Below are 144,179 nucleotides of genomic sequence, written 5' to 3'. Positions count from 1 at the left end.
CTGATCTATATACTGAATAAGTCAATGATGTATGACCATAAGATTAACTTGAGTTGTATATTGAATACACCCAATACTTGTTTCTACGTAGGAAACTGATAAGTTATACAAATGGATATAGATGTTCATTTTGAGAGGCCTTGCAGTTAAGTAGTAGTTTATATGCTTAGAAAAAACAATACGTGACTTTCCCCTCGTATTAGATAATTATGTGATTATATAAGCAGCAAAATCGGACGACGAGGACATACACTAGCCGTAATTCCATATCCATTTTCTTTCTTTATACATTCTTATGACAGCTCATTCATTTTGTCGACAGCTTTCCCGGACATGAAATGAAGCACGGCACCTGAACGACATCCTTATTTAGATATCTGTCTTGCTATTAGCTAAACGGAATTTCAATTGATGACATAATAGTTTTTGATTCGCAATGTTTCATTCATAAAAGATTATTCTTTTAATAAAGTGGTTATATTCAATTACAATAATGTGATAAGATACGTGTTTACATTAAAAATTCACGACTTATGCCAACGAAATTTGCAATTATCACGAGAAAACAGTATCTAAGCGGTTAACATTTACAATTAACGATGTGGACTGCTGGCTTGTGACGGTACTTGTTCCTTGACTCACAGTAATTTGAATTAAATATTCAAATGCATTGTAATTGTAAATGATATATATTATTTCACAATGGTTGAATTCATTTTTGTAAATACAAACACAATTCAGTTATAACTTTGCAGAATAAAAATGTGCATTTTACACACATAGCTAATAATAATAAATTTTGATCAAATACGGCCTCTTGATCTTTGAGTGCTTTGTTTAAAGCTGCACTGTCACAAATTGATCTTTTATCAACTATTTATTTTATTTTTAGCTTTCGAAAGAGCCAATTTTTGCGTAAATGCCTAAAAACCAAGGACACAAGACTGTATATTATCATATCACAATGTTTAATTTTTACGTTCGAAAATTGATGATTTCCGGTTGAAAGCAGTTTTCAAACAATTGAGATCTATTCTGTTGTGAGTTATCTTATATGAATAATTGAAAGGCATCGATACCAAAATCAGCTTATTCTGACATAAAAAGAGCACAAAATTCAAAACTGTCAATATGTTAGATTGCTTGCAGCTTTAAGTCATTATGATGTTTTTTGTTTGTATTTAATCAGTTACAATATGTTATTGTTTCATTTTATATGGTGGCATTGTGCTTTGTGCTAGAGGTATTGAAGCATGGTGTTGCATCATTTAACGATGTACATGATGTTTGTGCGAAATTTGTTCATCATAATAAATGAGTCTTAATTGCAGTGATGTTCTAGTACTTCAAATAAAATATGCTTAGTAGACATAAACCATTAATAACATGGTATTTCACAATTCACTGTCACTCTGTCGTGCTTGTTCGATTGACCCTTGTGCTTTTAATTAATATTTAAGTCAACTTTTAGACTAATAGTTTCCATTTATTGAAATAAATTAATGTTGTTTACATAACGAAGGCATATTCTAGATTTCCATATTGCGATTTACTGAGATACATGGCGGCAAGTGGGAGATACAGCGAATTTGCGATATCCTGATTAAACGTTTCAAGAGAACATCCCACAATCGGGAAAAAATGTTATGATTAGACCGTATCTTCATCAGTGTTGTCAACTTCAAACGCAATGTGGCAGAAGAAAAAAAGGAACGATTGTCAATTGTTACGTTCTTCGTGAATACTGAACGTGTTTAATCTTGAAAACAGAGAACCGTGTTAGAATTTATTTAAATTGGACCAAATGTCGGGGGCGTTGGCAGCGTTCCGATAATGATTGATATTAATATATATTTTCACTTAAACCGATACTGCTATTATCATGTTTAAGTGGCAGTTTGCAAAATTGGAGCATTTCCTTTTCAGAACACATTTTTCTAAACCGCCAGTGGAAGTTTCATTGACACGACATTCTAAATGACCACACACCCGCCTCGATTATTTGCAAGTCTGAAAACATACAATGAATCATTTGCAACTTAACGTATACAACTTTAATCAACGAGAACAAAACAATCATGGACATGCCTTTGTCATTAATGATCAAGTTTTAGGTATTTTCTTTGATGAATTTTATTATTTCAGTGTACGTTTTGTTATGCCTTAGCGTCGTGCTTATAAACAGGGTGTGCTGTTACAAATGGCTACTGGGTTTGTCCCTGTTGTTTTCATTGTACCAATGAGACCTGCAAGATATTTGAGGAAGGGTGTGTAGTTATTGCCAGGAACAGGTCAATGAAACTTACACCCGTGAGTAAACATTTATTCATAAATGATTACCGTTCATCAACTGTTGTCTTCTTTTCCTATCTGTTTGGCATATGGTCCTTGCCTCGGCCATTAAACAATTGCACATATTGATTTCTGTGGGATTTCCATTAGTTTCTATTGTATAACTGCATTTGTTTAGGAGATAAAGCGATGTCTTTAATTCAGTTGAGGAATTGTTCAAACACAAAGTTTTAACCAGCTTTATGTGTACACTTTCGAAGTCCTCATTACAGCCCTGAAAATGGAGTCAAACATCCAGTGTAGAGATAGAGGGCACGGAACACATAAAGTGGATGACATTGAGGATGTATAGATTCAAGCAAGGTGTTTGAGCCTGCCACAAAACACTTAATGGATATGTCAACCTTATATGTTTCCCCTTTCAGTTAATGATTACATCCTTTCGGCTTTACTTTCTTTCGTAAAGCATTGTTATAAAGGTGATGTGTGTGTATCAACATGGAGGTTTATTAAATGAAACCGATCGACGAATTCGATTTTTTTTTGTGGGAAGCGAGAAATCGCAGCTTTTAATTCTTAAGTGTAACTTTTGTTTTCAAAATACATTTGCAGCAAGTCCATATCAGTTGTTGGTTGTATCTCGAAGACTATTTAATGCCCTTTACGGATATTTAGGTTGTGTCTGGACACTTAACATGATGCGCCGCAGATATTGCAGTAGGCGTTGGCAAACTTATTTTCTGGCAATTACTAGGAAGAAAAACGAAGCCAACATGGGAAATCAAAATGGAAGAAACAAACCCGTCATAGTTTAGCACTCCCACTCAAATATGGAATAAATTGTATGACATATTTTTATAGCTGTCTATTAAGTTGTCTGTTTGTTAAATAATAAAAAATGGAAACAAAAGAGACATTCCCGTAAGATAACATTTACTTCAGAAAATGTTAAAAGGCACAATGGCCAAGGCCAAACAAGAAACACAACCCTACACCACAACAGACTTCAAATGTCTTAAATTGAATACGAAATACTTTCCGCCACATGTACGATATATAATCAGTTAGGTTCAACATTGAATAATTCTCAACAATTTCACTGAAGTGATAAATATTTGATTCATCTCGCTGGTACATAAGCAGACAAAGACGATCAAATTACTGACTTGCTGCATTGGTAGTATCAGGAGTGATGTATATATTCTTGTTGATAGAATTATGGTTTGCTTTTGAATGTTAAAAAGGTATTCAATACAGTCAACAAAGTTTCCATTTTTCACTATTAAAATCTCTTTTCACTATTTAAAATATTTGAACAATTGAAAGCTCCCTTACTTTTCGTTATTCGTGACTTTGGTTCTGGCCAAGAAACACGTGCATTGTTTCCATATGAACAAATTATAACGTTGTTTAGACTAGGCAACGGCAGTAAAAGAAAATATTCAGTGAAATGCCCTACATTGAAGTGGATGAACGATGAGCGGTTAAGTTACAACTTAGACGTGACGTTATGCAACCAAAACTCAAAGCCATTAGTTTTGAGCAAGTGCAACAAGACGTTTCATCTATCAGTCTAGTTTATTATTTGATCTGTTTTAAATGATATTGGTTTATGTGGGTTATATTTTGACAAATTATAAACTATTTGATAAATGTCGGTTACTGAGAAAAGTGAGCCATGTTTGTGAAAAAAAAAATCGTTTTCCCCGACCGAGTCATACCAAAATATCTGAAATAGCTTATATAGATATCTGCCTTGTCTTGCACTTTGCATTTGATTGTAGTAAATGTTGGGTGAGCATCAACCCGTTTAAACCCTCAGTGAACTTGTCCTATATAGACTGTTCCAGAGCGGTATTACCAACATTTTTTGATAAAGCTATTCTGATTCATGTGTGGTATGTCTGCGTTGTTGTAAGTTTCGTGTCTCTCGTTAGATACATATATATCCAAAACATTTCGTTCACCATCTATAACTGATACTGCCGATACCATGTTTAGTTCATGGCAACTTAATTTTGGAAAAGATAAAATATTTGCTTAAAATTCGCTGTGCACATACATTATAACGACGGGTTTTCCATAGACGTGAGTATATGATTCCGTTTACTGATTTATCAAAATCTTCTCCTGATAAACCTTTGAGTAAGATATATCGGTGAAGGAAATCTAGCTGACGTCTTGTCGCGCTCATCCAAGAAAACTAATCTGATTTTTCGGTGACAATTTCTCTTGGACAAGCAGGACATTCTGGGATTGTTTATCATTAATCCACATATTGAGCACGGAAATATGTCACCATGTGTTTTTAAGACCTTAAAAAACCGTTTTGTTTCCATTTCATGCGTGCGTGCGTACAGAGGAAATACTGAAATATGAGACAATTTGAAATGAAACGATGATGGCGCAAAACGAAACAATATAGGTGACAACTTAAGGTCCATGATTGTTAATGACAACTGAACTTTAAAGACAAACAATAAGAACGACTGGATATGGGGTAATATATGTTTTATGTTTGCCAATATGAAAACTAAAACAACATTTTGGACAACATTGTAGTTAGCAATATAAACATTGATATTGGATAAAAGACTCAACATGTGTTCAAAACTTTGAATTCTCTTTTATGGTGGCTCGAAATGAGATGACTAACAGATAACCTGTAAGCAAAAAAGTCATCATGAACCATCGTTTTTTACTGAGTCGTTTATCAGTCGATAAGTCACAATAACGTTTGTATGTAATAATTGTATGTATTTATAACCTTATAATGTATTTAAGAGATTGAAATTAAAATATTGTTTTATTTATTACTATATACAAATATGTATTACTTTAATTTCGTAGTTCTAATGAATATTCGATGCAGTGCTCACTTAATGTGGATCGGGACATATTTTTATTTTTTCTTTATTTCATTGCGAACATTTTTTTTTAATATTCTTTAAAGTTTAAATGTTTATCAGTTACAACTATAACGTATATTGGTTACAGGCAGTGGCCAAGGGTATTTAAGGTAGAATGCGACCATGAGCTTTTTTCAGTTGATATTAAAAATTGGTACACTCATAATGTAGCATATGCCTAGTTAGGGACTCCTCAATGTAACTAACACATCTGATGCTTCTATTATTTTAAGTATACCACTTATGTCTCTATCTGGATGTCCAAATCATCGCGTTCTATTAAACAATATGTTTTCTGTCAATTCTTCGTTGATTGTCATGATTTGTTTAATCAGCATAACATTCTTAAAGAAAACACATGCACATATGGTTTTCTTGTCGATGACGTAACGTAGATGTATTCGTGAATAACGAAAGACTTCGCGGAAAAATCGATTTTTGAAAAAAAGTCATGATCGCGTTCTACCTTCGGAATCAAAGCATTATAATATTTAATCTACAATGACTGCTTTACTGTTAAAATATTCATACATGTTAGTTTGTCAAGATATGTAAGTTTAAATGCAAATTTCATCCCCATCGCTGGGCTTTGACGACAGATTGTAAACGTATGCATCATGGAAACATACGTGTGTTAAAAGCTGACAAAATGTAAGGAATAACCAGCCATTCGTTACGTTTTAAATAAAAATACAAAATGCTAGTTCTCCTCTTTATGGAAAAAAGGTTTTTAATCTTCATTGCTAGTCTTTATGGACATGCAAAATGTACTGAGTAAATGATGAGATGTCATATTTAATAACTGATCCGTTAATTGTCATTAATTTATCAGAGAAGGTGGTAGAACATCCTTTTAAATATAAGGCATCGTAACTAAAAACAGTTTTGGTCTAGTTCTTGGAATTGCAAATCCCATTTGGAATATCTCAGTGCAGATACACAGGAAGATAAAGCATTATTAAAAAGATCACAGTGTGAACTTGATTGAGCGACCCTCCTATATGACCGCTCTATTACCCGAAGTATCCTAATAATATCTTGATAAACCTTTGAGTAGGATAGATCGGTGCAGGATTTCTGACGGTTTCTTTCGTGCTCATTCAAGAAAACCAATCTTAAATTTCATTTACAACGGAACTTCTCTGAACACACGCGACCATCTTTTATCGTGTATGATAGTTCCATATATTTTGGAAGGAAATTATGTCACTATTTCCTTAGTCCTTAATCCGCTTTGTTGCGTGTGTACAGAGCAAATAATGAAATATGAGGCATTATAAAATGTAACGATGATGGAGTAGAACGAAACATTATAGCTGACAACTCGAGGACGTAATCATTGACTATTTTAAAGACAAACAATAATCGTTAGCATCACGATTCATAGCATTATAACGCTCACCAACTGTGACTTATTGGCGTTGTTGGTCTCTCACTTAGTGTTTGTAATGCTTTAACCGTGTGCCTCTAATCAAGATATTCCTTAAAACAACAAACTAAGCTTGTCCCTGTAGATCCATTGTAATATTTGTAACTAGACCAAAGATGACAGGGCAGACTGTGTCCAACTGAAAAATGGGACATTACCACCAGGAATAGGCATGTTAAAGAGGACAACTACTAAATTTATTAGCAAGGGCCTTTAACTTACTACTAGTATATGGGTTCCCAACTTCAGCCTTCTCATAGGCAACCCTTATACAAGTTCAATAAACAAATATCACTGATTGAAATAGAAGTTCGATATTTGGTGAATTTTGAATCAGTGACATTGAATACAATACTACAATAGACAAGCCCAGTAGCCAGTATCAATTTAACGAAGACCATGTTTAAATGCATGAGACAGAGGCCTGACAGACAGCAAAGGCATTGATTCAAGTATTATCAAAGCATACATACAATTTGGAAGAAAATTTTAAATTAAATTAAATAGTGTAGACAAGATGATTTGCTTAATCAAGCAGTTTGAATTAAACTTGTAACTCACTGATTATTTTCATTAAGAATAAAACCTTGTTAGTTTTGTCGAGAAATGACACTGAACAACCAGGAAATTATATCAAAATCGACAAATGCTGTTGATTAGAGAGCCTTGGTATAAAGGTTGTGTACAAAACAAGGCATATTCTTGCAAAAGATTTTCCAGACAGATAAGCTGGGCTACGTGCCTTTTGATAAAAAGCATTAAAATGAATAGAAAGATGGCTACATTTTATGTCTTTGCAAATATTCCTAAGTGCAATATATTCCGCGAAGGTTGTAGTGTTGGTCTTGATACACTTCCTTATATCTTATTTGACTCTTTATATCCCCGCCTCCAGAAACCAACATTACACAAAAAAGGCAGCATCATCAATGTATGGTTTAGTAAACATGTTGAATACTTACCCACTTAATTTGGATGTACGTGTCATCCATTATGAAAACAAATTACTTTTTTTTAAATGATATAAATAAAATAGTTAAAAACCATTGGCATGACTCCTTCCAACAACAAGAAACCATACATTTCCTCTCTCAACCAACAATTAAAACAAGCTTAATCGACCAGGAAAATGGTCGTCGTGCATCGTACAGTAGATAATATTTTGGAAATAGTAACCTTACGTATAGATAGTGCTTTTTCAAAATGTATGTTTGAAGAACCTTGCGGATGAGGCTGAACGACATAAAATGCCCTGACAGCACCTGTTAACCACCATCAATAACAACCACCTTTCCAGACAACACCGAATAAAGCTACTCTCATTGCACGTCCCCTACATCAACACCTGTTACATACCCATCACTGTCTCGTCTTCTGAGACAACACCAACCTACCTATACAACATCCAAATCGTTTAGGTCCATCCATTGAACATACGGCCTGACTTCGACTCCGTGAGCATCGCTCGTTCTAAGCTCTCATTCAGCAACAGATAAACCGCTCGTTGCTTAACTCAAACAAAAGCTACGACATCGCATTGTCCTTAATAAGTTCAACAACTCTCCAAAAACAACCATTGTGGCAACAAGCCAATTAATTTAGAGCTCCGTCTGCATATCTCCGTCCACCTATTTCATTAAAGATTTCGTCCACATCTTATTGTTTCCCCATGAATGAATCAGAACACTGCTACAGTGGTACACAACCACGACCGTTCAATGATAGTACAATGAAAAATGGGAATTTTACCGTGCACAGAGCAAGGAAAACTACAGAGACAAGCCAAGTTTAAATAATTAATTGTTATTACGCATAAACGTATATAGTTTGCCCACAACAGAGTATTGACACTTAATAATCATATAAAAAGCATAACCTCAAACAGTATACATAATGTGACATTGTGTACGGGAATAAATTGAGCATTCATTTATATCATATATGTTATAGACGAAAAATTTAAATGTTTACTTAGCGTATTTCCATGATGAGTGTGTATAGTTGCTCTGTAAGACCCACCATTCCTTATCGCTTATGGTTTATATTGGCATTGAATGTTTACGATGTTGTTTAATCTGATTACACTAAAACTTCATTCTAAGAATAGACATTCTTGGTATATTTTTAGTTCAAGGCTACATTTTTGATGGCTAGGTGACATTAATACTCTATTAGTTATATGTAACATGCAATCGTATTCTTATTTACAAATGAAATTAGGATGCCTGTGTTTCATACATTTACATATGGTATGTTATGCAACTGATTCGGCACTATTTTTTATGTAGAAAAAAATGTTAGAAATAAATAAAATCCTGCTAATTCTGATATAGCGACATTAAAACTTAAGCAATAAATCATGAAACAAATGTGACTGACATGAATATTTACCTCTTGGGTGAGACCAAGGGAACATGTGTATTAAGTACTATAATTTTTTATTGTATTCTAGTATTTAAGTACTTAAAGTGTTTTTTCTTCTTCATATTGTCTGGGTTTGTTCCGTAAATTACACCTTAGACTATAAACCAACGTCACCATTTAATTAGATTACGGAAATATATCCCTATTTATCTATCCGTTATTCATACCATGTTTGGACGTAAATATAGATCATAGTTTAGAAGGACAACGAGTCGCTCACTAAATAGTGATTTGTGTAATCAGTACTTGGCGTCTTTAAATAAGACGAAAGCATTGTTCGTGTAAGAACACTCTTGGTCTCTTTTCGACCTATATTGAATTGTCTAAACTACTAATTGGATATCTGTTTTGTCCGTAAAAAAATCCTTACATTAGTGTCGCAGTGTCCTTTTGCTGGGTAGAAAAGGCACCAATTAAACTAACAAAATTTGACTTTGATATTTAACATTTAGAAAATGTGAAGTTATTATATAAAAAACTACAAACTGAATGACTATCATATTATATCACAATAACCTCCTAAACAAAAATCTTGTTCCCATTATTCAATGGGAACATTAGGCCAAATATTGAATAATGACCTTGTTTGGAGACACACGGTTTAATACCTAAAGCACACTCAACGTGAGACAAACGTTACAAGAGAACATACACTGTTATCCTTATACACATTGAACTATCGTAATTCCCAAGAATCAACTTAAATGGGGTGTTTCAAAGACAAGGGGTGAGTTTGGTGTAAATGAATAAGAAAAATTTAGACATCAAATTATCCTGATCCATGTCAGCAAAAGAACAATGGCTGGCATCCGACCAAAGTAACTGTGACTTACACTTATGTTCACCTTGTGCAACTTTGTCGTAGTCTTTCGAAACAGACTGCTCTTTTTATTCAATACTTGTCTTAATTGAATCTTAGAACGGTGTAGCTAATCAGATAACGTGTTATTAATAACTGATCTATATACTGAATAAGTCAATGATGTATGACCATAAGATTAACTTCAGTTGGATATTGAATACACTCAATACTTGTTTCTACGTAGGAAACTGATAAGTTATACAAATGGATATAGATGTTCATTTTGAGAGGCCTTGCAGTTAAGTAGTAGTTTATATGCTTAGAAAAAAAAACAATACGTGACTTTCCCCTCGTGTTAGATAATTATGTGATTATACAAGCAGCAAAATCGGACGACGAGGACAGACACTAGCCGTAATTCCATATCCATTTTCTTTCTTTTTACATTCTTATGACAGCTCATTCATTTTGTCGACAGCTTTCCCGGACATGAAATGAAGCACGGCACCTGAACGACATCCTTATTTAAATATCTGTCTTGCTATTAGCTAAACGGTATTTCAATTGATGACATAATAGTTTTTGATTCGCAATGTTTCATTCATAAACGATTATTCTTTTAATAAAGTGGTTATATTCAATTACAATAATGTGATAAGATACGTGTTTACATTAAAAATTCACGACTTATGCCAACGAAATTTGCAATTATCACGAGAAAACAGTATCTAAGCGGTTAACATTTACAATTAACGATGTGGACTGCTGGCTTGTGACGGTACTTGTTCCTTGACTCACAGTAATTTTAATTAAATATTCAAATGCATTGTAATTGTAAATGATATATATTATTTAACAATGGTTGAATTCATTTTTGTAAATACAAACACAATTCAGTTATAACTTTGCAGAATAAAAATGTGCATTTTACACACATAGCTTATAATAATAAATTTTGATCAAATACGGCCTCTTGATCTTTGAGTGCTTTGTTTAAAGCTGCACTGTCACAAATTGATCTTTTATCAACTATTTATTTTATTTTTAGCTTTCGAAAGAGCCAATTTTTGCGTAAATGCCTAAAAACCAAGGACACAAGACTGTATATTATCATATCACAATGTTTAATATTTACGTTCGAAAATTGATGATTTCCGGTTGAAAGCAGTTTTCAAACAATTGAGATCTATTCTGTTGTGAGTTATCTTATATGAATAATTGAAAGGCATCGATACCAAAATCAGCTTATTCTGACACAAAAAAGAGCACAAAATTCAAAACTGTCAATATGTGAGTTGCTTGCAGCTTTAAGTCATTATGATGGTATTTGTTTGTATTTAATCAGTTACAATATGTTATTGTTTCATTTTATATGGTGGCATTGTGCTTTGTGCTAGAGGTGTTGAAGCATGGTGTTGCGTCATTTAACGATGTACATGATGTGTGTGCGAAATTTGTTCATCATAATAAATGAGTCTTAATTGCAGTGATGTTCTAGTACTTCAAATAAAATATGTTTAGTAAACGTTAACCATTAATAACATGATATTTCACAATTCACTGTCACTCTGTCGTGTTTGTTCGATTGACCCTTGTGCTTTTAATTAATATTTTAGTCAACTTTGAGACTAATAGTTTCCATTTATTGAAATAAATTAATGTTGTTTACATAACGAAGGCATATTCTAGATTTCCATATTGCGATTTACTGAGATATATGGCGGCAAGTGGGAGAAACAGCAAATTTGCGATATCCTGATTAAACGTTTCAAGAGAACATGCCACAATCGGGAAAAAAAATGTTTGATTAGACCGTATCTTCATCAGTGTTGTCAACTTCAAACGCAATTTGGCAGAAGAAAAAAGCAACGATTGTCAATTGTTACGTTCTTCGTGAATAGTGAACGTTTTTAATCTTGAAAACAGAGAACCGTATTAGAATTTATTTAAATGCAAGCAAAAGTCGGGGGCGTTGGCAGCGTTCCGATTATGATTGATATCAATATATATTTTCACTAAAACCGATACTGCTATTATCATGTTTAAAAGGCAGTTTGCAAATTTGGAGCATTTCTTTTTCAGAACACATTTTTCTAAACCACCAGTGGAAGTTTCATTGACACGACATCCTAAATGACCACACACCAGCCTCGATTATTTGCAAGTCTGAAAACATACAATGAATCATTTGCAACTTAACGTATACAACTTTAATCAACGAGAAAAAAACAATCATGGACATGCCTTTGTCATTAATGATCAAGTTTTAGATATTTTCTTTGATGAATTTTAATATTTCAGTGTACGTTTTGTTATGCCTTAGCGGCGTGCTTATAGACGGGATGTTCTGTTACAATTGGCTATTGGGCTTGTCCCTGTTGTTTTCATTGTACCATTGAGACCTGCAAGATATTTGGGGAAGGGTGTGTAGTTATTGCCAGGAACAGGTCAATGAAACTTACACCCATGAGTAAACATTTATTCATTACTGATTACCGTTCATCAACTGTTGTCTTCTTTTCCTATCTGTTTGGCATATGGTCCTTGCCTCGGCCATTAAACAATTGCACATATTGATTTCTGTGGGATTTCCATTAGTTTCTATTGTATAACTGCATTTGTTTAGGAGATAAAGCGATGTCTTTAATTCAGTTGAGGAATTGTTCAAACACAAAGTTTTAACCAGCTTTATGTGTACACTTTCGAAGTCCTCATTACAGCCCTGAAAATGGAGTCAAACATCCAGTGTAGAGATAGAGGGCACGGAACACATAAAGTGGATGACATTGAGGATGTATAGATTCAAGCAAGGTGTTTGAGCCTGCCACAAAACACTTAATGGATATGTCAACCTTATATGTTTCCCCTTTCAGTTAATGATTACATCCTTTCGGCTTTACTTTCTTTCGTAAAGCATTGTTATAAAGGTGATGTGTGTGTATCAACATGGAGGTTTATTAAATGAAACCGATCGACGAATTCGATTTTTTTTGTGGGAAGCGAGAAATCGCAGCTTTTAATTCTTAAGTGTAACTTTTGTTTTCAAAATACATTTGCAGCAAGTCCATATCAGTTGTTGGTTGTATCTCGAAGACTATGTAATGCCCTTTACGGATATTTAGGTTGTGTCTGGACACTTAACATGATGCGCCGCAGATATTGCAGTAGGCGTTGGCAAACTTATTTTCTGGCAATTACTGGGAAGAAAAACGAAGCCAACATGGGAAATCAAAATGGAAGAAACAAACCCGTCATAGTTTAGCACTCCCACTCAAATATGGAATAAATTGTATGACATATTTTTATAGCTGTCTATTAAGTTGTCTGTTTGTTAAATAATAAAAAATGGAAACAAAAGAGACATTCCCGTAAGATAACATTTACTTCAGAAAATGTTAAAAGGCACAATGGCCAAGGCCAAACAAGAAACACAACCCTACACCACAACAGACTTCAAATGTCTTAAATTGAATACGAAATACTTTCCGCCACATGTACGATATATAATCAGTTAGGTTCAACATTGAATAATTCTCAACAATTTCACTGAAGTGATAAATATTTGATTCATCTCGCTGGTACATAAGCAGACAAAGACGATCAAATTACTGACTTGCTGCATTGGTAGTATCAGGAGTGATGTATATATTCTTGTTGATAGAATTATGGTTTGCTTTTGAATGTTAAAAAGGTATTCAATACAGTCAACAAAGTTTCCATTTTTCACTATTAAAATCTCTTTTCACTATTTAAAATATTTGAACAATTGAAAGCTCCCTTACTTTTCGTTATTCGTGACTTTGGTTCTGGCCAAGAAACACGTGCATTGTTTCCATATGAACAAATTATAACGTTGTTTAGACTAGGCAACGGCAGTAAAAGAAAATATTCAGTGAAATGCCCTACATTGAAGTGGATGAACGATGAGCGGTTAAGTTACAACTGAGACGTGACGTTATGCAACCAAAACTCAAAGCCATTAGTTTTGAGCAAGTGCAACAAGACGTTTCATCTATCAGTCTAGTTTATTATTTGATCTGTTTTAAATGATATTGGTTTATGTGGGTTATATTTTGACAAATTATAAACTATTTGATAATTGTCGGTTACTGAGAAAAGTGAGCCATGTTTGTGAAAAAAAAAATCGTTTTCCCCGACCGAGTCATACCAAAATATCTGAAATAGCTTATATAGATATCTGCCTTGTCTTGCACTTTGCATTTGATTGTAGTAAATGTTGGGTGAGCATCAACCCGTTTAAACCCTCAGTGAACTTGTCCTATATAGACTGTTCCAGAGCGGTATTACCAACATTTTTTGATAAAGCTATTCTGATTCATGTGTGGTATGTCTGCGTTGTTGTAAGTTTCGTGTCTCTCGTTAGATACATATATATCCAAAACATTTCGTTCACCATCTATAACTGATACTGCCGATACCATGTTTAGTTCATGGCAACTTAATTTTGGAAAAGATAAAATATTTGCTTAAAATTCGCTGTGCACATACATTATAACGACGGGTTTTCCATAGACGTGAGTATATGATTCCGTTTACTGATTTATCAAAATCTTCTCCTGATAAACCTTTGAGTAAGATATATCGGTGAAGGAAATCTAGCTGACGTCTTGTCGCGCTCATCCAAGAAAACTAATCTGATTTTTCGGTGACAATTTCTCTTGGACAAGCAGGACATTCTGGGATTGTTTATCATTAATCCACATATTGAGCACGGAAATATGTCACCATGTGTTTTTAAGACCTTAAAAAACCGTTTTGTTTCCATTTCATGCGTGCGTGCGTACAGAGGAAATACTGAAATATGAGACAATTTGAAATGAAACGATGATGGCGCAAAACGAAACAATATACTCATTAGGTGACAACTTAAGGTCCATGATTGTTAATGACAACTGAACTTTAAAGACAAACAATAAGAACGACTGGATATGGGGTAATATATGTTTTATGTTTGCCAATATGAAAACTAAAACAACATTTTGGACAACATTGTAGTTAGCAATATAAACATTGATATTGGATAAAAGACTCAACATGTGTTCAAAACTTTGAATTCTCTTTTATGGTGGCTCGAAATGAGATGACTAACAGATAACCTGTAAGCAAAAAAGTCATCATGAACCATCGTTTTTTACTGAGTCGTTTATCAGTCGATAAGTCACAATAACGTTTGTATGTAATAATGTATGTATTTATAACCTTATAATGTATTTAAGAGATTGAAATTAAAATATTGTTTTATTTATTACTATATACAAATATGTATTACTTTAATTTCGTAGTTCTAATGAATATTCGATGCAGTGCTCACTTAATGTGGATCGGGACATATTTTTATTTTTTCTTTATTTCATTGCGAACATTTTTTTTAATATTCTTTAAAGTTTAAATGTTTATCAGTTACAACTATAACGTATATTGGTTACAGGCAGTGGCCAAGGGTATTTAAGGTAGAATGCGACCATGAGCTTTTTTCAGTTGATATTAAAAATTGGTACACTCATAATGTAGCATATGCCTAGTTAGGGACTCCTCAATGTAACTAACACATCTGATGCTTCTATTATTTTAAGTATACCACTTATGTCTCTATCTGGATGTCCAAATCATCGCGTTCTATTAAACAATATGTTTTCTGTCAATTCTTCGTTGATTGTCATGATTTGTTTAATCAGCATAACATTCTTAAAGAAAACACATGCACATATGGTTTTCTTGTCGATGACGTAACGTAGATGTATTCGTGAATAACGAAAGACTTCGCGGAAAAATCGATTTTTGAAAAAAAGTCATGATCGCGTTCTACCTTCGGAATCAAAGCATTATAATATTTAATCTACAATGACTGCTTTACTGTTAAAATATTCATACATGTTAGTTTGTCAAGATATGTAAGTTTAAATGCAAATTTCATCCCCATCGCTGGGCTTTGACGACAGATTGTAAACGTATGCATCATGGAAACATAAAAGCTGACAAAATGTAAGGAATAACCAGCCATTCGTTACGTTTTAAATAAAAATACAAAATGCTAGTTCTCCTCTTTATGGAAAAAAGGTTTTTAATCTTCATTGCTAGTCTTTATGGACATGCAAAATGTACTGAGTAAATGATGAGATGTCATATTTAATAACTGATCCGTTAATTGTCATTAATTTATCAGAGAAGGTGGTAGAACATCCTTTTAAATATAAGGCATCGTAACTAAAAACAGTTTTAGTCTAGTTCTTGGAATTGCAAATCCCATTTGGAATATCTCAGTGCAGATACACAGGAAGATAAAGCATTATTAAAAAGATCACAGTGTGAACTTGATTGAGCGACCCTCCTATATGACCGCTCTATTACCCGAAGTATCCTAATAATATCTTGATAAACCTTTGAGTAGGATAGATCGGTGCAGGATTTCTGACGGTTTCTTTCGTGCTCATTCAAGAAAACCAATCTTAAATTTCATTTACAACGGAACTTCTCTGAACACACGCGACCATCTTTTATCGTGTATGATAGTTCCATATATTTTGGAAGGAAATTATGTCACTATTTCGTTAGTCCTTAATCCGCTTTGTTGCGTGTGTACAGAGCAAATAATGAAATATGAGGCATTATAAAATGTAACGATGATGGAGTAGAACGAAACATTATAGCTGACAACTCGAGGACGTAATCATTGACTATTTTAAAGACAAACAATAATCGTTAGCATCACGATTCATAGCATTATAACGCTCACCAACTGTGACTTATTGGCGTTGTTGGTCTCTCACTTAGTGTTTGTAATGCTTTAACCGTGTGCCTCTAATCAAGATATTCCTTAAAACAACAAACTAAGCTTGTCCCTGTAGATCCAATTGTAATATTTGTAACTAGACCAAAGATGACAGGGCAGACTGTGTCCAACTGAAAAATGGGACATTACCACCAGGAATAGGCATGTTAAAGAGGACAACTACTAAATTTATTAGCAAGGGCCTTTAACTTACTACTAGTATATGGGTTCCCAACTTCAGCCTTCTCATAGGCAACCCTTATACAAGTTCAATAAACAAATATCACTGATTGAATTAGAAGTTCGATATTTGGTGAATTTTGAATCAGTGACATTGAATACAATACTACAATAGACAAGCCCAGTAGCCAGTATCAATTTAACGAAGACCATGTTTAAATGCATGAGACAGAGGCCTGACAGACAGCAAAGGCATTGATTCAAGTATTAGGCCTGACAGACAGCAAAGGCATTGATTCAAGTATTATCAAAGCATACATACAATTTGGAAGAAAATTTTAAATTAAATTAAATAGTGTAGACAAGATGATTTGCTTAATCAAGCAGTTTGAATTAAACTTGTAACTCACTGATTATTTTCATTAAGAATAAAACCTTGTTAGTTTTGTCGAGAAATGACACTGAACAACCAGGAAATTATATCAAAATCGACAAATGCTGTTGATTAGAGAGCCTTGGTATAAAGGTTGTGTACAAAACAAGGCATATTCTTGCAAAAGATTTTCCAGACAGATAAGCTGGGCTACGTGCCTTTTGATAAAAAGCATTAAAATGAATAGAAAGATGGCTACATTTTATGTCTTTGCAAATATTCCTAAGTGCAATATATTCCGCGAAGGTTGTAGTGTTGGTCTTGATACACTTCCTTATATCTTATTTGACTCTTTATATCCCCGCCTCCAGAAACCAACATTACACAAAAAAGGCAGCATCATCAATGTATGGTTTAGTAAACATGTTGAATACTTACCCACTTACTTTGGATGTACGTGTCATCCATTATGAAAACAAATTACTTTTTTTTAAATGATATAAATAAAATAGTTAAAAACCATTGGCATGACTCCTTCCAACAACAAGAAACCATACATTTCCTCTCTCAACCAACAATTAAAACAAGCTTAATCGACCAGGAAAATGGTCGTCGTGCATCGTACAGTAGATAATATTTTGGAAATAGTAACCTTACGTATAGATAGTGCTTTTTCAAAATGTATGTTTGAAGAACCTTGCGGATGAGGCTGAACGACATAAAATGCCCTGACAGCACCTGTTAACCACCATCAATAACAACCACCTTTCCAGACAACACCGAATAAAGCTACTCTCATTGCACGTCCCCTACATCAACACCTGTTACATACCCATCACTGTCTCGTCTTCTGAGACAACACCAACCTACCTATACAACATCCAAATCGTTTAGGTCCATCCATTGAACATACGGCCTGACTTCGACTCCGTGAGCATCGCTCGTTCTAAGCTCTCATTCAGCAACAGATAAACCGCTCGTTGCTTAACTCAAACAAAAGCTACGACATCGCATTGTCCTTAATAAGTTCAACAACTCTCCAAAAACAACCATTGTGGCAACAAGCCAATTAATTTAGAGCTCCGTCTGCATATCTCCGTCCACCTATTTCATTAAAGATTTCGTCCACATCTTATTGTTTCCCCATGAATGAATCAGAACACTGCTACAGTGGTACACAACCACGACCGTTCAATGATAGTACAATGAAAAATGGGAATTTTACCGTGCACAGAGCAAGGAAAACTACAGAGACAAGCCAAGTTTAAATAATTAATTGTTATTACGCATAAACGTATATAGTTTGCCCACAACAGAGTATTGACACTTAATAATCATATAAAAAGCATAACCTCAAACAGTATACATAATGTGACATTGTGTACGGGAATAAATTGAGCATTCATTTATATCATATATGTTATAGACGAAAAATTTAAATGTTTACTTAGCGTATTTCCATGATGAGTGTGTATAGTTGCTCTGTAAGACCCACCATTCCTTATCGCTTATGGTTTATATTGGCATTGAATGTTTACGATGTTGTTTAATCTGATTACACTAAAACTTCATTCTAAGAATAGACATTCTTGGTATATTTTTAGTTCAAGGCTACATTTTTGATGGCTAGGTGACATTAATACTCTATTAGTTATATGTAACATGCAATCGTATTCTTATTTACAAATGAAATTAGGATGCCTGTGTTTCATACATTTACATATGGTATGTTATGCAACTGATTCGGCACTATTTTTTATGTAGAAAAAAATGTTAGAAATAAATAAAATCCTGCTAATTCTGATATAGCGACATTAAAACTTAAGCAATAAATCATGAAACAAATGTGACTGACATGAATATTTACCTCTTGGGTGAGACCAAGGGAACATGTGTATTAAGTACTATAATTTTTTATTGTATTCTAGTATTTAAGTACTTAAAGTGTTTTTTCTTCTTCATATTGTCTGGGTTTGTTCCGTAAATTACACCTTAGACTATAAACCAACGTCACCATTTAATTAGATTACGGAAATATATCCCTATTTATCTATCCGTTATTCATACCATGTTTGGACGTAAATATAGATCATAGTTTAGAAGGACAACGAGTCGCTCACTAAATAGTGATTTGTGTAATCAGTACTTGGCGTCTTTAAATAAGACGAAAGCATTGTTCGTGTAAGAACACTCTTGGTCTCTTTTCGACCTATATTGAATTGTCTAAACTACTAATTGGATATCTGTTTTGTCCGTAAAAAAATCCTTACATTAGTGTCGCAGTGTCCTTTTGCTGGGTAGAAAAGGCACCAATTAAACTAACAAAATTTGACTTTGATATTTAACATTTAGAAAATGTGAAGTTATTATATAAAAAACTACAAACTGAATGACTATCATATTATATCACAATAACCTCCTAAACAAAAATCTTGTTCCCATTATTCAATGGGAACATTAGGCCAAATATTGAATAATGACCTTGTTTGGAGACACACGGTTTAATACCTAAAGCACACTCAACGTGAGACAAACGTTACAAGAGAACATACACTGTTATCCTTATACACATTGAACTATCGTAATTCCCAAGAATCAACTTAAATGGGGTGTTTCAAAGACAAGGGGTGAGTTTGGTGTAAATGAATAAGAAAAATTTAGACATCAAATTATCCTGATCCATGTCAGCAAAAGAACAATGGCTGGCATCCGACCAAAGTAACTGTGACTTACACTTATGTTCACCTTGTGCAACTTTGTCGTAGTCTTTCGAAACAGACTGCTCTTTTTATTCAATACTTGTCTTAATTGAATCTTAGAACGGTGTAGCTAATCAGATAACGTGTTATTAATAACTGATCTATATACTGAATAAGTCAATGATGTATGACCATAAGATTAACTTCAGTTGGATATTGAATACACTCAATACTTGTTTCTACGTAGGAAACTGATAAGTTATACAAATGGATATAGATGTTCATTTTGAGAGGCCTTGCAGTTAAGTAGTAGTTTATATGCTTAGAAAAAAAAACAATACGTGACTTTCCCCTCGTGTTAGATAATTATGTGATTATACAAGCAGCAAAATCGGACGACGAGGACAGACACTAGCCGTAATTCCATATCCATTTTCTTTCTTTTTACATTCTTATGACAGCTCATTCATTTTGTCGACAGCTTTCCCGGACATGAAATGAAGCACGGCACCTGAACGACATCCTTATTTAAATATCTGTCTTGCTATTAGCTAAACGGTATTTCAATTGATGACATAATAGTTTTTGATTCGCAATGTTTCATTCATAAACGATTATTCTTTTAATAAAGTGGTTATATTCAATTACAATAATGTGATAAGATACGTGTTTACATTAAAAATTCACGACTTATGCCAACGAAATTTGCAATTATCACGAGAAAACAGTATCTAAGCGGTTAACATTTTAAATTAACGATGTGGACTGCTGGCTTGTGACGGTACTTGTTCCTTGACTCACAGTAATTTTAATTAAATATTCAAATGCATTGTAATTGTAAATGATATATATTATTTAACAATGGTTGAATTCATTTTTGTAAATACAAACACAATTCAGTTATAACTTTGCAGAATAAAAATGTGCATTTTACACACATAGCTTATAATAATAAATTTTGATCAAATACGGCCTCTTGATCTTTGAGTGCTTTGTTTAAAGCTGCACTGTCACAAATTGATCTTTTATCAACTATTTATTTTATTTTTAGCTTTCGAAAGAGCCAATTTTTGCGTAAATGCCTAAAAACCAAGGACACAAGACTGTATATTATCATATCACAATGTTTAATATTTACGTTCGAAAATTGATGATTTCCGGTTGAAAGCAGTTTTCAAACAATTGAGATCTATTCTGTTGTGAGTTATCTTATATGAATAATTGAAAGGCATCGATACCAAAATCAGCTTATTCTGACACAAAAAAGAGCACAAAATTCAAAACTGTCAATATGTGAGTTGCTTGCAGCTTTAAGTCATTATGATGGTATTTGTTTGTATCAGTTACAATATGTTATTGTTTCATTTTATATGGTGGCATTGTGCTTTGTGCTAGAGGTGTTGAAGCATGGTGTTGCGTCATTTAACGATGTACATGATGTGTGTGCGAAATTTGTTCATCATAATAAATGAGTCTTAATTGCAGTGATGTTCTAGTACTTCAAATAAAATATGTTTAGTAAACGTTAACCATTAATAACATGATATTTCACAATTCACTGTCACTCTGTCGTGTTTGTTCGATTGACCCTTGTGCTTTTAATTAATATTTTAGTCAACTTTGAGACTAATAGTTTCCATTTATTGAAATAAATTAATGTTGTTTACATAACGAAGGCATATTCTAGATTTCCATATTGCGATTTACTGAGATATATGGCGGCAAGTGGGAGAAACAGCAAATTTGCGATATCCTGATTAAACGTTTCAAGAGAACATGCCACAATCGGGAAAAAAAATGTTTGATTAGACCGTATCTTCATCAGTGTTGTCAACTTCAAACGCAATTTGGCAGAAGAAAAAAGCAACGATTGTCAATTGTTACGTTCTTCGTGAATAGTGAACGTTTTTAATCTTGAAAACAGAGAACCGTATTAGAATTTATTTAAATGCAAGCAAAAGTCGGGGGCGTTGGCAGCGTTCCGATTATGATTGATATCAATATATATTTTCACTAAAACCGATACTGCTATTATCATGTTTAAAAGGCAGTTTGCAAATTTGGAGCATTTCTTTTTCAGAACACATTTTTCTAAACCACCAGTGGAAGTTTCATTGACACGACATCCTAAATGACCACACACCAGCCTCGATTATTTGCAAGTCTGAAAACATACAATGAATCATTTGCAACTTAACGTATACAACTTTAATCAACGAGAAAAAAACAATCATGGACATGCCTTTGTCATTAATGATCAAGTTTTAGATATTTTCTTTGATGAATTTTAATATTTCAGTGTACGTTTTGTTATGCCTTAGCGGCGTGCTTATAGACGGGATGTTCTGTTACAATTGGCTATTGGGCTTGTCCCTGTTGTTTTCATTGTACCATTGAGACCTGCAAGATATTTGGGGAAGGGTGTGTAGTTATTGCCAGGAACAGGTCAATGAAACTTACACCCATGAGTAAACATTTATTCATTACTGATTACCGTTCATCAACTGTTGTCTTCTTTTCCTATCTGTTTGGCATATGGTCCTTGCCTCGGCCATTAAACAATTGCACATATTGATTTCTGTGGGATTTCCATTAGTTTCTATTGTATAACTGCATTTGTTTAGGAGATAAAGCGATGTCTTTAATTCAGTTGAGGAATTGTTCAAACACAAAGTTTTAACCAGCTTTATGTGTACACTTTCGAAGTCCTCATTACAGCCCTGAAAATGGAGTCAAACATCCAGTGTAGAGATAGAGGGCACGGAACACATAAAGTGGATGATATTGAGGATGTATAGATTCAAGCAAGGTGTTTGAGCCTGCCACAAAACACTTAATGGATATGTCAACCTTATATGTTTCCCCTTTCAGTTAATGATTACATCCTTTCGGCTTTACTTTCTTTCGTAAAGCATTGTTATAAAGGTGATGTGTGTGTATCAACATGGAGGTTTATTAAATGAAACCGATCGACGAATTCGATTTTTTTTGTGGGAAGCGAGAAATCGCAGCTTTTAATTCTTAAGTGTAACTTTTGTTTTCAAAATACATTTGCAGCAAGTCCATATCAGTTGTTGGTTGTATCTCGAAGACTATTTAATGCCCTTTACGGATATTTAGGTTGTGTCTGGACACTTAACATGATGCGCCGCAGATATTGCAGTAGGCGTTGGCAAACTTATTTTCTGGCAATTACTGGGAAGAAAAACGAAGCCAACATGGGAAATCAAAATGGAAGAAACAAACCCGTCATAGTTTAGCACTCCCACTCAAATATGGAATAAATTGTATGACATATTTTTATAGCTGTCTATTAAGTTGTCTGTTTGTTAAATAATAAAAAATGGAAACAAAAGAGACATTCCCGTAAGATAACATTTACTTCAGAAAATGTTAAAAGGCACAATGGCCAAGGCCAAACAAGAAACACAACCCTACACCACAACAGACTTCAAATGTCTTAAATTGAATACGAAATACTTTCCGCCACATGTACGATATATAATCAGTTAGGTTCAACATTGAATAATTCTCAACAATTTCACTGAAGTGATAAATATTTGATTCATCTCGCTGGTACATAAGCAGACAAAGACGATCAAATTACTGACTTGCTGCATTGGTAGTATCAGGAGTGATGTATATATTCTTGTTGATAGAATTATGGTTTGCTTTTGAATGTTAAAAAGGTATTCAATACAGTCAACAAAGTTTCCATTTTTCACTATTAAAATCTCTTTTCACTATTTAAAATATTTGAACAATTGAAAGCTCCCTTACTTTTCGTTATTCGTGACTTTGGTTCTGGCCAAGAAACACGTGCATTGTTTCCATATGAACAAATTATAACGTTGTTTAGACTAGGCAACGGCAGTAAAAGAAAATATTCAGTGAAATGCCCTACATTGAAGTGGATGAACGATGAGCGGTTAAGTTACAACTGAGACGTGACGTTATGCAACCAAAAATGATATTGGTTTATGTGGGTTATATTTTGACAAATTATAAACTATTTGATAAATGTCGGTTACTGAGAAAAGTGAGCCATGTTTGTGAAAAAAAAAAATCGTTTTCCCCGACCGAGTCATACCAAAATATCTGAAATAGCTTATATAGATATCTGCCTTGTCTTGCACTTTGCATTTGATTGTAGTAAATGTTGGGTGAGCATCAACCCGTTTAAACCCTCAGTGAACTTGTCCTATATAGACTGTTCCAGAGCGGTATTACCAACATTTTTTGATAAAGCTATTCTGATTCATGTGTGGTATGTCTGCGTTGTTGTAAGTTTCGTGTCTCTCGTTAGATACATATATATCCAAAACATTTCGTTCACCATCTATAACTGATACTGCCGATGCCATGTTTAGTTCATGGCAACTTAATTTTGGAAAAGATAAAATATTTGCTTAAAATTCGCTGTGCACATACATTATAACGACGGGTTTTCCATAGACGTGAGTATATGATTCCGTTTACTGATTTATCAAAATCTTCTCCTGATAAACCTTTGAGTAAGATATATCGGTGAAGGAAATCTAGCTGACGTCTTGTCGCGCTCATCCAAGAAAACTAATCTGATTTTTCGGTGACAATTTCTCTTGGACAAGCAGGACATTCTGGGATTGTTTATCATTAATCCACATATTGAGCACGGAAATATGTCACCATGTGTTTTTAAGACCTTAAAAAACCGTTTTGTTTCCATTTCATGCGTGCGTGCGTACAGAGGAAATACTGAAATATGAGACAATTTGAAATGAAACGATGATGGCGCAAAACGAAACAATATAGGTGACAACTTAAGGTCCATGATTGTTAATGACAACTGAACTTTAAAGACAAACAATAAGAACGACTGGATATGGGGTAATATATGTTTTATGTTTGCCAATATGAAAACTAAAACAACATTTTGGACAACATTGTAGTTAGCAATATAAACATTGATATTGGATAAAAGACTCAACATGTGTTCAAAACTTTGAATTCTCTTTTATGGTGGCTCGAAATGAGATGACTAACAGATAACCTGTAAGCAAAAAAGTCATCATGAACCATCGTTTTTTACTGAGTCGTTTATCAGTCGATAAGTCACAATAACGTTTGTATGTAATAATGTATGTATTTATAACCTTATAATGTATTTAAGAGATTGAAATTAAAATATTGTTTTATTTATTACTATATACAAATATGTATTACTTTAATTTCGTAGTTCTAATGAATATTCGATGCAGTGCTCACTTAATGTGGATCGGGACATATTTTTATTTTTTCTTTATTTCATTGCGAACATTTTTTTAATATTCTTTAAAGTTTAAATGTTTATCAGTTACAACTATAACGTATATTGGTTACAGGCAGTGGCCAAGGGTATTTAAGGTAGAATGCGACCATGAGCTTTTTTCAGTTGATATTAAAAATTGGTACACTCATAATGTAGCATATGCCTAGTTAGGGACTCCTCAATGTAACTAACACATCTGATGCTTCTATTATTTTAAGTATACCACTTATGTCTCTATCTGGATGTCCAAATCATCGCGTTCTATTAAACAATATGTTTTCTGTCAATTCTTCGTTGATTGTCATGATTTGTTTAATCAGCATAACATTCTTAAAGAAAACACATGCACATATGGTTTTCTTGTCGATGACGTAACGTAGATGTATTCGTGAATAACGAAAGACTTCGCGGAAAAATCGATTTTTGAAAAAAAGTCATGATCGCGTTCTACCTTCGGAATCAAAGCATTATAATATTTAATCTACAATGACTGCTTTACTGTTAAAATATTCATACATGTTAGTTTGTCAAGATATGTAAGTTTAAATGCAAATTTCATCCCCATCGCTGGGCTTTGACGACAGATTGTAAACGTATGCATCATGGAAACATACGTGTGTTAAAAGCTGACAAAATGTAAGGAATAACCAGCCATTCGTTACGTTTTAAATAAAAATACAAAATGCTAGTTCTCCTCTTTATGGAAAAAAGGTTTTTAATCTTCATTGCTAGTCTTTATGGACATGCAAAATGTACTGAGTAAATGATGAGATGTCATATTTAATAACTGATCCGTTAATTGTCATTAATTTATCAGAGAAGGTGGTAGAACATCCTTTTAAATATAAGGCATCGTAACTAAAAACAGTTTTGGTCTAGTTCTTGGAATTGCAAATCCCATTTGGAATATCTCAGTGCAGATACACAGGAAGATAAAGCATTATTAAAAAGATCACAGTGTGAACTTGATTGAGCGACCCTCCTATATGACCGCTCTATTACCCGAAGTATCCTAATAATATCTTGATAAACCTTTGAGTAGGATAGATCGGTGCAGGATTTCTGACGGTTTCTTTCGTGCTCATTCAAGAAAACCAGTCTTAAATTTCATTTACACCGCAACTTCTCTGGACACACGCGACCATCTTTTATCGTGTATGATAGTTTCATATATTTTGGAAGGAAATTATGTCACTATTTCGTTAGTCCTTAATCCGCTTTGTTGCGTGTGTACAGAGCAAATACTGAAATATGAGGCATTATAAAATGTAACGATGATGGAGTAGAACAAAACATTATAGCTGACAACTCGAGGACGTAATCATTGATTATTTAAAAGACAAACAATAATCGTTAGCATCACGATTCATAGCATTTTAACGCTCGCTAACTGTGACTTATTGGCGTTGTTGGTCTCTCACTTAGTGTTTGTAATGCTTTAACCGTGTGCCTCTAATCAAGATATTCCTTAAAACAATAGCTTGTCCCTGTAGATCCAATTGTAATATTTGTAACTAGACCAAAGATGACAGGGCAGACTGTGTCCAACTGAAAAATGGGACATTACCACCAGGAATAGGCATGTCAAAGAGGACAACTACTAAATTTATTAGCATGGGCCTTTAACTTACTACTAGTATATGGGTTCCCAACTTTAGCCTTCTCATAGGCAACCCTTATACAAGTTCAATAAACAAATATAACTAATTGAATTAGAAGTTCGATATTTGGTGATTTTTTGAATCAGCGACATTGAATACAATACTACAATAGACAAGCCCAGTAGCCAGTATCAATTTAACGAAGACCATGTTTAAATGCATGAGACAAAAGCCTGACAGACAGCGAAGGCATTGATTCAAGTATTATCAAAGCATACATACAATTTGGAAGAAAATTTTAAATTAAATTAAATTCATTAGATATTGAAAGCAGTCAATTAGTGTAGACAAGATGATTTGTTTAATCAAGCAGTTTGCATTAAACTTGTAGCTCACTGATTATTTTCATTAAGAATAAAACCTTGTTAGTTTTGTCGAGAAATGCCAGTGAACAACCAGGAAATTATATCAAAATCGACAAATGCTGTTGATTAGAGAGCCTTGGTAAAAAGGTTGTGTACAAAACAAGGCATATTCTTGCAAATGATTTTCCAGACAGATAAGCTGGGCTACGTGCCTTTTGATAAAAAGCATTAAATGAAAAGAAAGATGGCTACATTTTATGTCTTTGCAAATATTCCTAAGTGCAATATATTCCTCGAAGGTTGTAGTGTTGGTCTTGATACACTTCCTTATATCTTATTTGACTCTTTATATCCCCGCCTCCAGAAACCAACATCACACAAAAAAGGCAGCATCATCAATGTATGGTTTAGTAAACATGTCGAATACTTACCCACTTACTTTGGATGTTCGTGTCATCCATTATGAAAACAAATTACTTTTTTTAAATGATATAAAAAAATAGTTAAAAACCATTGGCATGACTCCTTCCAACAACAAGAAACCATACATTTCCTCTCTCAACCAACAATTAAAACAAGCTTAATCGACCAGGAAAATTGTCGTCGTGCATCGTACAGTAGATAATATTTTGGAAATAGTAACCTTACGTATAGATAGTGCTTTTTCAAAATGTATGTTTGAAGAACCTTGCGGATGAGGCTGAACGACATAAAATGCCCTGACAGCACCTGTTAACCACCATCAATAACAACCACCTTTCCAGGCAACACCGAATAAAGCTACTCTCATTGCACGTCCCCTACATCAACACCTGTTACATACCCATCACTGTCTCGTCTTCTGAGACAACAGCAACCTACCTATACAACATCCAAATCGTTTAGGTCCATCCATTGAACATACGGCCTGACTGCGACTCCGTGAGCATCGCTCGTTCTAAGCTCTCATTCAGCAACAGATAAACCGCTCGTTGCTTAACTCAAACAAAAGCTACGACATCGCATTGTCCTTAATAAGTTCAACAGCTCTCCAAAAACAACCATTGTGGCAACAAGCCAATCAATTTAGAGCTCCGTCTGCATATCTCCGTCCACCTATTTCATTAAAGATTTCGTCCACATCTTATTGTTTCCCCATGAATGAATCAGAACACTGCTACAGTGGTACACAACCACGACCGTTCAATGATAGTACAATGAAAAATGGCAATTTTACCGTGCACAGAGCAAGGAAAACTACAGAGACAAGCCAAGTTTAAATAATTAATTGGTATTACGCATAAACGTATACAGTTTGCCCACAACAGAGTATTGACACTTAATAATCATATAAAAAGCATAACCTCAAACAGTATACATAATGTGACATTGTGTACGGGAATAAATTGAGCATTCATTTATATCATATATGTTATAGACGAAAAATTTAAATGTTGACTTAGCGTATTTCCATGATGAGTGTGTAGAGTTGCTCTGTAAGACCCATCATTCCTTATCGGTTAATATGATATATGGTTTATATTGGCATTGAATGTTTACGGTGTTGTTTAATCTGATTACCCTGAAACTTAATTCCAAGAATAGACATTCTTGGTATATTTATAGTGTGAGGCTACATTTTTGATGGCTTGGTGACATTAATACTCGAAAACTTAATTAGTTATACGTAACATTCAATCGTATTCTTATTTACAAAGGAAATGAGTATGCCTGTGTTTCATACATTTACATATGGTATGTTATGCAACTGATTCGACACTATTTTTGATGTAAAAAAAAATGTTAGAAAACTATAAAAAATCCTGCACATTCTGATATAGAGACATTGAAAATTAAGCAATAGATCATAAATCAAATGTGACTGACATGAATATTTACCTCTGGGGTAATACCATGGGAACACATGTATTAAGTACTATATATCTTTTTTATTGTATTCTAGTATTTAAGTACTTCAATTGTGTTTAATTCTTCTTCGTGTTGTCTGGGTTTGTTCCGTAAATTACTACTTAGACTATAAACCAACGTCAGCATTTAATTAGAATACGGAAATATATCCCTATTTATCTAGCCGTTATTCATACCATGTTTGGACGTAAATTTAGATTATAGTTTAGAAGGACAACAAGTCGATCACTAAAAAGTGATTTGTGTTCAGTACTTGGCGTCTTTATACATGACGAAAGCACTGTTTGTTTCAGAACACTGTTGCTCTAAATAGTGATTTGTGTTCATTACTTGGCGTCTTTAAATAAAACGAAAGCATCTTCGTTTCAGAACACTGATGATCTTTTCAACTCATATTGATTTGTTAAAACTTCTAATTGGATATCTTTTTTGTCCGTAAAAAATGTCGCAGTATCCTTTTGCTGGGAAGAAAAGGCAGCAAATGAACTAACAAAATTTGACTATTGAACAAAATTACTCCCAGTCTCTGTATACTTTAAATATGGATATGTTTAACATTTAGAAATGTGAAGTTCTTATATATAAAAACCTACAAACTGAATGACTATCCTATTATATCGCAATGCAGTCCTAATGAAAAGAATCTTATTCCCATCATTCAATGGAAAAATTAGGCCAAATATTGAATAATGACCTTGTTTGGAGGCATACGGTTTAATACCTAAAGTACACTCAACGAGATGTTACAAGAGAACATACACTGTTATCCTTATAGACATTAAACCATCGTTATTCCCAAGAATCAACTTAAATGGGGTGTTTCAAAGACAAGGGGTGAGTTTGGTGTAAATGAATAAGAACAATTTAGACGTCAAATTATCCTGATCCATGTCAGAAAAAGAACAATGGCTGGCATCCGACCAAAGTAACTGTGACTTACACTTATGTTCACCTTGTGCAGCTTTGTCGTAGTCATTCGAAACAGACTGCTCTTTTTTATTCAATACTTGTCTTAATAGAATCTTAGAACGGTGTAGCTAATCGGATAACGTGTTATTAATAACTGATCTATATTCTGAATAAGTCAATGATGTACGACCATAAGATTAACTTAAGTTGGATATTGAATACACCCAATACTTGTTCCTACGTAGGAAACTGATTAGTCATACAAATGGATATTGATGTTCATTTTGAGAGGACTTGTGAAAGTACAGTTAAGTAGTAGTTTATATGCTTAGACAAAACATTACGTGACTTTCCCCTCGTGTTTAATAATTATGTGATTATATAAGCAGCAAAATCGGACGACGAGGACAGACACTAGCCGTAATTCCATATCCATTTTCTTTCTTTTTACATTGTTATGGCAGCTCATACATTCTGCCGACACCTTTCTCGGACATCAAATAAAGCATGGCACCTGAACGACAACTTTTATTAGATATCTGACTTGCTATTAGCTAAAAGGAATTTAAAATAATGACAATATAGTTTTTGTTTCGCTATGTTTCATTCATAAAAGATTATTCTTTTAAGGGCTTATATTGATTTACAATAATGTGATAAGATAGGTGTTTACGTTAAAAATTCACGACTTATGCCAAAGACATTTGCAGAAAGTAACTGTTTCTAAGCGGTTATCCCAACATTTACAATAAGCGATGTGTTGTGTTGTCTTGTGACGGTACTTGTCTCTTGTGTAACAGTATCTTGGACTTAAAGATTCAAATGCATTTAAATTGTAAATGATCTACCATGGTTGAATTCATCATTTAAAAATAACAACACAATTCAGTTATAACTTTGCAGTATAAAAATGTGCATTTTACCCACATAGCTTATAAAGATAAATTTTGATCAAATACGGCCTCTCGATCTTTATTTGAGTGCTTTGTTTAAAGCTGCACTGTCACAAATTGATCTTTTATCAACTATTTATTTTATTTTTAGCTTTGGAAAGAGCCAATTTTGCGTAAATGCCTAAGGCCAAGGACACAAAACTGTAGAATATCATATCACAATGTTTCTTATTTACGTTCGAAAAAATGATGTGTTACGATTAAAAGCAGTTTTCAAACAATTAAGATCTATTCTATTGTGAGTTAACTTATATGAATAATTGAAATGCATCAATACCAAAATCAACTTATTCTAAAACAAAAAAGAGCGAAAAATTCAAAACTATCAATCTGTGAAATTGCTTGCAGCCTTAAGTCATTATGATGGTATTTGTTTGTATTTAATCAGTTACAATATGTTATTGTTTCATTTTATATGGTGGCATTGTGCTTTGTGCTAGAGGTGTTGAAGCATAGTGTTGCATCATTTAACGATGTATATGATGTGTGTGCGAAATTTGTTCATCATAATAAATGAGTCTCGATTGCATCGATGTTCTAGGACTTCAAATACAATATGTTTAGTAGACATAAACCATAAATAACATGGTACATTGTATTTCACAATTCACTGTTGTCGTGTTTGTTCGATTGAGCCTTGTGATTTTAATTTAGATTTTAGTCAACGTTTAGACTAATAGTTTCCATTAAATTTCATTGAAATAAATTAATGTTGTTTACATAACGAAGGCATAGTCAAGATTCCATATAGCGATTTACTGAGATACACGGCGGCAAGTGTATGTGGCAAATCTTGGAAGAAACAACGATTTTGCATTATCATGATCAAACATTTCACAAGCCACAATCGGTAAAATATGTTATGATTAAACCGTATCTTCATCAGTGTTGTCAACTTCAAACACAATCTGGCAGAAGAAAAAAGCAACGATTGTCAATTGTTACGTTCTTCGTGATTACTGAACGTGTTTAATCTTGAAAACAGAGAACAGTATTAGAAATGATTTAAATGCGTGCAAAAGTCGGGGGCGTTGGCAGCGTTCCGATTATGATTGATATCAATATATATTTTCACTTAAACCGATACTGCTATTATCATGTTTAAAAGGCAGTTTGCAAATTTGGAGCATTTCTCTTTCAGAACACATTTGTCTAAACCACCAGTGGAAGTTTCATTGACACGACATCCTAAATAACCACACACCATCCTCGATTATTTTCAAGTCCGAAAACATACAATGAATAATTTTAATAATTAGCACCTTAACGTATACAAATTTAATCAACGAAAAAAAAAAACAATCATGGGCATGCCTGTGTCATTAATTATCGTAATTTATTTATTTTAATTTATGAATTTTAATATTTCAGTGTACGTTTTGTTATGACTTAGCGTCGTGCTTATAAACAGGGTGTTCTGTTAAAATTGGCTACTGGGCTTGTCCCTGTTATTTTCATTGTACCATTGAGACCTGCAATATATTTGGGGAAGGGTGTGTAGTTATTGCCAGGAACAGGTCAATGAAACTTACACCCGTAGGTAAACATTTATTCATACATGATTACCGTTAGGCAACTGTTTGCGTTGTCTTCTTTTCCTATCTGTTTGGCATATGGTCCTTGCCTCGGCCATTAAACAATTGCACATATTGATTTCTGTGGGATTTCCATTAGTTTCTATTGTATAACTGCATTTGTTTAGGAGATAAAGCGATGTTTTTAATTCAGTTTTATGTGTACACTTTCGAAGTCCTCATTACAGCCCTGAAAATGGAGTCAAACATCCAGTGGAGAGATAGAGGGCACGGAACACATAAAGTAGATGACATTGAGGATGTATAGATTCAAGCAAGGTGTTTGAGCCGGCCACAAAATACTTAATGGATATGTCAACCTTATATGTTTTCCCCTAACAGTTAATGATTTCATCCTTTCGGCTTTACTTTCTTTCGTAAAGCATTATTATAAAGGTCATGTGTGTGTATCAACATAGAGGTTTATTAAATGAAACCGATCGACGAATTCGATTTTTTTGTGGAAAGCGAGAAATCGCAGCTTTTAATTCTTAAGTGTAACTTTTGTTTTCAAAATACATTTGCAGCAAGTTCACAGCAGTTGTTGGTTGTATCTCGAAGACTATTTAATGCCCTTTACGGAGATTTAGGTTGTGTCTGGACACTTAACATGATGCGCCGCAGATATTGCAGTAGGCGTTTGCAAACTTATTGTCTGGCAATTGCTATGAATAAAAACGAATGTGAAATTAAAATGGAAGAAACAAACCCGTCATATTTTAGCACTCCCACTCAAATATGGAATAAATTGTATGACATATTTTTATGGCAGTCTATTAAGTTGTCTGTTTGTTAAATAATAAAACAATGGAAACAACAGAGACATTCCCGTAGGATAACATTCACTTCAGAAAATGTTAAAAGGCACAATGGCCAAGGCCAAACAAGAAACACAACCCTACACCACAACAGACTTCAAATGTCTGGAATCGAATACGAACTACTTTCCGCCACATGTACAATCAGTTAGGTTCAACATTGAATAATCCGAGGTCAACAATTTCACTGAAGTGATAAATATTTGATTCATCTCGCTGGTACATAAGCAGACAAAGACGATCAAATTACTGACTTGCTGCATTGGCAGTATTATGAGTAATGTATATATTCTTGTTGATAGAATTGTGGTTTTCTTTTGATTGTTAAAAAGGTATTCAATACAGTCAACAAAGTTTCCATTTTTCACTATTAAAATCTATATATTTGAGCAATTGAAAGCTCCCTTACTTTTCGTTATTCGTGACGTTGGTTCTGGCCAAGAAACACGTGCGTTGTATCCATATGGACACATTCTAACTTTGTTTAGTCTAGGCAACGGCAGTAAAAGAATGTATTCAGTGAAATGCCCTACATTGAAGTGGATGAACGATGAGCGGTTAAGTTACAACTGAGACGTGACGTTATGCAACCAAAACTCAAAGCCATTAGTTTTGAGCAAGTGCAACAAGACGTTTCATCCATCCGTCTAGTTTATCATTTGATCTGTTTTGAATGATATTGGTTTATGTGGGTTATACTTTGACAAATTATGAACTAAATGTATTTGATAAATGTCGGTTTCTGAGAAAATGGAAAGTGTGTCAAGTTTGTATAAAGAAATATTCATTCCGTATTCCCCGAGTCATACCAAAAGATCTGAAATAGTTTATACAAATGTCTGCTTGTCTTGCACTTGACATTTGATTTTTGTTGTTCGGTATATGTTGAGTGCGCATCAACCAATTTAAACCCTCAGTGAACTCGTCCTATATAGACTGTTCCAGAGCGGTATTACCAACATTTTTGTTAAAGCTATTCTGATGCATGTGTGGTATATCTGCTTTGTTGTAGGTTTCGTGTCTCTCGTTAGATACATATATATCCAAACATTTCGTTCACCATCTATAACTGATACTGCCGATACCATGTTTAGTTCATGGCAACCTAGTTTTGGAAAATATAAAATATTTGCTTAAAATTCGCTGTGCACATACATTATAACGACGGGTTTTTCATAGACGTGAGTATATGATTCCGTTTACCGATTTATCAGAATCTTCTCATGATAACCCTTTGAGTAAGATAGATCGGTGAAGGAAATCTGGCTGAAGTCTTGTCGCGCTCATTCAAGAAAACTTATCTGATTTTCGGTGACAATGCAACTTCTCTTGGACAAGCAGGACATTCTGGGATCGTTTATCATTAGTCAATGTATTGAGCACAGAAATATGTCACCATGTGGTGTCCTTGAAAACCGTTTTGGTTCAGGTTCGATGCGTGCGTACGGAGGTAATACTGAAATATGAGACAATTTGAAATAAAACGATGATGGAGAAGAACGAAGCAATATCGGTGACAACTTAAGAGTAATGTTTGTTAATGGCATATGAACTTTAAAGACAAACATTAAGAACGTTTGGATTCGGATTAATATGTTTGTCAAAATGTAAAATAAAACAACATTTTGAGCAAACTAGAATGATCCGTGTCCGAAGAGTACAGGCAATTCGCTACATAAACATTGATATTGGATAAAAGACTCAACATGTGATCAAAACTGTGAACTCTCTTATAAAGTGGTTCGAAATTAGATAATTAACAGATAAACCAGTAAGCAAAAACGTCATCATGAACCATCGTTTTTACGGAGTCGTTTATCAGTCGATTAAGGATCAATAATGATTATTTATTATCTTATAGTGTATAAAAGAGATTGAAATTAAAATATTATTTTACGTATTCCTATTACTAAATATGTATCACTTTAATTTCGTAGTTCTGATAAATATTCGATGCAGTGCTTTAACGTGTAAATGTTTATCAGTTAAAACTATAACTTATATTGGGTACAGGCAATGGCCAAGGGTATTTAGGGTAGATCGCGACCATGAGGATTCACTCATAATGTAGCATATGCCTAGTTAGGGACTCTTGTGGTAATGTCAGTGTAACTAACATATCTGATGATTCAAGTCTTGAAAGTATCCCACTTATGTCATTATTGGGATGTGCGGCAAAATCCTCGCGTTCTATTAAAAAAATGTTTTCTGTCGATTATGCGGTGATTGTCATGATTTTTTAATTTAATAGCATAATATTCTTAAAGAAAAGTCCTGAACATAAGGTTTTCTTATTGATGACTTACGTAACGAAGATGTATTCGTGAATAACGAAAGAATTCGCAAAAAAAAATTTGGAAGAAAAGTCATGATCGCGTTCTACCTTCGGAATCAAAACAATATTATATTTAATCTACAATGACTGCTTTACTGTTAGAACATTCATGCATGTTCGTATGTCAATGTATGTAATTTTAAATGCAAATTTCATCCCCATCAACCATTTATTGATGCTTCAATACTGACACCGCTTGGCTTGGACCACAGATTGTAAAGGTATGCATCTTGCATGCATTGCATGTTTATTGAAAGGTGACAAAATGTAAGGAATAATCAGCCATTCGTTGCGTTCTAAATAAAAATACAAAATGCTTGTTTACCTCTTTATGGGAAAAGGTTTTTAAATCATTGCTAGTCTTTACAGACATACAAAATGTACTGAGTAAATGATGAGATGTCATATTTAATAATTGATCCATTGATTTTCATTAACTTATGAGACAAGGTGGTAGAACAGCCTTTTCTATAAGGCATCGTAACAAAAAAAAACAACACAGTTTTGGCTAGTTTTTGGAATTGCAAATCTCCTTTGGAATATCTCAAATAGATCGCAGTTCGTATACACAGGAAGATAAAGAATTATTAAAAAGATCACAGTGTGAACTCGACTGAGCAACCCTTCTATATGACCGCTCTTACCCGAAGTATCCTAATAATATCTTGATCAACCATTGAGTAGGATAGATCGTTGCATGATATCTGTGCGGCATCTTTTCGTGCTCATTCAAGAAAATCAATCTTAAATTGCATTTACAACGCGACTTCTCTGGACAAACGAGACCATCTTTTATCCTGTATCATATTTCCATATATTTAGCAAGGAAATTATGTCACTATGTCGTTAGTCCTTAATCCGCTTAGGTTCGTGTGTGCAGAGCAAATATTGAAATATGAGGCAATATAAAATGTAACGATGATGGAGTAGAACAAAACATTACAGCTGACAACTCGAGGCCTGTAATCATTAATCAATTTTAAAGACAAACAGTAATCCTTAGCGTCACGATTCATAGCATTTTTACGCTCACCAACTGTGACTTATTGGCGTTGTTGGTCTCTCACTTAGTATTTGTAATGCTTTAACCGTGTGCCTCTTATCAAGATATTCGTTAAAACAATAAACTAGGTGTGTCCCTGTAGTTTTAATTGTAATATTTGTAACTAGACCAAAGTTGACAGGGCAGACTGTGTCCAACTGAAAAATGGAACATTACCACTAGGAAAAGGCCAACTACTAAGTTTATTAGCATGGGCCTTTAACTTACTACTAGTATATGGGTTCCCAACTTGAGCCTTTTCATAGGCAACACTTATACAAGTTAAAATGAAAATATATAACTGATTGATTAGAACTCCGATGTTTGGTCAATTTTAGGATCAGTGACATTGAATACAATACAACGAAGACCATATTTAAATGCATGAGGCTGAGGCCTGACAGACAGCTAAGGCACGGACTCGAGTATAATCAAAGCATACATACAAATTGGAAAAAAATGGACAAATAAATTAAATTCATTAAAAATTGAAAGCAGTCAATCAGTGTAGCAAGATGATTTGCTTAATCAAGCAGTTTGCATTAAACTTGAAGTTCACTGATTATTTTCATTAAGAATAAAACCTTGTTAGTTTTGTCGAGAAATGCCACTGAACAACCAGGAAATTATGTCAAAATAGACAAATGTTATGTCAAAATAGACAAATGCTGTTGGTTAGAGAGCTTTGGTAAAAAAAGTTGTGTACAAAACAAGGCATGTTCTTGCAAAAGGTTATCCAGATGGATAAGCTGTGTTACGAGTCTTTTGATAAAAAGCATTATAATGAATAGAAAGATGACTACATTTTATGTCTTTGCGAATATTCCTAAATGCGATATTTTCCTCGAAGGTCGCAGTGTTGGTCTTCATACACTTCCTTATATCTTATTTCACTCTTTATATCCCCGCTTCCAGAAACAAACATTACACAAACAAGGCAGGATCGTCAATGCATGGTTCAGTAGACATGCTTAATACTTACCCACTTATTTTGGATGTACGTGTCATCCATTATGAAACCAAATCACATTTTTTTTTTTTTTGGTATAAATGAAATAGTGTTTAACATACGGAAAATAAAAATAAATTATCTGAGAGTCTTCACTGCAGTAAACGGTTTTTTGCTGCAAGATTGTTGGGCAACAGTTTGTATTGTTTTGTTGTTGTGGGTTTTTAGAGAACAAAGATGAACAATTTGAACCAACTTTGAAATTTAAAATCAAAACTTATAGAAGATATAGTCATAAAGTCACGGCATATGAATTACCATCGACTATTTTATAACTTCAATTACATATCTTGAACAACCTTCTAAACATACAAAAATCTGGATATTTTGTTTGTATATTGTAATTGTTGGCAAACTGGCAAACCTTATGTTATTCGATACAATGAATTTATCATACTATATGTTTACACTGACTTGACAGGAAAAGGGAAAAAAATCAATATTTGAGAAAAATTAAAGAAGATGGTTATAAACGACTAGTGAAAACCATGAAATAGCAGTGTGTTGGGATGGGGCTTATTTAGATAGCTATAGCGTACATCATAGTTTTTACACGTGCTTTACACGTGCACTTGGTATGCTAACGACTCTTGCATTACACACTTTCATCTTGTACGAGACTACTCATCTCTGTATGTCGTACAATTGATCTATACTGAAGGTAAACATTCCCGATTGGCTCGACTTTTCCGAGGCTCGATGTATTTTCGCCGGTCCCTGGGAGTTCGAACCAACGGGGCTCGACTGTAGTTGGGATTTGGAAGGTTTAGAGATAGGGCGTCTGTTTTTAGTCATAACGGGTACATTTAATATAGCTTAAGAACATTTAGTACAACAAGCAAGAAAAGCTTTTCAGTTACTAAACAGAGGAATTACTAACATTTAATTACCGATTGGCCTCCAACCCAATCTATTTGATCACACGAGAACACCGAGATCTATGAAAAAACATTTAGAATGTTAAAGGAAATCAACGAAGTCAAGAAAAAGTACACCCGAAAATATGTTGTATGGAGAACTTTGCAGAAACCCTCTTAAACTTATAATTCAGAAAGAATGATTGCAAATTGGAGTAAATTGGTAGTTTGTGATGACTCGTATGCCTCAATTGTAAAGTAATCTTATTTCATTTGGCTTAAATACTAGTATGGCAAACGCATTTTGGATTCCATTGGTAGTTCATATTCGTTCAAACATCAGTTCAATGTTAATGTATAGAATACAAGTTTATTTCATTACCACTTTAAGAGCATAATTTGCAATTAAAACAGTTCGTCTAAAAAATGAAGATATTGCGGAATTTTAAACAAGAATGTTTGGTTAAATATTATTTCACTATTATTCCCTTTAGTCCTGCATTAGATGATTCAATAAGATGTGGCTTTAATTCCCAATTGAGACAATGAGAGTACGGTCAATGACGGTATTGAATGCCTCTTAATTTGTCAGTTTGTTCGAAATATTTAATGAATCAAATTCAGCTCTAATCTATACACAAATAACACAAATTATTCCTACCTTTCGAAAGTATTCCTAACACGTGCCGGCTTCTTCTTATCCATAAATAGATCATTGTACTGGTGTAGTTTTTTCTATCGACTATGCAAAATCTTCTGTATCACAAAATACCCCATTGACTAATTCCTGCACGTGCGAGTTTTACTACCATTCAATGTACTACTTAACCACTTCGTTCATCCGATAACCCGAGGACAGATATAAGCCTAACTGTTTATCAAAACAATGACATTTAATCATTGAAAACACCTTTGCATTGTATGTACATATACATATATTAAATTATACGGTGTTTTATGCTATATTTTTTTCTTACTTATATAGAAACCATTCTATATCAAATGCAATCGTTTTATTCATCAATTCAATATTGCTAGTAAATCACTGTACCCCTACTTTAAAGTCGCCTTATAACATTATTGTGTCCAGTTGATTGCCATATTGCCTGTATTAATGTGTCTGCATATATTTATAATGCCTGTATTGACAATAGGTTACCGTGACATAATAAATTGTGAGTGTGTGTGTGGAAGTTATATATTTATATATCAATTGATACAAGATCATTGCTTGAGACCACTAGAAATCATAGTACAATGTACAATTATTGAACTTGACGGCATTTAAGAGGCATAATGCAACCAGCGAGATATTCCTTTTTTGTAAATATAAACAAGTTCACATGCCAAAATAAAGTGTCGTGCAGTGGCTTTAACTAGCAATATTACAAATTTACTCTTATTTCAATTTAAGTCACTAAAGAGGTTAAACCATTTGAGTGCAAATGAAATATTTTTTCAATGTATTTAAAAAATGTGTACATACATATCATGGTGACCTTTGTTTGCATTCACTTTCCCATTACTAAAATACGGAACGGTCGGAACGGAACAAGATGTGAAGGAGCTTGCATTTATTCGCAGAATACTGTTAAAACCAGAACAAGAAAGTCGGTCTTAGAATTGCTTCATTTCAGACCTATAGGACCCATCTATTGGCAAAATGAAGGTTTTTAACCCGCTTACACAACGTTTTTGTCCTAGAAGCGATTTATCGTAGCAATGGTTTACTGTTCAGGAGACATGAAATGCAAAATTAAATCACGAAACAGATTTTGATTTAACATTTAGAAAGCAAGACTAAAACACGGGCTATAGATTTGCATCATTTGTTTTGTGCTAAAAATATTCTGCCACATACAGCAGTAACGTTTAAAAAGCGTGGGGAAAATAGTATGTTGCCTCAGGTTTAATGCCGCCCCACCCCCAAAAAATGAAAGAAAAATAGGGAAGTTAGGTGGATTTGTTTTTATTCGGCAAATTGTTTTTGGAGATTTTTTTTGTGACCCAAAACTATAAATTATATGCTTAAGAACTTCTTTACAATATAAGCATCAGTGGTATTGTTAAATGCCAAAAACAATTCATTTTTATCTTTCAAAAGATTTTTTTTTCGAACAAATGATAAAAATAAGGCAATAAATAGGTTAAGGGTTGGGGCAACAATACAGGGTCGGACGGAAAACTTAAAATAAACATATTTGTTCACACCTAAGGCAACTATTAAATACATCGCAGATCAGAAATATTCAGCTGAAACTTGGTATACGTATTGCAAGAGACAATATGCGTATATAAAGCAAGACCATAACTCTGGAATTAATAATGAAGTGATTCCCTTGTCAGAATTAGAGAAGCAGTCGAGCGTTAGCTTTTGCTCCACTGCGCTCTTGTTTCGCCCATGTGAGCGTGGTTGAATTTTGTCACCGAGAACTCCAATATGTTTTGTAAAGTCTATGCGACAAGACGCCGGACCGATTTCCGAACCGATCAATCAAGTTCACCTCATTTATCAAGAAAATATATCTGAGAAAACGTCAAAGGAACTGTTATGTAATCTTTATATAGGGCAATTATTTCTGGGCAAAGTGCACAGCAATTTATTTTTACTTGTTGCCATTAAGATTCGCAAATTAACTTGCAATCTGCCCAATTTACCAATTACAGAAATTACGTTTTCCTATATAAAGCACGTTTGATAAATAACACTCCGAACTTGACTACCAATTATTTTATTGGGTTTAAGCTCTATTGAATAAAACATATGTCATATTTAACACAGAATACACTAATTGTTCCTTAGATATTTATGGCAAACTTCTTGAACAAAAAGAGAGCATATATTTCTGGATCTTGTTTCCTGCGTAAATGTTTGCGCGGATTTTTTCGTTAATTGGCTGTGTTACTGGTTTTGCCGATCATAACAGTGTCCGTATCATAAACAATAGATCTTAAATTGCAAACAAAATCATTACCAAAATCTTCGCAACAATTGCCTTATTGCCAATGAAAATGTTTTGCTCGGCCTATAATTTTCTTGCAAACTTCTAGAGAGGTTCAAAGGTTATTCGACATCAACTGACATTGCCTTTGTTTTCTTCGGTACATTATGATAAGTTAGGAGAGTTTATTTAAAAGATGAATAAAGGTAAGAAAAGCCATACGAGACAATAACTCACCTATACTCCACAATATTGAATGGCACCATTTTTGTTATTATGTCAAAGGCAATCAAGTACAGATCAATAAAAGTACAGATCTCATGTTTAAAGTAGTTCATCGGATCCAATAACTGTATAATAAACTGCTGTTGATTTATTTAGCATATTTGATGTCTTTGCTGCTCACGACAAGGAGGTAATTGCTGGCATAAAAAATTGCTAGAAAAGGAACTACGCAATTCACTTAATTGCAACAAAAGACAAATAGAGGTGGCTAGACTGGGACAGTTGCAACAAGACTGTTTCCTTATTTCTGTCACATGCGTTATATCTGTCACGTACTGCTACATTTCTCAGTTGTTACATCTGGTGTTCCTACACACGTGTATTCAGCTTCCTGTTTGGGTGAAATGGGCGTATTGCCACTCGACATATAAAATAGTATTGTATCATGTATTTGGTGGTTCAAATAAGATTTAAGATTCAAATTAACTATAACCTTCATTACAATTGGCTGGTCGATGGGCAAAATATTTTTTATTTAATTCAAAATGTTTGCAAATGCTGTGAATGCTGTGTGTTAAATTATCTTTAATGTAACGACAAACTGCATCTACCAATCAATATACATGTATAATAGTGGTCCTTTGATGAGTTAATATCTTTCTCCGGTCAGTTAAATATTGCTAAAGGTGACGTTAAACTGATGGAATAACCTGTCTTGGAAATAAAAGCAGTGCTCTAAAACACAAAAAATCTATTTAAAAGTCCGGCTCGTTTGTCAACACGATTTTCGCGGTGCTTGCGGAGGCAAACGTGAACATGTGCTCATTATTTGAAAAGTTCAGATTTATTGAGAAAGGGGATGAAACGCTCTTGGTTACTTTCCCAGTAGGATGCCCCATGTTGGCAAATAGGGGCCGTATCGTCCGCTTTTTCGTGTCCGTGTCGTAACTTTCTCAAGCATGGGATGAATCTTAAATAACTACATGTAAGCGCAAATGTTCACCACATCTGTCGCGCAAAAGATCCATGTTTCTATCTCAAACGCCAAGGTGGTTATTTAAGATTCATCCAATGACAAACATAGTCGTTATTTGATGAAAGTATGCAAGCACATTGCAAGCTTCAACTTTATCTCTTCCATTGGGCGACTTTGAAATAGTTTTATCCCATGGAAATCATGTGTCTCGTTAAACAACAAGGTTTTTTCCTCAAAGGTCAAGGTCACATGCACTTGAGGGATATTCGGTAAAATAATGCAATAAGCTTGCATGTGGTCTTATAAAATTGAAAAAAAAAAACATTTCTGACCGATATTGCAACGCTTTTTTGTTGCATGGTTTGTTTGAAAAAAACATCGATTTAAACCATTTTTTTTTTTAAAGCTTCATGAATATTTTCTCAATCTCGCAATAATACAGTTAATACCAAAATGTTGGTCGTTCTTTTAAATTGATGACTTGTTTAATCTAAGATCATCCTGGACAACAGAATCCATTTATTTGCAAACATGGAGCGTTCGCAAAAAAAGCTATTTCGTTTCCGAGCAATTGTGGCAATAGTTTTGTGTTTAGGACACATGTAATGCAGCAATAAATTACAAAACAGATGTCGTTTGAATTTGTGAAAGAAAGTAAAAAAACGGACCATTGTTTAATCTGGAGAAGACCGAATTAAATTTCTTTAGTAACAGCTAGAATGCTTGAGAAGAGTTACGTGTTACTAAATATGTTGTACATAGTTGAGTATATTGTAATTTAAGGGACATGTTCGCCAATGTTATGTTGAAAACGATTTTATTTAATATGTTGACATTGAGTCATTACTTAATTTATGAGTAAACACCATACAGCATCTGACAGATACTCGTTTGACAAGAATTGGGTAGTTCCAAGCCTGACATGATTCATTTTTAATGGCGTTACTAACTCTTTTCGGTTAAAAAGAGTATTTTTTGTCCAACAGCTATATGTTTTACTTAATTTTCATGAAATCTGGTCAGAAATGTATATTTCAAATCTACATGAAGGTCAAGTTTGATTTCTTTATCATTCGGGTTAACAAATAGGTAACTAGGTGAAACATTATAGACAACCATAATATTTATTTTAGAAATGTAGGTTCTATTTTCAAAACCTTATTGAAACACTAGCAGGACACAATTTCTAATCAATCTTCATGGATTTTACGTTTGAAATCTAGGTCAGTCTAGGTCTAGGTTAGTTTATATAATAGTATGTGTCATGTCGGATCAAAAAGAAGTTGAATAGGTCAAACAGTTTAATACACTTTCAACATTCTACAGAGTACACATTTTGACCAACCTTCTTCGATCCGTAATACAATATAATTCCAGTGCCAAATATGTCAAGTCAACTTAACAGGTTCTACCAATTCCCTTTGCATTTGGTCAGAATGTTTGTTCTACTTATATCAGGGATTATTTATTATACATGTAGTTTGTACTTTCAAGCTCGACTGTGAAGAGAGCCACCACGCCATGTAGAGCAAAGAAACCACAATCGGTTGGCCATGTGTTTTGCTTACATGTACTCAGTGATTCATTTCCAAATCTCTTTGAATGCAATGTATGGGACGAATAAATATTTCAACTATTGGCCTTGAGCAAGTACGAGTCCAAATTTTAGCTTCATGCACAGACTAATGGAAAACAATGCATCTTGCTGATGCATGTGCTAAATTAATTGGGGCCTAGGAATGAGTCTTGGGATGCAGAGCAAAATGATTAGAATGCTCTATTCCTTGTGCTGAGCAGGGCGGCTCTAGGCGTTGACTTCAGAGGGGGCGTAACTTAGGGGCGTAAGCAAACATACTTGGTTTAGTGTTGGCAGGGGGTGGGGATTCTCTCCCAAGGAAATTTTAACAGTTTCTAATCTGAAATGTTGCATTTTTGGTGTAATTTAGTACTGTTTTCTTCCATACTAAGATGCAAAGTAAACTTGGACGATTTTTTTATATATATATATATTTATTTTTTTTATTTTTTTTTGGGGGGGGGGGGTGGCAACCCCCTCCTTGCATCTGCTAGTGCTGAGCAATTTGAATAGCATCATGCCAATGTCAGTTCCTCATGCAAATCTGCAACTAATTCTACCTGAAAAACCCATCACGGATTGTTCAATGGCTCTTGATAACATAGAATTGCACGAGTTTTCCATCCAAAAGACATTTAAAACACATTTGCATTCATCAACATATAGACTGAGAGCTTTGGGGAGCAAAATAAATGTTCCTTTACCAGGCATGGTAGTTTTTTTCAATCCATGATTGCTAAGTTATGACAATGTTTTTCAAAAGATAACTTTTAGCCTGTATGAAGCAACTGTTGAAATGTATGAGGTTAAGTATGTCATGTACAAGGTAAATTCTCATAACTGAATATGCCTGTGGGAGACTTTGTATATTTACAATAAAGTGTCGAAGTGTCAGGTTGTAGAGTTAGTCGATGGTTAGCGCACTTGCTCGCGACCCGGGTTCGATTCCCAGCCTGGGTGTGAGTTTGGTTTGTTGTCACAAAGCCGGACAAGGGAGTTTCCTGCGGGTTTTCTGGTTTCCCCCACAACACAAGACCACACTCTGACGTAACATCTTGTCAACGAGAATGAGAGAGATTTATATAATGTTGTAATAACTTGTTTCACAAGCGTTAAATAAATAAGTGTCCACAATACCGAGAAGGACTCACTGTGATAATTGAACAGTTCATAATATGCTTATCGAGTAATTGACAGACAATATTTGCCCGTTATGCTTTAATGTTAGGCCACTCCATGCTTGGGCAGGTAGAGTATTATCCTGTTATTTTTTAGCTCTTGCTTTTCACAGTACGGTCCTTGGCATGGTTGTTAGTGAGCATCAACTTAAACCTTGAGCTAAACTAAAGAACAGCTACAGATGTCGAAGTGAAACTTGGCACACATGTTGCCACGGATAATACACACATATACTGAAAAGCTCAGAGGTTTGGCGTTGAAAATTGTTGAGTTATGCCCCCTTTTTTGGGCAAAAAAACAAAAGATAACTTTAGTTATCGCTCTGCACTAGTGTCTTAGCATTCTATCATTCCACCTTATTTAGGAGTAGTTATATACTACAATAGCCAACGATTTAATTTTTAGACTGGATACACAAATTGCTTTATCTTTCTAGTCAATATTCATTCATATACCTCGGTAAACTGACAGAACCAATTCTAAAAATATTTGTTCATTTTGCCTCTATTGAAGTATTCACTTTTTCAAAAGCATGTAGTCATGTATCTACGTTTTCAATATCTTATGGTTGTTATTATATTGTCCATTTGGATGGTCATTTTTTAAATCTATTTTGGTGAATCAGGAGTCAGCTGTTATTGTTGAATTGGTCGATTAAAACAGAAGCTCGGTCATGAGACAAAATATTATCTCCACCATTAAGCTGGTTCAAGAGTGATCAATATGCATTGACCAAAATAATATGGTAATATCTCCACCATTAAGCTGGTTCAAGAGTGATCAGTATGCATTCACCAAAATATTATGGTTATGCAAACCATGTCAAACTATACCATTTATTATGATAAAAAGCATACTAATAACCTTTCAACATCTGGTACTTTGTCATTGTTTTTCACTTTTAGGTTGACGAAACTTGGGTTACTACAACATTTATCAATGACCATATATTGACAGTCATGTAATGTTTGTTGTCTGGTAGCATTGTCTCTTGCCTGGTGATGTTTATTCTCATTCCTTGTGCCCTTTAACTGGACCTTAGTTAAATTGTTGTTCCCATCATTTGGTTTACATAAAAATTGTCAAGTGAGACAAACATATACATGCATCTCTTTATAAAGTAGTCACTTTCAGAATGTTCATTTTTGTTTAATATTGCCTTTTACGTTTGTTTTGTTAGACACAGTATTTTCCAATCGGCATAGTAGCTTTATTCCATTAGTATTTATGTCTCAGACGACACATAAAACAAAAACATAAGATATCTTTTTTCTTCACTTTATTACACACGTCCTAAAGTAACATGACGTCACCTTAATACAAGAACTCAATATCTGCTCCCATTCTTATTTATAAGCAATTATTAAGTTATTGTACTAGAGTAACGATGAACAGAAAATTGGACAACATTGCACAGCAAGATGTTCATAATGGTGATAAATAGTTGTTGAAACATGGCAAGATGATAGATGATGATAAAAGCTCAGTTAGTCATGTCTGGATGCGAAACAGGGATAGTAGTGGAACGAAGCATTTGTGTTTTCTGAATCTCAATTACTTCCCTTTTTTTAAAGTCTATGGATGGTGCTTATTGTTAATGTTGTCAAAACATATTTTGCAAGTGTTGTAAAATAATCAAGCTCTAAACAATGATTATTTTAACTAGATTCCGAAAAATTACAGAAATGCTTGATTTTAAGAATTTTGAAATGACAAGGTATGCAATTAATCTGCATCATTTGTTCATATATGGTAACAAAGGTTCTTACAGGTGATAATTGCCAATCCTGAAAAATAGCTGGAGGTCTGTGTGAGAATGATGGTTCATGCCCAAAACAGGGTTAAGTGACATAGACCCATTTTGTAACCATTTCCAAAGTAATTTCAAGATACTCCTTTTGTTTTTGATGCATATGTCCGAGCAAAAACAATCGTTACAACTGTACAATAGCCTGAAATTAAAAGATCTCAATCCTGATTTCAAGATAATCCTGAAACTTTAGAACCCATATGGTCAGCGGACAAAGATATCAAAATTCAGCCACATGGTTCTGTGATCTTCTGGTAAATTTTTTTTCTGTTCTATCAAATATTACAACTCTCAAATTTTAGTCCATAGAAAATTTACATAATCAGTCACAATAAAGGAGACAATTTCCTACTTTGCTGTCAATGAAACATGACGTCAATAAAACCCACGACTTGTTTGAATTTTTCAGCACAATATTTACACATGTAGCAAATGATATATCATATATATAATCAAAATATGAAACATGATTGTTCTAACCCACGACTTGTTTGGAATATGCAGCACAATATGAACATGTGTAGCAAATGATAAAGCATGTTTATAAACAAACTAAGGAACATTATTGTTCTGTTTGAGTCTACTGAAAAACAATCAATTGAAATACCAATTTTACACTGAACACTTAGATGAATACATCTTGAACAGAAAAAATATCAAAGGGACTTTTTCATGTTTTATAGCGTCAGACAATAAAAACTAATTTTGTTTAAAATGTGAAAACAATGCTTATTTCAATGAATTGTAGATAATTACTTCAAACCGTGAGCCAAAATACTATTTTGCCAGGTAATGTCATTAAAAATTCAACTATTTTAGTCCTGGATTCACAAAATTGTGTTCAAATAAGCCAGCTGCTGTTTGTTCTTGAAAATACATAAAATAACTTGATTTCAACAAACTTTAAAATCGTTGCCAATATAAAAACGTGTACAAGTCCCTTTAAGATTTTGTGATTTTCTAGCACAAATAAATTTAATGGTGAAATAAACAGAACACAGATGCTCATAAGGTTGATGGCCTTGTACGACCACACTAAAATGATTACGTTATAGATAGCGTTAATAACCATGAACTGTTTATTCGGAAAACTTTCCAGTGATATCCATTTGTTCATGTGTCTATCACGCTGCTATTAGTTTTACTAAGTACTCAATCAACATGTAGATTTAAATAGCGACACAAATGAATTGGAAATAAATTTCTCATTTATTGCTGTATTTAGTCTTGCAAATGGTGCTTTCAACCTGTACTTCAGTATGTTAATGTCTGTAGTCAGTAACTTATATTTAAAATGTAGACACAATTTCAGTTTGTTGATATTTCTGATTTTTTCGCCGAGTATTTTCGTATTTTAGAATGATGGTTACCAACTTTAGCAACATAATTGGATATTTCCGATCAGTGTATTGATGTTCTGAGTCCTAACACTGGGCATTACCCCACACTACGACAATCACAATGACGACCCCTAATCCGTGGCCCCCTCCTCCTCATATTGGCCCTCCTCCTCTGTGTATTCGGCCTGCTTCTTTTCTCCATTCTCATACCCTCCTCCATAGCCCTCATCACCCCCCTCCATCTCCACCTTCACCCCGACTTCATCTGAAAATACAGAGAACAAGAAAATTGTATTGTAGTTATATAATAATTTTGCAGTGTAATTTCTAAATATAGGTATTTTGGTTTTATGGAACATGTGTGCCAAGTTTTGTATCATTTTAGCCCAGCGCCACTGAAGACAACATAAATGTTATTTATCAGAAAGTTTGTGAAACAGCACTTGTACGTGTACATGTTGCATACTTTTTTGTGCACTACCTCGTCCAGGTATGTGTACGTTGTGAAAGTTTTGAATAATTAGCATGTGAAATAGCATGAGGATAGTAATTTATACCAGAATCAGCGAGCCTACAGGTAAAATTTCAAAGTAAAATTTCCCTAACCTTTTAAAAACTAAGTGCAATTTTAACATGAACCACACATCATGTTTCAAAACCGACTAATGAATTCTACCTCTAAAAACAAACAAGCTAACTAAAATTGCCATTACCCGAGGGCTGGTCCTTCTGGTCTCCTTCGGATTTCGGTTTCCTCTCCCCGCTCCTTGACCTTTTGCGTTTACGTTCGCGGTCACGTGACCTGCTCCTCTTCTTGCGGTCACGTGATCGGCTTCGTCGTGATCGCTTCTTCCTGTCGCGGTCCTTTTCCTTGTCTTTATCCTTTTCTTTTTCTTTTTCTTCTTCCACTGGCTCTCCTAGAATGAGTTTTTAGGTGGTAAAAAAACTACCATCTATGGTCATGGCATCATCACTGAATATAAACCTACACTCACTATAGTTAAAATGGCCGCCATACAAAGTTTACAGCTGGAAACATTGTTGAAACTATGTTGTGAAACAGATGCTTTAATTTGCTTTATGAAAAGTTTTTAACACTGTATACCTAGATTACATATGATGAAAATTATACTGTATATTAGGCCAGAGAGGCCAGAATTCGGTTTCTTTGGTTTGAGCATCAGTCTCAAATTTGACTGGAAAAGTGAAGATGAGTCAACAAAGCTTGGACTGATCCCAACATAACAAATTTATTTTCAAATCAATTTTGACGGAGACTTTAGATTTATTTTTTTTGAAACTTTTAAATCCAACATCCATGACTTATGGGAATCACTGCTGAAAAATATATAAGCTAATATGTCCATATTTGAACTAAAAGCTTCCCCTGCATAACAGGTTAAACACACAATTAAGGTATTCCAATTTAATGTAAAACAGATTATTCAAAGTTCAATCTTCATACATTCATTATAGGATTATTTCATTCTAGTATCAACAAAGCATTATAAGTCTTAGTGTTTTTCATATTGATATTCTGTTGAGGCTTAAAACAAAGTTCACCAATTTACCATCTTTTTCACGTTTCTTATCCCTACTCCTACTTCTCCTACGACGTTCCCGATCACGGTCACGTGACTTCGGTGACCTTGACCTCCTCTTCCTCTCTGGCCTATCACGTTCTCGAGACTCCGGTTCTGGTTCCCGCTCCCCTCTCTCGGGCCGTTCCCTGTCACGATCTCGGTCACGATACTCGCCCCTAGTGTAGTCATCACGGCCAGAGTACCGTGTGTTTTCCTCAGGGCCTCCCTTCCTTGTGCCTCCAAGCCCGCCACCTATACAACACATTGAACATAATTAACAGAAATTATTGAAGTATAGATAGAAACATCGATCGCAAGTGACTTTCAGTTTTTATATGACCAAATATTATTCTTCAGCATTTTATTCTTTGTCTGTTATATAATTTTACATTATTCACCAGACCTAGATTTAAGAAATAACATTCTAAATATCAATAGTTAAACAAAAACAAATGTATTTCATTTATCTGGGCACAGGTGTTGCCTGTAAATGTCACCATGACATTGACCTACTGACCAAAAAAAAAGGATCATCTACTGACCATGACATATGTGCATACCAAGTTTGAAGACTCTACAACAAATCATTCAAAAGTTACCAATCAAAATCTGTATGTGAGGTGGACAATGAATACATAGAAGACAACAACACCGGACAATGTTATCCCTATGCATCTGCTATGCTCCACAGGCGACACAAAAATCATAATTTTCCTACATCCATTCAACTTTACCTTACAAGGTTGAAGATATTTTTTTCATTCTGCTTAATAGGTTAATATTTAATACATGTTTGTGTCCTATAATTGACAACATGAAATGGGTATATGTATTGCATACATGACCAATAACGAAGCCTACCAAGTCTACGAGGTCTCCATCCTTTCACTGTACGACCTCGCTCCACGTCAACAAGCACACGGCGTCCATCAATCTTCTTACCGTCTGCATGCTTGTACGCAGCTAAAGGGGAAAAACACAGGAAGAGGCAAGTGAATAGGGGCTCACAATCATCAGTGTTCACAAACATTTACTATCAGATGATCTTTAAAATATGAGAATACTATTATCAAAAGAAAAGCATAGCAAGTGTTCAGAAACATTCGCTGATCATCACATTTTTCAGTCCATTATTACCATGGAGAAAGAAAAATGTGGTAAGAAAAATTTCAAAAGACAAGATTTGAGAAATTAACAAAAAATATCTTGCAAAATTTTGCATTAAAATTCAAGACAGTGTGTCAAAGTATTGTACATTTTTTTCACAAAAAAATCTGCAGCTGTAACCTAATAAAATATCCTGAAAACTAAAATGTGTTAAAACAAGGTAATTAATATGAGATAAAATCTTCTTCTGAATCACCATACTTACCCTGAAAGAGAATTGCTATTAATATTATAAACGTCCAATTCAACTGTGAAAGCCTATTCAATCCAAAAAGAAAAAAAAAAAGCTTTATAACGGTAAGCCCAATTTCGACATTTTACCATATCGTACCAATCACTTTTCCTCCCCATCTCTTAAACCTAACGATGACAATTTTTTGAGTGATAATTCTTTTCAATTAACAAAACTCCTTAAACGCTTCCCCAATGGAAGAGATTAAAATACTTTCTGAGGGCCTTTTTCTAAGTCCTGATTGAGGGCCTTTAGTTCATATGAAAACAACAATATTTAACACCAAGATAACAAAACTTACGCCTTAACCTACCCGACGTAAAGAGTTCCCTAACGAAATGGCGGCAAATATTCCGCATCTTGAAGTATATATATTTCGTCAGCAGCATGGGTCCTTGCTATGATCCAGGAAGATCAAAACCCAGCTTACCTGATTGTTTTTATTTACTTTTTTAATTACTTATTTTAAAATAAACACATCTTTAATTCCCCCCATTTATTCTTAACGAGTTTCATACCCCTTACACGGTATGACATTTTTTTTATACAATTCTTTTTTAACAAACAAACAAGTTTACTTATTAAACTCCCCTTTAACAAATATTTTCTTTACTTATTATACACCCCGGCTTACCAAATTATACAAACCCTAGACTTGAACATTTTGGGACTATTGCGTTACTGAATGTTGGACCGTCAATTTGAGCAGTCTGAAGCAAAAATAATAATAGACAGATTAGTTCAGTTCCAAATTTCTTTAAGTATTCATAATGCATTCTAAAACAAAATACTGAATATTATAATGCTCTACAAAACTTACCAGACCAAATTTTAAACTTACCAAAGCTTGCATTTGATCTCTAATAACTCTTATCAAAGACTTACCGATCCAAAGTATTTTTTTGCTTATTTTATTTATTTGATTTGCCTTAAGTTATTTCACCCAGTTCTTACCAGTTTATTGTAGAATATTGGAACATTTTAATCAACTTACCAATCCTTATTTTTGCTTCAAAAACCTTCTCTCAGTAACTTACAAACTATAAATGCAATGAAGTCCCAGGGTTACAACATTTTAAGTATAATCATTATTAACAATTCATCATAAATAATAAACACAAATCACCAAATTGGCCAAAGAAAAAGTATGTTTGATTCTCATCTGCATCAGAACTGTATCATGATGATGAATCTCAAAGGTTTTTACTCTACAATTGTTTGCTTTCAAGGGTTCTAAAATTCGGAAAATGGCGCCAAAATTTAAACGTTCCGCACAGTTAATAATTAAAACATATCACTAATAAAACGCTCACTTGCTCAATTTTTTTCCTAAGAAAATATGGATCAAGATCTAAAAATAATTTTCCTCTGGCCTTAGAAGTTTAAAGATGACAGAGTGTGCACCTAATTTCATAGATCGCAGAAAGTGATACTCAATAGAATCGTAGAGTAACTAATCCACTTTTTATGACCTGTAATACTTAATGCACACAATTATCATCTGAGTATAATTGCTTTATTATATGCAGTGTGTAATCACGTATCATAATAATGTACAATCAATTTTCAACAAAAGTGCGGAAAAGTGAGAGACATTTACACATATACATTTCGTGCGGTAATTACCAGAAGGTACCAAGCAACATTGAAATATAGAAGATGTAGCAACTTCTGGCACTAATCCCATGATTTGCAATACCAAATGGTCAACATTCAAGGGTTTCCCAACCCTTTTGTATGGCTTGGCAGTGACACAAAAAGCCAATATTGTTTTCTCAATTTTGACTATGGTTCTTTGTCCTATATAGCCAAGAAAGATTTAAACCCCTGGCATATGACAAGATTTTTTAGCTTTAAAAAAATTATATATACTTTGAAACCTGTACATGTATTTCTCTTTTCAATGCATATAATAAAACATTATACTATGACATAAGATACATTGATGTTTTATACCCTGTGGTAGAAAATTAGCACAAACCCTCGCTGGTACTTGGTTAAATTCTGTATTTTATATCGCAGGTCTTAGTACAAAAAAAATCCGAACATACGCACAAACGTGAAAACTTGGTCTTGTTTTTTCTAGCCTAATTTCGATGACTTTGTATCTGAGAATGTACTTGTATAACTTGCTTTCAATGAGGAACAATGGCATTGTGAACGTATGACAGAAATAATGTGTAACTTGGAATAATTTCAACTCAGAGTCCTGTTTTATAACTTATGCTAACACAGCCCTCATACTTTTATACAAAAAAAAGCAAACTCTCTGGCCCAGATTTGTGCAAAACAATAAAATATTAAACAAAAACATAATTCATTATGAGGAACACGAGACATAATCCTGGCACAAATACTAGTTTACTGCACCCAACATGTCAGCTAACAACTTGAAGTAAATCATAGGCTTCATGTCCAATTTTTCCTTTCTTTTTAATTTTTTTTTTAGACTGAATGACCTCACAAAAACCTCTAACTTGTTATGTTGAGAAATAATATTGTTTGTGTTACAACAAATTTTCATGATCAACAGTGAAATTAAAGTTGTTTCAGGTTATAAACTGTCAACGGCTGACTGCTTAGCTTCACAATAAAATATTTCTCACATGGGATATGGCCGTAAAATGCAGCATAATTATATTGTCATGATAAACAAAGTTCCAAGGACGGGCCAGATAGTCCTCTGAGAACTATGCTTAGGTCTGTTATGTTCAGATGTTGGTTCTTCCAAATTCGAGAAAAATTGGGTTCAATAATTAAGATACACATGTAAGATTTGTTTGTTTGCACCAAAAGAAGAATAACAATCATCACAAACGAATGCAATCCCATCAAGGGAGTATCATATGTGACAAATAAGAATAATATGAGTTAAATTAAAAGATACATTAAGTTATAGTTGGCGCTTATTTTCAGTTTTCTAAACAATTAAGTCAGCAGGTCGAGTTGACCCCATTGGAGGAAGCATGAGTGTAATCACTAAGTATCATTTATCATATTTGCCAAAGTAACTTAGCTCTTACAGTGGATATGCCAGATCTCTAATCTTTTCTGCTTTAATTATAACCATCTCATTACCTTCTTCCCTTGACGTAGCGTCTAACCCCGGACGCAGCCATTTAATGTCCAAGGAGCTATGACGTCATAATTCTGAAGCTATGACATCATAATTCTCGATTATATCTTTTTTATGGCAAAACCTATTTCTACACATTGTGGCACACTTATCAGATTGTCTATACATTGCAATCATAAAGACGGTGCCCTAGAAAATGCAGCATTTGTCATAAGGCAAAGTCCTCTTGTCTATAAGTTTAGGAGGATAATAAACTGGCTATAAAACCATACCATAAATTATACTTCCATGGAACATTACCTATAATTGCCATCAACTTCTACTCCCAACGCCCTCCACCCCTCTTACCAACATTGCCAACACATAAAACCTCCAGATATTTATATTTCCCAAGAACACTTGTTAGGACTAGGAAACACATTTTACTCTGTCATACATGGAACTTATTCTTCCATTAGGAGATCTTGATGGTTTTACACAAGTCTGTCAAAAGGGAGTATTAATAACTAGCAAATTTCTTGGAAGCAATGAAACATTGGATGAAGTGCGGAAGCCTCTGAGTGGAATTAAATGTTTCCGGGGGAAACCCAGCGGAATCAAAACTTCAAAACTTCTCACATCAATGAACTCTAAGGAGTCTTAGGACTTATATAAAAGGGGCAGATTTCAATTGTTTTGACAATGTTTGAGGTCGAGCTGGCTTGTGTGATTGGAAATCATTCTCCGAATCTGCAGGTATGTATTCGATGTTAACCTGCTCTCTTAAGCAAATTTCCAGAGTCAGTAGTTATAGTCTTGTGTTCCGGGCTAATTGTTTACCCACATGTTTGGGACTTAATTAATACTAAAGCTCACTCAGCATATAGCGGAAATAAGAATGTTTGAAGTGGAATTTGCTTCTTGTTCTGCTTCGAGTGAACACACAGTAAGTACTTTATTGAAATTATTATATAACTACAAGCTTTCAAGTGACCAATAACAAAAAAGTAAGGATAAAAGTAAGAGGGTTTTTTTAGAAAAAGTAGGGTAAAATAGGGATATTATGAGAGAAAAGTAGGGATAGTAGGGCTCTTTTAACTTACTTTTTTGGATGCAAATTAGACATAAATGATTACTTAAAACCTATTCATCAATTGTCATGTACATGCAGTTATCTGTAGTTAAGAAGGACCCACTTGAAAGCCTGTTTAAAATAAAAACTAGCATTCTTAATATTTTTTCATAAAATCCATTTCCAACGTATTTTAACTATGTATCTTACATTTTCAGCTTAACATTTAAAAAATGGAGTTCTTATTTTACCCAATTGTTATAAAAAGGGAACTAATTATTTCATATCTTTCGACAATTCCTATAATCATTTTCCATAACCTATTAAAAATTCATTTTATTGGCAGAGTGGATCAAGTTCAGATGTTATGATTTCAAGACATATAATTTGTTATCTAGCTCAAATAAAATCGCAATAATTCCTGGAAGTTTTCATTTTAATTAGTGGGAACATTACTGAACAGACAAAGTTAATGGCTTGAATACTTTTCAAACTCTTTACTTTTAAATGAAAAGACATCGTCATTAAAACATCAATGTACCTTATGCACAAGTTGTTGCATTTCAACAAATTTATAATGTGAAATATATGTCTAATTATAAGACGTATTCATCACACTATAACAAAGTAACAAATGTTAGTGATTAGTAGTTATATATTCAAAAGATGTACATTTCTAAAATGCAGCATATTTCTTAACATATACTGTCAAAAAATTGGAGACCCCTTCAAAGACCAATGCATTTCCATACGATCTGATTTAGAAGCGATAAAAAAAATATTCTATACCAATGGGTTTTTTTTCAATGTTATTCAAATTATAAGGAACATACACAGTGATGTTTGAAGGTTGTACCAGTAATAATGTTCTTAACATCATAACAAATACTAACTTAACATATCTCAGGTCAAGGTCATCAGCTGATTCTAGTACATTATAAATCATTTTACCCCACATTACTTGCCCCTTCTGCAGTTTTGTGAGCAAAAATAATCATATTGTTCACATAATGTAATAGCATTACCTTTTATCTTTCTATATTTCAATACTTACTATGTAATTTCTGAGACTTAAAATTTCATAAGTTCAGAGTAAATTCAAGCAAAGATTTTTGTTTCAGGTACTGTAAAATAAGGACAAAATGTTGAACCTTGATTATGTGCAACAAATATAAAATTTTGCAAACTGTTGATATTTTATTCTCAAACTTCATTGATTTTTTACTACATAATTGCAGGGGTAATGCTTTAATGTAACAAACTTTTCGGTGCAAATATTAGTAAGGTATAACCTTCTTGCCTCAACCCTGGTTAAAATGCAATCATAAAACTTACGATTCAACTTTGTCATTAAACATTTTAAGAAATTATATACGTTAAATTACCTTTTAAACCTGCAAGCCCTTTTTTACGCCCTTGGGGTCTTTCCGTGGGTGTTTTTTCTGACTCAGTGACATGATAAATGAATATGTTCAAATCTTAAACTCCAAGAAAAAGGGATAAATTCCAATGAAAAGCATTTCTACGACGGCAATTTAAGGCACCTGATGACATCATGCCTATAAGAAAAAACCATCCCCTATTGTAAACAATGATAGTTGCGATGCAATTGCCGAATGTTGTGTATTGATATATTAAAGCCATGTTTTCAGTGGACCTTTTCATTGATTAACAGACAGCATTATATATATAAAGGTATGTTCACAGCTAAGATGCAGCTAATACTGAGCATTATTTCATATTGTTGACTCCACTTACTAGGTGGATTTTCGAAAAAATTGGCTGAATGGGGAAAAATGGTGAGTTCTGGAAAAGACACGCACCCTGCGCATTTAATAGTGCATTTACGGTATTTCTCATAGAAGCACTATTGTTTAAACAGATTTTTACTATAAGCCAGTAAATCTTTCGATTGTAAACCCAGCTATAACCCATAGCACAAACATTTATTTTATTTCATGATGGCATCTTTATGTAAAGGAAAACAAACTGTTCATTCCTGGAAATTTTCAAATAAATTTTGTCAAGCTTTTGTGTTGTTCTTCACTTATTGAACCCTAGAAATTGTATTGGAAAAAAGTCCAAGTTTAAATGCACGTTGAAAACAGACTTTCTCAAAATGATTACATGTCAGGTATATAATTAGTCTGCACGTGTTCCAATACAACAATTATCCATAGTAATCCATCAGTAATTACATTTCTGATATAATGTTGTTTCACCAACACCACTGCACATTTTTGCAATGCTTGGCATTAAATTGAGATAAAAAAGATCCACAGTAAACTTCTGGCCAAAATTTCTGGGATGAAATTAAGCTCAACTGGCTTAAATATGTTATTTCAAATAGCCAAAATACATATGGTACTTAAATACGATTTCGATAAACAAAAAATAGTTTAATGTTGTAGGCATAAAGATGATTCCTATTTAAAGTTGAAAAACTCCTAAAGAAGTAAATATTACGCAAATTATAGTCATAAATAATGAGCTTAGCTTCAAATCTAATGTTATAACGGACTCAAGAAGTTTCGAGAAATTGGTGCCTGAAAATCAGTTTATATCCACGCCCTAATGAAGGATATAATTTGAGTTTGCCAATTCCTTAAAATGTACACGCGATTTTACATGAGAAAATGAATAATAATCTTAACTCCTTCATAGTATTAACTGTTATGTCCTCAAGCCAAAAAATTTAAGCAATTTGCTTCGTGTAAACATTAACTTCTACAAGAATTTTCTGTCATAGCAAAAAATCAATAACAATAATTTCCGTCAACACAAAAAATTGAAAAAATTACGCATATCTGTCATAATTTCCTGCAAGTAATCACCTCATACTGGCGTTGATGTTTGTGAAGTTTGTGCAACAGAACTGCTGAGTTCTGTGATTAAAGTTCCGCAGAAAATATCCAAGTTATGTGTCTAACGATGGGGGAGTGAGTTCCAAGTACGAAGTTCCCAAGAAATATCCCTGTTATGTGTCTTATAACAGGGAGAATGCACGGTCTGGCACCTTGATATAGCGCTTTTATTGATCGCAAGTGGTTTTCCCCCTTAACTGATGAGTCTAGTCACAACTGACCTTGATAGTAGTCTATTCCCTTGCTTCAAACAAGTTATAAAGATGTCTATGTTGTTACTTATGTATAACAATAAAATATGTACACATGGTATGTATTACAGCTTTGTCTAACGTACCGTATATAACATGATGAACCAGTTATTGACATTATGCATTCTTACCCATAGGAATGTGATAGGAGCGTTACTTATTGTATTATTATAAAATAAATATTCAACATTTCTATAATATCTGTTAAAATGAGAATGCAAACATAATAATTTGAAGAAAAAAAATCTTGGAAAAAATGCAATAAAGATAAATCACTGAACACAACAGTTACTCAGCAATTTAGTTACCTCCCCTAAATAATTTTCATATCTTTCCATGACAGCCTCAAATGTTAATAACAGAACAGAAATGAAAATGACACAACTTCAAACAAAATCGTTTGCAACAAAAACCCTGCCTTGTGAAAACTTCAAAAGTGCAATTGAAGAAAGCCCTCCCTAGATGTTGGTACAGCCATTTGTTTAAGTGTTCAATTTGTACGTAAATGCTTGCAGATATGTTTTTTCCTCTGTAAAGTTGTCTTTTTGCCAACAAGCCAAAAACCAAGAATAAACAAAGAGCAATTCCTATAATCAGCACACATTACATGAGTATGAAACACCGAAAATATGTAACTCAATTAAAGAAAGCTTTTAAATATTTATCTAACGCACTTGATCCTGTATTTACAGTACCTTTAACACCATTGTGACCAGATCTCATTCTAAGTGACAGTCACAGTTCATGTACGACAAGTTTATATATCAACTTGTGCACTCTATTTTGTTTATGTGCCTACATGAATTCAAACAATGAAATAAAAGTTCATTATTGCTGAAGAATTACAAATTAAACAAACTATTTCCAGTGGTCTATGTCGCTCCTGAAGAATAAATTTGTTTAATTTGTTATAAAATTAACTATAACCTGAACTTTTATTATTCAATTCCCAGATTTTTTATTACATAAATTCAAGTATGTTAAACACACGGTAGCATTGCAGCCTTATTATTGAATCAATTTACAAAATATATTAATCAGAGTGAATAATATAACTATCTTTTCTGTTTTAGCCGCAAAGGAATCACTGAACAATATTACATTAATCTTTGTTTTAATGACAGACAAATTTAGTGGTCTGTAACCTCTTGATGGCAGCCAATGACCTTGACCTACCTTGACAGTGAATACTTACAGTGCATATCACGCTCATGCTCGTACTCAATGAAGGCATAGCCTCTTGGTTTTCCAGATTCTGATATTTTGTCACTGGCCAGCTTTATCTGAAAGAAGAAAATGAAAGTACATGTGACATGTAATATGACTAAACCTCAACTGATTTCTATGGAACGATGAGCTAATTTATTCAGTTCCAATAGTAAAGACACCTACTCCAATAGTGTGTGACTTAATGTGGGTCATACATACCTAAACATGTATTTTTTTCCTTACACTAATTACCCTTTCTTTGGTTGCGAAGAGCACAAATTCAGAAAAATCACCCTTATGTCAGTTTACTGGGTAGAAACAATTATTACATCCATTTTGAAAAGACAGGAGAAAGCGTAACAATTGGGTATCAAACTTACAACTCATTGGTAGAGAGGCAGAAGCCTAAACCATTAGATCAACTCACTCTCTTGTGAGTTGATGTAAATATTTCATGCTCTAACCTATTACTAGGAAGGGAGGGAACAATGACAGCAATTTTTAAACTATTGGGTGTAACAGGCACTGTTGTCTCCCTTGGAGTCTGCACAGGCTGTATAATTATGTTGTCAGCTTTACTTATTCCCTACGGCAGTCATCTGAATCTGACTTCTGGACCAAAATGCCCAGGTTCTTACATTTATTACAACAAATGAAAATCTTAAGATATCAGCAATATAAAATTTCATATATTGAGCACACCCTGAAAACTTTGTAAATGCTAGGCTCGTGGATCATTTTCACCAGTTCAAACATTAAATATCACAATGTCCTTCCCTTCCAATAAATGTTCTGGCTTCATAAAAACCCTGTCGTTTGTCCACAAAATAGCTTCTTTCTTTCTCAAGAAAGTCCTTCTCGGTAATTTAACTGAATGATTCATATGAAATATCACTGAAGCCGGTGCTAGCATTGACAGAGTTGCACCTACATTAGCTGTCAATGAACAATCTCAATCAAAGCAAGACTCCAGTCACAATCAAACTGAGACTTTAACCTCAATAAAACAGATACTCCAGTCTCAATTAAACTGATACTGCCGTCCCAACCAAAGCGAGACTTCAGCCTCAATCAAATCGAGACCACAGTCTCAATCAAAGCAGGACAGCAGTCTCAACCGTATTTTGTATTTCTTGCTAATGATTGAATTTTCTTAAGACAAATTATGTGCAACATATCACAACATATTCAAATACCACTAAAGTCAGCAAAAGCAGATTGATAACCTTTGCTCCCATTTGCGCTCCCATTTATAGTCTCCCCCTATATACCACTGCATTAAAATAGAGCATTTCAATATTCTGCAATCTAGCTATATTTGCATAGCACTCCTCAGTCTTTCTTTATTCTTTTTTTTTCAGGCCTAAAAGCACCATTTAAATGCAGACAGCCTCCATCTAACTTGAATAAAGCATCCCACACAATCATTCCTGGAAATGCCACAACCTGCCTGCCCATTTTCCAAAGTTATCAGTCAGAGGAAAGAAAATATCGATCATCTACCAATTTAATCATTTGCCCTTTGATTTTCCGGGGTGATGGGCTATTTTTACCCTATTTCTCTACCTGACATGTTTCATGTTCGCAACTTTGTTTACACTATCTGCCTAGGAACTCTTGTCTATTTTTCTGTAGGAACTCTCCTCTAATTTCTGTTTTATCTTGTAGATCTTTCCAAAATTGAGAATCATAAATTGTCACTTTTTTTCTTCTTAGTATCTTCTCATTATGTTTTGTGTTTTCAACAGATAACTTAATTAATTGAAAGAATTGTTTGTTATGCACTTACTTAAATTAAAGAAAATGTTTTATGCTTCTAACCAGTAGAAAAGAATAGGTTCTACACTACTAACCAGTAGCAAGGAAAAGGGTTTACACGAAACTACTCTGTATAGCAAAGAATATGTTCTACACTTCTTACCTGAAGCAACGAATATGTTCTACATTACTAATCTGTAGCAACAAATATGTTCTACATTACTAATCTGTAGCAATGAATATGTTCTACACTAACTTACCTGTAGCAACAGATATGTTCTACACTACTTACCTGTAGCAACAGATATGTTCTACACTACTTACCTGTAGCAACAGATATGTTCTACACTACTTACCTGTAGCAACAAATATGTTCTACACTACTTGTTGCTACAGGTAAGTAGTGTAGAACATATCTGTTGCTACAGGTAAGTTAGTGTAGAACATATTCGTTGCTACAGATTAGTAATGTAGAACATATTTGTTCCTACAGATTAGTAATGTAGAACATATTCGTTGCTTCAGGTAAGAAGTGTTCTACTATACCAACCTGTAGCAAAGAATATGTTCTACACTATTAGCCTGTAGCAATAAATATGTTCTACACTACTAATCTGTAGCAACGAATAGGTTCTAATCTACTTACCTGTAGCAACAGATATGTTCTACTATACCAACCTGTAGCAAAGAATAGGTTCTACACTACTAACCTGTAGCAACGAATAGGTTCTACACCATTAGCCTGTAGCAAAGGATAAGATTCTACACTACTCACCTGTAGCAAAGGATAGATTCTACACTAATAACCTGTAGCAAAGGATAGATTCTACACTACTCACCTGTAGCAAAGGATAGATTCTACACTAATAACCTGTAGCAAAGGATAGATTCTACACTACTCACCTGTAGCAAAGGATAGATTCTACACTACTCACCTGTAGCAAAGGATAGATTCTACACTACTCACCTGTAGCAAAGGATAGATTCTACACTACTCACCTGTAGCAAAGGATAGATTCTACACTACTCACCTGTAGCAAAGGATAGATTCTACACTAATAACCTGAATAAAATAATAGGTTTTGGACATCTAACCTATCACAACCGATAGATTCTACGCTACTTTCCAGTAGCAAAGGATAGGTTCTACACTAATAACCTGTAGCAAAGAACAACCTGTGCAATGAATAGGCTTTATATACACAACTGACAGATAGAAAAAAATAGGACATTTACACAACTAAAATGTAGCAGAAATTTAGAATACTGAAGTATAACAATAATGCTCTTTTTAATGACCCACTTGCTGTATTCTCAGAGTCCTCCCCCTCCCCCCTTCTAAGTGGGTCTTTATTCCAAAACCTATGAATAAATCCAGACCGGGATTTACGTAATACTCTAATCTGGATCTCTTCTCCTTTATGTGTATTTTGACAATTTAAGCAGTATATTATTGGCAAGAACACATCAACACTTTGATAACAAACTTCTGTTGTAGTCTGATAAGCCCCATTTGTTCTCAGAGACTCAATGTAAGAAGCTGTTTGCTCTTTTCAACAATATTCTTGCCTTCCACATTATTACTTTTTTTCTAATGCATCCAACAATAATGTTCCAGGTTCTTCAGGTACTTTTGCTTTTTTTCTCCCAAAGTACCAAACAGTGCAAAAAAACCACATCAATACCATACATGACATAATAACAGGTTCTGTGTTTAAACATACGTCTCAAAAAAAGGTCAAAAAGAAAGGGTAATAACCTTTGGGTTGACCAAGATATTTGGGAAAATTTGAAGGTCTGATTTGATAGATATATAGATTTATCAGTGAAATAAAATTGAAATTTCTTTGTTTCAAAAAGAAATTTTAGCCCACTCTCAGTTCCTAAACAAACATCGGTGGGTACAGTGCTGGGACACAATTTCATCGATGTCATTTCCAAAATGACATCACATGCGCATAGAAATTGGAGCATTTTTCTTAAAAAAGTGCTATTAAATTAAATTCTAATTTGGGGCAATTTAAATAAGATTTTTTTTCAGTGTAAGATAGCAATATATTTCACCTCATGAACAACAAAGTGAATATTTCACTCATGGCTATGCCACGCTTGAAATATAAATTTTGGTGCTCACTCAGTGAAAATATATTACATCTTACACTGAAACAAACAATTATCCTTCCATTCTCAAAGTTTGGAGGATCAGACTCTCAAATATATGATATGTCTTCTACAAACCAATAATTACAAATTGTCACTATATATTTTGTATTTTTTAATAGTAAGAGTGCAATGAGGCAAGAATGAATTAATCAAGGCTTAATCAAGGCTTTTCAATCTGCCAGGGATATTTGCTATTAATACATCACCAAGGCAGGGCAAAATATACCTGCTAAATAATGCATTCTTGTAGAATTCTTCATACCTGAAAATGTGTTTCTGACACTATAGGTGGAAATTAATATAAATTATTCAAGAATAACAACAAATTCAATTGTCTATGGAAAACCTGAGTTGTGCCTTAGGATAAAAGCCACACCTTAGGATAAAAGCCACATTAATAAATTGAATTCCCGAGAAGTGAAAATAGAACCTGTAAAGTTATAATCAGGGGACACATTTTTTTTTTTGTGCTAAAATTTGTTTTTATACTATGCTTGAAAATAACATTTTGGAAAGTTTTTTGAAAATGGGTCTTTTTCATGGTCTATTTTATGTGCATTCTTGCCATCGGATTGAAATGGAATGCATGATTAAAATAAATACCAATAAAGTATTAAAGATTCCTTACTTTAATGCCCTAGATAATTTCAAATATGTTGAATAGCATGATCAACTGTTGCAAACATCTTCGAATTAAGAGTAAAAATCCATTGTTTCAAAACTAGGAATTTCGAATAGTTCTAAATTAACATTTCCGATGGAAGATTGAATGGGATTGACCGTGATGGATTCGAAGACTGTGACAGAATTGGGACAGACTGTGATGGAATTGGACAGACTGTGACGAGGCCTGTTGTTCTTAGAAACAAGGCCTGAATACTCTTAGACAATTTACATTAAGACACGGTTTTGCCATTTATATGGGGCATTTTACAATGGCCAGGAATAAATATCGCCATCCAAATATGGCAGTTCCGTTATCTTGGCAATTTGGTCCTTATCAGTGTTAACAGGTTCCTGACAGCACGGTTTCTTAGAGTGTAAATTACCATACTGCTTTATGGCCAAATACGCTTTATAAGGATCAAGCACGTTATTTGAGGATTCGGATTCAAAAAGTTGCGACTTTTTGATAGATGTGTATAATATTAAAGAAGGGTAGTGAAAAATGTTATGATATGATTCCAAGGGTGATTAAAGGTTACTTTATGTGATAAAGAAATACTATAAATCTTATTACAACTTTGGCCTTCAAAGGCTAATTGTCTTTATATATAATATTAGCCCTTGAACAAGGATTAATGCTATTAATTATACATTAATTTTTATTGGAAGCTCAGTTCATAAATAATACAAGCAATTAGGTAAAAGAAAAAAATATGAGGCCATGGACTTAATAATTTCATTGAGAATAACAACCAACAAGGATTTGGTGGAGTATGTGGTACAGTTTCAAAGTTTTTAAGGATAATTAGGACGGTAAAGATGTTATCTACCTAAGAATCTGTACATCTGAGATCAAGACCTAGTAATTATACATTCAATTGGGGGTGAAATGTTTGAATATGTTTGGAACTTCTCCAAAACTGACTCCAGCAACACCCAACATCTAGATTTTGATGGAAAGCAACTCTTGCACACCACCGACAGATGGATTCCCATCTCCTATGATATGACTGGAGGTTTCCAAGTCGGGAACTAATCCTGGCTGAAGTTTGATATTGCCCAAAATTAAACTGATCGAACTGAATGGTAACAGGTATATCCTGGTGCCGATATTTATTTTATTTGAAACATGGGTGCTGCTGGCTGGTATATTCACATTATTTGAGTGCTATCTAGTTTGATTCCAGTGAAAATCAAAGAGAATCGATGATAAACATTCGAACATTCACATGAGGATACAGCTGTAGTGCTTTGCAATAATTTGTACTATTATTCTGGGATTATTTCCTCGGACTGATACATATGTTTTAATTACATTTACTGCTAAACGACAGAAAAAGTCAATTAATTTTTTGCCTTTCGTTTCAATGGAATCAAAGACTTGTTTTGTTTTTCCCATCTGTCAATGTTTATGAATAATTGAAAAAGGACTCTGGGAAAAAAACTATATAACTCTGAGATATCAACAGCAAGATTCACACCTTCTAAGAAATACTTGTAAGTGAAATCATATCTATCATTGTTAACTCTGGACAAAAAATAAATGGAAAGTGGAGGAATATAAGTTTCAACAATTATAAGAGTCAGCGCATTTTACAACACAGACCATCTGGACTGTGAATGAAATGGTTGTTACATTGGAATTCATTCATTTAGTGAGACAAAGCTGAAAAAACTGTCAACAAATCTGACATTCCACATGTCCAGCAGGTCAACCAGAAGCTAATAACAACTTTGAGGATACCATAACAGACAAAATTGAAGATTTTACACAAAAATATCTTAGTTTCCGATTCCAAGAATTCCTGAAGGTCAAACAGAAGCAGCTACATAACCGGAGCTACCACTGTGGATTGTGATGATCTAAGATGTGGGTTGTACAGCATCAATTGTAAGTTGAGCTGTGATAAAGTTGAGCTGCCACCCTGAGTTGAACTGCCACTGTTTGGAATTGAGAAGCCTTGGTTGAGCATCATTCACCTTAAGTAGAGCTGCCATTGTTCAAGATTTGAGCTGCCACTGTTTGGAGTTGAGCAGCCTTGGATTAGCATCACCTTGAGTTTTGAGCTGCCATTGTCAGGACCTAAGCTGCCATTTGGAATATTTGAGTTGCCACTGTTTGGAGTTGAGCAGCCTTGGATGAGCATAAACTTTGGTTGAGCTGCCAATGTCAAGAGTTGAGCATCTACTCACATGCAAGTCTAGCTGATCCTCCTAGAGTTATGGTGCCTCAGTGAATGAAGCCGACGGCAAACTCGAGCAGCCAAGACCTTCAACAGCAAGTAAATCGTAACTGTGGGTTGAGTTGCGCTAGTACAAACAGTTGACAATGCACAATATATCTGGAGTAAAAGCCCTGCCCCAGTATATGAACCCTGGGCGGTCATCAAGCTGGGACATCTGGTCACCTAAAGCGGGTCAACAAGGGGGTCGCCACAGGGGTGGGGGCCAGAAAATTGATAGGTCACTCTCCAGGGGTTCTACAAAGTCCTCTGATGACAATGAGGAGGTTAGTAAAATGATAAAAGGATTTTCTTTTTTAACATTTATTTGTAACTTGGAAGAATCATGTAAGTAGCATTTGGCTCAGTATGTCAGTATTATAATTTACAGTATGTATAAAAATATCATTTTCAGCATTTTTGGAGGTCAGCATAATTATAATACCATTTTTTTATCAATTTAAATAGTTTTGAAAGAATTCAATGGGATGAACAATGAAACAAGTGGTTTTGACAATATCCTTTACATTTATTACGAGAAAGTAAACAACTTACATGAAAGTAAATTTCAAATATCTAGGTTAAAGCACTTCATATTTTTTATGATGACGCCATTGGCTTATGGTATAATTTGAACCTTTTAGTGGGAAAACAAAAAATGACCGCCATTTAGAACACTGACTTTTTGCAATTACAGCCTGGCATCTTCTTGGGCTTTTCTGCAAACTGTTCGGTCTCTCAGAATGTAGCAGCTCTTGTTAACTCGTGATATTTAATGGGCAAAGAAGTGTTTGTTTGTAAGAGTTATTGCCAGTTAACTAATTGTTATAAGAGGCTACCGTAATGAAAACTGTCTACATGACCAGACAGCAAGCATGTTCCTCCTAAGTAAAAGTGTTTTTTTACACAATCATAATGCATCAAAACCTAAAACGAAAATAGCAACCTGCAACCTGTTATCAATGAAATTGATCTCTTCAGACACATGCAAAATACTCTGAAATCAAATCAATCTCAGGTATTTATTGGTATCATTACTTTAAAGGTTGGTATTTCATGATGCAAAGGTATTTAATTTTCTAAATCCTTCAAAAGGATATTGATGTTATTTTTATTTTTTTATCAGCAATTTTTTCTATACAGTAAACATGCAACAAATGCATGGCAACTGCAATTCAAAGGGAGACAACTTTTCATTAGATAATTATCCCACTAATAGATCTATAAGCAATTCTAATCAATCATTTTGGTGGAATGCAGCCTTGTAAGGTTAATGTGGCTTGTTAACTCCTGATTTATCTCTCTGATAGACGGGCCATATCAGCAACTGCCCACTGGGCCAGCTTCTACACAGATACCAGACACAGGCCTCCAAGTTTCTGGTCTATTTCTTGTTAATGATTTTGTGGTTTATCCTTAATTTCTATTTTCACTATATCAGATGGCCTATTAACAGTCTGCCTCAGTGGTTAAATGCCTGCTGGTTTATAAATAATAATATCAAAGACTCTATTAATTATTCTCCAGCTTGAAAGAAGATGATTTGCATCCAACATGATTAATTCAGACAATAAACATTTTAATAGCTTCAGATACATCTGCTTTTATGTTCTATATCATGAAAGAGTCAGCCAAGCATGGTCACTGCCTGATCATAAGTTACTTCATTTCATCATGGCAATATTCAAATGGTTAAATTTGTCATTAAATCATGGCAATATACATTTTGATATTTCATTCTATCTTGGCATTATTTAAATTGATATTTCATTCTATCATTGCAATATTCAAATCTAGCTGAATTGATATATGAACTCGTTATTTCATTTCATCATGGCAATATTGAAATGGATGAACCAATATTTCGGTTTTATCAACACAATATATCAAATACAACATTCAATATTTCAAACAATTACACAACAGAACATGATATTGGTATTTTTGCCATTTCAAGAATTTTGTAGTGATCATTTCCCCCATCTCCTGAAACCAATTAAGCATATCCTGGGCTGGGAAAATAAATGCATCCAACATTATTTGTCTAATAAGCCCCAGGTGCTGACTACAGCTCTGGGTACATGTGCCAAAAACTAACCCTAATAAAATGCATGCAATTCTCCATGGTACTGCTTCTTAACATGTAAAGATTTCTCTCTTTCATCACAACACAGGCAGAGCAAGTGGTAGATTTTTTTGACACTCTAAGATTTCTTATGTAAATATAACTGTATTTCAAGCAGAAAGGCTTTTTCAGGATGCAGATTTAGTTATAAATAACTACTTGAGACAAGGTATTGCTTCACTGATCAGTGCTTAACAGTCATGTTTACAAAGAATTAACATGGTTGTCTCCCTTTGGTCATCTTTTTAACCTTAATAGGGTATATTACTTTCTCATTTCCATGCAATTAGTGGAAACAGTTATTTCTAAATATTCTTGCATTATTTTTATTACCTGTGTCACAACATGTTTTCAGGGCTAGAAATGGTATAATGTTACCATACAACTGTTGTGTGCCACCTATTTACTGGCTTCTAAATGCTCGCAATCAACTATACAACATGTATGATAACTGAAAGGGAAAAGGATGGTTTAATGTGGCCATTAACAACTGTTGTGTGCCACCTACTGAGTTTGTTACCTGATGGAAACTTTCCATCTGATGCAGAAACCCTTCTTGTTTTACACAAATTCAGAACAACGAAGGGAAACAATCCATTGCAATCCTACTCACAACTGTTTTCGATGTGTGCATTAATTGAAACACATGCGCTCAAAGTGATAATACAACAAATAAACAAAGTGCATTTGAAAAAATGCTACCTTTGTAATGAGTGCAGAATTTATGGGGAATTATGTTTAAGGGCAATAACTGTGTAACAACAACTAAAGCCACATTTATTGAACCTCTAAAACTGCATTCAAACACTTAATGCACTTCAAAGGTACAAGGTTACATAATGAATGAATACAAGTAATTTCTTTCAATTAACCATGATCACGTAAAGCCCTCCAGTAGATAAATATACTTTAATGGAAAACAAACAGCACAACAACGCTTGTCTGTTGATTGGGTTTTAGCCAGGGTTGCGGCTGCAGGGACAGGGTGGGTAGGGAGAAAATGGCACATTGATTCGGTCTGTGATGAACTGGAATATTTTGAAATTGATCAAGTGTTAGGAATTGTGTAATATTTGGTGTCAATTTTGTAAGCATTTATAATCATATTATAAGTTTTAATAAAAAAACAAATATTTGAAAGATTTCAGTATTGAATTCTATGAGGGCAGAAGGGTGCACATGTTGGTCTCCATGGGGGCAGAAGGGTGCTACCCAAAAAAAGGACAGGGTGCACTGTTTCCTAACTCTTTAGCTACATGTAAAACACTACTTAATTCACTTGATTAAGATGTATATCGCAAGAAATACTTTAGCCAGAGAAATGAGACTTGCTGAACATAACCATGTTGTCATTGGTATACATTGTATACTAAGTTTTATGTGAATATCTTAACTTATTCCCAACATAGTCTTACAGCAACTTGTGCCAATGACATCAAGAGAATGACAAAACCTTACCATTTGTTTTGCCACTAAAACCAAAGGATCAAAACCATCTGGGATATGAAAGGAAAAACATTCTACATAAAAATATGTTGGTCATGAGTCATTCCCATTATGGGGTGGGCTGTCTATACAGCCATTTTACCTATCGGCATTGACCAGCACATGTCATAAGATTTCAGGTGTCAGAGAAATTGCTGCTAATGTTTGCTCACTGTATTAGATGAAACTCTTCTAATTGGCTGGGACATTCCTTCCTGCTTTTATGAGCAGTGTTCAATATAACTGCTGCCTTTTTATGTTTATTTGCATGAAAGTAGCTGTTCAGCTCTATTTTCCATGGGACTCAAAACATATTAAACAAAAGATCATTTTCGAAGGCAAACTTTGATGAATTAAAGCATCCAGGCATTTCAAATACACCGTCTGGACATTTCACAAAATCTCTTGATTGTCTTTATACATGTTTTGCATAAAGGATTGCAAGCATTAATGCTATGAAGCCTGTTGTTGCAATTTTTCTTAACAATACCATATTCTTTATCGGCTATATGAACAATCTAAGTGTCAAACCCTTCATCAAAAACACTCTCATCTCTCAAACGGGACACCTTTGCATCAAACAGCCCAGTCATACACAGTCGTATGGTAAGTGGAAATGAAATATAAATGCTACGTTTCTCATTACACTACATTCCACCAGGTTTCTGTGAACATGCATGCAAATATTAACGACTGTAGTGACAATAGCATTGCTAACGTAACATTATTTTTCGAATGCACTTATTTCGGCAAGTTGTTCGTCAAGTTGTTTGACTCGCATTTTTTTGCAAAGGTGTCTGAGGGATAGAGCATTTGGACATGCCACTACAAACCTAGGGGCAATGAATGTCTGGTGTCATTTCCTATGCTTGTGCTATGGGATGTAAACAAACCATACTATGGGTGTTGTACTAATTTTGTTTCTATAATGAAGTGTGGATACTATTTATACATCAGAAATATAAGAGGCATTTTCTTAATGCTATTTGTTCTGGCATAAAGGACACACAGCAAGAAATTGTCAATTAGGAAATATCAAATATTATTCGCAGAGGGCACACAAACTTGCTCGGAACAATGGAAATCCTGTGTACCTTCATATAAAAGAAACTGTTTACGGAATCTTTACTTGATACAAATCAATAGAAGACAAATTGTGCCAAAATTTATCAGGGCAACAGACCAAATAGATCATTGTATTCAAGAAACATGTTTTATGTAGCCACAAGCCAAGAAAGGAAAGATTTCTTGACATCAGACATCAATGTGTTTAATCAAACCCAGGTTTGAAGCATGAGATTTGAGAGAGTTTTCAAGTTCTTCGGCAGTTTGAGTTTCATTGACGACATATTCAGGTCTTGGACTATTATGGTGTTCTCCAAATGTTAGTAAACCATTACTAGACAAATATGGATAACAAGCATTAGATAAAGGCAATCGTTGAATAGTCAGTGATTAGAAACATTCAACATTCAAGTCTATATTTACTTAATTAGCCTTACAGCCATTTTTCTAAAATTTGAAATAAATGTGTTGTGTTGCCATGGCGATGCGAATAACCACAAACTTGAACCCAGCGCAAGGAATACAGGAGACCAATCAGGTATGGGCATTGTGGAGGTTTCTGTACATGTAGTCAGTAGATGTGCAATGAAGTATCTGATATAGTCAATTAAGGCATTGTCTTCATGTGATTTTCAGTATTAGTCTTAATAAAATCATCCATCTTGGACAAAGAAGGATGACAACAGAACTAATAGACTAAGGGTTCTGCATACTACTTGTTTCGCTTGCTACAAATGTTAGGTCTTCATATTATGTTCTCTTTCGTTAATTAAAATGATGCAAATGGGAGCGTCACTCCCCGAAGGGGCGCCTTGCCATACCAATAGGAGACTCACTCTACCTTATCACTTGTCAGACATCGTTTGTCAGAGGTGGTCAAAGTAATCCATAGCTAGACTATATAAATTTACAACCATGTGCACTAACTAATTGACAAAATATAATCCCTTTATGTGTTAAATAAATGGCTGAATGACAATGCGGGGGATGGGTACTTAATCAAGCATTTTCTTACCTTTGGCCTTTAGAAAATAAACTACATTTTAGCCAATGAAAATGCAGATAGGCAATCATTAAGTACTTGGCTTAATCATTAATAATTTCAACTTTTGTGAGTGTGTAAAGGTCCTCCTACTTCAACACCTCTGATACACACTCCCTGCGTCAGATTCGCTACACTCTCTCTGCCCATTCTGTATTATTAAAATGTTACTTTATGTCCTCTCACTATAACTCGAGTAACATTTACGCAGCCATCTCCAAAAACGGACTTAAACATCCCTTGTATATGTTTAATGTAATTGTGCCATGCACTTCATGCTCTTAGACCACCTGGCAAGAAAATATCCAAGCATTTGCATCAAAGCACATCATATTATGTGTACCCATCAAACCATGTTTAAGTATTTGTTCGAAAGAAAATCTATTTTGAGTGGAAATACTTGACAGATTGTTTTCTGCACTCGCTCATATATATGATGTGTTATGTCAAGGTGGATTATGGAACAGAAGCTTAACTTTAACCACAAGCTGGTGCAGAATAGTTCATTGTTGTTTGGGCTCTAGCACGAAGTGGGCTCTAGCCTTCATGCCTCGTAACAGGTTTTAGTTTTGAATTTTGAACTACTGAGCTTGTTCCTGTAATTTTCAATAAACTATTGGGAATCAGACCAATGTTCAGACCAAATTTTACTATCGATTTTCAGAGATTGAAAACTGATTGATGATTGATTAGTAATAAGATATTTTTATACCTGTACAAACAATAACTGTTTTGCATATTGGATTTATTATTTTCAAACTTCAAACTGATCTCTAAATCGCTGTTGTAAATATTTTGCAATCATAATCAATCATCTGAACAACACTTTGCAGAATCCTAGGTAAGAATTTTCACATAATTCTGACTTCTGGAATGAAACCAAGGCTGTCAAAATACATTAATAGCAATCTTAAAAAGGAAGAAAAAAGCTATGAATATACATGTCCAGGGAAATCCAATAGGATATCCAATTCAGTAGACCAATCTTTTTCCAATTTCTCCTTAAATGTGTGGCAAGCTTGAAAACTAAATAATTTATAAGTTTCAGTTTCTAAGAAAATCTGATACAACAACATCAAAAACCAATAATTTAAAAGATAAAATTGTTTTGAAAATACCATGTTGTACATCAAACATCTTTAAGTGCATGACATCTTGGCTGGTGCCACAGAAGACACTGCACTATGAACACTGATATGATACCACTTCCCCGACTTGTAAACAATTTACCACAGACAACCCCTGTAATTATGAATTATTAACATGTTGATGGCTCCTATGTTGAACACCAAACATCTTGCCATAAATAACCTGTTTGCTTTCCATGTATTGTTCAAGCATCGTTAGATTACTCTAGCTCTGACAGCTTGGTGATCATGACAAAATTCTTTCTCTTCTTTTTTTGCGGGAATTGGGGTGAGGGGCAAAGGTGATGATGTTATTATGGTCATATATAACCTGTTTGATTCATACACATGTATTCTCTAAGCATGGTTAGGCTACTATCAACCCTCTCTCAGCTTGGTGATCTTGACAAAATTATTTCTTCTTTTTTTGGCAAGGGATGGGGGGCAGGGGTGATGATGCTTTAGAAGGGTACTGCACCCAATTAACTTTTTTGGTAACACCCTTCTTGCCTCAAAGAGACCAGCATGCCATCCTAGAATATAATTCTTCAGACTGTCAAATATTTCTATTGTTTTAGTTAAATAAAATGATTTTATCGACTCTCGATAAATTCTATTCAATACGTTACTTTATATATTTTTTGTAAAAAAAACAACCCTCTCAATAACCAAATTCTATTAAACTCTGAAGCAAGCAAATTTGGTTTGAAATCAATACTACTTCCAAAAGAAGAAATTCAGCCATGTAAGCAATACATGTAGTACCCAAGCAGAAAATATAAATGAGCTGTCAAAAATCAAGGCATGAGGCTGTTGGAACATTAATAAAGATGTACCCCTACTGCCAGAGTGATGTTGGGGGAAAGTAATGGCTAGCCAACAGGTTAACACCATGATGACATGTTTCTGGCAAGACCTCTGACACCTGACATTATCCCAATGAATCCCTAAAGCATACAGTACATATACGGTTCGGCACCATCGGGCTTGAACTCATGAATTTAATTAAAATTGATCCCGTGGTCATGTTAATACTGGGCAGTTTTGCTACACCAAATTCTGACAGATGTTAGTGAGTCACAAATTCTGACAGACTGCAGCTGCCCTAAATTCCGACTTTGCTACCCTAAATTCTGACTTTGCTGCCCTAAATTCTGACTTCGCTGCCCTAAATTATGTATGACATTGCTACCCAAATTCTGACATAGCTGTCCAAAATTCATGCTACCCTAAATTATGACAAAGCTGTCCAAAAAAATTAAGCCAGTTTGCTAACATAAATTTGGACAAAGCTGCCCTAAATTATGTAAGACATTACTACTCTAATTTCTGACAAAGCTGCCTTTAATTCTGTGTGACAAAACATAGCTACCCTAAATTCTGGCAAAGCTGCTTTAAATTATGTAAGACAATTTACTACTCTTAATTCTGACAGAGCTGCCCTTAATTTTGTATGACAAAGCTACCCTTAATTCGGAAAAAGCTGTCCAAAACACTGAAAGAAATTGCTACACTAAATTCGAACAAAGCTGTGCTAAAGATGTCCTGAGGCTGAAACCACTAGCAAGCCAACAGGGTAACATTATCCTGACAAGCTTCTGGCATCTGTCCTGACATGTGACTTTATCCTAATATATATATATCCCAATGCAGCCATGCAAGTTTTATGGTTCTGCACTGTTTGACATGAACACTTTGTCTCATAATAACTTCTTCATTGTCTTGGACTTTCTGAAAATCTCCCCCACAGCAGTGTTAAATATGAAGGAATTTAGTACACTCTAAGTCTCTTATAAGACATTGCTTATAGAAAACTGTCACAGACATTTGGGATACATTTTCTGCATACATTTTCTGGACAAATGCATACAGAGGAAACAACATGAAGTTCAAGTATGAATTTGTTCCATATCTTGTCTGGCTAAACATGATACAACCACTGTTCTTTATGGCAAAATGTAGGGAAAGGTCATTACGAGAAACAACTAAAACACCAACACACTTATATACAATTATTGAAAATTATGAGCAAATGATGTGACAATTTCCAGTGAACATTAAAGGCTATTAGTCTGAATGACATCACCACTGACATTTCAGGTTAGAAAATTACACCATTGTTTTATCACAATTATCTGCAACAGGTATTTGAACTTTAATCAAACTCTGCCCCATTATAATCGTACATTTTGATCTACATTCCAATAAGAGTTAATTATGTTCACAGTGGAGATCATTATAAAACTGTGAGAGTTCTTAGTTCAAACACTTAGAAGTACAAAATGCTTTTTCAAGAAGTGCAAATAACTTTTTATGTATTGAGCAGAAAAAGTAGAACAATTCAAGAATTTAGCTGCTATAATGTTATGTATATAGCGTGCATTAAATAACCCAATCAGCTTTCATCTAAGTTTCATATCAGCCAAACATATTTTTAGTCGTTAGGTTAGCGCAGTGGTAAGCGCACTAGCTTAGCCCAAGGCATCCTGGTTTGATTCTCGGCCTTGGCTCAAGTGGGTTTGGTTTGTGGTCACCAAGCCACAACATGAAAACACACTCCCTCATATAATAGACAGTTTCCATCAAACAGCAGTGGTCAGAATTACTTCAAGCCCCTAGCTCTGCGCAGCATAGTAAAATGCTTTTGGGCTTGCTCAAATTTTATAAAGCAGGGCATGTTAAAAAAACAATTGATGCCAGAACTAGTAGTTAAAGAATATAGGGCAATTCAAAAGTACTAATTTCAATGATTATAAGTCCAATATCGATATCATAACTATGTATATAACCATTCTTTCAGCAGCTAAAGCAGTGGAAAAGATGTTCACATTTGTCTAAGGTGGTCGTAGATTCAAGTCCAATCAGGCGGAATTCTTTTCTTGACCTCACAAAATGGACACCATGCAGTGCTGGTTTCTATTCAGGAAACAGACTCAAGCAAATAAATTCATACCAGATATTGCTGTATTCACATATGCTAAATAAAATTACTAGTATCAACTATAAACATCTAAAAATACTCACTTTTCTGATAGGGCCGTATACCTCAAACTCTCTTCTGATCTTGGACTCGCTTGTGTCATAGTTCTGAAAAAGAAAAGGCTATATAAGGCAAAAGGGCAACAACTCATGCTGGCATGAAGCATGAAGTTTACGGGCAATAATCATTATCATAGGTAACAACAATTCAGTCAAGTATTATTTATTCTTTTATTGCATATTTTTATATGATAATATAATAATAAAAAGAATATTCCCCATCTGAGACTAATTCTGCGAAACATGTTAACAATGTCACGCAATATTTCTTAAGAGTACTTGCATGCTGATATCAAGGTACAGAATACAACTTTTGACATACAATGATTGTAAAAAGTCAGCCTCTGTTTATGTGGATATGTTTCAATTCAGAGCTCTCTACAGAGCACTTTCATATTAAATGTCCTCATATAACCATACAAATTTGATTACAACTCCTTTGAGGGCCATAAATGTTTAAGATTACCAAAACAATACATTCATAAGGACACGGAACTGTCACAAAACAAGCCACCAATCAGCCATTCAGTATACAAGAGTTCTAGAATGGAGTCGTTGATAAAATCTTCTCCAGCTTCATTTAAGCATGGAGGTGGGAAAGCTCTCAGAAGAGCAAGATTAAGGTTATAAGGAGATGACAATGGCAGTACAGATGCACCTAGATTCTGGAAATAATCATGGCTCTTATTCTATATATCCGGCCATCAAGCCAGCTGCCGGTATTGTATTCTGGCAAGTGACATAGACATTTACATCGCAATCCATCAAACGATCTCTATCTACTGGGATATATTATTAAGTTATGATTAGCATTCTGTACTGTAAACGTTTCACTATAGAGAACGCAGATTATTTATCCAGGACTTCGGCTTATTAGTAATAACAATTGCACTAATATATTTTATGTTGACATTTTGCAAAAAAGGTCTCATTTGATCATCAGAAGCATTTTAGTTACAAAAAAACAGAATTATTAATAATATCGACCAACATGAAGTATCCTGAGTACTCATTGTGATGCAGAAACAATTTTCTGACCCTGGGGAAAAACAAAATAAGTCAGTGTTAACTTTTACTGAAAGAATTCACTGGTGAATTGCTTTTAATCGAATGAAAAATAATTTTACTTTGGTCCAACGCAGCCAGCTTTGGTAAGCAGCAACAAAGCATTATGTTTAAAAAATCAGCATATCTCAGGACAAAAATATCTTGAGACAGGATTCAGTTATTTCATTTAGTGATATTGATTAGATTTTGCTCTTAACTTAAAGTAAAATCTATGATTTTATTGAATATGGCCATGTCCTTCCTGGAGGTCTATGGTAAATACACATTAATGTCATGCAAATTTACAGGAATGTCTGCGCGCTGCAAGATCGATGCATGATGTGGAGGACACTTGATTGCCTTAAGAACAAAACCGCCTTAAGACATGCAAGAAAACCCAATAGATGTTTGTCGCGATGTTGAAATAAAACGTGACAAGTGGGTTGATTATTCATCTTGCATAAAATTCCAGAACAAAAACGCTACTATCAATATTCAAGGGATCTCTACAGAAACGTCTTGAACAGATATTTACTTTAAACATTCATTTGCGGCAGGTTTAAAACTCCGGCTACTCATGAATGTCAGAAAATTGACATAAAAAAAATGTATTTCAAAGAAATCGTGTAACATTCCATGCTGATTGCGAAACCAAACAACTAAATATCATCGGATCACGCAGGCTTAACATTTGAAATTGTGCAGAACATTCATTCTTATTGCAGCCAAGTTTTATAAATATTATTAGAACTTGACGTTAACCCTAAAAATGCTAACAGGGGAGCAATACTTAAATCTTTCCTTTCAATACCGCTGATAAAAGTTTTTTAACCATTATTCTTCAAAGTTAATCCAAACAACATTTTCTTGAAAGAAACCAGGCTCTCTGTTCAATAACAAATCTGTTTCTATTAAAGCAGAATACGACCAACATCAGCTTGTCCAATTCCTTTCCATTACCAAGGGGGGCAATTTTTTCTAGATACAAATTATTTAGCCAGTGACAGGACAAGCTACAAATTCATGACTCCTGAGGGTGATGCCTAGTTGTAAAGGTATGGGTGTCTGCCTTGTGACTCCCTAAGTGTTGTGGGTTTGGTTTCCACAAGGGGTAATATCTCATGGCTTAAAAAGGGCGCCAGTACAGCCATGCACTCAGCAGGGCGAGCGTTTACAAAACAAAAGCAAACTATTTTGTTTCATTTCACTGCTGCAATGCAGCGCTTACATTGTAAGTAGGAAACCAAACAGCAAACACTCGCCGCAAACCCGTTGACTGTCAGCGCATGGCTGGTTTTGACTAATGTTTATCAGTATAAACCAACAAAGATATCAAGGTTTACAATTTTAAATGAATTCTACTTTTTCTTTGAATGAAGAAGACAAGTTTAAAGTCAGCTAGAATTCTGTGACTTTTGTATGGGCATTTTATTGCAGTATGTTCGCAAACACTACAATTTAAATAATAACAACGTAACACTCCACTATTTAATTCACCTTTTATCAGTATTGTACATCATTTTATATTATAATAAAGACTTAAGGCCATCCTTAAAAACAATTAGATATCATATATGTTAAGGTTTCCATGGCAACTGAGATAACTTTTTCTGAAATAAAAACCTGAAATCAATTCAGAACATATTTAATTCTTGTTTCTATATAAAGTTAAAGGTACATCACGCTAAGCCTATACATGCTACAGGTTCTTTAATTCACATTAAGACGCACTTTTAAGTAACATAAAATTGTCTAAGTTTATTTTGCAAGCATTTCAATGCACTCTTGCGATTTTTCCGAAATGATGTTACATTCCCATAGTTTGACAGGGCTTTTTCAGCCTATTTGGGAAAAAGACCCTAGACATTTTGGGAAATTTTGCGCCGTGAAAATGCCGAAATTGGGAAATTTTACTGTTAAAAGAAAAAGCTGTCTAGTCTCCTGCGGTTTAGGAAATGATTTATTATAAGTTTATTTTCCCCTTAAAAGACAAAAAAATATCAATCCTTGGGGTGTAAATATCTGTTGCAATAAATCATGACAGTTAATACTTCATACTGATCTCTGAATGTGATGAAAATCAATTATTTCCAAGTTCAATTATCAAAAAAAACTTCACATTACATAATTTATTAGGGTGTTGAACCAGTACAGGTAAAAAGAAAAAAAGAAACAAGAGATGTTTGTCAAACATTATGCCCCCTGAGCGCCAAGTTGCCAGAAATATTTGGACAATTGAATGAAATATGCATGGACTGAAATGACAGCTGATTTGTCATTGGATGCATATGAGGCAGGTCATCTACTGGTCATACCTAATCTTCATGTCAAGTTTGATGACCATAGGTCCGGGAATTGTTGAGTTATCACTCGGACAAGCTTTGGTCTTCCAACAGACCGACCGACATGTGCAAAGCAATTATATAACCCCTCTGCTTCGAAGGGGGGCATAATTAAACTAGATGTTCACTGAAAACTGATACTTCAACTCATGCATTTAGTGACATATAAATTTCTACTGTCTACTATATAAGAAAATAAAATATGGACAATCAGAAAACCTTTTTTCAGCTTACAGTCACACTGACCTTGACCTTTGACCCACTGACCTCAAAATCAATAGGGTTCATCTGCTGGTCATGACCAATAAGCTTACCTAGTATGAGGTCCCTGGGTCAAAGCGTTCTCAAGTTATTGATCGGAAACCGTTTTTCATGTTAAGGTCACACTGACCTTGACCTTTGACCCACTGACCTCAAAATCAATAGGGTTCATCTGCTGGTCATGACCAATACACCTACCAAGTATGAGGTTCCTGGGTCAAAGCGTTCTCAAGTTATTGATCGGAAACCGTTTTTCATGTAAAGGTCACACTGACCTTGACCTTTGACCCACTGACCTCAAAATCAATAGGGTTCATCTGCTGGTGATGACCAATACACATACCAAGTATGAGGTTCCTGGGTCAAAGCGTTCTCAAGTTATTGATCGGAAACCGTTTTTCATGTAAAGGTCACACTGACCTTGACCTTTGACCCACTGACCTCAAAATCAATAGGGTTCATCTGCTGGTGATGACCAATACACATACCAAGTATGAGGTCCCTCGGTCAAAGCGTTCTCAAGTTATTGATCGGAAACCATTTGGTATTCCGACCGACCGACAGACAGACAGACAGACAGACAGACCGACCGACATGTGCAAAACAATATACCCCACTTTTTTCAAAAGGGGGCATAAAAAATATTGGACTGGGATTTTTTTCTGAAGATTGTGAAAAATATCTTATATTTTAATTGCTTTGGGAATAGGTACTATAGAAAAAGCCCTGAACTGGTAATGAAAAGCTTCCAAGAGGCCTCTTTCATCTAGTTATTTACCATTCTATTCCTGAATATAAACAAATGAACTCACCAATGCAACTAGCCACCCTTGAAAGCTTTATTATGTTCATCTAAATCAGAAAAAGACTTGTCAAGCTATTTAAAGCATAACAATTTATTACAAAAGTCAAGATATGCCATGAATAATTCCAGATCTATTCCGAGCTGGTACTATGTAATGTACAGCAGCATTTCTCATACATCATGCGTAGAATGCAGCACAAAAAAAAAATCTAAGGTGACTATAAATTAATTGCTTGATTTCCATCCCTGCCCGCCCCCTTGTTTTTCCGCCGTCCTAAACTTTATTGACTTTAATAAAAATGTTGAGATAAGGCCTGTATTTGTGTATCTGTCCAGTACTAAGTTTATTCATACCTACTGTGTCAAATTATTATTGTATAACATTCACATGTAAAACTAATAGTTACTGTAGTGTTCGGGGTTCATCTAGAAACACATGTTTATGGTCCCTTAAGCAATAAGAAAGAACATGAACACATATTCAATGGTAAAACAGTCATTTTAAAAAAGAAAATGCATCAATCGTAATAAATAGTTTCAGAGTACTTAACCCTTTGCATGCTGGGTAAATTGTCGTCTGCTCAAAAATGTCGTCTGCTTTATTCTAAATTTCTTTCAATTTACTTAAAACTTTGGGGATATATTGACTGAGTGGCAAACAGCTTGGAACCTGACCAGGCGCCGAGTTACTCGGTGCCTGGTCTGGTTCCAAGCTGTTTGCAAAGCCTTTAAAATCGCCATCAGCAGCCTAAGGGTTAAAAGACTTGTATATTACAACCAACGCATGTATTGCCTCATTATTTTCTTTGAGTGCCAATGATTTATTTCTCTTAGAGAAAACTTAAGAACGAATCCAACAGTATGCCAAAGTGGATTATCCTCTCATTCAATTTTGATTATCCTTGCATAGTTTTACATGAATACGTTAACTAACATTTTAAAAGTATTTAACGGCCAGATTTAATGAGAAACGCCATGTATACATCAAAATAATGCATCTTTTTAACTTTGTTTGACATGCACATGCATCATTTCAAATTACCTCATCTGAATCAGTTATACACCCTGGAAATATTTTTTATGAGATAATCGTGCAATTTAAATCTTCCATGGCCACAGTCCTTTAAAATTCATAAAAAAAAATAAAAAAATCAATTACACAAATTATTTGAATTTCTACATATTGTGTATGTGGTATTGTGCTATATTGTAAAACCTTTGTCTGTCTGTATTTTTGGCTGTGAATGGAGTGCCACTTAACATGTGTACCAAGTTTCATTTGAATATCTTGGAAGTTTTCTGAGTAATGGCAAAGGTTTAAGATTTTGAATGCCAACAATGACACAGCCTGGTGCCAAGGCAATCACAATACCCATTTTGAATAAAAGACAAGCTTTAATAACAGTTGTATCTACACAACAAAGCTACCCAAATAAATAATCAACAGTTGATCAATGTAACCTTTATTTCATGAAGCACTGGCTTATTGTGGGCAACATAACAAGTTACTTGGAATATAGTCATTACCCTTTGTATCTGTTTATGGAAATAAACAAGAGTAATAAAGCAACTCTCAGCTTACAAAATCGCCCCGCCGCCATAAAATAACGACAACTTGCAGACCTGAAGGGAGATTTTGGGTTTATGCAGCCACAAAAAGATTATGGGAAAATAAACAAGGGTTAAACGCTAATGACATTAGCCTTCTTTAGTGAGGAGTGGTGGAAAATCTGAAAACAACAACAACGAGCCAATATTGTAAAGAACATTCAACGACGAGTGCATGACCTCTTGAGTACATTTGTGACAGCAAAAGTACACAATATGTTAATATTACACAAGTTATTGGAATATTTCTAAAAAAAAGTTGAAATAATCATATATTTCATAATTTGTCTGGTGCAAAGCTGGTTTGGAATATTGGACTGTGTCCTACGTCTCTCTTATGTTTTTGTGTCCCATAGTCAGGGGCTCTAACATCTGTGAGATTGGGCGTGAAAAATTGGGAGACAAATCCTGGACATGAACCAAAAGCAAATTATGCCTATTGCCAATAAGACTTTGGAAAGAGATTTGAAAAACCAACATATTTTTGTCTTTATATATATAGATCTTCAAATATCTACAGAAACTTTCCTCGAAAAATTGTGCCAAATGTATCCACTTGAAAAACTGCAAAAAAGTGCCAAGATATATACAAACAAAGTGTTTAGAAAGTATACTATCATTCAGACTAAATTGTGTATGTCTCAATCAATGTTGTTCGGATCAAGACCAAACTATTATGGTGTCTTTGACGTGCAGAACTTGGCACGAGGTGTTTAGCAACAGTACAACTCAATGCTGGAAACTGCCTAGTCCATCGATCATTCAGTAATTAAAGCTCACACAACATGCTATCAATATAGAGTACTAGGGAAAAAAAAACAGGGGAAAAAAAAAACGCTACTCAGATCTATACCCACGAGCACAAGGGAATTAAGCACAAAACATTTTAATTACATCAAAGAATGGCAATAAAAATACATGTCATATTCCAATCAGTCACTTCAGTTATGTCTCAAACAATAACTTCCAGCTTGGGAACGCGTAGGATGAGCAGGACAAAAACAGGAAATAAAGCAAATGTATAGCTGTTCTGGGGGTGCCTCGGAAAAACCTAAATAATAATATGTCCTGGGATGATCATTCACAGGGAAAAAAAGGAAGCCAGTATGATGTATACATTAATGTAAAATAGTCTTCAGGTGTTTTAATGAGGTATATAGTCCTTTAGGATTGCAATGGGGGGAGATTATTTTCTGGAATTAATAAATCTCAACAGTGCCATGCAGGCATTTACGTCAATATATATATCATAATTTCAAAAAACATAAGACTCGGAATGATAAAACCATGAACACAAATAGTGCTGCTGAATTTTCAGTATTTCCCTGAAATATTCAAACTTTTAATCTTCAGCTTATTATTCCATTGTTTCACTTGATGAACACCCCCTAAAACATCAAATCCCATTAAGATAGCAAGACTGTTAGTATAAGTGCTTCAATTAACTTCCTTCTCTAGTCTGTTGATCGATCATGATAATTTTGTTTTGTGCATATATCACTTGCCTTCTTTCATGTATTATTGCCGTAGTTCATTAATCCTTTATTTGATTGTACTCAAACTTTGTATAGTGTCTTAAATTTGAATAAGTTATGTTGAAATAAATATTTTTTTCAACGAAATGTGTAATTTAAATTGGAATCTGGCTGTCTTCTTTCTCAAATAATTATCTAGTGATATTATACTTTTTCAAATAATCATTTAGTAATTTCATACTCTTTTTTCATTTTGTTTTGTTTTCGTTGGGATTTTTTCCACCAAACCAAAAAAGCATAAACCATCTTGCGAAAATGTGTGCCAATTCAGTGCCAGTAGGTCTCAGTCTTATTCAGTCTTTGCAGACAAGCATAATAAAAAGTCCAGTATGACGTACAGGCAATAACATGCAGTTCCGAGGGTTTCCAGACATTCTTTAAGTCAATTAACAACCTACCACAAATCTACCTGTTAGGCTCTTATAATACAACATCATGTCTTTCTGCACAATTAAAAAAAGGTCATGATTATATGGTTAATGATCGACAATGTTGCACCAATCCCAAGAATTTGAATAAAATTATTTGTTTTTGTACTGTTATAAATGGGTTGTTAATGAGTAATCAACAGTGCACCTATCCTCAGAAAAGAATGAATATAATGATATTTTCCGCCACATGAATTAAATGTAATCAACTTTGCACAAGCTTTATATCCTCAGAAAAGTCTGCATCAAATTATTAATTTTGTTCTGTGACAAGAATGTGACTGTATAGCCTAGTGTAATCAACTCTGCACCTATCCCCAGAAAAGTTTGAATTAAATTCAATTTTACCCCTACTGTTTCAATATCTGGAAAGAGTGCCAATAGATTTCCCATGTGTCTGTTAATATCTTACTGAACAGAGCAACAATTCCAATATTATTAAATTATGACAGACTTAGTCCCATATAAACTGTTTGAAACACAAAATGATCGAACAGTTTAATTTGATTCTTTTCTCTTCAATTTTGTTCAGCAATATGAAATATGGAATTTCTCATAATGTAATTGTCTCACTCTGTATGGGAGTTGAGCCCAAGATGCACTTAAGATGGAAAATTCTACTTGTTCAGCTTTTTGCAATATTCAAAACCATTGGTAATTTCAATGGCCATAAATATCAACATGGCCTCTTTCAAGACCTGATAACATATAACTTGTGTTTCTTGCAGGGGGGGGGGGGGGGGGGGGGGGGGGGGGGGGGGGGGGGGGGGGGGGGTCAATCACATCCCTGATTAAAACATGACAGAAATTAACAGATTTTATTTAGGAAATTAGGCGGGTGAAAATGCTAAAGTTACCGGCTCCCGGCCCATTTTTACACCCCAGTTCTTGGAATATAACTTCTGGGTTCAGCCAGTGCACAAGACATAGTGACATTGTTGCACTATATTAGCTTACCATTAATATCAAGGAACATATTATTAGTGTCAACTGAACAAAAAATGATATCTTCATACTTATCAGATAATTTGCGCTCCAAAAGATTGCTCTCCTGGATTGGTACTCAGCTTTATCAAAACATGAGCAACTTTTATCATCAACGCTCTGTTCTTTTCAAAAAAGGGCCATAACTCTACATTTATTAAGGCATGAGTTATGAGCCTTGCTTTACAAGCGTTTTAATTATCTCTAGCAAATAGTGTATCAAGGTTTATTGAAATATCTTGAAAATTTTTTATATATTTTCATGGTCAATGTTCAAGTTTTTCCCCGACAATATCAACAACCCCATGGCTTAGAATATAATGACAATACCGAAACATTTTTTTTTGAAAAAACAGACCAACTAATAAGTTATGGCAAGTACTTTCACGTTTATTGTCTGTAAATTAGGACTGTATTATATGTACATATGTGACCCAGCAAGCCCTGGTCAACTTCTTGTGTTCCCTCTGCAATAGTCCCATAATTCGGTCCTCAATCTAGAAAGCTATAATGGCCGGAGACATTATTTCTGACACTGGCTTCACTAAATTGTTACATGCTGATATCATATATCAGGTCCTTACAGGGATACAAATTGATCCTGTCTTCTATTCCAGGCTCCTGATAATCTCATTTTTCATACTTAATGCCAGCAATAACAACCCGATAATATGGAAGTTCTTAGGTACTGGAAAGGCTTTGCTCACCTTCCTGGTCACATTGCACCAGCCTATTGTTTAACAACTCCAAGTCTGACACTGAACTATAAGTGACACTGCACCAGTCTATCAAAATACTGCACCCAGACTGACTCCTTACTGTAAGTGACACGGCACCAGTCTATCAAAATACTGCACCCAGAATGACATCAAACTATAAGTCACATTGCACCAGTCTATAACAATATATTGCAACAAAACTTTCACCTAAAGTCTATAACAATATATTGCAACAAAACTTTCACCTAACTATAAGTGACACTGCACCAGTGTATCAAAATACTGCACCCAGACTGACTCCTTACTGTAAGTGACATGGCACCAGTCTATAACAATATAATGCAACAAAACTGTCACCTAACTATAAGTCACACTGCACCAGTCTATAACAATATATTGCAACAAAACTTTCACATTACTATGTGTCACACTGCACCAGTCTATAACAATATTTTGCAACAAAACTGACACCTAACTAGAAGTCATTCTGCACCAGTCTATAACAATATATTGCAACAAAACTGACACCTAGCTATAAGTCACATTGCACCAGTCTATAACAATATATTGCAACAAAACTGACACCTAACTATAAGTCACACTGCACCAGTGTATCAAAATACTGCACCCAGAATGACATCTAACTATAAGTCACATTGCACCAGTCTATAACAATATATTGCAACCAAACTGACACCTAACTATAAGTCACACTGCACCAGTCTATAACAATATATTGCAACCAAACTGACATCTAACTATAAGTCACATTGCACCAGTCTATAACAATATATTGCAACCAAACTGACATCTAACTATAAGTCACATTGCACCAGTCTATAACAATATATTGCAACAAAACTGACACCTAACTATAAGTCACACTGCACCAGTCTATAACAATATATTGCAACCAAACTGACACCTTACTATAAGTCACACTGCACCAGTCTTTAACAATATATTGCAACAAAACTGCACCTAACTTAAGTCACACTGCACCAGTCTATAACAATATATTGCAAAAAAAACTGTCACCTTACTTAAAGTCACATTATCAGGGGGGTTGATCTCTTAATCGCCAAAAAAAAAAATGTCTCGTGTGTGACAATTTTGTTGGTAAAAGGCATTCATAACTTGCAATGAATGCTTAAATACAAATTATCACATTGCAGTTTTATAGGTTAACATTTACGCAAACATGCGTTCACAGCTGGATATATACATGGGTCAAGTTGTACGCAGTCTATGTTGGATTACCCATTCAATGCATTGTTCGAACTTGCATAAATATTAGTTCAAGGAATCAGAAAACGCTTGGAAGGAATCCAAGGTGTTTACATAAATAACAGACCAAGCCATCATACTGAAAATAGTTCCATTTATAGAGGCAGGGGACTTAGTGCAGGACTTTAACACCTTCTATTCCAATATTGAATTAAAACCCTCTTGCACTTTAGCCCTCGACTGACTCCATATTGAGGCAGGAGAGTTAAAACAATCTAAATGTCATTCAATTTACAGGAATTTACTACTTTTTTGCTTTCACTACAACTACTACTCAAAAATGTATTCATTTACATAAAATCATATTAGAAATACTATTTAGAAAGCCACGAGTAAATATTTTCAGCATTGTCCCCCTAGAGAACCACTTGACTTCAATTAAAGTACATGGTAAACCAAATTGAATATGGCTTTTTTCTCAGCAAGTCTCACAATTTCATAAAATCATTTGGCAATTTAGGAACCATCCAAGACTGATGACAGTGAAAGGATTACGAGACATCATGAATAATTGAGTACAAATATCGAAATTCATTTCACCGATGACACAAGATTATGCTACGTCTCATTGCAACAAGTGCAGTTCATGAAATACAACGAGGTAGCGACAAGCCATTTAAGTATTGCTAGGATTGATTTACCCTAAGGCTGCTGATGGCGATTTTAAAGGCTTTGCAAACAGCTTGGAACCAGACCAGACGCCGAGTTACTCGGCGTCTGGTCTGGTTCCAAGCTGTTTGCCACTCAGTCAATATATCCCCAAAGTTTTAAGTAAATTGAAAGAAATTTAGAATAAACCAGACGACATTTTTGAGCAGACGACAATTTACCCAGCATGCAAAGGGTTAAAATGACATTAGAATAACTATTGAAGACTGGGTTTTAACGATCTACCTGGGCAACAGATGTCCCCTGCTCTTAGAGCGATATCAAGGCCAATGCTAATTGTCCTGACCATAATAACTGGCAATCTACACGTAAAAACCACAGGGACCTTGAAGACGTTGCAACTTAAGCCCCGATAATAACAGGCACACTGCATCTTGGAGCAACTCTTTGGAACAGCAGGCATCTTTAAGACACAGCTTAAGACGGAGTTAAGCCTTCTGTCATTTGTGTGTGGACACTTACCCAAAGGTCTAATATCGATGTCAAGTCCATTATGAGGAAATCGTTTCTCTTTCTATCTTGAGGGATTATCGTAACAGAGGTCGCTGGCTATAAATATTATGAGAATGTTTCTCCCAGAAAAGCTGGCTGGATTTTAAACAAAAATTGTTTAATATTTATATGTATATATAAACAGACACCGGTCGGCACAGTGCTTGATGCCAACATTGTATGAATAATAATAAAACTCTTCTGAAAATCAAATAAAAACTGAAACAGAAGCCTAGAAATACAGCTTTGACCAGTCAATGTAAACTTGACAAACAATGATAGTATCAAAACAAGGAATTATCGTAAAGCAAAAATATGCTTTTGATGTGGGTGGATGTCAATAACGCAAATATGGATTGTCGATAGGAGTGGAATTAAAGTGGAGTGGACTGCTGGTATTGTGACATAATTTTATCATCAACGTGGAAATTCTCTGGAATACAGATATTGGTATAAATACTTGACGAACAAATTGGAATAAGAAAAAGAACAATTACAATTAGAGGACATGCAATTAGCGCTATCTAGAAACTCGTTTCATGTCACTCTCCGTGCCAGCCAGCAATACGTGACACGTCAACCACTATAGTGAGTTGATTACACACAAATGATAGGCACTTGCACGTTCTCAGGTTGACAAAAATAAACAGACTGGATTTCATTGGATAGAAAGGGAGCGTCCAAACAGATTTTTACAAGAGACAGAAAGGAGGCTGTGTGGAAATATCATCATTGAAAATTGGCTAAAATTCACAGTGGTCAGAAAACATCACTATGTGAATTGTTCATGAACAAAAAATTGCTAGTACGGAAGTTGAAAAGGGACACAATGTGGAATTATCACCATCATCATCAAAGTCTTTGCATAAACTAAAGGAAGTCTCTGACACAATGTAGGAATTCTCTCAGACTTACAAATAAAGAAGTCATGTAAAACATGATATTTTGTCTCCAAGAAAGCATAAAGAAACCAGAAATGTTGCAGTTACTTTTATGACAATGATATGCTTATCAAAATAAATGGACAAAATGAGAAAACCATTATGAAAAATATGTCTACAGACGCTGACAAAATGCTCCCAGAAATGCATCATAAGGTCACATGAAATCAGACTCTTGGACTGCAGTAACTGCATAGATCATTCTAACATAATCTGATAAAAGACCAAAGAGGAGAAGATCAGAGAATTGTAATTTTCACATTATGGTCAATTACCAGTCTTATATTAGACATAAGATCTTGTAGATCGGTGACCCATGTGTTTAAGCACACCCTGGGCAACGGGCATCTGATAGTCTTCAGAGCAAAGAACCACATCTGGCTTAAACTGAAAACCAATGCATGTCCAAAGCTGTAAGGTCTTGCAGACCTGGTGATGATGACCATTACAAAACAACATTGTTTTAACTCAGTAGGATTATAAAGCTATTGCTTGGAACCTGACCAGAAACTATATCTTAGGACTTGAATGATCATTATAAAACATCATTGTTTTAATTAAATGGGATTATAAAGCTGTTGCCAGCTGCCTGCTTCAGGAAACATTTAAAGTTCTTGATCACAGGGTCTAAAACTGGGATGTTAGTTCTCGAACAGTAAACATTTAAGTTACTGTTCATGGTACAAATGAGTTCTAGAACTGAATTTTAGTTCTTTAAACTTGTCTCGCAGGGTGACATGAGAACGATTGATCTTCCTGATGCTTATTCATATATGGAGCCTGACCTGACTGGTAGGACATCACAAGACTCAGTGATGACCATATAATAAAACATCATTATTAAAACTCAGTGATCAATTTAAAAAAGGGAGTTTTTGCTGCATGGACCAGGAGTTCACTACGTCATATGGCTGATTGAAAATGCTGGATCTGATCAAAATCAATGTCGTACAATAGCTATGCATCGTGGTGAATAAAAATTCCCGGAAAGGATGCTAACAGTGCAATTCCACTGCTGAAAGATACATTTGGATTTTATGTTGTCGCCTGCAAAAGGAATTTTATGCAATTTTGTGACTGGTCCCAGAGAGACGACATAATGTTGAGGAACACGGAAAATAAATGTTGAAATGGTGTAAATCAATGTCAACTCTTGGTGATGTTCGTATTGTCTCAAATAATACATATTGAATACAAAACAGATTGTTTCAAACAAAAACTAGACTTCATATATTATACACATCTGGTACGAAAACTGTGATTATTAGTAAGTACCAGTGGAATATTATTTTGCAAGTGTATTGTAACACTATCATTGACTTGAAAATAAATTTATTGAAGACAAAATTCGGATCAAGTGTCTAACATTTGGAATATAGTGTCATACATATATTCGTATTAGTTTAAGGAACTTATATTTTGACATTAGGCAGCCAAAGTGATCCCTTGTTTTCAATGTTCCAAGTTCATCCAACCAAGGACAACATGATTTCCTACAGTAACAGTGTCACGGTATGTTCATATTCATCACCAGTCAACTTTTTTTACAGACACGCATAGGTCGCCTGAACATAATTATTGATATCTATATTTCAGTATTTATGCAATTTTGTCTAGGGGCCATTGTGCGTCTTTTTGCTGGTCTGATGTGGTTTGATTTTAGCGCCCATCATTTATTTTCCTGCCAAGTTTAAACGTCCCTGTAGATCCCACTGTATTTTTGACACCAGAAATGTGGAACTACTTTATGAAATTGTGATTTTAGTTGAGCTGCGCATATTTTTCACTGGGCCCCTTTTCAATAGGTCTATTATCTCTATCTTAAACCTATAATATAATGCTGCTTACACTCATTTAACAATTATTTGTATTGAAACACTCAGTTTGCAGTTAACACCCAAAACGAGGTTATTCCTGGAAGTTCTAAATGCTTTGCAAGTTTTACCCAAACATGCCCAAGGAGAATTGTAAAATTCAGTTTCTTATTGAATTCTAAGCCATATTTAACCTGAATAACCTCACTTGCCAGCCCATACTTCATTTAAATGAGTTTTCATTATATCTCATCAACATCTACAAAAATGCTATATTTTGATAAATTGATATTTTTCCAAGATTAAGAGGACTTGAAAGATTGAAAAGTCCATTCTGGACATGAGCTGTCAAATGCAAACAAAAAACGGAGGGGTTTAAAGGGATTCGCTCATGTTTTTGTCAAATGCATTTTTCTTTGTATGAAGAAATGTGGGAAGTCATTTGAAGTGTCAAAAATAACGGCTATGAGTGATTTGCTGTTGTGTGATAAGTTGTTTGACACTATTACCTGATATTACCAATGTATTGTTAAAAGGTCCAAATATCCATCACTTTTGTATAAGTCCTGGTAGCCTAGTGGTTAAAGGTGTCAGCTTTCTAAATCTTTCTTGACTTTACCAGCATGGGTTCGCATCCCACAAACACTTCTTTAAACTTTGAATTGTATTTTTTTCTGCAATTTCAATATCTAATAGTAAAATACTGATAAAATAAGTGTTTTCAGATGCATTACCGGGAAAACTAATTTTTGGTCCAAAAACATAAGCGGGTCCCTTTAATACAAAGCAAAAGCAGACGGAACCAAACAATTGTTGAAATCCTTTGACCAGGATTCATATTTTGTACTTATCAATTTTATTCTTCCATTGGAATGTACTTGATCAAGCTGATGATTGATAAGTTCAGGTCTTGAATTTGAAAAACTAGAATCAACATCAATTCTCATCCTGAAATGATATACGGCCATCTAATTCTACTGTGATCAATATGAAACAAAACCCTTTGAAACGTGAGGCAGGGCAATGAGTTCAAGCTATGGAACAATGAAAGAGGACTTGCAGATTTCAATCACCTCACAAAGTAATTATCTCGGTATTTTCCAGGATTAAATAATATGAAACTCAATCGTTTTATACAGCATTATTAAAAAATGCATATGTATATGTAAATGCAAACCTAAGTGTGTAACTAGCATGGTCTTGCTAGAGAATAATGACCAATAACAAAACTAAGTGTTGACGCTCATGTCTCTGTCAATGGGAACGCCGGGCAAATTCTGATTTCATTGCACATAACCACACCAACGTCCCATTTAGTCATGATTTGGTGTTATTAAGTGGGTTTCCTTGTTATGTTCAAACTACGGCTGCCCATGATCTACAGACATAACTCCATGGCCTACAGACATCCCAACTGTTTGGAGGGTCAAAAATAACATTATTACTATATTACTTATATGCCAGACAAGGATTTAAACTAAGCCTTTCCTCATTCGAGGACAAAATCAATGCATTATAACTTGCAGCTGACAAGATGGACATGAAGTGGGTAATATTTCTTAAATTGGTACTAAATCTCAATAAAATATAGTGGTTGACTAATAATCTTGTTAAGAATTACACATTTAACAAATTTCATCAAATTTAAGATAATTTTGTATATCGACTCGGAGCTTGGGAATCATTCAAATTCAATGTAATTTCATAAAGACATTTACAGTCATACAAGGCATTATATTTCTGTGAAAACAGCAATTTTACAAGTAATCAAAACTCTTTTCAACAAGAGACACTATAATTTGAAATCGCTAAATGATGGCCCTGCAAAAAAAATAGTTCCAGACTTTAGATAAAACCAGTCGTAAATTGTTGAATCCTTTTCAACAGGAACATTAAATCTTTCTTGAAACATTAACTGCTTCTGTAAAACCTAAATATTTAAATGTCTGTCTTCCAAATAAAACACGCAATTACTTTAATATGACACATTAAGTTTTCAAATAATGAAGTTAAAATTTCTTCATTCCATCTCTAATTATTTTATTAACCATAATTAATGTGCCTTTCTGGTCTCCTAATAAGGCCTTTTCATTTTAAAGATTGACTCTGAGAATTTATCTTGAAATGCTGTTTTGACTCAGAAAATGGGCAACAAACAGGGGCGATCCAGTTTTTTTGGCATTGGAGGTTGGGAGGGGAGGTGGGCCGAAAAGGGTGTATGTGTGTGCTAAATCTGCTAGTGAGGACCACACAAATAACCAAGGGGTCATAAAAGCAATTATTATAAATAAGCAGTAGTGATTTTGTATATTTAGCCATTCAGTTTCTAATTTTTATTCTGTCCACCATTATGTAAGCAACAGGATCAACGATCAAAGCTGCATAACAATGGTAACCGTTTTAAACATATACACAACACAAGCTGCAGCAGAAAAGACAAACTGTCAATTTCCTGCAGTTAGGAACCCTGTAATTTTCCTCCAACAGCCAATTTTCTGTACACCATAAAGTACACATTCACATTCTGGCAGTTTCCTGTGATCGGAAAGATTCAATATCCAGGTCAATACATCTCTTTCAAACATAAAACAGATGGTAATATATTTCCTTCCCTCTTGCATCATTTTCAATCACCTTTTCCCCTCACCTTGAAGGGAAGTGTAACTGCTCATTAAAATATTATTACTTGACTGGCAACTTTCTGAATATGAAGTTTCATTATGAGATTTGGGAAGAAATTATTATAGGACACAGGGCGTTTTCACCTTTTTTCAGCAGAGGCCGAAATTCAGTTTCAAAATAATATTCATGGAATCCATTATTGTTTGGGCTGAGGTAATAGTTGTGTATCATATGCCAATCTTCTGTTATTTACAAGCAATGAGCTTGAAGTCTTTATGAGTTAAATGTTTCCTATTTGAAGCAATTGCACATTAAAATATCCCAAAATGAAAAGGCCATTGCACAGTGCCATGGCCTCCTCCCAATTTTCACTGAAAAAGCTCTTAAACAACCAAGTTCTTGTCCTACAGAAAACCATTTGGCACAGATGCCGGGGTATTAAAATTATTCTAAGCAATATGCAATTTCTGTCTAGAAACAACATACTAATCTTAAACAACAGATAATACCCTCATTAATTTATATATAGCCACAGTGCACCACTTTGGATTTGCACTAATGGCTTTTTGGAGACTCATAGAGACAATGTTGTCCAAATAATATAGTGTTGTGTTAACTATAATGATGAATGGTGAGCATACTAGGTGTCCCAAATGTCTAGCTACTTAAAAATAAGGATTGGTTGGGTTTGGCTCGTAGTCTTTCCCATTTTTTGAAGAAAATGAGATTAGTTTTCGTCAATTGAAATAATCAAAATTTATTGACTTTCAAAAACAACGCTTCTGAAGCTCTTGTGTTGTAGCGTCAATATCACTTATCTAGCATTTTGGATGGCAAGTCTATGTATTGTGAGGTGGGCGGGGTGAGCATTAGGGATGGCAACTCTATGTGTTCTGAGGTGGGTGGGTTGAGCATTAGGGATGGCAACTCTATGTGTTCTGAGGTGGGTGGGTTGAGCATTAGGGATGGCAACTCTGTTCTGAGGTGGGTGGGGTGAGCATTAGGGATGGCAACTCAATGTGGTCTGAGGTGGGTGGGGTGAGCATTAGGGATGGCAACTCTATGTGTTCTGAGGTGGGTGGAGAAAGCATTAGGGATGGCAACTCTGTTCTGAGGTGGGTGGGGTGAGCATTAGGGATGGCAACTCTATGTGGTCTGAGGTGGGTGGGGTGAGCATTAGGGATGGCAACTCTATGTGTTCTGAGGTGGGTGGAGAAAGCATTAGGGATGGCAACTCTGTGTTCTGAGGTGGGTGGGGTGAGCATTAGGGATGGCAACTCTATGTGTTCTGAGGTGGGTGGGGTGAGCATTAGGGAAGGCAACTCTATGTGTTCTGAGGTGGGTGGGGTGAGCATTAGGGATGGAAACTTGTATGTGTTCTGAGGTGGACGGGGTGAGCATTCGGGATGGCGTTTTAGTCTTATGTGTTCTGAGGTGGGTGGGGTGGGCATTGGGAAGGCAGGTCTGTGAGTTGTGAGGTTGGTGGGGTAATCATTTTAAATGGCAAGTCTACAAGTTGTGAGGACGATCAATGGGGTGATCAGTTGGGTCGGCCAATTTGTGTTGCAAGGTTGGTGGGTTGATTATTTGGAATGGCCAATCTATGTGTTGTGAGATGGGTGAGGTCAACAATGGGGACAGCCAATCTATGAGTTGTCAAGTGGTGGAGACTTGAATAAACTATAATACTGTTCCTTTGCTTGAGAGTTCAGTAACAGTGCTTCACCGTGTGCAGTCATGACTGGTAAAAGTTGAGAGTCATACAGGAAATTATAAGACCATGTATAAAGAAGTCCCTGTTTCTGAAAGTCAACAGCACTTTTGACATGTGTAATAGATGAAAGTTGGTAATCAAATGTAAGGAGAATCTTTAACTCCATGTTTTTTGCTAATAACTTAATGAGTTGCCAGTCTATGTAGATTTTGAGGTGGGGGAGGAAGACAAGAGGCTGATAACAGGTCTCCAGCAGATCAGCTGGTACACAGGTGAGCCATATCTGCAAAACACACAAACCCTACTGTCTGCTGTACACCCAATGTATTTTGAGAGGAGTAATTTTTTCATCTGTTAGATATTGATGTTAATCTGGGGAAAGGTCCTAAAGGCATTCAGTAAAGCATTTTATCATTAAACTGTATCCATTATTTATATGAAGTTATCTCACTTTAAATAAACTTATAACACCTGAGAGTCTTCATTCACTTTTTTAAAAGTTGTAACCAATGATAACTATGAATTTCCTCACTCAATCCATGAGGAAACTAGAGTAATGACAAAAACACAAATCGGCACAAAGCACAAAGAAAACACAGATTACAGTTTGTTATTTTAAAAAGGTAGCTATTTCTGTACATGATATACCTGGCAAATCATATGTGGGATAGAAAGCCAAGTAATAGCAAACATATTCTATGAGAGTGTATAATATAGGCAGGATTTTTGCTCTTGTTCAAGGTATGTGCAATCTTGCATGGCAGTGAATACATTTCCGAGGGGGGTGGGGAATGACTTGTAAAAACAACCATTCGGTTGTTATACATTTTTGTCAAAAAAACTTTTTAAAAGATGGTCTTTTGCTAGCAAATTTCTATACAAGAACTTACTATGTCTATGCCCTGGTTTTATTGTCAAGGTCAAGCTGTATTGTTGATAATGTAAGCAGACACATATGTGGAAACTAGGAAGACAGTGTAGCATTGTTTTGTGTTTCTGTGAAATGGTTATGGCATGAAATGTTATATTTCCTGTTTATGTGAAATGTCAATAGCATGAAATGTTACATCAAAATGATGAAATGAATTCTGATCTCCATTAAAAAGTAGACTTCATAAATTATATGCTCAATGATTTGGTAAACAAAGAATTATGACAATGTAGCTTCTATACTTTCCATCTCTGTTAATATTAAATCAATTATGAGGATCCACTGGAGGCACTACATTCAATAATAAGGTAACAATAGTAGAATGTTCCTGGCATTATTTATCTGGAGACATAAAATAAGTGTGGACAGCAAATGGTGTTTTCACTCTGGTGATATTCATCTCCAATCTCTCAGTAACAATGTTGGCAAATTTTGACAAGTATGTAACTCTCTGATGATATTCCTGTTCTAGCTCTTTGAGTAACATTGTTGGCAAATTCCCGAGAGTTGTGGTGGACATTTTGGACAAAAACATAACTGGACAAGGACAATTGCTTTCAATCATGTTGAACATCAAATGACAATCCTTCTGAAAATAATGCAGTTAACATACTTTTTCCCATGGAAAAAAGCCATGATAATGCATTTTTTCTGGCCTCCTGAGATCTGAATTTCCATTTCCACTTTTATATTTTGCATTAATGTTCCCAGTACATTGAACTTTTCCTGAATCAATTAAAAAATTAGAAGTTCAGAGATAAATAATTATGTAAAAAAAACACTTTCCAATACATTAAGGATACATCTTACAAGGGTTGTCTTAAAGCATTGCTGATAACATATACAGGGATTGCCAAATCTCTCAACAATTTAAAGACTGGTCATGTTCTTGTCCATTGTGGCTTTAATAGCCTTATATCTTTCTGTCACACTCAGTTCTTCATAACAAATTGCTGTAAGCCAAATGGGGAATTTGCAAACGATTCCGATCAGAGTATTAATAAAAAATAAATGTGATTGAATAAACGCTCAAGTTTATGGTTCTGTGGCACAAAAACTTCTAGGTTAACAAGTGACATCACATATTGAACAAATATGTATTTAAGTGTTCTAACAGCTGTTAATTGTCAATCCTGAAGAATACCCCAGGGTCTGTTTGAGTCTGAGGGATTCATGCCCAAAGCAGGATAAAGGGGCTTATAGACCCCTTTTGAAAATGTTTCCAATGTTATTTATATTCATTGAAGGAACTCTTACTGTTTTTGATGGAAATGTCTGAGCAAAAAGAAATCTTAAGAAATTGTACAAAAGTCTTAAGTTAAAAGCACTCAATCCTGATTTCTAAAAACTCCTGGTATTTACATAGCAGAAGAAAACAAAGCAAGATTTCCTATCATATCGTTTGTGTGTATTTTTATCTCATTCAACTAATGTTTGTCTTGAAAGAACAGAAGCTAACTCACTCCCTTCCCAGTGAGGCGTCCTGGGTTTGATTCCAAGTGGGTTTCCTCTGGGTACCCAGTTTCCCTCCATAATACAAGTGACACAGTGCAAACGAGAGTGATTAATATTATGTTGTTATAATTTGTTTCACAATTGGTGTAAAAAATAAGTTTAAAATAACACAAACAGTGAGCCACGATAGTTTAAATTTGCATTTTGATTCCCAACTTGCAATGTTTTTGCCACAATATAACGGGGAAACAAAAAAACAAAAAGTTTGCGAACGCAGCAAACCGTAAGCTTTGCAGCAAACTCTGAGCGTTCTCAAACGCAGGGCATCTCCTGTTCATTGCAAAGATGTGCAAAAACATTGGAATTTTCATCAAGATTTTAAGGTCAAAGGTGACATTTCCATAAAGCACTCTTTTCTCCATCAGAACTCAGAGAACCAAACCCAAAATCAAAGTGTATACCAACAATTGAGCACAGTCCACAAATATACAAACCAAATGGTTTTCTCCTTTGAAAAGTTCAGAAGCTAGACTTCAAATAAGAAGTCTCTGACAATTATTATCTGATATCTATATGAATCTTTTCAATGTGAAAAATCTCATGGATGTGTAGCCCAGTATCAGTTTATACAACGGAGAAAAAAAACTTACTTTTAATTAAATGCAATGACGCAACTACTTCAGTACAGTACGTCAAGATAAAACACATCAAGCTCTGATGTTAACTTTTGTAAGAACTTTTTTTAATAAAATTTTTATCATACAACTACTTAAACTTCAAAGCACCAATCACCTTTTAACACTTTTCTTCCTAGCCAAAATGTTGCAAACTAAGATTGTTTCTTCCTGTCATAGAACTGCATAAATTGGAACTCAAATTTTACTTTTGTGAACCAGAGGAATTAGGCTTTTCTTCTTTCAACAATGCGTGATTATTGAACAATTTGCAACCTTTACCACCAGTCACAAAACTTTTGTTTTGGTAATGAAAAGTAATATCATACTGTAATGGTCAGTTACATGTCCAATTCCAAGGTCTTCGTTTGAAAATACTTGAAACCAACCCCAAAAATGTCCAAAAAATGACAAGACCCGATAAGCAACAAGTGAAATATTGACTTTTGGTGTTCACAAGATGAAATATATTGAGATCTCACACTGAAACCATATTTTTTTCCTTCTATTATATTCCTAAAAAGGATATTATATAAAGTTTATTGTTGATTTTTGGAAAAACTGGAAATGACGTTGTTGAATCTGTGTCCCTGTGCCCTGTGCGCGCTGACGTTAGATTTGGTATCGACAGTGGGCCTTAATTTCAAAACAGTGATAAATATCAAAATGTTATTCCACTGTTTGAAACAGTGAAATATCAATTTTATTTCACTATTAAATCTCAATAAACCATTGGAAAGCATATAATAACAAGTGTTTATCCGCCATTATGTTTATTGAAAATGGTATACAATCTCGATTTGTTAGTATCAGCCAAGGAAATGCCATTTTCTATGCCAACAGATCTATACCAATTGCAATATATTCCAGGAATTATTGTGGAAAAACATGAAAATATCTCCGAATATAATCTTTACAGCCAGCTCTTATTATTGAAGATGGTATACTTGCATCTAGAACACGGGTACCAGAAGCAAAGCTCAAAAAAATCTCTTGGGACAAAAGGAATACAAATAAGAGAAAATATTGAGAAAGGCATACTCTCTGGGATAACGCACCACACCAAAGTTGTCATCAGCAATTACTGACTTGAATCAAATCTATTATTTGACTCCCAATTGAACATCAGCGTTTCTCAGAAAAGAAATTGTGACCAAGCCTTTTGCTGTGGCACAGAAAAAAACGCTGATGGACCAGTCTGTGAAAAATTAGCCAGTTTATACAGACACTAAATAAAATACAGTCTGTATGGGAACATTTATCAATTTGATGCAGTGACAAATTCAATACATGGGGTCTGATTATATGAATGCTACCATACGCTTTTAACAAATTCTAGACAGATTTAAAAGGAAAAAAAGCGCAGAGATGGCGGATGGCAAGGAGTGTAAAATCATTGTCTTAGACTTTCTTTTAAATCTCATGAAATTTTTGATTAGCAAAAAATCACTTGCATTGTTTCTTTTCAGGACTTTCAGTATTGTTTTTCTTGAATGCCATAATTCAAGAATTATGCTTATTTGACGCAAATTTGAATAAAAAATATAAAAAAAGATGACCTAGCTTTCTCAGAGCAATACTCAACCATATGTTGATGTTTTTCATTATAATACTTACAGTTACTTGATTTAAACCGATACCAGCTGTGATGTATTGATTTGACTTCAACATTTGCTATTGTCTTTCTAGAGATATCAGAGATTTTTCTTTACCAGAGAAAGACCTCTTTTTTCCTTGAGTTTTATGAGGAAATTTCATGTGGGACTATTATATTCCGGATTTTCTTGACAGGGATCAGAACATTTCCCAATGCTTTGTAATAAATATAAGATGAAATGACGCTTAAATGGTAAACTTTCCTGGGAAAATATGACACAATCCTATTCCCACCCCAATGATGTTGACAAAATATTTTAAAGCGAAATTCAACAAGAAAAAAATCATTCAAACATTTTAGCATCATATAACTTAAATGGGACTTTAACTATGAGAACTATATTTTAGATACATGTATTGAACCATAATCCAGTCCTTTGTTGCCTGATTCAATGGGAAACATTGTGCATATTTAAATACTAAAGTGTATCGTAATAATTCCAGGAATTTGTTCAAATATTATAATCGACATCAAATAGAATACTTGCAAAATAAGTCATAGTGCACAACGGGCATAACATATTCGTCTTATAGCTGGTGTTACATTTGTCTTGCATTTAGCCCTTGATGAACCTAATGCCATTACAAAGACCCATTAGTTAAATGATTTTACAATGCCTCAACACATTGTTGGAGATTACGGAATAATCTTTAGACAGAACGCACATTAATCAACTTATCAGACTGGATAAAGGTCTTATTAGACAGAATAGGATATTAGTTATTTGCCGATGCACATTCGCGATGTTAAAATGTCTTCATAAAATGCTCGCTGATATTGTCCCATCTCCCACATAATTTCGATCTGATACTGCATATTTTCCAGAATGCCAAATGCTTAAGAGTGCTTTTCTTTATTCATACTCTGTATCAGCCCAGATATATTACATTATGAAAGCACAGTCCTGTGTAGCTAGTATAAGAAATTCAAAAAGTTTTAAAATTTATTAAGTTATTCAATTTCTTTTAAAAATGTGACAAAAGCTGATAAGCTTTTAGAATCACTCTTGAGTCAAATTGTGCTTAAACTCTTGTTTGCAAGGAATATTTCAAAACTTGATGCCAGTCATTTCATCAAGTAAATAGATTATTTTTAGTTTTCTTGGATCTTCAGGCATAAATGTTAAGCAGAAAAACACAGGACGTCTGCTGGAGACAAACTAGACTTGTCAGCCGGCTTCTCAGAAGCCATACCCCAGGGATCGGTGAAAAGTGACATCACTAAATGAAGGAGACAGACGGGAAAGCTGGTCTTCCCATGAAATCATTACTTTTGCAAACTCTATAAATGAAGTCCAAAAGGGTTTCATATTACTTTGAGATTTAATTTATTTAAATGTTTTCTTCAATATAATTCCCTTACATCAGATTTTATATAAAAGGTTATTGGGTCAGACATGGTACCATTACCTTCGTGTAAATTTTCATGTTAAATTGTAAACCCTTATGTTCATAAAAATATTTATATATATTATAATAATAATGCATTGTAATATAATATTGAAAATAGAACAGAAAAATGCTCCATTTTTCTGAAAAGCTGGTAATGCTACAGATTATCCGTACATTTCAGACATGGATTTACAAAATTCTGTTCACGTGACTATCTTATAGTTGCTGTTTGGTCTTTACCCATATAAGTATGTAAAATATTGTAATGTTTTGGTCAGACTTCTGCATCATCATGTTCGGAGCTGTATGTATACACTACTTTAACATTCAAAGGAAAACTTTTTTAGCAAGATACACAAACGTCGACCATTTTTGTCAAGCGTGGACACCAGTACCAAGAATTGCAGATCTCATTTCAAAGAAAACAATAAAAGAAATTAAATATTAACGACTTGAGCATCCTAAGGGGGCGACAAGTCAGTGAGAACACCATGGGCTGACATCCTGCTTCACTCTTCTAGAAATGACATAACCATTACAATGTACACAAGACAGTTACTTCATATATGTGTTGCTTTACGTGGAAATGGTCGCATAGTGTCATTTTAGGGGACGACTGATGAACTGTGATATTTCGTGTACAGGTGTAATGCTGTAACGGCAATGCTGTAGGGGACAACGGGCGATTTTTGTGATTGTTCTTTTTCAATATATTAATTGTTCAGTGTATTTGTTTTCGGGATGGGATCAATTTTAGTAGATATTTGGATCATTAATATAATATTTGCTAAACTATAAGCATGTTTTGGACTTAAAATTGCTTTTATAACAATTTAGATTCAAAGTTTTCAATATTAAAATATTTTAAACATGCAAGTTTTCATCATCAGGTCTTGGATGTAAATGCATTTGTTGTTAAGAAAACATTGTTTCTAACAAATGATGGATGAAATAAGCCGATTGTTTGACAATGAATTCCACTGCGCAGCTTGTAATGTTTAATCCATGAGAAGCCGCTCAATACAATTAAAACTTCAGGATAAATATGGGATTTTTTCCCAATTTAAATGTCTTCGCCAACAAGACAGGGAATTTTTAGTAAAAATTTTAGATTTGTCTTCATTTTGAAAATGAGAAAATCATGATGGAAATGGAGAGGGTGCATTAAAAGAAAGCTATTTAGCTGCATAATAAGAACCGAACCTCCTCCTAAACGCAAACGCAGATAAAGTAACTGCTGATCTAGCATTTCAAAGACAAAAGACCATACGAGGGTGTCTCCTTTTAAAGGACTCAAGAGAATTGGTGTCAACTATATTGACATTCTAAAGTTACCAATGGCGACGGCCATTTATTTCTCATTACCAGAAGTTTAAGAACTAAGTAGTCTCAAAGTTGGTAATAATTTGTGACTTTTGCCATGAAAACGGAATACGTCTGGTGTACTGAGAAAATCTATCAATGAAACGGAAATATATGGACTTTTGAAAGAAGTTATACTGAAAATTTCACAATTTTGTTTATGACTGTGGGGTCATTTTTGTACAGTAACTCAGAAAGAAATCAATTTGAACTTGTATTCTCAAATTATTTATATGAATAATTGATTTTAATATTCTTTATGGCTATGTAGAGTGTAACACTAATTCACTGAAGATGTATGTAAAGCATTCCCGATGGATATCATACCTATTAAAATTGCTGCTATAAACATGAAACCACTGAAGAGGAACTATTGTTGCCTTATAAAGCATGAAACTCTATTGATAATTTAGGAAACGGATACGTTCGAAACAATTCACTTAACTGTCATAACTTGTAATGCGTAAGATATATCTATATTAACTTAAAAGCAAAACATTACAATAATAAGCTCACAGGGGTAATTATTTAAGTTGGAAATACTGAGGTTTCAGAAACTTCCTATCCATTCGGATTAAAAGCAGATTTGCAGTCAAAACATCGGCATAGATTGAATACACCTGAAATAACATAATTGCCGAGCAAAAATGGAGAACATGCATTGTTAAAATATTATTAAAATGCTAGGCATCATTTAAATTCAGCAATTCATCACCGATTGCACAAAATCTGGCACCTGCACTAAGGAGTAGATGATAGTTCCATATAATAAATTATGGAATTACAATGTACATGAGTGTAAATAAATTTTGCTATATTACTTCTATTTTCATTAAAAATTGATTTGCCTTAAACAGGAGCTGTGTGTTGTCAATGTGTAAATGAATGCAATAAGTACATAAATTATACAATATTACTTCAACTTCCAAAAAAATAGACCTTTTTAAAAAAAAATATGTGACTTAAATATCTTGTGAAGGTAATAAAGAGACAACACCACAGGAGAAAAACATCTGTGACACCAAATGTGGCGAATTAACAACTACAATTTCTATTCTTGTGAATGTAATAATTTGAAATCACCATGGAAGCCTAAATATAGTTTCATCAGATTCGTGCCACACCTGTTTAAGTGACAATTGCAACGGAATTGAAAAGATGCTTCATAAAACCTGATACAAGTGGAACGTTATGAAACGCAGCTATTTAAAGTCGGGCACGTCAGTTTATAACCGAGATTTAGTGTCACCGATATTTAGAAACCACATCACCGGATGATAATAAATACTAGATAATTTAACTTCAGGAATTGTTAATAGTTACTGTATTCTAAGAAATGAATAAGATTTTTGCCGGATTTCTTACTGGGAATGGTGGCAGCTGAGGGGGTGTCAGTTCGAACATTTACACAAAGATTTATATAAACTGACGTGAGCTTTTTTACACACTGACAATCAGTTTGAAGAAACGTTCTCAGAAGTGTCTTTTAAATGCTCAGAGAATATTTTTTTCCATCATACAAGTTGAAATTGAAAGGGAAGACACGTGCTTAGGTGCAAACACGAAAAACTAACAAACTTAGAATTCCTACAGAAAGTGCTAAAGAATCTTTCGTAAATATACACATTGTAGAATCATTCTGGATGCTGAAAGCATGGACATAGTTTTACACCTACATGTATTCAGTCGATTATGAGCAAAAATTACTTTTTTTGCTAAATAGAAGCAACGTTTGTGATAATAAGCAATTAGCAGCGAAATTATTTTTTTTACATCTTGTGCTAAAGAGCTGTGAACACCAATTCTGTAAATATAAACATAACTGTTATTTAGCATCGGAGATTGGAATCGTGAAAGTGGAATTAGGTCACCGCGCCTGACACAGGCTCAGTCCAAATTAAGCCAACAAATTGATATATTTATAAAAGGCTAAATATAGGAGTACATGACATTTTCACCAGAGGTGTAATGGATACTTGTGGCTTTGAATTATGTGTTTCTCCGAAAAACAAGTATCTTCATTACCATGGAAATTAGAATGTCACATTCAGTAATATGGAATTTGGTGAAACACATGAAGTCTTGTGATACTGTGAAGATTTAAAAGTGTTATTCTCCAAACTATCAATGTTACTAATATTTTAACAATCACCACCATTTCTTCAGTATTGGCAATATTTCTTAAAGGATTGCAAAAACTAAAAACGGTCCTACAACATTTTTGCCTCAAGAGACCAAGATTTCGTTCAGAAATGAAATTTTAGTCAACTGCTTTTCAGCATTTAAATTGGTAATTTTTATAGCAATTTTGTGTGACAGTCCGACATATTTTGTCATAAAAAATCTCAGATATTCTCAAATGAACCATTTTCGTCATTTTAAAGTTGTAACTGAATCATATTCCACGTGTGGTGTTATTTGATCATTCAAGTGTTGGTATAAGTTCCAAAGATAAACTATGGAGCTGCTTTCTCGTAAAATTGAATCTCAATATTTTTAATATTTTAAGTCAACAGTCTAGACTAGCCTGTTCAATTTTTACTAAGCATCTGTTAAATGGCGAACAGATTGTTTGATCTTCATCTACTGTATCAATAAGTGGAAAACATGTGTAGCCTTTACATTTATAATGTAGCCACACTTAGCAAGTATTTACATTGACAGAGGACAGCTAGTGTTGAAGAGCATGACAAAACATATCCTCCACTGGAATTGTGTTCACTTGGAAAATGTTGGAAACTGAGAAATATAGAATGGAATACAAGATATTCACTGTATCATTATAAATTCAAACTTTTTCTCAAATGGAAATTGTCTGAATCAAAAAACTGATATAAATTCAAGAAAGGAGATTGTAGAAGGGATCTTCCTAGGTTTATAAGGAAAAAAAGAGACAAGTGCACAGTGTTTTGCATATCACTATAATTGAAGAAGTTTTACTAACAAGAGAAATGAGAAAGTGCTAAGTACATGCTTAAAAAAGAAGTTAATTTTGGGGGGTTTTAACATCCATTTTTTTTAAAAAAGAAAGCATTAGGTGGACACACCAATGATTCACAAAAAGTAGTAACATTCTAAATGCATGTTTGTCTGAACAAAAAACAAAAGCACTGCAGGTGCAGCTTAAGAGTTGGAATCTTATTAAATGTATTTTGACACTTATTTTCTAAGAAATAAAGTGAAAAGTGGACATACAATGGATTCACAATGGCCTACTCAGTGAGAATGTTTCATCTTCACACTTCTCGGCCTGGCCAACAGGTAAAATACGCTTCATAATTCACACTTTATTTCTCTCATAATACGCTTCTTAATTCACACTTCTTGCTTCTTTAATGCTCAATAATTCACCCTTCATTTTTTATACAAATAGATTATGGGTCTTTGGATCATAAAGACAAAATTCTTGCGTCCATAAGATTCTAAAATTATGTCATGTGTCATTTTTTTATATATACATATAAGCTATTTTCTGACGCTTGAATATCATTCAGCAGCCTGTGTATTAGACTAAGTCAACTATGATGTATTCCTGGCAAGTTTGTCAAAAAATGTTTCAAAATCCTGTCAAAAAATTGCATAGAAAAACCAACCACTTCTATAATGAGCAAAAGTTTCACAAATATATTTAAAACAATAGCATCTTGTATGAAAAGGAACGTTCCTCTGTTGAATTTCTGTCAATCATGGGGCCTAATTAAACCATTATAAAAGCCAGAGTTATGTTTGATGTTTCTTGCGCATTTTGTCTATGTCAACATTTGCTCCAAGTTTCCTTTGAATACCTTGAGCGGTTTCTACAAAATGGCTGAAACAATTAACAATGTCACGGAAAGTTTATGTTCATAAAACTAATCTGAGTAAGCCAGTGTGCGCTCCGGTCTTATGTTAACCCAGACTTGGGTAATAAAGCTGAATCTTTATATGCAATACAGAGGACACATAATCAAGTTAAGACACTTAAAGACCTAATGGTTTATGGTCAGAAAAATCTGGTTCTAATCGTTAAGTACTGACTCAGCTGGATGCCTGCCCAAGAAACACATTCTAGTGCGTGAAAAAAAAAACACCCACCAGTTCTTTCTTTTTACAGTTTCAATAAATTTCAAATCATAGTCACACTCATTGTGCAACCATGTCATAAGATAACATTCAGACATAGAACTGACTTTGGTTGAAGTTGAGGTTGCACCTACCATGCACATTTACGTTTAAGTTTTAGAACATGCTCTTCAATCCTTTGACCAATTGCCAGACCTGTGAGCTTATATAAATAGTTCAGGGATTTTCCTAGGAGTTTCAAGAGCGGGTGAGTTTGGTAATTAAATGGGTTCCCAATATAAGGGCTTTTTTAGGGGTCCCCAGGATCCATAATTTTAAAATGGGAGTCCCTAGTTTGAAAATTGCATTGAGAACCTCAGGTTTTCTGCCTGCCAAAATTGACCTCTGAACAAACACAAGGAATATTCAAACCCAGATAATTATCTTGTAACCATTGTTCCTTTAATCTTAATCCAGCCATCAATCACCTACGAAGGTATCTACACTCTCTCTCTCTGCAAACTGCCCTACAGACATACTCAACGTCTTCTTTGCCCAAGATACATATTGTCAAATACAAATTTTTTAAGCTCTACCAATGGTAATTGCTCTAATTGAGCGGAAGACATTTAATTTGGCTTCTTTGCATATGTCAGAACCTGCTCTCTGTAAAAGACAAGAGGCAGAGGCCAACAGAGATCTGGACTATAAATTTAATATACATGTTGGGGAATAATGCAGAACAAGATCAATGAAGCGATAATATCTCATCAGGTATATCAACATGCCATTTTGCACGAATAAAAAATCACAAAAGCCTGGAGGTGAAATCCAATTAACACTAGTTTTCAAAGGATAGCAGAGATAAAAATACATTATACTTTATATATTGAAAAAGGCTTGTATCTTGTGTTTTTTTCAATTTGGTATGCTAGTGGTCGAATTTAGCATAAGCCCTAAAATTGTAAAATTTATCAATCACAGACTCAATCAAAATTTGATTGTATAAATGCCAAGCACCATGATAAGAATTGAGACTTAATCTTTCAAAAGTAAAATCTTGATGTCTGCTATATGAAAGAGAAGATGAAAATTGGGCAAAACCAGCTTAAAATTATGCATATTTCTTCCCATTCCGTGCAGATGTCACACAGATCATAATGAAGTTTGAGCAGCAACCCATCATGGAAAATCTAAATCTGAATTGAATGTGAACAAAGCTTTCAAGCAGTATTTACAAAGTGTTCCAATAGAATAAAGTGCTCAATTTGAATAATGGTATCATGGTGATGTTTGTTCCGAGCAAAATTGCAGGCCTGGTTTTTTTCTATTAAACTCATTTGAATATGCATCTTAAAAATACATCACTAAATAGCACAATGGAAGCTTGGAATAAGATCTAAAGCACAATGTAAACTTTTTTGAGTATAACTTCAATTTTAATTTAGTTTTTCTTTTGTTAAACAAGGCTTACCGGTAACAGAGTTTATGAAATACATCTGACACATACATTTGGTTCAGGTTACCTGACCCTACGAAATAAGTGCCGACCCTTTTTTCTTTTTTTCTTTTTTAATTGTGTGATTCAATATGAAGTTACAAACCTTTAGAGCGTTAATCGGAAGATTACTTTACCACAATTCTCCAATGATTACAATAATGTTCTTACAAAAAGCCTTATTAAAAAAATATTAAAAAAAGCCTCAGACAAATAAGTAGATGTTGAAAGAGTTCTCGTTCTAAGAAAAAGATGTCAGTCTTTTGCCATGTCTGCAGTAAACTAAACAGATCTAGTTTGAGTAAGTTTGTAATTATTTGACCATTGATGGAGGCAAAACAACCATAATCCCACAATCTCATTTTCGCTTTCATTACAGCAGAGGTTTCTACAGCTGAATAGTTAATATTCATTTTTTTTTACCTCTGGGGAAATAGAGAATTGAATAAAAGGTGGAAAATACATTAATAATTCAGAATGAAACAAAATCATATTGGAAATTATAAGACTTCTACCTTAGATGTCTGATGTTAAAAGAGTCTGTATTAATGAAAATCATGGCACTTTTGCAAAAACATTTTTGCACAACATCATTACCGTTAAATTTTAAAATGTTTTCATCCAAGTTAAGGGATTTTATATCAAAGAAGAGAAAACACTTGCATCTTCTATTAGCCAAACATGAAAACAATTCAAAAATATTTAAAAAAAAAAATTAAAGTTAAAAAGTTTGGTATAATTTGAAGAATATGGCATTTCAGGGCATCAACTCAATGTCTTACTTCAAACAATTCTACATTATAGATCAGTAGAACTACTTTTGTTTCTAAACCCAGAATATACAGAGAAATAAGCACAATTATACTTTAAGGTAAAGTTTCATCCCAGTTATATCCCTTGACTCCAACCTACCCTACCAATGGCTTTAGAACCACAAGTCCATTCAAACAACAGCTATGGTACTTAAATTAACTGATAATCAATATAAAACAGCAAAATTTTATACCAAAAAAAGAATCAAGACCTGACTGTAAGTTACATATACCAAAAACTAAATGCAGAAGTTGTAGATAATTATTTTGATACCCTATTTTTAAATTTAAAGTTGTAAGATAGTGCATATTGTATCATATTTATCTTAAAATCTTTTCTGAGTGGCGAGTTGTCTCCCTTGCTCTATTTCTCAATGCAGCTACTAATCAGTTCAATGTAACAATTTTGCCAAAAATTGAGCATTAACATTTGACTTCAGACACATTCATATCGGACAGGTAGGTACATAAATCATAAATATAACGGCTTCATTGCATAATAGGGCAGTATATTTAGAAGTATGTTATCAATAGTGTATACAAAGTATTTTGTCACGAACAATTAGTTGATAGTGGGTATGATAGTAATTAAAGGCTTAAAGCATGTCTTTTAGGATAAAAGAAACAATAGAATGCGATATCGAACACTAAATGCAATTAAACTCATAATCCATCTTTATCAAAAATATGTATTGAAGTCGTCATTAATACGGGGCAGTTAAATTTTGTCTAATGAGTTGTGATTAAACTATTCAATACGTTAAATGATGTCCTGCATTTCTTATTTTTTTCCCATAGTAGTCAGATTTAAAGGAGGCAAAAACATATCCACATATACACAGAAGTTAACAGAACAATTTTTACAACTGGATGTATTAAAGAATCATTAAATCGGCAATGATTGAAATTTGGACTATCCCAATGTGTTAATTGGGTAGTACAAAAGCTTAAATTCAAGATTTTACATAAAAAATATTGAAAACTAGGATCTATAGTTTCCACATCTGCTTAACTAGCAGTTTGAAAGACACACTCTCCAAAAGGTCACTGTAGCTGTTACTATAGTAAATGGATATTCAAATACTACCAGTGATTAAAACTGTCAATTCAGGCCACAATTATTTTTCAAAATGAGTGGACATACTTAAACAACAGCAAAGGACGCACATTCGGACAGTCTCTAACTTACAAAGACGCACAACACCTACCAGTATAAATACTTACAATTCTAGCTACGAACAGTGTCTTGTATGGATCTGTAGATGGGTTCGCTGCATGTGGGTCCCCTGTTAACAGTTAACGTGACATCACAGGTACATGTTAGCCATATTATTCATAATATGTTTAATTCTTTAACCGATGTGTATATAAATATTAAATTTTAATGAGCTTTCTTAATGTAATATCTAAATATTCCAATTTCTTACCATTCTGCTTTTTATATAAAATACACAGAGCATGTCAAACGTTCGCCTTCATTTTTCATTTCATAGAACAAATCATTCATTTAAACAATTTCACTGTTTAGTCTTAACTAAAACAAAGTTGATAAACAATAGTAGCATCAGCTTCTCCCCTAGTTGACCTAGGTTCACTTCCCGACCTTGGCCCATGTGAGTTTGGTTTGTAGTCACCAAGCTGGACAAGTGGGTCTCCTATGAGAACTTTTGATTATCCCCACAACGCAGGACTACACTTGAACATTGTGCCAACAACAGTGATTACTTGTTTCAGGATCGTTAAAACCAAATTGAAAGGGCTGAATGTAAAAGATAAAATTGTAAATACAAGCTTTATTATCTTTTAAATGCCAAGGATCATAAAATAACTCTAAAATATATCCCTTTTGCATGCGCTATACTTACACACATGCCCACTATACTTACAAAGGGCCAAATCCTGCTCCAACTTATAGGCAATCTGCTCAGCTCTCTCCTTCCTCTGGAAAATGTGAATACAATCTTTAAAATAATGTATTGGAAGTGAGACCGAATATTTGTGTATGGAAAATATTAGGGCCGAGATCTGCATTGTTTAATGCTGACAAAAAAAAATCTTACAAAAATGGAATTTTTCGATCCATATATAAAGTTTAACTTCTTTCATTTTCTTGCAACATGTTCTGTTCATGCATCCTTCTCACTCAGTTTAAAACTAAAGTTACATTATTGTCTCCAGGGTAGTTTTTTGGACAATATAATAAATACCATTAATATGGTGTCATATCAAGGCATCTGACGTCACAAACACAATTCTTCGCATAAAAATAGAAGCAGTTCTTGAGTTCTTGCATTAAGGTGATTCAGGTTATATAAGGCATAAAAGCATATATTTTTCGCATCCACCTAAAGGTTTTCTATAATTGATCTCAATACTTGAAACCTCCTTGTCTTGCTTAGTCTAATTAACGTAGGCTAGGTATACCCTGCCAATATAAAATATACTAACATATTGATGCAATTTCAATAACCAGCTTGACTGGTGGATATTAAGGACAAATATTTCCAGTTTACTGGTGACATCTTTTCATGAAGTGATTTGAATGATCAATTTCTGAATCTTTTATATTCTGTAATAACGAGATATATTTAAACAAAATTTAGATGTGCTTGAACTTGTATACAGACTGTATAGTGAATTTGCAAATTATAAGTTTAAATGGGTTTCTGATACTCGCTTTTAACTTCACCAAATTTCTTGACCTTACGCTATTTTGTTACACAGTCGTAGATAAAGATGGCCAATAGACTTTGCAGACTCATGCTAGTCATTTAACACTCAGCAGGAGAGAACCTTTGCCAAGGATCAATTTCTCTAGTCTGAAACTGATTCCAAGTTGATCTCTGTTCCGTTTTGTTCAATACCAAATACTAAACTCCCAGTCAAATAAGCTCCATAGATGCATGAAATCAATACAACATGCAATCCTATTGTTATTCGCAGACGTCTGCAAGATTTAGAGCAATTAAAGCTTAACTTGGTTATGTTGCATGGTGCCCTTCAACCCTATAGTGACGTAAATGTAAACCAAATACTTGAACACCTCCCAAATCAGAGAGCTAACTTATAATATCAACTGTATCAGTATTTTTGTTCTTGAACACATTACAATTCTTGTTCTATGGTCTTAAAAAAATGTGATTTACAAGCACAAATATAATAAGTCAAGCGCTTTTAAATAGTGAACCATACGTTAACCAGATTTATATTTTTATTTTTTTCAATTTCAAGTGGACTTACTGGTATAAATGCTTATTGATCATTAAATCGCTATTATTCACTACCTATTAAAATGCTGACAATTCCATTAGGTCAAATTTCATGAAAATGGCATACAAAGTGCTAAAGGCAAAACGGTACACTCAATAGGCCATTGTATTGTTATTTGAGAACAAATTATATCAATGGAGAAATGAAAATCTATTTTTGATCAGCATATTTCAGTCCAGAATTCATTACATATTGAATTATAGCGGGTGTAAGATTATTTGGTAACCCAAGATTCTTGCAGACTTTCTCCATTCATGAAGACATGAATTGTATTCAGGATATAATAATTATTACACGCCATTATTAAAAATGGTCTTATAACAATATCAAAAGCAAGATATAATGATATAAATACTAGTTCAACCAGTTTCAACATTTCGTAAACAAACATTACAGGATTTAAAAATAGCCTTTGATGTGGTATAAGTTATTGCTTAAAGCATATTGATATATCAATAAAATATTCATGTGCCTATACATTTGCATTATTTTCTGGATTAATCCATGGATTTTGAGGAGGTACCAACCTTTCTCTCCTTGCGTTCATCTTTTGTTTCAACTCTTGTCGGAGGGGGTGTGTCTTTTGGATCCTGTAAATAAAATATATCATGCATTGTTTTGTAGTAAATGTGTTTCAACACTGGTTGTAACGTGATTGTAAATGATATCAGATTGTTTTCCATTCGACATATATCATAAAGATCCCATTTTAAATGTTTGGAGAAAAAAGAGCAGATCAATACTACTTCCATGAAATACAAACAGTCAGATTTAAACGGAACCATTCCTTGCATTATTATCAATCAATAATTTCTCAGCATACTGAACACATTGCTTGCAAGATTAAAAGTAACAGAAAGCAATATAATTCACTTCTAGGATGTTACATCAGCTTCTTAGTGCTCCAATCCCTGTCTACTCAGGCACAATTCATCAATCTTTGTCTCATCGATTCAACCAATTCCTGATATAGCTTAAATATAGCAAGAAAACTAGCACAAATGGCTAGAAATGACTGCGTGGAGAAAAGTGTTTAAGCCTAATGCTTTCAGGATAATTAACCGTTAAAAGATGCAACCAGATCAGATTTTCTGTTGTATTTTCAGCCCAAAGACTTAGATGCTAGTGAGTCCCAGCGTCTAGAGAGAATACAAGCTGCTAAACGCATACGGAGGAGCAAATCTGCTCCGAGTAGTGCACGATCAGGCTCGGTGACGGTGACCACACCTCCAGAAGAGGAGACCACCTCAACATGCCTTCCAAACATCTTCAAAATGCAACAGAAGTCGGATAAACATAAAGACAAGGACAAAGACGAAACATGTGCTGATTTCCCGTCTCCTGTGTCAGACCCACCGCCCTATGAATCTGTTGGACATGATCAGAGTGACAATGCCCATGGCGGAGTTGCAAACTACAAAAGTTACCAAGAGAGTGGAAATGACCTCAGGGATGAATCAACGGCTCCATTGCTGGGAAACTGCGAACAACCAAGACAGTAAGTACTTAATTTTAAAATGTAAATGATTTAAATGAAACAGTATTGATAAAGCATGAAAACTTTTTCCTATTCTTCACTCCTATCTCAATCGACCAATAGCATTCTCAAAAACACTCCGTAAAACATAAATTACAAGCTTCAATGTACCAATCAAGTCTGAATTAATCGATGTAAGTCAGTGTCTGGTGTTTTCAATCATTAAGACAGTAGCTGGAAAAAATCCATTTCAATCTCACACCGTGTTCAAGAGACTGGGATTTACTTGATTCACAAAGAATATGCTTAATAGGACAGCTTCTGTGGCTCTGATCTCTACCTCTAACATACATCAGATTATTGATTCTAGCAGAATCAAATATTATTATCAGCTTTTTAGCATTCAGGGCTTGATGTGGTAACGGTTTCCTGGAAAGGATGTACAATGCTTGGTATTTTTAAATAGTTGTGAATACATGTGAAATATGACTGGTTTATGGATACACTACTTAGAAATTAACAATATTGGTACAATATGTGCTATCCGCCGTCTACATGGACTTCCTGCTAACATTATGCAAACATAACAAGCTGTGTGTGAATAATTTATGGGGATGGCAGACCAAGTTGGACTAGTAGTAACTGTGAGCTTGGAAAGCTATTTCAGAACCGTAAATTTCAATCAGGGGATTGCTCTCAGTGGAAATAGATAATAATAGTGTCTACTATCAAGGATTGTTTTCTTCAGTTTAATAGGAAAGAAATGTTTTGGATTGTTACAAATATTAGATGTTTTATAAGAGTTTATAGCTCATCTGTGGACATGAGCCAAGACACAACAAGATCTAAACAATGGCAACTATAGTGTCTACCATTTTGGAAACTTTGTAAGTTATTGGACATTTCAACTTTGACTTAACTATGTTGTATTACATATATCTGACACAATAGTAACGTATATTGCTATGTATTATAAAAAACAAAAGTTCTCTTACCTCAAACTCCTTGAGATATTGTGCTACTCCACCATAACCATTCCTTTTTTTCTCAAATCCAAGCTTGTCATTAGGCGGCAGGTATGGAATAGGGTCTCTTGCGGCAAATAAAGCCAGTAAATTCGGAGGCAAAAATGCCGTCATATTAACCAGAACTCTCTTCTCTTAGTCTGGAAATATAATGCAGTGATGTGTTGGTTTCTCGTGGGTTTTATCGACGTTTTCTGTTAGCTATCTCTGTGTGTTCGCAATCGATTTACACGCTGACTACCTCGTACCTGAAATCGCTTGTTTCGTTTACACAGGCCACTATACAGCCTATTGTGTAAATTTCATTCGTACATCGCGGAAAGAGGTAATCATTTAGGTGCGGGGCGAATAGTACATGAATCGCCGTTGGTATTATTGCTAAAGCAAGACATTTAGAAGACATAAATTATTTCTGGAGCGATAAATACTCCAATAGAAGTAACTTAACTATCCTTGTATTATTCATAAACTGAAATAGATGCGTGTTGTTTATACAGCTTAGCCTATATCGAACCAATATTCAAATTCATATACAAAGCAGTAAATTAGAATGGCTTTCTGATAGGATATTGATCAGTGCGCGTGGTTATCAACACAAAACTAAAAGTTGACAGATGCATTTTATTCCAAAAAGTTGCACGTGAGAAAAATTTCAACAGTTACCGTTCTATAAAGCATTGAAAATTCGCTCAATAAAGAAAAAACATTAATTGTTTACTTATTGCACTTTTAAAAAGTGTGTATTTATGCACCGACATTCATGGAATCAAAAATCATTGAAAAAAATTCACACATTTTCGTGACAATGACAGCGCTAATGCAGTTTGTTTAATTTTGTTAAAGAACACGATGTGATCGTCAATACAAATGATTGAATAGTGGATTGCCTAGTTCGCATTTGCTCGTATAATGACGTCACTAATTCGATCGAGCACCGACTTAGCTTCAGCATACTCTACAGAGTCAGTGTGTATTAAGGCTGTGTGTACATTCACGCATTCAGTTGGAAAATTATTGGTGATTGGAACAGGCTGTGAAATTGCTTCCAAATTGGATTCTTTTATTGCATGACAATGTCTCAAATGGGATAACAAAGGGACTAAACTTTTTTTGAAGGATGGTTTTATCAATGGACAGTTTGCTGATAGTATATTGAATAGTATTGGATTATTTTTCATCTGGAGTGGTTATGGTGGTGTTTAACTTTAACTATGGATGTTGCCATTCTTAGTTGTGATAGTCAACAAGGTAATGGTGGTCCTAATAACACTTATATACCATTAAATCAACGTAGTAAACAAAGTTCTAATATTCCAAATTCCAGGTCCTTCCCAAAACTCACCGAAGATGACCACTTGCATCCACATGATGGGATGGGTCAGCAGAATCAGGACTACCAAGCGTGTGAACGTGTTGTGATCAATGTCAGTGGGCTGAGGTTTGAAACCCAGCTTAAAACACTTAATCAGTTTCCGGAGACATTGCTTGGGTGTCCCAACAAAAGGAACAGGTATTATGATCCACTTCGAAATGAGTACTTTTTTGACAGAAACAGACCCTGTTTTGATGCCATATTATATTATTACCAGAGTGGTGGACGGTTACGGAGACCAGTGAATGTTCCATTGGATGTTTTTGCAGAAGAGATCAAATTCTATGAATTAGGTCTAGCAGCAATTGAAAAATACAGAGAAGATGAAGGATTTATTAAGGAAGAAGAAAAACCCCTTCCCCAAAATGAATTTCAAAGAAGGGTCTGGTTATTATTTGAATACCCAGAAAGCTCAACAGCTGCAAGAATCATTGCCATTTTCTCTGTGCTAATTATTTTACTCTCTATTGTGATATTTTGCTTGGAAACTTTGCCTGAATTCAAGCATTACAGAGTTGTGAATGAAACCATAAATGGCACAGGCAATATTGAAGAAGATGACATACCGAAATTCAATGAACCATTCTTCATTATTGAAACATGTTGTATTATTTGGTTCACATCAGAACTTATGGTAAGGTATGCATCATGCCCAGAGAAATTAGGATTCTTTAAAAACATTATGAACCTTATTGATATTGTTGCAATCATTCCATATTTTATCACACTTGGGACTGTCATAGCAGATGAAAGCAAAAGTAACAACCAGGCGATGTCCCTAGCTATACTAAGGGTGATAAGACTGGTTCGTGTCTTTCGAATTTTCAAGTTATCAAGACATTCAAAGGGACTTCAGATTCTGGGTCAGACGCTTAAAGCCAGTATGCGAGAACTTGGATTGCTCATATTTTTCTTATTTATCGGTGTTATATTATTTTCTAGTGCAGTTTACTTTGCTGAAGCTGATGCAGAGGCATCACATTTCAAAAGTATACCGGATGCATTTTGGTGGGCTGTTGTGACTATGACCACCGTTGGGTATGGTGACATGAGGCCCATAGGTGTTTGGGGAAAGCTAGTTGGCTCCTTATGTGCCATCGCTGGTGTGTTGACAATCGCTTTGCCTGTGCCTGTTATTGTTTCCAATTTTAACTATTTTTACCATCGAGAGACTGAGTACGATGATCGACAGTCATACCAACATGTTCAGTCATGCCCTGATTACCCTCAGAAGAAAGACTCGTTACTCTCAGATAGTGGTTCCGATGTGCTAGAAATGGGGGAGGGCGGAAGCAACTACAATATTATGGACAAGGCAAATGAAAATCACACTAACAAAAATAATAATCCATCAAGTGTGAACAACCTTAGTATTGAAACAGATGTATAATGAGAATCAATTCATCAAATATTCATGGAAGCCACATTATTATGTAGAAATTTCAAGTCCCATAACAACATGTTGAGACTGGAACTCTATGGAGAATATTTAATATGAGAGTGATATTGTTCAGTGAAATGTAAAATGCAAGGAACAGTCGTTTGCAGGCATATTGTTTGCAAAGAATGAATTACACTAAACCTTCCCTTTAACACTTTCCAGTCACTGGAGCATCTTATATTTATCCTTATCAAATCGAGTGTTACCAATTTTTTTACAGTTTTTAACATAATGTACGTGTGTTGTTCCATTACTGAACATGACATGCTGTGATAAATTGTATATATAATATTGATGTACAGTTACATAAAACAAATCAGTTTTTTTTCCAATCCGTGTCTTTCTGCTGTCGACCTTACCCTGCATCTGAATCTTCTACGAAGAGGATTGAAATTGTGATTAGCTTACAATATAGTTCAAATGAGTGACCACTTACAGTGGTTCATATTCTCCAAATAAAAGATCTATGAATGAGTTATATTGGCATGCCTGCAATATTTGAATGCATTTTGTCCTCTCCACAAGATGGTTTCTACCTCATGAATGCAAAAAAATGGTTTATGTTGCTGTTGGGCCATGCTTATATCAGTCTGTAAATAAGTGCTTGAAACAAAACAATGAAATCTGTTCATCTAAACACAAGAAAACACATAGAGAATGCTATGGTACAAACTGATCAAAGACTCAAAATTGAATGTGCTTGAACAAAAAATCAAGAAAACACTTAGAGAAATGTTATTATAGAAACAAATAGAAGACTTAATGTGCTTGAAAAAAAAGGAAATGTGTTCATTTAAACACAAGAGACACCTAGATAAATGTTCTGGTTCAAGCCAATCAAAGATTAAATGTGATTGAAACACACAAGAAACGCCTAGAGAAATGTTATGGATCAAGCCAATCAAAGATTAAATTATGTGATTGAAACAAAATTGGAACACAAGAAAACACCTAGAGAAATTTTATGGTTTAAGCCAATTAAAGATTATATGTGATTGAAACGGAAAATTAGATCACAAGAAAACACCTAGAGAAATGTTATGAAACAAACCAATCAAAGACAATAGAGATGTTTTATTGAAATCAACGCAGACTCACTTCAAGAGAAACAGTTGCTTACGCCCCTCCATGAATTCCATAGGAATAGATGCCATGCATAATCTCCTGAGATGAAAATGTTTTCCTCATGAACTATTGCTCATATTCGATTAGAGAGTGGTCAGACTGGGGATGAAGGGGAGATTTGACTCCTGGTACCAGTATACACGTAGGGGCGCCTTACACTAAAAGGTAAATATACAAGGGTAAAAAAAGATATCTGAAATATATATATATACATGGATATAAGTTACGGGGTTAGTAGGTGACCCAATATGGGCTATTAACTGGGCTAAGAAAACCAAATCAGGTGAGAGCGAAGCTCGGACCTGAATAAGGTTTCCTGCGCCCTGTATATCCCATATTGGTTCACCTGCTAACCCCATAACGTATATATCATGTTAACTACCGGTTTATATTGATCAATTGATGGCAAATGTTTCATTTCTTAATTGGAATTGGAAAATAAGACTCCATTTTGGTACGATAAAATTTAGTGACCCTAACAGAAAAGGAGTTTCGAATGTACCTTAATTATTTTTTGCAAATTATGATAAAACTAGAGATTTGATGATTTATTTTATATACCCAAATATGAATTTTGATATTACCTGAAATTCCTGAATTGATAATTCATGTACAGAGTCAACCCTTTTTTGGATTGAAGTAATTTATTGTTGCACTGGTAGTGCAACAATTTTAAGACTGAGGTAAATCCAAAACGGGTGGACTATGTACATGAAACGTTCAATTAATTATATATCTTACATGAATGATGTTTGTTTTTGTTTGTATGTCATATTACTGGAGTTTTGGCGCAAAGTCAACGAGTTATTGATATCAATGTAGACACAAGTAATTCTGCTGGCAACAATGATACAATTATTATTTTTTGAATTGAGGCATTTGACATTCACGGGACCCAAATTTCTGTGATGCGAAGAACATAATTTAGGTTTTAACTAAAGGGTTTTTGAAGGACACTGCTCTCTTCCCTTTTTGATAACACCCTTCTGCTCTTATCAATTCCAGCACCAAGTGCACTCTTTTTTCTTCATAGAATTCAATGCTTAAAGGATAATCAGAGAGCTCCTTAGTTTTGTTTAAAGGCATATATATTATGATTATAGATCAAGAACTTCATATATTTATTTGGCAGTTGAAAACATATTTCTGTTAAACTCATATTTAGTTTTTTCACAGTCCAAAACAATGTGTCCTTAGCACCCTGCACTTGATAAAACATTAATAATGGATGGTAAATCACCCATTGTCACGTTTTTCTTAGTATGTTAAGTTCCGTGATAGCTTTGTCAAAACAAATTTATTAGTGTAAGCACCTAAGTTAAGCTGAAGTAAGTTAAGCTTAAGTCATCAAAATTAGATTTTTGGATGAACTAGCCCGAAGTCTCATACTACTACTTGCGATTAAAAAATCATCAAGTCCTGGGGCCATGATTACAAACAGTCTCAAGTCCAAGTCTAGACTCAGACTCAGAAAAGCTTTTTTATAAAGGACCAAAAAATCATATTTATTCCATTTCTTTTACAAAAATGTATGTTAATAATAGTAAAACATTCAAATATGAATATATTTTAGCAAATTTTACCATCAATGCTCCGGTAGAAGGAACATTACAATGAAATGATGTTTTTCCATAACGAGTCTTGAGTCTGAACTCAGACTTGAGACTGTTCGTAATCACTGCCCCTGCAATATAATATCAAGAAATTTTGCAAGCTCAAAAAGCATTTAACCACTCGGGCTTTCTGGCTTGTGCTAATTTCAACCACTGAGGCAGAAAACTTTTTATGTATATCTGATTAAGACTTGGATGTAAAAATTAAATTTAAGCCTCTTAAATTTTACATCGATTTATATACTTTGTGTATCGCTTAAAAGAGAATTTACATGAAAGTAGTAAAGTCTATAAAATTAACAATAAAAAGAGATTACCGTAACTTAAGAACTATTAATTCATTGTTAGTCAGTCAGCGGAAAAAATGAAATTAAACATTATTTTATACTTGATTGGTTCTATTTCTGTGACCTACCCGGTAAGCTGTTCGGAATCAATAGTAAATTCAATAGTGGTTTAAAGATTTTGATGACTTCAGCTATTTCACATACAAACGAGAAACAGCTGATGTAAATAACATGAACTTGCTATGTTCATATTATTATTATTTATTTTATGTTATGATGCCAAATGAGAATGTATAAAATATTTTTTTACAATAAAGTATCAAAAATAATTCTAAAACTTTGACAAGGAGTAGCTGTTTAGTATAATGTATATCGGTAATTCTCTGTTCTGCAAAGTTGCTATTTGTTTAAATTTTATGTCATTCCAAAAATTTGAAGTCCATCATATATAATATAAAGGTCGGCAATAACCAATTGCGCTATCTCAGGATCAATTATTGCTATAAATGGCTGTAATCTTTAAAAATAGAAAAAATATGGTACAATTAGAGTATAAATCATTTTGAAATAAATATTATAAGCATTAGGCTGAATGCTCAACTCTTTCAAGATTATGACCTACATTTCCAAGAAATTGCATATGCCCTTATTGGCCCCCTATAAATACCGTGCTTAATCATTCAGACTTGTAGTTTTATGACATCAGACATGACATCATACCCCGCGTGCTTCCCCCTAAAATTGTCAAGTTTACTTTTTGTTTCAATATAGGATAAAAAAAGTTGTAAAACACACCCAAAATGCACCATTTCAGACTAGGAATTGTTTAGGTACCCCCTGGACCCCCTTGCCAACACCTTAAACCAAATAAATTTCGGGTTGAGGAAGGGGTGCATTTCAAATAGTTACAGCCACTCTAATGTCGAATCCTGGATCAGCCCCAGTAAGAATCGCCTTTGCCAAGAATGGTTAGGCTTGGTATATATACAGATTGGTATTGACCAGCAGGTTGTGGGTCAAGGTCAGGGTCATGATGACTGATTGCTTGAAATCTGTTTCTGATCAATAGGTATGGAACACTTAGGCCAGCATGAAATTTAGTAGGCGGGTTGGTAATGGCCAGCAGCTGAACAAATTTAGGTCAGTGGGTCAAAAGTAAAGGTTGTGGTGACCATAAACTGAAAATTTGTTTCCTATCAATAACTAAAGAAAACTTAAATTAGGCCCTTAAACAAGTTGACATCCGCTCCATCTTGCAGTGACTTCTATCATTCCCATGATTAATGTTAAATAATGGATCAATATTCCAAACTTCATGGGAAGGAAGGGTAGGTCTTGAAAATAAGTTACATACTAAGACTTTACAGGCCAAAATACTATTGGGCTATCCATCCATCCATCGAGGCCTTTCGGGGGCATTTATCATGTTCTTGTGACAGCTCGTTTTTTTTGTGTGCTTTATTTAAGGGGTTGGGGGAGCTTCATATCCCCTAAGAGGAAGGACAATTCAAGAAATTACATCAAAATTGGGGGAAAACATTTGTTTCAGTTATACACAAGGCCAGAGAGTACAGATCATCTGACATTACACAATCATATATTCCATTTGTCTTCAAAAACAAAATAAACTTTATCAGGTACTTTATTGCTTTTTACATTGACCAGTTTGTTTAAAGAACCCAGGATTGCCGTATTCTATTGAGTTACTATTTAAAACCAGCATCTCGGTAGTTACTGATTTCAGGGTCGTTTTTCCGATACGTGCATTTCTATTATGTGCTTGAAAAATCAATTCCATTTACTGGAAAGAACAGCAGTATAACCTGGTTTCTTCCGAACCCTTATATAGGATGATATATTACACTACATATAGCTTCTATCAATAATTAATTCTTTGTGAACTGGTTCACTATTGAAATCATGGAATGTAACCAAGTGTCCAAATATTTGTCTAGCTTTTAATTTCCTGCAGCAGAATTTGTCTGTTGATTTGTAATGATCACATAGAATCATGGGTTAGGTGTGATTTATGCTGTAATTCTAGTTTGTACAGTTTTAAATACTTATAAAAATATGGGCCAATTTGCATACAAAATTGCATATTGAACTTTAATTTCCTTACGCAAACACCAGTACACACCGATTTACTACTACCGAAGGTTATAATAGTGCTTGCATAATCGTAAGTCCTTGCAAACTTTAACTTTAGATAATAAAATACCAGCAGCATTAGCCAATTATTTTCCCTTAAGCAGTCCATTTCTACATTATTTTTGTATATTTATAATTATGTAAATCCCTGTGAAATAGTCACTATATATAGGTTCAAGGGTCAAGGACACACTAAGCCTGAGGTTAAAGCATGCACTGACAAAGGTCAAAATCACTTTTAGAGTTCAATCAATGTAAATGCAAGCTCAAAGGTCAAGGCCGAACATGGCAGTTATGAGCTGACTGAATACATCATTGTATTAGTGCTTGTATTGTTACCATGACAGTGCTGAATGCAGGTGATGTACTGTCAAAAACACCTTTTTCTATGTTTTTCCTAGGGTAACTCCTTAAATATGGCAAGTACTTTTTATTCCACTATTCTTATTAGACTGCTTTGTTTACTTTGGCATTGGGTTCTGTTAATTAACAAAAAAAAGCAGAAACCCATAATATGCTCAGTATTGGTAACGGAAATATGAATTGCACATGTAATTACATAATTCAGACAGCCTGGGCAATTCATCAGGATTAGTTGGCTTATTTGTTATTCATAGAAACACAGACAAGAAATAAAGAGCTGGTATTCTACAATGTGAGTTATCTGTTTTTTCCAAGTTGATGACGTTTTTCTACAGAGGTTGGGAGGGGGAGGGGGGGGGGGGGTGATAATTCCTGCACAAATGTTTACTTCTCTGAGAGGATCCGTCACATGCCAGAGTTAAGGAGGTCAAAAACAGACTTCATGCAATCTTAAATACATGTATATGCACAAAGGTCATGTCCAAACTGTTACTAAATTAGTGGGTAGCACAAATAATGATTCCTGAGCTCAATGTTTCTAATACCAGACTTGACCTTTCTCAAAGTTCAAGGTCATACTTTAAGGTCAAACCTTGTTAAATCCTGAGATTTATGCACAAACCTGACCATTTAAATTTCAGCTGCCAAAATCTCATGTATTTATAGGCAATAAAAACTTTGGTTACCTCAGGCATTTCTTTTTAAAGCGTTTTAAGTAATACATTTTTTAATTCAGTTAATGCTCTGTAATCTTTATTTTAAACCTAAGAAAGTAATATAATCAAGTTGTCTCCATATCGCAATGTTAATCATTTATGTATTTTAACATATCTAGACTATATCATTATGATCAGCAAAGTAAAAAGTCATACAGATTAACCTGCAAGTGACTGAATAATACCATAGACCAATAAAACTTCATTTGTTTGTAAGGTCAAATTTGATAATTTAATGTAAAATGTAGTTTGTGTAACTCTTGAATAACTATATTTTGTAAATCTTTTTATAAGTGGACAATCATAAATGACAAATGACTAAATCTGAAATAATAAAAAAAATGTATGTTTATACTAAATTTTGGAAGGAAATTAGAAGTAAATTGTTTATTTCAACAACCTCTACCAGTATTTCTTACATATTCCAAACAAAACTAAATTATGTCATTGCAATTTCTTCCTGACATTCAATGCCTTTATGTCACCATTTTTGCAACGATACTTATAAAATCTGGGAAAACTGTGAGTGAAATTATATTTTGATAACATCACTGTTTCAAACACGAGATATAGTCCACCGATATAATCCAGCGATATATTTCAATTAACCACCGGAAAGCATGAAACAATATCCTTTTACTCATCAACTGTGTAAGTTATTTTCCTTGTAGGTTAAGGTGAGAACACTATCTTGTGTGTGTGTGTTTAAAATAAATGTCTTTGCCTCTTTCAGATGGGACCCCAACCTACCCACTGCTAGATCGACCAGGAATGACCTTGAACTCCTTTAGTGAAAACCTTCCCACCAGAAAATAATGTGTACATATAAGCATGGATGCATATTAGGATATTGCGGTTAAGCCTTGAATATTGACACTTGCCGACAATGCTTACGAAGTCCCTGCAGGTCCTAAAGATGGATTAACATTGATTGGATTGCGTCTGCTACTCCCATTATCTGACCAAGGAGTTTTTCGATGATGATGTGCATGTGTCTGACTGGGTGTTATGTTGCTATGGAAAACGTGTACAAAACAGTCACATGGTCTTATATTGTTCTATGTCCAAAGCAGATGTTAATGTTGCCTGCAGTGGAAAGGACAACCTATAGGGATTATATTGTCTGGCGGTGTCAGCCACAGTGTTAGACTTTCATATCCACTTTCTAACTTATATATTTGTGATCCAACCTTTATCAAACTTAGTCACAATGTTTATTGGCATAATGGCAAAAAACAGCCAGATCCAGAGCACTATAATTATGTCTCTTGTCGGCATTTTGGCCAATTTCAAAATGTCTGCTTTCTAACTTAAACGTTTCTCATCCAATCCTACCAAATATGATCACACTAATTTACATAATTTTATTAACATTATACATGTATGTTTAAACTAAACTTCATCATTAATGAAATAATGGTTTTCCATTCCATACAGGCAACATATTCATTTTGCATAAATTTAGTTCACATGCTTCTCTAAGCTTGTACACGAATATGTCATGGACACTGTACCATGAAGCTGTTTTTTAGTAAAATCTACAAGTAGTTCTACTAATAAAATTCACAGTTTGCATTATATTTCGTTTCTCACGTTGCACAAGTTTTGTCATTCAGTGAAAACCCTAGCACAATTGGTAAATATTCCATACTGTTGTCATTCAATATCAATGCAAGTTTGTTCTTATTGTGTCCAGCCTTTTTGTATCATCCAGAACAAATTATGTATTATAACATACTGTTTATAAGTTTGAAGTGTACATCTGTGTGTATGAATCACCATATTATAATATTCAAGTTTGTATGTTAATGATGTTACAACATTTTTTTACATATATACGGTAATAAGATGTTACGAGCAAAAAGAGTTCAGACCTAAATTGCTAGAAAAAAAAAAAATTAAAAAAATGTAAATGATATTATGATATGTTGAACAAAAGGTCTGATCTTTTAACATTTTAATGAGTCTTAGGTGATGATATTTTACTTGAATAGTATTCAAGACTTTATTTATGAATAATATTCAAACTTTTATTGATGAATATATAATTCTTATGATATATTTTTTCTTGTACACATATATACTGCACTAAAGCACCAGTTTGCATTGAATATATGGATTTTAGTGTATTTAATAAATAAAAATTGTTTTACGTTATGATAATTATTGATATTGTTAGAATTTATTACCTTGAAAAATGCTCAATGATAATTTTTCTCTTTGAATTATACTTATAAATGAGGGCTGATGGCTAGATAGTAGATTCTATTGTAGTCTTAATTAAATGCTACTTAGAACTACATGTTTCTAGCCCTCAAAATGTTGATTGTTTTTTTGATAAAGTGTCACCATAGTAACCTTCACAACAGCTCTGTAATTGGTCTCTTAAAATAGTAAGACTGCAGTCTTTAGAACGCAAGGTAACATTCTTTTCTTATTTTCAAGATCGTAAGTGTGTTGTTTTTTCTAAAATTATTATCCAACTTAAAATTGTCGGAGAATTTTTGTATTAAATGGAGTGGTACTCAATATAGTTGAAGTAATCTAGTATACTTAATTTAACTTGTTTATCTATCCACTTAAATTGACGAACATGTACAAAGCGAGAATCAAAACATGTTGTTTTTTTACGTATGACAAAGACTCCTTAAATTGACAAACTCAAATTCAATTATAATTTTAATGGATTTTGAACTTATTTGCCATTAATATTACCATAATCTTTACACTGAAGAAATATGTCCATGCATTCATGCAATTTGAGATGTTAAAAAGCTGGCTTCATCTATCAATTATTAATTTGAAAGGCCTATATTAAGACCTAATGCATATATAATAGTTAATTTAATCAAACTACTTGTATATTGCCATGAAAAGCTACAAATAGTGTGTACAAAAAGATGGGTATTGTTGGTAGGAGCCATTCCATCAAAAGTCCTAGGAGCAGTTTTGTACATAGGAGAGATTGTGTAGATGTTCAAAGGTAGTACTGCACTGTCAAAATTTCTCCTAATGCACTGTTGAAAATCTCTCTTAGTGCACTGTTTAAAATATCTCCTACTGCACTGTTGAACATCTCTCTTAGTTCACTGTTGAAAATCTCTCCTACTTCACTGTTTGAAATCTCTCATAGTAGAACTATTACTGCAGTGTTGAAAATCTGTCCTAGTGTACTGTTGAAAATCTCTCCTAGTTGTACTTAACTGTTGAATATCTACTTCTGAACTGTTGAAAATATCTGCTTGTAGTACTGCACTATTAAAAGAATATTTCCGTCTGCATTGTTGAAACTCTTTCCTAGTGCAGAGATGAAAGTCTCTCCTAGTTCACTTTTGAAAATTTCTACTACTTGTATTTAACTGTTGAAAATCTCTTCTAGTGCATTGTTGAAAATCTCTCCTAGTACTACTGTACTGTCAAAAATATCTCCTACTGCACTGTTGAAAATCTCTCCTACTGAATCGTTGATAATCTCTCCTAGTAGTACTGCTCTTTTGAAAATCTCTCCTAGTTGTACTGCTCTATTGAAAATAACACCCAAGGAGAAACTGCTGCTACATGTAGAATTCATGATGAAACAGACCCCTGCTCATCAACTTACGATAAAGAGATTTTTACTTTAATAAGAGTCATGTTTTTTTAATTGCATAATTATTTGAAAGAATAATATGTATTTTGTTTTGAATTTTTAAAAATAAATTAACTTGATCAATTATTCAATGCACTTGTTTTCAATTTTAAACCTGTTAAATATCTCTTGTAGAAAATGGTTTGTCTAGACTACAGTGTGCGCATGTGTGTGTGTCTTTCACTGACTGAAGAACATATATTTTGCATGACCTAATCTATTATTTCATTGCAACTCATTTTGCATTTTTATGTCATTATTGCATTCAACGCCAATTGCAGATCATTTTAGAGTTTACTCTAAAACAGTTTATCCTTGAACAGGATTAGATTATTGAATTTTAAATATTCATCACACTCACGGTCTCTGTATAATAATCAATATACTCCTAGTTGGTTTGATATTATCTTAAACATTGAATCTCATCATGTTTTATTTTGTTTCTGTCTCTATAATCATAATTTTTCTTTACTTTAGTATTATACTGTATATTGGTTTAAATGTGCGAGGTATTTTTTTCGCTACCCTTGTAATTTGACCCAATTTATGAGATTTAGAATCTGCATTTAAACCTCTATACCGCTTGAAATATGCGAGGTCCTTTTTATTAGCAATTCTTGTGATTTTACCATTTTACAAGATCAAATGTCCACAGTCATCTATTTTACTTTAAATATGCAGTCCTTTTTTCGAAATTCTAGTCTTTTGACCAATTTGTAAGATATAGTGTCTGCAGGCCTCTGATAATATAAATTACTTCTGGACATGTTTTTATAAATATCATTGAGCAAAATTTTGAATTTGTGATGAAATGTAATTGCAAATGTAATCGAAAATAAAGTCTCACAACATTAATGCACTCTGCAGTATTTTTTAGTTATTGACTTCTCCTTAGGCCAAACAAAAATTGTTCGTTTTTAATTTCACTTCCAAAAATAATATGGGTGGAAGGTCAGCATTTTAAAGTAATTTTTAGGTAAAACTGTGTCTTTATGTCTCTAAAATGTCGCCCTTTTGTAACGGTCTCTAAAAATATGTCCGATGGCAATGAAAAAAATAAAGGTTGGAATCAGTCGGAAAACTGGAAACAAACATATTTCTGTTTCGCCTTATGACATCATTTTTGTTGTTGAATTATTTTTCATTGTTTATGTTATTAGAAAAACTAACAAGTATGTAATGTATAATGAAATACTCTCACAGTTGTTTTAAAAGGGTATAGAATTTTGCCAGTATATATATTAGAGTCTCGATCATTTTAAAGTAGCGTGCTATATTGTGTTAACGCCAAGACAAATCATGGATGGTTGTTTTACTTGTTTATACCATTGTTTTTTGTTTTGTTTTATTCATTGTAATCAAAGGTTTGTTTTACAAATTCAATCAAAATGTATATACATTTGTAATCATTATAATATTTTTGAGTTTTTAATTATTTTATTTTGTTAATCAATAGTTGGCAATTATTAGCTCTTTTTGTTACAAGATTTATATTTATTTTGTCTCAGTTTTTATATTAACTGCATTCTTTCTGGTAAAATATAGCCTCAATTATGTTAGGACAACAAAGATACTGTTCATTTGATAGGTATCATAAATGACCCCCTCGTTTTATTAAATTGGTAGAACGACCCCTCATGTAAAGAGATATGTATTATATGCAAAATTTTGGATAAAATGAAATTACATTCTAAATCTTGACCTGACTTAAACAACCATTTGACCTCATTATTCAGACAGCAATAGCTCCGCATTAGAACTTCCAGATCCTTCCAGATCCGGCTTTTTACTTAAATACAATAATCACCTTTGATTTCACTTAACAAGTATAGCTAAAGTGTTTTGATTGGACAGTAAAATTATTTGTCCAATGAACTGCATGTAATCACTCAGATGCATGCCTGATGGGATAAGGATAGTAATTATACTGAATATGGCCTTAGATTTGTTTTACGTCAATACAATAATCTTGTAATTCTATTTCTTAGTGCAAAAAGAGTATTCATTGAATTCCAATTATAATACATTAAGCTGAAACTTTGTACATTTCTTATGTATTTGTTTTGTTGCATTTATTTGGTTTCAATTCATTTTGAAATTTATCCTCGTTCATTTAGCATTGACAATTAATCTTTAGTTTGTCCATTGTTTTGGCATTTGTGAATCACATTTACAGTATTTAACATCTTATAATTTATTATTATTTATTAGCTTTTGGTTGTATAAGTATTCATTATTTTGTATGTACAATCCATCAAATTTTTATATACTACATGTTTCTGATTAGATGACAAAATCACTTCTTAATCTGATATTTCCTTTACTTTGCCATCTTGCCTTGTGTATAAGAGGTATGGTATCTGCTACTAAATCATGTGAATTTTGAATTCCTGGTGACCACATATTATTTTTGGTACATATTATTTACATGTACAGAAAGAATGCTGTAATAAGTACACTGAAAATATTTCTACAAACAGGTTTTTTGGGGGGTTTTGAAATATGGCGATATGGGTCATTTAACATTTGAATCCAGAAAAGAAGGACAAATGTACAAACTACATTAACTTATTTATAATGTATTCTTAAACATTTGCATTCAGCATTCAATATCCTTTCAAATTATATCAAAGTTATATGGGGTCATCAGACATTACATTTGAAGGGACTAGACATGAGATTATTTTACATGATTTAAACAATATTTTGTCACTGTCTCAGCTGAGTTTACCTGTTTAAAAGTAGCACATAATGGTTTCCCAGTATATAGTGTGTAAATTTAGCATGTGAAAGTCACGTGATTAAAACAGATAAAAATACATGGTAGACAGACCACCTAAATTTCGAATTTGAAAAGTATGCAAAAGCCGCGAAAGATACATGTGTCTTAAGTAATGTGATACATCAGTAAGAAAGAATTAATGCTGTTGGATGCAACGATATTGATTTTATGTAAAAAAAAATACTATTTTCATTTGTTCTTGCAATGTTCTTATCTGGTGTCTAGTCCATTTAACATGGCTTGATAAAATGACAAGCTTACATGTACATCAGATGCCTTAAAATCTTCTATAATTTAGAGTATTTCAGTCCATTTTGTTCATACTGGTAACTAGGAGTTATGAATTTGTTCATCGTCTGGAATTTAATCAATTTTAATATGAACAAGAAAACTGTTTGTTAATTGCCTTGAACGTACAGCCTATAACAGATCTTTGACTGGTTGTTCCTTATTTCTAATGAATTAATAACGAATTTGAAACAAAACCCAGCAAGTATGCTACAAATACATGTTGTAAATCCCATTATCATGAAAACTTTTTGATTGATGATGGGTACTCATTTTGTGGAAAGCTCCTTGGGGGTGCTAGTTGGCAACCCCCATCAATTATGTAGGGGCACATGTTTTAATGCACCGCATGGTGCCACTATATGGCGATACTTTCATACATAATATATAACTTACCCTCTTCTCGTTATGTTCTATCATACACAGCTCTCGGAGTGCTATTGTCGACTTCTAAATATTTCTTGAAAATTAATAGGCAGAAAATGACTTGTTTCACGTGTATGGTTCTCTCTGTTAATTACATGTTGCACTTGTGGTAGAGTTTATGAAAGTTGTTTTCTATTCGTTTGTGAGGCATATGGTCTGAGATCTACATTACAGTCTTGTTATTTCGTTATATATTTATTCACAACTCATTGTATTTAAATATATGATTTTGATTGTGAAATCCTGATTAAAACATGGTTTACCTTGTGCAGTTGTTGTTGTTCTTTTGCCCCGAATATCATTTCTGTTTTTGAGCATAACTTAGGCCTTAAACACAACAACTTGTTACCCGACCTTACCTACGAAATAGGTACCGTGCCTATTGTTCTCATAGTTTGTTGGGAAAAAGTGTTTTAATATGTAGTTTAAAAACCGTTTTACTGAAGATTACTTCAACGCCACTCCCCAATGATGACAACAAAAAATATGTTCTTGCATATAGTCTAATTATGAATAAATAAAAAATCCTCGTACCCTACCTGTTTTTGCAAATAAAAGGATCTAACCCTAACAAAACCATTTTGTTTGTTTTTGTCGTATGAAGCTGTACGTGCAAGAAGATGGTTAGACCGTTTTCTAGAAACCAGTAAGATAATCTAATTTGAAAAATATGAAAAGAAAGTGCTCTTTCATGTGTGTTGTCAGATTCACATATATATATACTGAATCTGACAACACACATGAAAGAGCATATGGCGAGGTTTATTTTTGTACGTTTGTAGCTCAATAATAAAGCGGCAGCCAATTTGAAAACTGATGAGTTGTCCTCGGGTTATATTTTGGCTAGTTTGTACATTTAAATTGTCTCATTGATCAATAGTAATTATTAGACACGTATAGACCAATCAATAAGTCTTTTGACTAACTTACAAAATCAAAGAATTATCCAGTTTAATACTTTAATACAATCGGCTGTAGAAGAATACTGGCAACAAAACTTCTAAACTCAGTCGTACGACAAAACACAACAATCAGGAACGAATATGAACTCAGTCAGTGATGGTGTATACGACTTTTTGAATTTCATTTCCTCGATGCCCAAGACGCAAAAACGAAACTAATATGAACTCGGTCACCGATACTATTTGAGATATATCCCCCGAACGGACAAAGTTCAAAAGCAAAGATGAAACGAATATGAACTCGGTCACCGATACCATTTGAGGTACATTCCCCAAAGTTCAAAAGCAAAGACGAAACGAATATTAACTCTGTCACCGATACCACTTGAGGTACATTCCCCAAAGTTCAAGAGCAAAGACGTAACGAACATGAATTGTTCAAGACAACACACGCAGCAAGTTTGCCAACTCATAAATAGTCTGGACGTTTCTGTTTAAGATGTTAATTCACACTTTCGAAAATATGTTTTTAACTTTGAACAACAAGAGCAGTAACAGGGGGATAGGCATTCAAGTCTAGTCCGCATGTATCACTCGACACTTGATTTGTTCTTATAATTAACAACATTGGGCTTAACGCACGATTAATGAGAGTCCTGAAATTGAAATATAACATTTGTTATGCTTGTCACATGACAAAGAATCAAGACAAAACGATTCACACACGTTCACACATGTTGTCTGAGAGACTTTCCATTTGTATGAGAAACTTCAAAGGGCGTCGGTTTCTTTTACACCGACTAACATAACTCAATTGTTCCATTCCTTTTGATTGTCGTTACCATCTTCGAGTTGGAAAGCAATTTTATTTCTTGAAGTAATATCACATGATTATGAGAAATCGTAATCAACGACATATCAGAGCAAGCGACTATACCAGTTATGGCAAAATGGAGATAGTTGGTGTCTAATAATACACACAGCAATATTGTTTCTGTCAAGAATGGTTCATCGTGAAAATCTAGCGAGGTCCTTAGAGGTTTGGTCCTAGTCGGGACAATGGTCACTGCCAATGTCATATAGCAACTTGGGAGTTGAGCTTAATTAGTGGGCAGCTTTGTATTGCTATCCAAGTTACTTGACCATGCTTACTAGTGTAATTATTGATTGTAGAGACAGATGGAATAATGTTTCCTTGTCATCAAATAAAGCCAATGCCTTATACAGGTTATGACAAACTTTGAAATTTACCAACAGTGACAACTACATGTATAATTAAATCCCTGAATAAAATCTAGGACGATTGGTAAGTCGAATCATGAATTTACATCTGTCAACTATATGGCTCTACATCAAGCCTCCTTATGTCATATTGCAGACAACAACCACTTCGGAATATATTCTGGAAACGAGAAGATTCGGAAGCATACGTACATCCAATACTAAAAATGGCAGTTTCGCTTTGATTGAAACCTATTCATTTGGCAGCAATGGACAGAGTGACGATATCAACGCTCCTTAGCACCTGGTTTAAGGAATGCTTGGCTTGGTAAACGTTACACATGCATCCCCTGTTTATTGCCCTGGCGTTACAGCAGGATGCCCGATTTCTATTTGACTGTTTATCGACCGATTTAGACTGTGTTCAAAGGGAAGGCATCCACACATGGTATTGATCTATGAGCCATTACATCCAGGATCAATAAACAACAAGTACAGAACGCAGGATCCGTGGAGGGTAGATCACTTTCAAAAGGCGTAAACTACCACTGCAATACAAAGAATTTTAAGGAAAGGGGGTCATAAGTAGAAGAAATTAACTACCGGTGCAATTCTCATTTTTTAGGGGTGGGGGTGCACTTAAAGAAAACCTAGATTACAAATGCAATCAACCTTATTTGAGGGTGGGGGGGGGTCTAAGTATAGAAGGCCCAATATAATACACAGGATTTGAGGGGTTCACGTATAAAATGCTTAAACTACCAGTGCAACACACACATAGAAATAGGGTGATGGAGGATTCACTTATAGAACGCTTAAAAATAATCCCGACAGACCAGAAAATTATTTACCACACTATGGATGAAGTTGAAATCAAACAACTATATATAAGACCAATGGAGAAAACCCATTTTCAGAGAGTAAGAAATGATTCGACTGAGCCTGTCAGAAGTGTTTCTCCAAAAATATCTGGAACAATTTGTTGGCTTAATCTCCTGATTTTGCATATTTCTTGTACTTGTACGAAGATCAATTATCGTCAAACTTTGATCCGTCAGTCGGAATATAGAAAAATAAAGATGTATCGTCCAGACATTGGCTAGATGCTTCAAAACCTGGATCTTATTTTTGACCGAAAAAGTTAGAATTTTGAAAAAAATATCTTGTTAGCGATGGTTTTCCTGCGAGCGAAAGGAAATCTGATTATTGACTTATCCCGCGGTAGTTTCCAACATACGGTACTCGGAGAGCTCACCGAGTTTTGGTTAATAGTCTTGTTAAGACTTAGCCAGTGCAAACATTAGTCAAGCCGTTTGTGTGTTAATAATTTCTTGTCTTGTGAAATTATTATCTTCCCCAGACTACCTCAGATAAAGCTTTTGTAATTGCATTTTTCTTCCAATCGAGCAAAGCCATATTTACGTCAAACAGTTAGTGGGTAGACAAATTCCTTCTTTAGAAATTAACTTTGTCTTCAGATAAGGATGCAAATGTCCTTTTCTCCAGTGTTAAGTCAAACAGACTGTCAGTAAATAATTTCGTCTTTTATAAAATTCGGAATTAGCATCTTCTTCAGACCTATTCAGATAAAGTTGCAAATGTCCTTTTTTTTAACTCGAACAAGGCCAGATTTTTGTTTAACACTTTTTAACCACAAAGCTTCCTTTTGAGATTTCTTGCTGTATGGATTAGAATGAGAATGTTGTTGTTTTTTTTTTTATAAAAAAACAACATCGAACAATAACAATTTGTTAGCAAGAAACTTTCTTGTGAAAATATTTTTAAACCTAACATTAAGTCGCAAATATCATTTTCCTCCAATCGATTAAAGCCATACCCATATGTCAAACAGTTTGCGAGCAAAAACGTCCATTTTCATGTGGAATAAACTTCTTCCGATAAGGATGAAAATGCCCACTTTCAAAAATCGAACATGTCAAACAGTTTGTGTTTAAATAAATCGTCACTGCACAATATAAATGCAAATACCATTTTTCTTAAACTTATTCAGGCCAGTTTTATGTCAAACAATTTGTAATCCTTTCTTGTGAAATTAGCATTATCCGGATAAACTTGCCAATATCGTTGTACTCCGGCCAATTAAACAAAGTAAAATCCATGTTAATAGATAAAGGCCATGTCAAACACTTGGTTAAGAAATAAAGGCCTTACATGTGCAGATAAGGGTGCACAGTATTTTTCTTTAAATCCAACAAAGCCAGTTTAATGTCAAGCAGATTGTGTAACAGTTTTTTTCTTTTGAAATTAGCATCTTCTTCAGACTTATTCAGATAGTGTTCCAAATGTTCTTTTTCACCATTTCGCCTGTTTCAGATTGACGTCGTGTGTTCCTCATACCTATTTGGGATTGCTTGTAAATTTCACCATTTTTCGGAAATAAACATGGCAGACGAGATTGTAACAGTATTTGGAAACCGATTAAAGACACAATGCTATGACCTAACAAACACACGAGGTTCAAACAAGAAAGACAGACCACACATGCTAACACTGGATTATGTATCTTTGTTCATTGTTTATTTACATTCCACAATACACGTTTTTCACGAAGCAATTCATGAGACATTTTAAAGAACTTTGTAATGCAAGTATATGGTTCTCGTAACTATTTTAACAAAAGGTTTCAGTAATTTTAATTGTAATATCTCTGCTTATTGTTTATGTACATTCTACAACATATGACACGAAGAATAACATTACAATCAGTAATTATCATTTTGAAATCTTTTGGTCAGATCTGATGAGACTGAAATTCTGTTTTACCAATGCTAGCTTTATATGGTCTATAGCATCACAAAATATACTAGGTATAGACATCGTTTTACCAATAGCGGCTGGGTAATTGCTATGGCAATTGAAACCTATTGGGAGACAAAAACGATTTAGGTGTGTGAATTTATCAATTAATCATGTACTAATGGAAGACTCTCCTGCCTCTGTAGGAAGTCATTTGATTACATTAAATCGATCTAGCAATACTTCCAGGTATCTATATTCATAGGAAATATAATATTCATTCTCCTGGGTATCTGAATATATATAACCAGTTAATTGGTGTGAGTAATAACTGTCACATGTTTATAACCCATGTTGTCCAAATGATTTGTGTTCAAAGTTAGTACTTACTGTTAGCATTTGAATAACCTTATACAATTGCTACATGCAGTTTATAATCATATTGCAAAATCACTTACGAAATAATCTTTCGAAGTATTGTTAAATGATAACAAACATATTCCTCTTTCACCTTTAAATGCAAGGATCCTTTTTTTAAATGCATCAGACATTTCTTTTTTGAAATTATAATGGATTAACATCTGGTCTCGTTAGAACATAATTTGTCTTTCTTGACAATTCTTTAGCAATGGAAGATAACTTAACAATTGTATTGATCCGTATTTCCTTACTAAGCATTGTTTGTACAATTTCAGTAATTTCATCAAATTTACAAATATGTTGGGAAAACAATCGGAAGCTGACTAAATGTTTTCCATTGTTGAGCATTTTTAAAGCAAAAATATATCAAAACAACATTATCTTTCTTATGTTAATACAATTAAGCATATGTGAAAACATGCATGGGCAAAATTATTTCATAGCATTTAAACATAATTGCAAGGCACAAGGCATTTCATGTTGTAGTCTAATCGTGTGGTCGTCACGTTACAATGCTGTCGTCATTCGAAGATTTGAGTTAATCATGAAAATGTATGATACAATTTATACTTACATTGACACAGTGGCTCAAAAGATTTTTTTCACACGTGCTTGAAGGACCGTTTCACAACTTGCAAATAACAAAAATCAGGAGAGAAAAGGTTCTATAAAAGTTGTTCTTAAATGTATCGGACAATCTTATTTAATACAGCCCAGAGCGGATCTAGGATTCGAAGTTAGAGGCGGGGTAACCTAGAGGTCTAAGCTTTTGACTAGCGCCCTCCCTTAAAAATCTAAATTTGTTTAAAGTTTTGGCCGGAGGGTTTTGGTGTACTCCTAAATGGTGCATTTCGGGCGTTTTTGACTTCTTGTTTTTCCTATTTTGAAATACAAAGTAATCTTGGACGATTTTATGGTGGGCGCCTATACTGAAATAAAAAGTATACTTAGACGATTATATGGGGTGGGGGCGGGTGCGTCCCACACCCTTGGATTCGCTTGTGCAGTAAGCACCCCGAACACCCGTACCAGACGCGTCCTCCTGTCCTTGTGGTATTGCCGTTGTTAATATCCACGCTACTTTACCGGCTTTACAATATTTATTACGGCAAATTAATAGTATATTTTGGGTAACGTGTTATCATGAGTTACTTAAAGCACAAACAATATATACGAACATTTATACAAAGTCATAGCATATTTGTTTATTCAAGTAGTAACAAGCAAAGGCAGTCATAAGTGGAGTCCAACAAACGATTACATTTTTTTCGAAAACAGACATCTTCGCAAAAATATCCCTTATAAGTTGAGTTCTTATTTTTGCTGACTTAAAAAAATATTGTTAAATTTTTTGAGTGAAATTTACATTAAAAAGTACGACCTAATGACAGTTTTACTTGTGTTTGAAATTGAAAACATTACATGGCCTTGATCTCCAAGGGCATGTCTGAAATCCAATGAGGTTCAAACACAGCTTTTCATTTTCTTTTTTAAACACAATTATTCATGTTTCGTATTACGCTCGAGAGTTTATTTACCCTTGGTGCATTCTATAAACAGTATGTGCGGATTTATCCTGGACATTCTTCAACATATTAGCATTAAGAAGACTTTATAGACATTATATGAGCATTTCTGTCTGCTTGCTGTCAACCTGTCAACATGTGTATTAAGCTCCATATAAAGAGATATATTTATTCGGAGATAATTTTCTGGCACGTAAAAACAGCTAATAATTGATATTGAACGAACGAACACAGACTCGCTCTTTATATGTAGATATGCAAAATGGATACTTAAGACAATGATAAAAACATCAATGTGTTTATGTTGATTTGTTTTCAAAATTCTCTATCAAATTGATGAAATAATTCTGAAAACAAATATAATTAAATTCTAAAATTAAAAGGCCTTTATATTTTTTGTGGACGAAACTGCCACTTCATGCTGGTAATACCAAATTCAAATTATTATTTTGACATTGGGCATGGACAATGACATGGACACGATCTAGTTTAAAAATGAGAATGATTTTGGTTTAATTTCCTAGCATTACTAAGAATTAAAGTGCGCTTTTTTCAAAATACGATGCTTTTGGAGAAAAGCGTGTGGTATTGTTAGCAATCTTATGCGATAACGTGAAAAGCTTCAATGTAGTTTTCTTAAAAACACAAGCTCACAATAACGACAATTTCTAAAATCGTGTCGATTTAGTCATGTTATCTACTTAATTCGATCGAAAACGTCAGTTTTATCATTAAACTTTAATAAGATATGGGCAAAAGTGAAACCGTAAAAAAGTGAAATGTTTGCAGGGGGAAACACTGACAGAGAACAATGCAACAAAAATGTTGCAGGGAAAACACCCACAGAGATCAATGGAACATCGTAAATGTTTGGAAGGGAAACTAAAGACCGTAAATGTTTGCAAAGGAAACTGAAGACCGTAAATTTTTGCAAGGGAAACTGAAGACCGTAAATGTTTGCAGGGGAAACACTTGAATAAATCAATGGAACATCGTAAATGATTGCAGGGGATACACTCACAGTGAACAATCGATCACCATTCCCCTTTGTCAGTGTTGCAGGGGACCACTCACAGAGAACAAGAACTACGAAACACTTTTCCTTTCGTAAGTGTTTGTAAGGGGAACACTAACAGAGAACAATATCTCTCGTACGTGTTTGCAGGGGGACAATCACAGAAAGCAATAGAGCGCCATTCCCCTCGTAAGTAATTGCAGGGGAAATACACACAGAGAACAATGGAACACCATTCCCCTCGTTAGTTCTTGCAGGGAAAATACTGACAGAGAACAATAGAACACAATTTCCCTCGTTTTTCTAGAAACCAGTAAAAATCTAATTTAATAAACATGAAATGCCAAATATATACGTGCATCTTACCTCAATTTTTCTGATCTTTACATGAATGAGCACGTGGCAAAACTTCCGAGTTTCTTTGGAAGCTCAATGTTTTACAAAAAAAACCAACAGGCAGCCATTTGTAGAAAACTTTGATAAGTTCTCCACAGGTTACTTTGACTAGTGTGTACATTAAAATGATTTCCTTCGTCAAATATATTAGTTACGTATTGACCAATCATTAAGTCTTTTGACAAACAGACAACAAACCAAAGTCTTAACCAATTTTATATAATTGGCTGCAGAAGAACACTCGCAACATTTGCATGCTTTGACTACGAATTGGTTTGGGTTAACGCTATGAAACGGTAAGTGAAACAACCATTTGAGTTTCATTCCTCAATGTTCAAGACGCAACGATAAAACAAATATAAACTTGGCCAGTGATGATGTATACAACCAGTTGAGTTTTATTCCTCGATGTTCAAGATGCAAAGACGAAACGAATATGAAATCGGTCAGTGATGATGTATATAGCCATTAGAGTTTAAGTTCCTCGATTTTCAATATGCAAAGACGACACGAATATGAACTTGGTCAGTGATGGTTATACAATCATTAATTGCATACCTCGATGTTCAAGATGCAAAGACGAAACAAATATAAACTTGTTCAGTGTATACAAGCATTTGAAAATCATTCCTCGATGTTCAAGACGCGAAGATGAAACGATTATGAACTGTTCAAGCAAACACATGCAGCAATCAACAAACTTGCCCATTCATAAATAGTCTGGACGATTCTGGTTAAGATGTTAATTCTCACTTTCGAAAATATTTTTTAACTTTAAACAACGACAGCGGTAAACAGAGGGATATGCATTTGAGTCAAGACCACATATATCGCTCGACAGGCCTTGACTTGTTATTAACATCATTGCTTTCAACGCACGATTAAAGAGAACCTTTCCAGTCGTGTGAGAAACTTCAAAAGTCTTCAGTTTTTATTACATCGATGAACATAACTCAGTTGTTCCATTCCTTTTGATTGCCGTTACCATATTCGAGTTGGAAAGCAATCTTATTTCTTGAAGTAATATCACATGATTATGAGAAATCGTAATCAACGCGATATCAAAGCAAACGAATATACAGTTATGGCAAAATGAGAGATATTTGGTGTCTAATAATACACGCAGCAATATTGTTTCTGTCAAGAATTATTCATCGTGAAAATCTAGCGAGGTCCTTAGAGGTTTGTTCCTAGTCGGGACAATGGTCACTGCCAACGTCATATAGTAACTTGGGAGTTGAGCGTAATTAGTGGGCAGCTTTGTATTGCTATCCAAGTTACTTGACCATGCTTACTAGTGCAATTATTGATTGTAGAGACAGATGGAATAATGTTTCATTTTGCCATCAAATAAAGCCAATGCCTTATACAGGTTATGACAAACTTTGAAATTTACCAACCATGATAACTACATGTATAATCAAATCCCTGACCAAAATCTGGGATGATTTATTAGTCGAATCATGAATTTACATCTGTCAAATAAATGGCTCTACATCAAGCTGCATAATGTGGTAGACAAAAACCACTTTGTAAAACATTCTGGAAGGGAAAAGATTCGGAAGCATAAGTATAATAAATACTGAAAATGGCAGTTTCGCTTTACTTGAAACCTGTTCATTTGGCAGCAATGAACAGAGTGACAAAATCAAAGCTCCTTAGCACCTGGTTTAAGGAATGCTTGGCTTTGTAATCGTTAGACATGCATCCCCTGTTTTTTGCCCTGGCGTAACAACAGGATGGCCGATTACTATTGGATTGTTTATCGGTCAATTTAGGCTGTGTTCAAAGAGAAGGCATCTACACGTTGGTATTGATCTCTGAGAGCCATTACATCAAGGATCAATAAACAACAAGTAAAGTACAAATGATCCGGGGAGGGGGCACCACTTACAAAAGGCTTACCAGTGTAGTACAAAAAGTTTTAAAGGGAGGGAGTCAGTTTAGCGGGGATAAACTACCTGTGCAATACACAATGTTTGAGGGGGACACTTGTATAACGCCTAGATTACCAATGCAATCAACATAATTTGAGGGGGGGGGGGGGGTCAAGTATAGAAGGCCCCATGTAAAAAACAGATTTTGAGGGGGTCACATATAAAATGCTTCAACTACTAGTGCAACACACACAAAAAATGAGGTTGGGGAGGAGACAAGTATAGAAGGCTTAAAAACTATCCCGACCGATCAGAAAATTATTTGCCACACTATGGACGAAGTTGAAATCGAACAACTATAAATAAGACCAATGGAGAAAATACATTTTCAGAGAGTAAGAAATTATTCGTATGGGCCTGTCAGAAATGTTTCTCCCAAAATTATCTGGAACAAATTGTTGGCTTGATCTGATGATTTTGCATATTTCTTGAACTTGTACGAAGATCAATTATTGTCAAAATTTGGTACGTCGGTCGGAATATAGAAAAATAAAAATGTATTGTCCAGACATTGGCAAGATGCTTCAAAACCTGGATGTTGTCTTTGACAGAAAAAAAAGAACTTGGAAGAAAATTAGCTTGTAAGCGATGGTTTTCCTGCGAGCGATAGAAAATCTGATTATTGAACTTATTCCGTAGTAAATTTCAAGAGACGGTACACGGAGAGCTCACCGAGTTCTGGTTAATAATCTTGTTAAGACTTAGCCAGTGCAAACATTTGTCAAGCCGTTTGTGGGTTAATAATTTCTTGTCTTGTGAACTTATTATCCTCCCTAGACTACCTCAGCTAAAGCTTCTGTAATTGCCCTTTACCTTCAATAGAGTAAAGCCTTATATACATCAAACAGTTTGTGAGAAGATTCCTTTCTTGAGAAGTTAACTTTGTGTTCAGATTAGGATGCAAAAATGTCCCTTTCCTCAGTGTTATGTCAAACAGACTGTCAGTAAATAATTTTCCCTCGGATGAAATTCCGAATTAGCATCTTCTTCAGACCTATTCAGATAAAGTTGTACTTTTTAAAACCCGAACAAGGCCAGATTTTTGTAAAACACATTTTAGCACATAACTTTATTTTGAGATTTCGTGAGTTTTGGATTAGGATGCGGATGTGTTCTTTTTCCAAAATAGATCAAAAATAGTTTGTCAGCAAGAAACTTTCCTGCGAAATTTGAGAACATAGCATAAAGTTGCAAAGTCATTTTGCTCCAATCGAACAAAGCCATACACATTTCAAACAGCAAAACCTTCCATTTTCTTGTGCAATAAACTTCTTCCAATAAGGATAAAGCCCACTTTCAAAAATCGAACATGTCTAACAAAGTCAAACAGTTTGTGGTTAAATAAATTCTCACTGCACAATAAAGATGCAAATGCCATTTTTCTTTAACCAATTAAGGCCAATTTTATGTCAAACAATTTGTAATCATTTCTGGTGAAATTAACATTTTCCGGATAAACTTGCCAATATCCTTGTACTCTAATTAAACAAAGCAAACTCCATGTTCATAGATAAAGGCCATGTCAAACACTTGGTTAAAAAAAATAATAAAGACCTTACATGTGCTTATAAGGGTGTAAATGTTCTTTTCCAAGAAGTGTGTATAATAGTTTTCTTTTCTTCTTAAATTAGCATCTTCTTCAGACTTATTCAGATTGTGTTCCAAATGTCCGTTTACTATCTTTCACTTATTTGCATGTTTCAGATTGACGTCGTTTGTTCCTTATACCCATTTTGGGCTTGCTTGTAAATTTTTTGGAAATAAACATGGCAGACGAGATTGTAACAGTATTTGGAAACCGATTAAAGACAAAATGCTATGACCTAACAAACACTCGACGTTCAAACAAGAAAGACAGACCACACACGCAAACAATGTATTATGTATCTTATGTTCATTGTTTATGCGCATACCACAGTAAATGTTTTTCACGAAGCAATTCATGAGACATTCTAAAGACCTCTGTAATGAAATTATATGGTTCTCGTTAGTATTTTAACAAAGGGTTTCAGTAATTTTTATTGTAATATCTCTAGTTAAATCTCACTGCTAATTGTTTATGTACATTCTACAACATATGACACGAAGCATTACATGACAATCAATAATTATCATTGTGAAATCTCTAGTTAAGATCTGATGAGACTGAAATACTGTTTTACCAATCCTTGCTTCATAAAGTCAAAAGCATCACAAAATATACTTGGTATAGACCAATAG

At 34.2% G+C, this 144,179-nt stretch overlaps 2 protein-coding genes across 5 annotated transcripts; one reads left to right on the top strand and one right to left on the bottom strand.

Moving 5' to 3' along the window:
* Positions 1-46,719: 46,719 nt before the first annotated feature.
* LOC128232079 (U1 small nuclear ribonucleoprotein 70 kDa-like) lies at positions 46,720-115,880 on the bottom strand. The gene is made up of 10 exons (XM_052945427.1): positions 115,564-115,880; positions 113,619-113,681; positions 111,708-111,762; positions 111,046-111,107; positions 76,718-76,780; positions 60,027-60,114; positions 51,052-51,153; positions 50,179-50,442; positions 49,321-49,524; positions 46,720-48,872 (listed from the first exon to the last, which is right to left on the bottom strand). The coding sequence occupies exons 1-10, from the start codon at positions 115,705-115,707 to the stop codon at positions 48,739-48,741; spliced, it is 1,179 nt and encodes a 392-aa protein (XP_052801387.1). The 5' UTR covers positions 115,708-115,880; the 3' UTR covers positions 46,720-48,738.
* On the top strand, positions 71,138-132,052 carry LOC128232078 (potassium voltage-gated channel protein Shaker-like). Of its 4 annotated transcripts, none has more exons than XM_052945422.1 (4): positions 71,138-72,062; positions 114,198-114,589; positions 116,918-119,696; positions 125,395-132,052. In XM_052945422.1, the coding sequence occupies exons 1-3, from the start codon at positions 71,988-71,990 to the stop codon at positions 118,353-118,355; spliced, it is 1,905 nt and encodes a 634-aa protein (XP_052801382.1). In that variant the 5' UTR covers positions 71,138-71,987; the 3' UTR covers positions 118,356-119,696; positions 125,395-132,052. The 4 variants fall into 4 exon arrangements, with proteins under 4 accessions (XP_052801382.1, XP_052801385.1, XP_052801383.1 ...); XM_052945425.1 differs by lacking the exon at positions 71,138-72,062 and adding an exon at positions 96,680-96,741; XM_052945423.1 differs by lacking the exon at positions 71,138-72,062 and adding an exon at positions 106,620-106,731.
* The last annotated feature ends 12,127 nt before the right edge of the window (positions 132,053-144,179 follow it).

This window comes from Mya arenaria, chromosome 4 (genome assembly GCF_026914265.1).
Source record: "Mya arenaria isolate MELC-2E11 chromosome 4, ASM2691426v1".
Lineage (NCBI taxonomy): Eukaryota > Metazoa > Mollusca > Bivalvia > Myida > Myidae > Mya > Mya arenaria.
The sequence above is the reverse complement of the archived record's forward strand: the minus strand, read 5'-3'. Positions and strand labels throughout refer to the sequence as shown.

What these genes read in the sequence shown, in the direction of transcription:
- LOC128232078 (XM_052945422.1), top strand. Translation starts at nt 71,988, where the DNA reads ATGTGTTGTGTTGCCATGGCGATGCGAATAACCACAAACTTGAACCCA. An exon ending in GAATACAGGAGACCAATCAG is followed by an intron (nt 72,063 to 114,197) that starts GTATGGGCATTG and finishes TTGTATTTTCAG; the next exon opens with CCCAAAGACTTAGATGCTAG. An exon ending in AACTGCGAACAACCAAGACA is followed by an intron (nt 114,590 to 116,917) that starts GTAAGTACTTAA and finishes TCCAAATTCCAG; the next exon opens with GTCCTTCCCAAAACTCACCG.
- LOC128232079 (XM_052945427.1), bottom strand. Translation starts at nt 115,707, where the DNA reads ATGACGGCATTTTTGCCTCCGAATTTACTGGCTTTATTTGCCGCAAGA. An exon ending in GCATGAGCGTGATATGCACT is followed by an intron (nt 51,154 to 60,026) that starts GTAAGTATTCAC and finishes TTTCCCCTTTAG; the next exon opens with CTGCGTACAAGCATGCAGAC. An exon ending in CCAGAAGGACCAGCCCTCGG is followed by an intron (nt 48,873 to 49,320) that starts GTAATGGCAATT and finishes CTGTATTTTCAG; the next exon opens with ATGAAGTCGGGGTGAAGGTG.